The sequence below is a fragment of the Aulonocara stuartgranti genome (genome assembly GCF_965226115.1).
Source record: "Aulonocara stuartgranti genome assembly, chromosome: 1".
NCBI classification, from domain to species: Eukaryota; Metazoa; Chordata; class Actinopteri; order Cichliformes; family Cichlidae; genus Aulonocara; species Aulonocara stuartgranti.
This window is the reverse complement of record NC_138939.1, coordinates 15,607,768-15,727,587: the sequence shown is the minus strand read 5'-3', so window position 1 is coordinate 15,727,587 and position 119,820 is coordinate 15,607,768. Positions and strand designations below refer to the sequence as shown.

At 39.8% G+C, this 119,820-nt stretch overlaps 6 protein-coding genes and 1 long non-coding RNA gene across 10 annotated transcripts; 5 read left to right on the top strand and 2 right to left on the bottom strand.

Moving 5' to 3' along the window:
* Window positions 1-3,809: 3,809 nt before the first annotated feature.
* On the top strand, window positions 3,810-11,690 carry supv3l1 (SUV3-like helicase). Of its 2 annotated transcripts, XM_082534996.1 has the most exons (17): window positions 3,810-4,099; window positions 4,237-4,702; window positions 4,915-4,992; window positions 5,521-5,628; window positions 5,719-5,833; window positions 5,927-6,095; window positions 6,244-6,355; window positions 6,705-6,782; window positions 6,867-6,958; window positions 7,072-7,252; window positions 8,008-8,101; window positions 8,266-8,385; window positions 8,477-8,576; window positions 8,668-8,748; window positions 9,767-9,943; window positions 10,412-10,560; window positions 10,721-11,690. In XM_082534996.1, exons 2-17 carry the CDS (start codon window positions 4,423-4,425, stop codon window positions 11,139-11,141), a joined length of 2,355 nt encoding a protein of 784 aa, XP_082391122.1. In that variant the 5' UTR covers window positions 3,810-4,099; window positions 4,237-4,422; the 3' UTR covers window positions 11,142-11,690. The 2 variants fall into 2 exon arrangements, with proteins under 2 accessions (XP_082391122.1, XP_082391121.1); XM_082534995.1 differs by lacking the exon at window positions 3,810-4,099 and having other exon boundaries at window positions 4,119-4,702.
* Window positions 11,691-12,070: 380 nt separating this feature from the next.
* Window positions 12,071-27,673, top strand: LOC309706217 (hexokinase HKDC1-like). 2 transcript variants are annotated; one of them, XM_082532532.1, is made up of 21 exons: window positions 12,071-12,385; window positions 13,563-13,725; window positions 13,855-14,012; window positions 14,111-14,233; window positions 14,369-14,464; window positions 14,717-14,741; window positions 15,423-15,606; window positions 16,748-16,903; window positions 16,984-17,217; window positions 18,082-18,223; window positions 18,328-18,484; window positions 18,670-18,818; window positions 19,019-19,138; window positions 23,359-23,454; window positions 23,597-23,696; window positions 23,840-23,952; window positions 24,043-24,206; window positions 24,421-24,576; window positions 24,687-24,774; window positions 26,325-26,470; window positions 26,614-27,673. In XM_082532532.1, exons 1-21 carry the CDS (start codon window positions 12,323-12,325, stop codon window positions 26,747-26,749), a joined length of 2,769 nt encoding a protein of 922 aa, XP_082388658.1. In that variant the 5' UTR covers window positions 12,071-12,322; the 3' UTR covers window positions 26,750-27,673. The 2 variants fall into 2 exon arrangements, with proteins under 2 accessions (XP_082388658.1, XP_082388657.1); XM_082532531.1 differs by having other exon boundaries at window positions 12,072-12,385; window positions 14,642-14,741; window positions 26,614-27,671.
* Window positions 27,674-32,723: 5,050 nt separating this feature from the next.
* On the top strand, window positions 32,724-56,198 carry hk1 (hexokinase 1). The gene is made up of 21 exons (XM_082532553.1): window positions 32,724-33,131; window positions 39,325-39,487; window positions 41,855-42,003; window positions 42,092-42,211; window positions 42,355-42,450; window positions 42,574-42,673; window positions 42,813-42,996; window positions 43,207-43,362; window positions 43,462-43,549; window positions 43,784-43,929; window positions 44,108-44,300; window positions 44,383-44,494; window positions 49,902-50,050; window positions 51,215-51,334; window positions 51,570-51,665; window positions 51,754-51,853; window positions 51,941-52,124; window positions 52,246-52,401; window positions 52,623-52,710; window positions 52,939-53,084; window positions 54,300-56,198. The coding sequence occupies exons 1-21, from the start codon at window positions 33,069-33,071 to the stop codon at window positions 54,445-54,447; spliced, it is 2,757 nt and encodes a 918-aa protein (XP_082388679.1). The 5' UTR covers window positions 32,724-33,068; the 3' UTR covers window positions 54,448-56,198.
* On the bottom strand, window positions 45,521-49,690 carry LOC309706232 (uncharacterized protein). Of its 2 annotated transcripts, XR_014276700.1 has the most exons (5): window positions 49,282-49,690; window positions 48,177-48,385; window positions 46,474-46,651; window positions 45,683-46,052; window positions 45,521-45,622 (listed from the first exon to the last, which is right to left on the bottom strand). XR_014276700.1 is itself a non-coding variant. In XM_082532567.1 (4 exons), the coding sequence occupies exons 2-4, from the start codon at window positions 48,357-48,359 to the stop codon at window positions 45,916-45,918; spliced, it is 498 nt and encodes a 165-aa protein (XP_082388693.1). In that variant the 5' UTR covers window positions 48,360-48,385; window positions 49,282-49,690; the 3' UTR covers window positions 45,521-45,915. The 2 variants fall into 2 exon arrangements, 1 of the variants encoding a protein (XP_082388693.1); XM_082532567.1 differs by having other exon boundaries at window positions 45,521-46,052.
* A 788-nt stretch (window positions 56,199-56,986) lies between the features above and the next one.
* Window positions 56,987-68,129, bottom strand: tacr2 (tachykinin receptor 2). The gene is made up of 9 exons (XM_082541183.1): window positions 68,048-68,129; window positions 67,634-67,892; window positions 66,738-66,902; window positions 65,256-65,551; window positions 61,083-61,277; window positions 59,369-59,519; window positions 59,126-59,245; window positions 58,973-59,049; window positions 56,987-58,881 (listed from the first exon to the last, which is right to left on the bottom strand). The coding sequence occupies exons 3-9, from the start codon at window positions 66,870-66,872 to the stop codon at window positions 58,578-58,580; spliced, it is 1,278 nt and encodes a 425-aa protein (XP_082397309.1). The 5' UTR covers window positions 66,873-66,902; window positions 67,634-67,892; window positions 68,048-68,129; the 3' UTR covers window positions 56,987-58,577.
* Window positions 68,130-76,518: 8,389 nt separating this feature from the next.
* On the top strand, window positions 76,519-119,327 carry tspan15 (tetraspanin 15). Its single transcript, XM_082533168.1, has 8 exons — window positions 76,519-76,700; window positions 91,189-91,374; window positions 92,373-92,447; window positions 97,501-97,596; window positions 110,995-111,111; window positions 113,727-113,777; window positions 114,128-114,241; window positions 118,139-119,327. The coding sequence occupies exons 1-8, from the start codon at window positions 76,614-76,616 to the stop codon at window positions 118,277-118,279; spliced, it is 867 nt and encodes a 288-aa protein (XP_082389294.1). The 5' UTR covers window positions 76,519-76,613; the 3' UTR covers window positions 118,280-119,327.
* LOC309706546 lies at window positions 102,408-104,431 on the top strand. Its single transcript, XR_014276755.1, has 3 exons — window positions 102,408-102,718; window positions 102,919-103,006; window positions 103,713-104,431. It is a non-coding gene; the product is annotated as an uncharacterized lncRNA (long non-coding RNA).
* Window positions 119,328-119,820: the final 493 nt, after the last annotated feature.

Genomic DNA, 119,820 nt, shown 5'->3' with positions numbered 1-119,820 from the left:
GCAGACAAATCTTCCCACATTTTAACCGTTAATGCTGAATACACTCATTTAATATTGTAGTGAATTTACTGTAAATCCAAAATTAACTGATAAAAAAGGTCAAAAGCTGTTTCAATGAGAAAGTTAAAGACAAAAACAAAGGAATGATATAATAATGTAACTGGTATCATGATGCACTCTATTGCCAAACGTATTCACTCATCCAAATCATTGAATTTGTGTGTTCCAATCACTTCCGTGGCCACAGGAAGTGATTGAAAAAAAAAAGAATCAAGCATCTAGGCCTGCAGACTGCTTCTACAAACATTTGTTAGAAATGGGTCGCTCTCAGGAGCTCAGTGAATTCCAGCGTGGTACTGTGATAGGATGCCATCTGTCCAGCAGGTCTAGTCGTGAAATTTCCTCACTACTAAATATTCCACAGTCAACTGTTAGTAGTATTATAACAAAGTGGAAGCGATTGGGAACAACAGCAACTCAGCCACGAAGTGGGAGGCCACGTAAAATTACAAAACGGGGGAAGTGGATGCTGAAGCACATACTGCGCAGAGGTAGCCAACTTTCTGCAGAGTCAATTGCTACAGACCTCCAAACCTCATGTGGCCTTCAGATCAGCTCAAGAACAGTGCGAAGAGAGCTTCATGAAATGGGTTTCTATGGCTGTGCAGCTGCACCCAAGCCTTACATCACCAACCGTAATGCAAAGCACCGGATGCGGTGGTGTAAAGCACACCGCCACTGGACTCTAGAGCAGTGGAAACGTGTTCTCTGGAGTGGTGAATCATGCTTCTCTGTCTGGCAATGCGATGGACAAGTCTGGGTTTGGCGGTTGCCAGGAGAACAGTACTTGTCTGACTGTATTGTACCCAGTGTGAAGTATGGTGGAGGAGGAGTTATGGTGTGGGGTTGTTTTTCAGGAGTTGGGCTTGGCCCCTTACTTCCAGTGAACGAAACTCTTAATTCTTCAGCGTACCAAGACATTTTGGACAATTTTATGCTCCCAACTTTGTGGGAACAGTTTGGGGATAGCCCATTCCTGCTCCAACATGACTGCACCCCAGTGCACAAATCAAGGTCCATAAAGACGTGGATGAATGAGTTTGGTGTAGATGAACTTGACTGGCCTGCACAGAGCCCTGACCTCAACCCAATAGAATACCTCTGGGATGAGTTAGAGCGGAGACTGCGAGCCAGACCTTCTCGTCCGACATCAGTGTCTGACCTCACAAATGCACTTCTGGAAGAATGGTCAGAAATTCCTATAAACACACTCCTAAACCTTGTGGAAAGCCTTCCCAGAAGAATTGAAGCTGTTATAGCTGCAAAGGGTGGGCCTACTTCATATTAAACCCAATGGATTAAGAATGGGATGGGACTCAAGTTCATATGTGTGTGAAGGCAAATAGCTTTGGCAGTAACAGTGTATATATCCTTATCTTTGACCATTTACACGCTGCTCTTTACATTCAGGAGCATAAACAGTAACTGAATTTGGTGTATAAGATAGCTGTTGATCACAGACGGCTTCTGCTTTTAACACTGACATGTAGTCCCCTTCATGAAAGTGAAATGATATCTTTCTCTGACAACATTAAATAAAATCTGATAGACGGTCAAAGGTCTTCACTTGTATGTTGAACTAAAAACTTTAATGTAGAACAGTGTTTTGTAATATTTTGTTTTATTTGGCATAAGGTAATCAAGAGACAGTAATATACATTTTAATAATATAAGTTTCTACAGGACTGAATATAGCATCATTATGTAGAAGTCCAGAGCTTCTGTGCTTTATCTGGGAATCATGTGAAGTGTTTGTGACATCAGGGAGGGGCAGCCAACTGCTGCAACCAGTTGGGGGTCATGGGGAAAGTGAGAGGACAGAAGAAACACTGTGGAAGAGCATCAGAGATTAATAATAACCAATGATTTAATGCAGAGTGGTATATAAGCCCATCATGATTGAAATAGCTGAGTGAAGAAGAAAGACTCAATGCAAGCCCCAAGCAGCCTAAGCCTAATGTGGTGTAACTAAGGGAGGATTCAGAGTCACCTGATCCAGTCCTGACTATATACTTTGTGAAAACAGGCAGATCTAGAGAAGTTTTTCAAGGGTGGCATGGAAATCAAATGGGGTAACAAAATCAAAGCCTTTTTTAAACACATATGTAGGTGTTACATATGGTTATAAAGAGTAAAATGCAGTAAGTATACCCATGTTTCATATAAATATAGTCTATAACTTCTTTATTAATTCATGTAGCCCACATAATGAAACATTTCAGTTACATTAAACATGTGAATTTTAATATTATGTAATGTATAGCTTGTATAATGAATAAATATGTACCCAATAAGTAGAACATTTAAAAGGTGTTAACACAGTTTTTCATGATTTGTTGGATTAATATTCTGAGGTCCAAAATATAATTGGCCATTTCTGGCTACTTTTGATTGTTTGTTTTGTTTTTGGTTGTTGTTGTTGTTTTTTACCTTGCCTTGCTTGGTATCATTCTTTTCAGCACAACCTCACATGTCTGAATTTGCAGTTATTTTTTCATTAACATACTGTATTAACACAACTGATTTGAAATCACACAAAAACATAAAATCCTAGTAGTACTTATATTTTCTTTTTACTGAAACCACAGACATGTTTAGTAAATTATTTTCATAACCTGAAATGCAAATATAAATTGTACATTTTTAAAACTAGTTAAAAGTAAAAAAAAAAATACTACTTAATGAGAGAACAATCAGGTATCACAATAAGATGCCCCACAAATTATTTGCGCCAGTAAAAAAATAAAAATGTCCACCACAAGACAGAGAAGAACACCACAGGGAGAAACCCTGCAGGCCTGACAGCAGGAGGTGTATCACTCTTTCTGTTTTCCACCTGGAGACAGTGTTCACGTTGCATTCTGCCTATGTGACATTCATTAGTGCCCTCACTGACACACAAAACAAAACAACGACTACACAACACATTAACTACACAAAAATGACTCCACGATTCCTCACAATGTTACCGTAGATCAAGACAATGCCATTCAGCGTAAGGATCTGGTTAGATGCTAAGACAACTGGGTCAAGTGAGGACTTTTCAACTAATGGTTTAATAACTGCCACCTTAAAGGCCTGTGGTAAAGGCTGAACATAATGATACATCTGTGAGATGATTATGAATATTTTTTTCCTCTAATGGTTAAATTTTGTTTGTGAAGAAACTTGTGAAGTCAATACTAGTTAGGGTTAAAGGAAAGCTTGTTTCAACAGAGCTCTGTGACTGTGTTGGCACACTGTATTGAAGAAAGTAACAGTAGAGAAATTATATTGTTACATTTGGTTACAGCAAAAAGACATCTACTATAATAAAATGTCTTCCCCATTGCTGTGTAATCCATTAATGCAAATTTAAACGATATTAAGAAATTATCAGACAAAATTGGGTTTTCAAGGAATTCTATTAAATATTCAGTTTCTATGGCACATGTCAGAACAAGCTCCAGACTCCAATGGGTGGGCTCTTTTACATTTTGCGAGAATCCAAATAAATCTAATACTAGATTAAATGCTGTATTGATTCTGTCATTTTCATCTACATGGATAAATTCGTCAACAGTAATTATTTTACCTAAACTAAGTACTAAAGAGACAGTGAGAAGGAGAAAATCTTAGTAAAGGCCAGGTGGGGAATAGATAACAACAAATAAAATTGGTTATCAGTGTTCCCAGTTAGAGAGGACAAGGCTAAGAGTAAGACATTCACAAGAATTAAAACCGTCTGGGTCTATGGTTGATTTAAAAAAAAGAAAAGAAAAAAGAAGTGAAAACTTGCTGCCACTCCCCCTCCTCAGCCCGTGGTTCTAGGATTCTGCCAGTTAATCTAACTCTAACCCTTGATTCATTAAAATTAGCATAATCATCCTGCTGTAGCCAACTTTCTGTAAGGCAGAGCAAACCAATATGTCGATCAAAAATTAAATCATTTACTAACAGGAACTTAGAGAAGGGAGTTTAACCATCCACATTTAACAGTTTTACTGGTGGGAGGGAGCGACTTCACCCCAAACCACTACTGCGCAGACTCTAACTCCAAGTATGTGACATAATATTCCCCATAAACTGTCGATTTATTTGTTGGTTTTAGTACAGTTTGAGGAAGTGACACCATGTCGTCCATCTATTATACAATCATTAATCTCGACAGAAATTTTTTTTTTTCTTTTTACTCAGGCACATATGTGGGGGCCTATATACGGACTGGTCCTGCAGCACGTTGTGCTACCAGCAGGTCAGGAAGAGGAGTGTGTTGACCGTCCTCTGTTGCTGTGTGAGCCATTTATTCACACTTACCTGGCCGTATGGAGTGAGCCTGGCAAACTTTTTGTGTAGTCCTTGAGGATCTCGCCCACAGCCGACATGTCGGTGAACCGCTGTGTTTGTTTCATTTCTCGGCTTCAGCGTCACTTTAACTCCCGGACCCCTCGCATCACCACCAGCAGCTGTCATGCGTCCTCTGGGTCTAGTTTGTTACAGGGACAGCATCGACCCGGTACAGTGGTCTGGAGCAGGGATGTTTCATCTAACAGCTCCTCTCCGAAACCTCCGGACACCTCGTTGTTTGTCCCCGTCTCCCTGAAGGCAGACGCCTCGGCAGACGGCGGTGTGGGAATAGAGCTTACCCAGCCGCTGGATAAAAGTGAGTAAACGAAACCTAAGTTGGTCAGTTAAACTACTCTGAACTTAATAATGTACAAGATAATACTGGGTGTTATTTTTTGTTTTTTTAACATTTTTTTTATTTTTTATTAAAGTGTATACTTGTTCTATTGGTTGCGAATGATTATAAAGGTGGGGGTTATTTTCTCAGATGATGCAACATCGTCTCTGCTGTTTGTGTCTGTGATTCAGATGAGCTGCTGAAGGTTCTGAATCGGTTTTACAAAAGGAAAGAGATGCAGAAGCTGGCAGCGGACTCGGGTTTGGATGGTGAGGGGAAAAAAAACTCATCTGTTGATCGTGTGTATTTAGCCATGGAAGGCCACAAGCCAGTGATCATATGCCAGAAAGAGATTTCCTCTGTCTAATAACCTTGTTTATATGTTGACAAATAGGTTATATACAGATGTGGTCAGAACTTTACATACACTCATCAAGGTTTGAATTTATTTAGGGTTCTCTCTAATCCACATAGGGTGAAATATATATAGACTCACTTAAATCTTTTAATAAGTGGTGCTGAAGGTTCTCCAGTGTCTTTTAACATAACATGGCCAACGCCTAGTATCTTCTCATTAGTTATCATGATTGACTACAACTTTTTGACTGGAACTTCTCTTTGTCAGCATAAAAGAATTGATTGACAACACTTAGTGGATTATCCAATACTCATAACAATGGGAAAGTAATGGAATGAATAGCTAGGAAGATAATTGTAAATTTACACAAGCGGGGAAATTTGCACAGATTTAACACCAGATATCTTTGGCTATCCGTTTTCTCTCCATGCACATGCAGCTCGTCTGTTCCACCAGGCCTTCATCAGCTTCAGGAAGTATATCCTAGAGATGACGTCGCTCCCTGCCGACCTGCACATCATCCTCAACGACATCTGCTGTGGAGCAGGTTTGTCTCTTTATGGAGTAACTGTTACTTGGTTGAAACTGTTTGTTCAGTGACCGTTATATTTAGAAATATTCCTCTGACTTTTCTCAGGTCATATAGATGACATCTATCCATACTTCATGCGTCATGCCAAGCACATCTTTCCCATGTTGGACTGTATGGATGACCTGAGAAAGATCTCAGACCTCAGGGTCCCGGCCAACTGGTGTGTATTTTAAACCCGACCAAACGCCACACACGTCGCATTAAAAGAAGCTTTCTGGCTTCCGCTACCAAACCATATTTATGTGCTCGCCAGGTACCCCGAGGCTCGTGCCATCCAGAGGAAGGTGATTTTCCACGCTGGGCCAACTAACAGTGGTAAAACCTACCATGCCATCCAACGCTACCTGGCTGCTAAGTCTGGTGTGTACTGTGGCCCCTTGAAGCTGCTGGCCCACGAGATCTTTGAGAAGAGCAACGATGCTGTACGTAACTGTGCTCCTGTGTAAACATCAGTCTTTTCATGTGTCCTTGTGTGTTTGTGTGTGGAGAAAGGTCACATTGTGTATGTTCTCAAGGTGTCTTAGTTTCTATTAATACTGACATTAATTGCACTTTCTCTGTGTGCTTCAGGGTGTACCATGTGACCTGGTTACTGGAGAGGAGAGGACCTTCGTGGACCCAGAGGGTCGAGCAGCTGGTCATGTGGCCTGCACCATTGAGATGTGCAGCGTCACTACACCGTGTAAGTGTGATAATCGTTATGTAAATGTTCTTTACATACAGTTCAATATTTTAGATACTGTTCTGATATTCTTTCTTTGACCTGAGTTTCTGTGATGTTAATAAATAATCTGTCACGGGAAACAAATATTCCCCTTATAACCACGTATGATTAAACTATAAAGGATGGCTCTGAATGAAGTTTGAAACCTTGCTCTAGAAAGGATACATTTCTTTTAATCTGAAAAAATGAATATATTTTTTAAAAAGAAAATGGAGAGGTTATCGATTCATATTAGGTAGTTATTGAAATTTTGTGGATGTTAACTGATTAAAAGGTAGATTTTGACCTCAGTTTTATGTGTTTATAGATGAGGTTGCTGTAATCGACGAAATTCAAATGATCCGAGATCCTTCCAGAGGATGGGCATGGACCAGAGCTCTGCTGGGTTTGTACAACATACTCAGAAACGTAATTATTATTTTATTTTTTTTAAACCTAAATTACTTTATTATTCTGTGCATTTGTGCAGGTCTCTGTGCAGAGGAGATCCACGTGTGTGGGGAACCTGCAGCCATAGACTTTATCAAAGAGCTGATGTTCACCACTGGAGAGGAGGTGGAGGTGAGACTGTGATGGACGCGACATCTGAAAGAAAAGATTTTGGCTGATGTTTCTAACCTCATCATTGGCGATCCCCTTTTTCTCATCTCATCTCAGTCTTCTTCTCTCTGCAGGTTCACAATTACCAGCGTCTAACTCCTTTCTCAATACTGGATCATGCTGTGGAGTCATTAGACAACCTGAGGCCAGGAGACTGCATCGTGTGCTTTAGTAAAAATGACATCTATTCTATCAGCAGGCAGATCGAGGCCAGAGGGCAAGAATGTGCTGTAATTTATGGGAGCCTACCTCCAGGTGAGTATCTAAGTGGTTTTATATTTGTCACTTGAATGCTTACACTCATTAGTCACTTCTTAAGGTACGCTTTTCTGGTTCTGGGTTGAAGCCCCGTTTGTCTTCAGAACTGTCTTAATTCTTCATGACATAGATCAAAGAAGGTGCTGGAAGAGCTTTTTATCACAAAGTTGCTGCGGATTTATTAGCTGAACATCCGAGATGTTAATCTCCTGTTCTGCCACATCCCAAAGGTGCTCTGTTGGATTGTGGACTGTAGAGGTTATATGAGAACAGTCAACTCACTATCATGTTTGAGATTATTTGAGCTTTATTTTATTCTGTTGGAAGCAGCTATCAGAAGATGGGTATCCTGTGATCATAGAAGGATGGACATGGTCAGCAGCAGTACTCAGGCATTCAAACAATGCTCAGATGGTACTAAGGGCCTAAGAAAATACCCCCCACACTATAACACGACCACCAGCCTGAACAATTGTTACAAGGCAGGATGCATCCATGGTTTTGTCTTGCTTATGCAAAATTCTGACCCAACCATCCAATGAACGTCCAAGCAAAACTGGTGACTCAAAAGACCAGATGACATTTTTAAAAATGCGTAACATGGGTAAACGCAACTCATTAATGAGCACCTGAAGAGGTCTGTCTAATGAAATGGCCAGTGAGTGTATGCCTTTGTGTAGAACTGAGCCAATAAGTCAGTTTAGTCAATTTTTAGGAGAAAAATGGTTAAATGTCAAAATTTTGATTTACAGGCACCAAGCTGTCCCAGGCAAAGAAATTTAATGACCCTGATGACCCCTGCAAGATTCTGGTTGCTACAGATGCTATAGGCATGGGGCTTAACCTGTAAGTGCAAAACATACTTTATGGAATATTTTTAGAGCCATATCAATCTTTTTTTTTTTTCTCTCTTTCAAGTGGTTGCATGCTTTCTGCCATATAGGATATTGTTCATCTGTGTGCTTACCTTTCTGTTTTACTTCACCCTACCGCCCCTTCTCTCTCTCCAGGAGTATAAAACGCATCATCTTCAACAGTCTGGTGAAGCCTAACGTTAATGAGAAAGGGGAGAAACAGATGGAGACCATCAGCACTTCTCAGGCTCTGCAGATTGCTGGCCGTGCTGGGAGGTCAGCCTCCTTTGATACAACAATGCAGACAATCCCTTTGAGCTTCTGTTAGGCCACTATATTAAACTCCATCTTCTGCCACCTGTTGCAGGTTCTCCTCCAAGTTTAAAGAGGGAGAAGTTACAACCATGCACAGAGACGATCTCCCCGTGCTCAAAGAAATACTCAGTCACTCTGTCGATCCTATAGAGGTGATCATTTTACACACAAACACAAAATCTACTTTCAGCATTCCTGCAATAACACATCTTTCTCATTTTATTCTCCAATTTATTGCCTCAGACTGCAGGACTCCATCCAACTGCAGAGCAGATAGAGATGTTTGCTTACCATCTGCCCGATGCAACGCTGTCCAACCTTGTTGTGAGTAGAGCCACTCGTTTAGTGATCAGTGCGAGAATTGAAATGTTCATTATAGACCTTCAAACAGCAGAATAAAAAATAAATACATAAAAACGGGGGAAAGATTTGTAGTTTTCCAGCTACATTTCATGGTCTTCATCAGTGAGTAGAGTTTACTGAGATGGGTTAAATAGTTGGTAATGTGGTAAAATAAAGCCTGAGCAGTCTTTAGATTGAAACAGAAGCTGGTATTTTACTGTAGTGTGAATTTTTCAGGAGCTGCATGTTTTTATTTGGGACTGTTAGTCGCTGTTTTTTTTTCCTCAACAGTTTGTGAAACCACCTGAAAAAGTCTGTTTAAGTCTGGTTAAGACTTAAGATCTGAAATGCCTAAATGTAAACAAATACAACTGACTGCTGCATGTATCCTTTCTATATTACACTACATGAAATAATTTGATAAAAGAACATTTTCATGACAAAACTGTTGTCATTTTTTAGTAGCATAAAAGTATTTTTACGCGTCAACGCGATTAAAAGTTTTAACTGCATGCGCATTTTTAACCTTTGCTAAAAGATTGAAGAAAACTATTCAAATTCTCTTTTTAAGCACACATTCTTTGTTTGTTCTGCATTTACTTGATTATATTGCATAAATGTCAGTTACAAGCTTAAATATGACGTTAAAAAAAAGTAATTGCAACCAGGCTATTGATCAAGTACTATTGACAGCACTAATATTTTCAGTTTCCCCTTTGTAGCAAAAATGAAAGTTAAATATTGTTTTGTGTTTCAGCGCAGTCATTAGTTTATTTCTTTATTATTTTTTGAAGACGCTAATATCTAACTTTCCTTTTTAAAGTCCAGCATGCGTGCTGAAATGATGAAGCAAAATGCACCCTAATACAAATGTGTTTAAGCTGTGAATGGGTACATAAAGGAAAATGCACGTTTTGTATTTCAGTTTTACTGTTCGACATTTTAAAGCCACGTCTTATTCAAGATTGTAAATGCTCTCGTTCTCTCGCCCCCTTCTCAGGACATATTTGTCAGCCTCTCTCAGGTGGACGGTTTGTATTTTGTTTGCAACATTGACGACTTTAAGTTTCTGGCGGACATGATTCAGCACATACCGCTTAACCTGAGGTCACGCTACGTCTTCTGCACTGCTCCCATCAACAAAAAGCAGCCTTTTGTATGTACCTCCTTCCTTAAGGTGAGTGAGTGGATGTAAACATTAGAAGGCTGCAGAGATGAGCCAGAGTGAGCAGTAGAGGGTGCTGATGAGGAGAGTAAAAATGATGAAACGAGGGTAAGGAAGTTGACCCAGTGAGGCATTGGTGTAATAACCCTCCTGTCACACCTGATTCTTTTTATGGTCTTATCAAACTGATAAAACAAGAGTAGATAAAATTCCCATGAATGAGCAACCTTTGAGGTTAAGGGTTAAGTTCTGCGTATTTCTATTGTTTGTGTGTGCTAAGGCTCCGAGTATTTAGTTTAGAGCAATAGCGATGCACCTATAGAAGGTAATTTGGTTCTGTAAATAAAACTGTGATCAGATAATAAATACTAAAACTGTGTTCAACACAAATAAAGTATACGTTTAACATTTACTTTATTATCTGAGTGTGTACAGCATGTCATCTGCACTGTTGATGGATCAATCATGTTTCTTCTCCAGTTTGCCCGTCAATTCAGTCGAGACGAACCCCTGACGTTTGACTGGGTCTGTCGCCACATCAGCTGGCCTCTGGCTCCACCTAAAAACATTAAAGACCTGGTTCACCTGGAAGCTGTCCATGACGTGTTGGATCTCTACCTCTGGTTAAGGTAGCTTTATATTTCCACCTTTGGCAAGTTGCCTCACCTGTTTTTATGCCTTTTTAATATGCGATCACGATGTGTTTGTTTGTATGAACTCTTCTTTGTTGTCGTAATTTCCAGTTTTGCCATATTAATCCTCTTTATCTGTGTCTACGTGCCTCCGCAGCTACCGTTTCATGGACATGTTTCCAGATACTGCCTCAATTAGAGAAATCCAGCGGGAACTTGATGATATCATCCAGCAGGGTGTGCGAAATATCACCCGGCTCATCAGAGCCTCTGACACAACAGTCACTGACCCACTGCAGGCGCAGAGCAACAGGCATGGCCAGACAGGAAGGGGAACTGGCAGCACACATTTTTTGACTGGAAGCAGAGATCAAAGGGGACAGAGAGCCTCAGGACAGATGATGGACAGCTCTCTGGCTAGTCGTCTGGTGAGAGACGGGCTGTTGACGCCCGATTTGCTCCAGCAGCTGCAGAGGGAATGGTCTAAAGATCAGAAGCAAGACAACAGCAGTCAGAGGGCACTTGATCTGGAGCATCAGAGTAATAACAAAGGGAAAAGGAAAAAGAAGAAGAAATGAAGAACCTTTTCATTTTGCTTCAGTGAAGAGCAAAAAACTGACATCAGCATTTGTTGATGTTTTAAGCATTTAAGACAGATGTGAGAACTCCTTCTAGCACTGAAAGTATCCCAGTAAGCTTTGACCTCCAGCGTTAAAACTAAAAAAACCACCTTGTTCCTGTGCTACAGATCTAACCAAATGTTTTCTTCCATTCAACAAATGTACAAACTCACTAAAGCTGGAAAATGTTTCTAGCTCCAGTCTCTGTCTATGAAGGATCAAGTGTCTGTGAGAGATGTCCTCTTTGTGAAACCAATAACTGACAGACATCATTGTCAAATGTGCTGTTTCAGTAGAATTTTTGACACCAGAAGACACTGAAGTTCATTAAATGCTGGAAGTTTTCTCAGTCGTCAGACTCTAACACGTAATTTCTATGAACATTTCTTTAACTGAGGAAAAAAGTGAGAGCCTTAACTGGGTGCAGGCCTGTTATTCAGATGAAATGTCATATTTTTCTCTTTGTATGCTTGAAATGATATGATATTAAACAGTATTTTAAATGTGTTGATGTTTGTAGTGTTCTGTGTCAATGTGATTTGCAGCTCATGCAAGGGGAAGGAAACAAAAAGAGCCTGAAGGTTTTCTAAAATGGGGTTTTACTGCAACATAATATATACTGTCTCCTTTTTTAAAAATATATTTATTCCCAAAATATACAGTGCATACATGCAGTTTGTGTATTTTATAATATATTTATTATTTTTTGCATTATTAATTTGTCTTACAAATTTGTCTAATGAGGCCAAGGTGCATCACTTACAGTGCACCGCAGGGGGGATTTCAAATATTTTAGTTTCCTAAAATCTTCAGTTCAAAGTTTAGGAAAAGTCACTCGAGCAACTATGACGAAAACACTAAGCAAGCCTGTATCTGACACATTAAAGGAAATGATTGTAGAAAGGAGGTTGTGCTTGCTGTTAATCATTGAATTGGTGCAGAGGCTGGTATCTGCTCAGTGGACTCGGCAAGAGACAATGAGAGCACAAACGTAAAAAGAAATAACACCTAGCAGAGTGGAAAGGATTGGGGGGGAAAACACATTTTTCCTTATTTTAGTGAAGTGTGTTCACCTGTCACGCACGCTGACAGTATCAAAGAATAGCTGGAAGACTTTGTGGTGATTCTTATCAGTGAAGATGTTGGCTGTTCATCTCATTTCCTTCTTTTTCTCCAAACTCCAGGAGGACCCCACAAAGAAGGTGAGTGCTACACACACAAACACAAGTCTGTTTCAAACAGTGCATATAATTAATACAGCCCTGGTAATGAGGGGGTTTGAAGCTCTACAGTTATTTAAAGTCTTCTCAGTTATGAAAGTGTAAGCTGCTAATGCACTGAATTTATGCTCTTGATTGGAAATCGTATTTTAAATGCAACTCTACTCGCTACATTAATCATCAGAGATATATTTGCCACCAATGACAAACTTACTCTTCTAATGTGTTGTTTCCTGATTTACTTCTTGGGCAGTTCTATCAGGATTTATCCAGAAAGAGAAAGTGATTAAAAGAAGGACAAATCTCTGATGATTTCTTTGAGGATTTGCAGAAATGCACGTGACTAAAATTAAGTCAACGAGACATGGCAGAAGTCAGTAGAGTAATATAAATGATCAAGGTGAAATGTGGGATCATTAGTCACTGTGTCACCATTTATCTTTATCTGAACAATCATTAACAACTTTCCCTGGCAGTGTCGCTGCTCCTCTTAGTCCACATTGGATCGCACATTTTCACCCGGGACAAAGTATGGACACTCCTACAATCACACTGTCCTCGCTCACGCTACACTCACACTCTGGCACTTATATCGTAAAACCTCAGGGTGTTGTCCTATGAGCACATGCTCCACGGCGACGGTTCAGCTGTGAATACAGCACACGGGGTGTGGCTGATGATCTTCAGCTTTTTTGTTTTGTACTACTTCCTAACTCATTTACAGAGACAGTTTGGCATGTTGAGTTACTGTTACAACATCACTGAGTTTCAAATTCAGATTATTAACCCCAAAATTCAAAACATATGTGAAAAGACATCAGATACATGAAAAAAATCCTTCATATCTGAAATACAAGAAAAAAGTTGCTTTTTTAAACTTTTTCTCTGTTGATCAGATGTTCAAATTGATTCTGGTGAATTTTGATATGTAATATTATAAAGCTGTGATGAGGCATGTAACAGTAACAGAGGATATAAAAAGAAAAGTAACTGAATGAGAGAAGCAAAACTAGTCTGACACCTAATAAGAAAGTCCACAAAATACAAATGAGAGAGAGAGAAATATACATTTTTCTCTCTTTCATCCCTTCTTGTTCGAGTGAAAATCCAGCGGTACATCTCACTTTGTTTTGCTCTCTGTGTTCTGTGTCTCTTTCAGGTCGACAGGTTTCTGCATGCAATGCGCCTCCATGATGACCAGTTAATTGATATCTCAGCTCGTTTCCAGGCTGAAATGAAGAAGGGGCTCTCAGCTGAAAGTTCGGCCGCCGCAGCTGTAAAAATGCTGCCGACACATGTCCGCTCCACTCCTGATGGCTCAGGTTACTCGTGTTAATGTCCCTTTTATTAGGGCTGCTGGGCAGATCTTAAAAAAAAGAAGAAGACTGCCATTGTTTTGAAGTAAAAGCAAGAGATTAAAGATCTTCCTTCTCTTTCAACCACTCTTGCAGAGAAGGGACAGTTTCTGGCACTGGATCTTGGAGGCTCCAAGTTTAAGGTGCTCCAGGTTAAGGTGAGAGAGGGGATGGGGGTCAGGAAGGGAGGAGTGGAGATGGAGGAGAAGATATACCCTATGTCAAAGGAGCTGTTCAATGGGAGAGCACCAGAGGTAAGAATAAAAAGATCTGAAAGTAGATTTGAGGAGGATTCAACAAGCAAGAAGAAGAGATTTGAACTTCTCCCTCTTCATTGTCTTTGTGTATGTAGTTATTTGACCATGTGTCAGAATCTCTGAAGGACTTTCTTCACGTAAAGAACATCAGTCTGGATAAGAAACATCCTCTGGCATTCACTTTTTCCTTCCCCTGCGAACAGACCCGCTTGGATAAGGTATGACTCTCTACATCGAGACATCTGGTTTTCATGAGCTGTACCTGTAGTGTGTTATACTCCACGTGCTGACATCTGTCTGTCTTTTTAGATTTAGATCCCATAATCATTCGAACCACTTTTTTCCTCTTGCAGGGATTACTGTTGAGCTGGAGTAAGAACTGCCGGGCTCGAGGCCTTCAGGGGAAAGATGTGGTCCAGGCTCTCAGAGAGGCTATTGACAGAACTGGGGTGGGTTGCCAGTGCTTGCTTCCATAATTTACCCATAAACTATCTGCAGAAACTGAGACATGATGAGAAATATAACGTAAGATGAAGTGGAAAAATAAAGAGTTGAACCCATCTGATACCCACTATGTAAACTGAACAGTATAACCTGGTTTATCTCTTTAATAACGCCCTCTGCAGGGAATGGACATAGAAGTGTTAGCGATGGTTAATGATACTGTGGCGACAATGATGACCTGTGGTTTTGATGATCAGTACTGCGATGTAGGGCTCATCATTGGTAAGTAGATTCACATAATTCAACTAGTCTCTTGTGTCCTTTTACAGAAACTATTGTTTTGTATGAGTGTGACATGTACATGAGCAGCCATCACTCTAAACTTCTTCTGTAGTTCATTTAAATAAGCATAAAGTTATCCAGTGTTCAGTAAAACAAAGCAAATGTTCTGCATTAAAACTAGAAAAAGCTTGAAACCAAAATTCTGTATTATAAATTAGGTTTTATTCTGGTTTCTTTTTTATCTAGTGAGCCTTTGGAGCCCTTACGATTGATGCATAATTATCTAAACATAGCTAATAGATATTATCTAATCAAAGATAACTGCATATTAGTGACAGGAAATAGTGCTGACTGTAAATGCAAAAGGCATCAATAACTCTGATTCTGCAAATCTACTCCAAACTTTGTGTTTTAACTTTTGCAAAACACATTTAAATATTTTTAGATTAATTCTTATTTATGTTTTTTGTGCAAACACATGGAAACAATGACAATATTTTGCAAGAGAAGACAAAGCACACTTACCCATAGTCATCTTGCTCCCTCTGGTGGTTTGCTGTGCATGTGTGGATATTGAATTAGATGTGAAGTATAGACAGATAGAACCATTAACGTATCCTGTTTATTGTAGTAATCTTAATGGAATCAGTCTATGTATCCTGTGTGTTTGGGTGCTTACAGGCACAGGCACCAACGCGTGTTACATGGAGGAGCTGCGTCATGTTGACCTGGTGGAGGGAGACGAGGGCAGGATGTGTGTGAACACCGAGTGGGGAGGCTTTGGGGACGATGGGGCCCTGAGTGATTACATAACAGAGTTTGATCAGGATGTTGATGCAACCTCTATCAATCCTGGAAAACAAATGTAAGGAAAGCAGCTTTGTCTTTTCTTTTGATATAAAATAGTGTGTCCATTAAGACGTCCTTCATTTCTTTATGACTTCCAAAGATAAATTTGAAATAGGTGCAACTTTCTTAGGGAAGTTTTCTTGTAATTTCTTAGAGTAAGGGATAGTTCTCCAGGCTTCTTGGAGGACTTTTCTTTGGATGATGGCTGCCTTTTGTTCTGCCAAGAAGATCACACACTGCTTCAGTGATATTAAGGTCTGGGTTCTGGGGAGGCCAGTCCATGACTGATACTGTTCCAAGTGGGAGTGTGTTTGGGATCATTATCATGCTGATAATCAGACAGATGCCAATCAGAATCTTTCCTAATGTTATTGCATGGTGTCAAAATCTGATCTGATGGTATTTTTCTGTATTTGTAATCCTCAACGCAGCCTGCTGAAATGCAATCCCAAGCAATGACAGGCACCACCATATTTTACAGATGGCTATAGACACACACTGTTGTACCTTTCTTCTGATCATCTCCATCCAGCTTCACAATTAAACCAGAACTTTCAAATTTGGATTACTCACTCCATAAATCCTGTTGATACTAATTTTCAGTCCAGTTTTTGTGTATTTTGCCATACGTGACTTTTGGATAATGTTCTTCTGATGTCGATTTAGCATTCATGCTTTTTTTTTTTTGTCCTCCACTTGTCCAGTTTCCAGTTTTCTTAAGGACACACTGCACATCGTGCTGAGAAATGCCAGCTTTTCAGTTCTAGCTGTCTGGGTCTCAGCTTCTTGGTTCAATATTACCATTTTATGCTTGTCAACCTGTGGCATTTTGGGGATTTTTCATAGATTCAACTAATGAAATGGGAAATAGTTTTTTGTGACAGGCTAACAAACGGCTCAATTTAAAAGCGCCGTTTCATCCCTTCAGTTAGGTGTCTTTTTAATGCTTGAACAAATGTCCATTGTTGGCTTATCAAACTGAAAAAAAAAACATTAATTGAAAAAGTGTCTGATACAAGGACGGGACTAAAAAGTGAAAAAGCAACGAATATCTAAAGAAAAACTCTGAAGAGCTTTCAGAAATGAGTGGCTTAAGATGTTTGCTCAGTACTGTAGAACTCTGTATAAACCTTTTACCCTTTTCTGGTCTATTGTAGCTTTGAGAAGATGGTCAGTGGGATGTATCTGGGTGAGCTAGTGAGGCTGGTTGTGTTAAAGATGGCTAAACTGGGACAGCTGTTTGATGGACTCGTGCCTGATGCCCTGAGGACCAAAGGGAAGATAACCACAGCACACGTGGCAGCCATGGAGGAGTAAGCTGTCTTTATCTCTCTTGGTCACCTGGTGTCTGTCCAAAAACAGCATGAATGCCATAAATATTCATTTGTCTCAGGTACAAAAATGGTCTGAAGAACACCAGAGATATTCTCGTGGAGCTCGGTTTGAACCCATCACAAGATGACTGCGTTGCTGTTCAACACGTCAGCACCATCGTGTCCTTCAGGTCCTCCAATCTGGTGGCCGCGGGGCTGGCTGCCATCTTAACCCGAATCAAGCAAAACCGGCATTTGAGGGCATTGAGGATCACTGTGGGAGTGGACGGAACTGTGTACAAGACACATCCGCAGTAAGTCAGTGTGGAAATCACTCAAACCCATATTAGTTTACAACTACTGAGATTAATAAATATGTAACTGATATAACACAAAAAGAGCCAGTACTCTCAACAGTCCTCTTCCTTTCTAACTATGACTAATGGCTGCTGTAAAAAGTTTCTGATATTTTTAAAAAAATCCAAAATAAATAAAAGTTTGAAGCAAAATCAATTAAACTTCACTCACAAAGAGCCTTGAGTAGAAACTAGAGTTAAGCAATGGATTAAATAAATGACCAAAGACATAAGCTGTTAAATGATTGGGGTAAATTTGTCACACGTGAGTTTAACCTAACATCAACCACACAGTACCACAGCTCAGCACTGCACTCACCACTCATACACAATGAGAATCCTCATGTGCACAATTTGACCTCAACTATAGGCTGTAAATAAAAGATGGACTATTCTGGCTCTGTGGAATTGCCTTAATCTCTCTGATGGCCAGCAGTGGATAAAAAGAAGCCTGTATAGAAGCCTATGGAAAACCTGCCGTGGCTTCTTTGCTCTTCGACCTGAGGTCTCAGTCATGGTTTTAGCATCTCAGCATCCCAATCATCACTTTCAGTGAGTGAAGAAAATCCCGACAAGGCTTGAAAAACTGAACTTTGGAATCCAGTGGATGATGTGTATGATAGTGATGCCCTGATCACCTCTGATAAAGTCAGCGAACCCAACACAACAAACAGGGCCTTGATGAAGAGTTTGGACATAACAGCATCATGTCCTCTCTTACTTGATGAGCTGCAGATCACTAATATAAATACTTCTTAACAAACATCTAAAATAGCCTGATGAAATATCGAATGTTTTGTGTTTCTGTCACTTCTATTCCAGGTATGCTAAACGTCTCCATAAGGTGGTGCGCCGGTTGCTTCCTGAGTGCCAGGTTAGATTCGTCCTCTCGGACAGCGGCAGCAGCAAAGGGGCTGCCCTGGTAACAGCAGTTGCCCAACGCTTGGCATCACGGAAGAGACAGGTTAGAGCGCTGCAAGTTGTATGTCTGTGTTTGTGTGATTCTTCACAGGTGAAATAAAAAAGAAGGGCTTAAATATCTGATAAACAGTATCTCTGGTTTTCCAGGTGGATGAGACACTGGCTCCCTTCAAACTGAGTCAAGAGCAGCTCCAGTTGGTCAAGGCCACGATGAGAGCAGGGCTGGAGGCAGGGCTAAAGAACAAAGGCCCCTCAGCAGTTAAGATGCTGCCCTCTTACGTTTACCATACACCTGATGGCACAGGTCAGAGACAAACGCTGACGTTCTTACAGGCCTCTTAATCAAACCCAAACAGCAGCTACACAATCAATACATTCAGCGTCACCTCTAGCTTTCGCAAAGATGTAACTGCTTTGTTAAAAACTTTTTTAGGAAGTTTGTATTTTTAAAATATAAACAAAGATCATAATTATTATTTTTTTAACCAGAGCGTGGAAAATATCTTGCTTTGGATCTGGGAGGAACCAACTTCAGAGCTATGCTGGTCAAATTCAAGAAAGGCCTTCAAAACAACACACGGCTTTACCATAAAATCTACACTGTACCGCTGGAGATAATGCAGGGAACAGGAGAAGAGGTGAGAAACATGCATATACCGTCAGCACCCTGACAGAAAGCATCAAACTGGGTTTAGTCATTAAGTAATTAAATTAATTATAAGAAGTTGTACACTGCTGACAGTGTTGTCTAAACGAGGTAGGGTTGAATTCTTCTAAAACAGTACTGAAAATCTAACACACAGTTTGTTTGTTTTTTTCTCTCTCTGTTTGTCTCCAGCTGTTTGATCATTTAGCGCAATACGTGAGTGACTTCCTGGACTACATGGGGATGAAGAAAGCACATCTTCCAGCAGGCTTCACCTTCTCTTTCCCCTGTGAGCAGACGGCCATTGACACGGTACGTCAAAATCGTTTGTTGCAGCCACAGAAAACCTGGCTGCACCTTATTTTACAGTGAAGCAGTAAAACACAATAAGCTAGACTTTGTATCAAAGTGGTTAAATTAGAAATAGTATGCCCTGGCCTGGTGGCCTGGCTGCCCCTGAGTGGATCGGGGGCAGGCGTGGGGGTTTGGGGTTCGGGGGTGCTTCGCCTCCGTGCTGGGGCTCTGGCTGGGCCTTGGGGGCTTCGGTCCTCGTCGGTGTGTCACCGAGGTTGTGGGCGGGTGGGTGCACGGGGGCTCAGCCCTGGCGCAGGGGGCCTCTTGTGCATCGGCCTAACTGGGGGGCTCTTCAACTGGCGGGGAGGTTGTTCCATCCTTGCAGGAGTCCACTCTGCAGGTGGGGGAGAGACATAGGAGAGGTGGAGAATAAACTTAACCTGGGTGTCTGTTGTCTTGTGTAGTCTGGGAGATGACCTGGACCTGGGCTCCCTTGCCTTGGTGGGTACCAGAAGACAGGGGTGCCTACTGGGGTCAGCGGGGGAGCTGGCCCTAGGGAGGGGCATCCTCCCCTCCCTCCTTTTCCTCCCCATCCCCGGCTACCTCCCTCTTCCCGCTCCACCACACTCACCCACACAGGTAGGGCCTTGGGGTGCGGGTGTGTCACCAGGGTGCAAGGGAGACATCCCCCCCCCTCCCCTCTGTCCCCTTCTGGCCACCTGTGCCTCAATTTTATCTCACAACTTAGACATCCACATTACTTACACTCTCATAACACACACATATATATAGGGCCTTGAGGGTGGGCACGTTAACGGCGTACAGTGGACGGTCTGTGTACTCAAACCTACCTCTGGCGCTGGTGCCCACCTCTCAATTTTAAATCCATGTAGACATTGAGGGTTCTCGGGAGGGGCCGTGCTAACACCTGCTGCTCTCTGGCAGCAGCACCATGCTCTCCCTTGTTTTAAATGCACTTTAGAACAACACGCAGCAACACTACACATGAGCGGGAGGAGGGAGGTATGGGGTCTTCACACACCCCCGTTCTCTGCTAGCCGGCGGGGGGGCTGGGAGGAGATGTTGGCTGTCCGATTGGCCTCCCTGCTGCTGCGGAGCCTGGGACGGTCTGCTTGCCTCCACCCCGGGGGGAAGGGTAACATCTCTTGGGTCTGGGTTCTGTTTCCCCCTCTGGGGGCGAGGGTACCTGGACCCGGGGTATAGAGTATGTTTGGGGAGTGTGATTGTGTGTACATGTCCATTTATGTCAATCCTTACGTTGGGTGAGTGCTGAGTGTTTGTATATGTGTGCATGAGGGTGGGAATGCATGTTTGTGTCTGTGTGTGCCTGTTTGTCTGTGTCTATATGTCAGTTTAGACTCCACCTCTCTGGGAACTCCCAGGCCCTCCAGGGCCTATCTCCCCTCACCACACTCCCTGCCGGTGACTGATGCCCTCAGGGGTCGGTGCATTGGTGGTTCTTGGTGTCCGGGACTGGGCGCTGAGGTATGTACCAGCTCACTCCCGGTGGCTACCTGGCGCCTGTTGCTCGGTCAGGCCTCCTCCTCCTCCATGAAGCAGGCATGCCTCCATGCCTGCTTCATGCCCTGGGGGACGGGGCTATGGCTCTCTACATCCTCTTGCAGACCATTACATGTGGAAACCATTTGAATACAAGCGCGCTGATCCACACAGGTGTGCACACGGATGTTCACTGTTCGTAGACTTAAATTAAACCTTTCTCGGCTGCTACTTCAAAGCACATTGTGCGCCGTCTGTCCTGCGTGCTGCACAACAACATTGAATATTTAGTACTTACTGCTGTTTACACTTAGCTAGATTAATGTGATGGTGTTGTGTTTAGTATGTTGCTTTGGTTTTTTTTGCTTGTTTTCTATTCTTTTTCTCTCAACAGGTGATCCAGGAGATTCCCCCCCCCACTTCTCACTGTCCCTCTCCCCTTCTGTTTTTCTTTTCCTTCCTCTTTCTTTCTCCCTTTCCTATCCCTCACTCATGTCTGTCCCGTCTGTAACAACTGAAAATAAAATAAAATAAATAATAAAAACAAAGGTCGATCAAATAGACCAATACGGCAATGCCACGATGATCGATTTGGCAAAATAAATCCATTGGGTATCCTTGTTGGTCTTCAGACAACAATTCTGACGGCTAAAGAACCAAATGGGACAGGCAAAAAAAAAGGAAAAAAAAGAAATAGTATTACCCTGTGAGGGACTGGCAACCTGTCCGAGTTTGACCTGGTTTAACACACCGTGTCCCTGCTGGGACAGGCTTCAGCCCTCAGATACAGTTGGATAAGCTGTTAAGAAAACTGACCGATGGATGGAAATAATTCTTATTAGACAACCAAACCACCTTGAACCTGTTCTAAATAATTAGAAACATCATATAGTGCTGATAAAAGTAACAATATTTAGACCCGCTGTCACAGTCTGGCGAGGGCAGACTGTATGTGTTGACAAAAGGACCCAAAACGCAGACTCCAAAAACTGAACGTGGCGTGGATTTAACAAAAATCAAGCCGTTTATTGAGGCTAGCAAAAAGGGTACAAACAAAAGGGCATTGGTGAAACTAAACAATAACCTAAACTGGGTGAACTAAAACTAAACATGAAAAAACCTTAAACATGGTGAACTGACATAGATTCCTGAAGTAGTGACATGGATGAGCAGACGACCTGACAAAGAATGACTGAAAGCACACGGACTAAATACACACAGGCGGATAATGAGGGAAGTGGGAACACATGGAGAAACAGCTGACACACATGAACATAACGACACAAGGAGAGAGTAACACTAAAAACATTGAACATAGGAACACAGGACCCCTTCAAAATAAAACAGGAAATATAATGAGACGCAGACCTGACAACATAAGACACACAGACATGAAACACACGAAGGGCAAGAGAGACTTCACAGGGGTTGAAAACACAAGGGGGAACTAATAAGCAAATGCACATAGGAAACTTAATAAGCTTAAACATACACTATAAACATCAAAAGAACTAAAACTCAAAACACTGGGTCATAAGACCCAGGATCGTGACACCCGCTCATTAGTAGAAAACTGTAGCTTTACACTGTCTTAAAATTACACTGGTTCACACGGTTGTTTCCCTTCCAGGCTGGATGTTGTTCAAAGTCCTGTGGAGTATATTATTTGGTATCTGATTTCCTCAAAGTGCTGCTCTCATAAAGGTTAAATTCCACAGATTGTAGATTGATGTAGCAAACCTGACATCACTCACTGGTTTCTAAAGTCTGCATTTTGAAGCCTCAACATTTTAGCCACCAACTTGTTAGTTTTTTGGAGCCAGAAGTTATTATATTTGGATGAGAGGGTGGCCTGTTATCAGTTAACACTAGATAGCTTGGTTGCATCTGTGAACTGTATAGGGACACATAAAGACAAAACACTGACAGACTAACTGAGAGACTGATAGAAAACTGAAGCACAAACTTGTTGTTCAAGCTCATACCACACAGGAAGCCACGTGTAAGATGGATGATGGGGGGCATCACAGACATCATCATCAACTCATTCAGTTACATTCAGCTCTCTTAGATCTATAGGCAAAGATCCTTAACATGTCCCAAGGTCACGGCTCAAACAAAAAGCCTTTGTAGTCGCTGTGCCACATTTGTAGGATCATCTGGTTGTTGTTGTCATTATGTTTATTGCTTATTGTTTATGGTCCATATGTCCACCTTTGAGTATTTCAATGTAATTACACACATACATATATAGCTGTATTTAAATGTGCTTTACAAATAAATTGTACTCACTGGCTATAGTTCCATGAGAAATGCTCCAAAAGAGATGAACACTTACAAACACAGATGAGAGGTACAATTCAGTGAATCAGCACAGGTGAGGCCATTGAAATAACAGACACTCAGTCGTCTGTTAATTAAAGCGACAACATCCAAAACTCGAGCACACAGATAGACAAGTTGTTTTTTGTTTTAAATCACCTCTCAGTGCAACTGTCTTATTGCTCTGATGTTGGGCATTTTAAAATATGAATCTATGGGCACTGACTAGCCTCAAGTGGAACTAGCCTTTTTGGCACTTGATCATTCGACGTTCTCAGAATGTTATATTTACAGAACTGTTCTGTTAAATAAAAATGTAAACAGACTCCTAAAGCAGTAGCATTATTATTTCTGTAGCAGTTTGTAATCTTTTTCAACCTTTGGATGTTCTGTAGGGTATCCTGGTTAGCTGGACCAAAGGCTTCAAGGCCACAGACTGCGAAGGACATGATGTTGTTAACTTGCTACGGGAGGCCATCAAAAGACGTAACGTGAGTCAATAAAAACAACAGAGTAAAGATTTAAAATGATGGCCAGGTTTTAAACAGATGAGGGGAAGAAACATTACATCAGATTGGTACACGTCTAGGCTAACAGGAACATTACAATGCATTTGTGGGTGTGCGCACACAGGAGTATGACTTGGACATAGTAGCAGTGGTCAATGACACAGTTGGGACAATGATGAGCTGTGCCTATGAAGACCCTCAGTGTGAAGTTGGACTGATTGCAGGTATGTGGCCTCAAGGGTGAAGAAATGCTAAGTTAAGAATAAGCTTATAGTTATGATGGTTCATTTAAGAATTTTAAATGCAAAGAACAGTATTATAATATTTGACGTAATAAGGAAATAAGCTATATGAGTCTGTTTTACAGGAACTGGGTCAAATGCTTGTTACATGGAGGAACTCAAGAACATTGAGAAGATTAGACAAAAGAAACAGAAAACAGAAGGAGACGAGGAGACACCTGAAGCAGTGGAGGACAAGGTGGAAGGACTTGCTTGTTGGGAGCTAAAAACATATTGTTAAAACATAATTAAACACTTTATGTGTGTGTGTGTTTCCCTCTCTCATCAGGATGATGGGTCAAAAGGAGATAAGAAGGCGGAGACTTCTGAGACATCAAAGATGTGTATAAACACGGAGTGGGGGGGTCTGGGTGATGATGGATCCTTGGATGACATCATCACACCTTTTGATGCTGAGGTGGACCACAACTCAGTAAACTCTGGAAAACAAAGGTTAGCTACACTCACCTTACTGTGTATGTATGATGACGCCTACTTGAGGCACACACATAAAATTTGATGTTTTATGACTGATTTTTTTAAACATACTGTGACACATATGTGTCTCGTGTAGTAGTTAGTTGATGTTTTTGAGATTTATTCAGTAACTTGTAGCAAGTTGAGATGGTCACACAACATTTTTACAAGTTTATGTTCGTGTTTATAGGTTTGAAAAGCTCACCAGTGGGATGTATTTAGGTGAAATTGTCCGAGAGGTATTACTGGATCTAACAAGAGGAGGTTTGCTGTTCAGAGGACGCGTCACGGAAACCTTAAAAACACCTGGAATATTCCAAACTAAATATCTGTCACAAATAGAGAGGTAGGACAAATGATGCCTATGTTTGTGCTATTTTTTGATAGATTTAAAGTATTCATAATTTAACATGAATATTGCATTTTCTGCTGTGTAACTGTGTTGTCTCCCTCCAGTGACCGTTTGGCTCTACTGCAAGTCAGATCTATTCTCCAGCACCTGGGGCTCAACAGTACCTGCGATGACAGCATCATTGTCAAAGAGGTACAAGATAGAAAAGCAACATGCCACACAGTAACCTCCTACAGACTGCATCACAAATTCAATGTTTTCCTCTTTTACAAGGTATAAAAATTTTAACAATTAAGCCATTGTGTATGTGTTTTGACCCGGACCACGTCGCTTACTTCCAGCAGATATTTTGATCTAGTGCAAACAATGCACAGGTGTAATTTGTAATAACCTTGGCTGTTTTACAGGGTTTTTGCAAAGTGGAACACTGAGGCCAAAGACGGCTCTCAACTTTTATTTAGCCTGTTGGTATCTTAAAGAAAGACGCACCTGAAATTTTCTGTGTCTTCTCCATTAACTTGCCTCCACCAGTGTGTGAATGTGAGAGTGAATGAATAGTGGTAAAGCGCTTTGGGTGCCTAGAAAAGCGCTATATAAATGCAATCCATTATTATCATTATTATTAAGCCATGTTGGTGAGCCATCTTGCACAACAGAAAGACTAGACAAACTCTGGGTACACTAAAATAAATATTTAGTAATGTTATTGGTTACAACTTTGTTTGTGGACATCAGAAAGTCTAATTTCAGCGAGGAATTGGAGGACTGTGACTGTCAGACTTTTGAACCTTATAAGCAACTGTTAAAACTAAGCATTGTCCTTGAAAAGTAGCATTGTTATATTGTTATTTCTGGTATCGATCCAACCCTCCAGATATTAATGGAGAGAGGAAGCCCTCAGATTTTTCTCACATCACATCATGTACATAATGCTCTAGATTTTTCTGCCATACTAGATGTGATACAGCCACCAGTTGCTAGGGGAAAGTACTGTATGTATTCCCCGACTATTTGGAAGTGGTTTCTGCATTTTGCTGGCTCTCGCTGAGTGAAACTGGCTGCAAAGAATCAGAAACCTGCTTGTGATTTCTTTAGTTGCTAGCATACAGGCATGATAGCCTCTAATTTTTCATGTTTGTCTGAAAATTCTCTTGCAGCCAGTTGGGGAATAATAATTTTTCTGACTAACAGTTAAAATGTTTGAATAAAAGTCTGGAAACTGTTTCCTAAGAGTATGGATACCTGGTTGAAATGAATGAACATAAACAGTCTTGCTAACCATAACTGATGGTTAAAAGCAGTCCAGATATCCAGATTAAAATAAGTTTAAATTAACAAACAATCAGTTGTGCTGTTGGAAAGATTCTTCATCTGCCTTTACTGTAAAAGCTTTCTGCCATTTAAATAAATTAATTAAAAAAAAATGCTGCCCATAAGTCAAAATTTTCTTTAATATCTTGAAATTCTGAGCTAAATTTTGAGATACCCAACTTGAAATTTCCACAAAATTTGGACTTATGGACAGCTTTCATTAATTTTTTTTACAGTAACAGAAATAAGGTTATCATCAGATATAGTTTGGGAAGTAGTTCAAAGAAATATGCTCTCTGCTTCAACCTTACCTTGAGGTTGGGTAATATTCTTCATATTATTTGTGTGGTGCATTGTCTGGCTGAGAAAACTGTGACGCCAGGAGACTGTTACCTGTTGCAATATTGATAAAGGTTTCCATTGTTGCTTAGGTATGTGGAGCGGTATCGCGCCGAGCAGCAGAGCTGTGTGGGGCAGGCATGGCAGCCGTGGTAGATAAGATCAGAGAGAACCGAGGACTGGACCATCTGAACATCACTGTAGGGGTTGATGGTGCACTCTACAAACTACACCCACAGTGAGTTAATTTAATAAAAATATTGTTTGTTTGTTTTGGGTGCAGTGATGTGTTGGGTGTGTGTCAGGTGTATACTGTACTTTCATTTTAACCTTTCATAATTATTCAAACAGCTTGGTTAAAAAATTTTCTGTTGTTTCTAGTTTTTCTGGAGTCCTTCAAGAGACTACCAGAGTTTTGGCTCCTCAGTGTAACGTGACCTTCTTGCCTTCAGAGGAAGGCAGCGGGAAAGGTGCTGCCCTGATTACTGCTGTAGCCAGGCAGAAGCGAGATCGTTGACTTCACACACCTGGAAAAAAGAAAGATGTCCGAAGATGTTTTTTCACTTTTTGCATTCAGTTGCACTGCTGTTTCTTTGTTGGGTTTTTGTTGGGGTTTTTTTTGCACTACCAAAATTCTATATTGGCCTAAGAGAGTTTCAGACTGTGTGGATGGAAGATGGAAGCATTGCTGCCTGTGATTAAATCACTGTTTGTAATAAATTTTAAAAGAGCTGTAATTGGTTTGAATTGACTATTATATTAAGGGTGTGCCAGTCAATGACACTATGTTTGCTTCAGCTTAGTTAACTTAATCCATGTTAGTTAAGTTAAATAGAAGAAAACTTCTTCTATTATCTTTACTGCTCACAAATAACATAAAATAAAATATATGTAACTTGATAAGCCTTCTGTGTTAATCCACGGTTATCTGTGTTTGCAATAAATGGACAATGTCATTTGAACTGAAATGAAAACCTGGCATAAGACAACCCACTGTGGTTTAATATATATGCTTCAAACCCAAACCCTCCACATTCCAGTCACCAAGTTAGCTGTGGGAAAATGTCAGTCACAGCTGTGTGGTCACATGCCAAAATGAGAAAATCCCAACAATCCTATGAGGAAGTGCTTGGTGACACTGGGGAGGAAGAACATCCTTTAAACAGGAAGAAACTGCCGTCAGAACCATGTTTGGGGTGGGGCAGCAATCTGTGGGCTGTGAGGGGTAAGAGAAGAGAAGTATGAACATAGAGAGACAAGGACAAAACAAAACTTTAGAAAAGAGAAGCCAAAAATTATTGTCAGGTAGCAGAAACATATAAACACATGTGGAGAGGAAATAGGTGAGTGGAGAAGAAGCATCGCAAAACTACAGGACGCTTCAGGGTCACCTGATCCAGCACAAACACAAGTGTCAAGCTTAAAAACTAAAGAGTGTGCATGTCCCAAAACCAAACTGGGAGCTGGATCTAAAGGAGAAGGAGCTGATAGCTAAAGGCTCAGCGTCCTATTCTACTTTTAGAAACTCTAAGATCTTAAATGCTCTGATGGATAATATGATACTATGAGGTCTCAATGATGTGATGGGGCCTAATTATTGAAGACTTTGCATGTAAGGAGAAGGATTTTAGTTTCAGTTGTTGATTTTAGAGGAAGCCAATCAAGCAAATATGGGAGAAATTTACTCTGTTATTCTCCCCCCTGTCTCTCTGCAGTGTTTTGGATTAACTGGCTTTTAAGAGAGATTTTTGAACAATCGAGTGTGGATTTTAATCCACACTAAATTGTGTGTCTTCCTTCTCTCACCCCAACCGGTCGCAGCAGATGGCCGCCCGTCCCTGAGCCTGGTTCTGCCGGAGGTTTCTTCCTGTTAAAAGGGCGTTTTTCCTTCCCACTGTCGCCAAAATGCTTGCTCATAGGGGGTCATATGATTGTTGGGTTTTTCTCAGCGCCTTGAGGCGACTTTTGTTGTGATTTGGCGCTATATAAATAAAATTGAATTGAATTGAATTGAGATGTTTTTCATCATTTCATCAGGTTTGAGTAAAAATAACTTCATTTTTGTCTGAATTTAAAGGTAGAAAATCATTCAAGCTTTTATTTCCCCAAGACATGTCTGGGATTTAAATAACTGATTTCATAGATAAACATGTGTATGACTGATAAGAAGTTGTAGTTAAATACATTTTGTTCCTCTCTTTTACTTAAAGATTTATAGACACTCCTTAGAATGACTTTATATTGTGTAACAGTTGTGAACCTGATGATTTATATGTAAGTGTGTGTAGAAAATATGTAATATTCCGCAAAAGAGAAAGTATACACGGTCATATCGTGTAGACACAAATCTCTTTACACACTGATATCATGGGCATCAGTCTTATTCTAACTAAAAGCAATTACCTGTGCAGCCAACTGTTACAAAATTGTGTGTGTGTGTGTGTGTGTGTGTGTGTGTGTGTGTGTGTGTTTGCTTGCTTGTGGGGGTTAGTCAGCAGTTTCTTAGTTTATTGATGGGGAGCAGGAGGAGGACTGGAATGCTGCTGACCACATTTCCTGACAATAAAAACAACCAATCCTCTGTTCAGTCACTGTACACTGATTCTCTGTCCTTGTGGTCACCCGGCTCTCTCTCTCTCTCTCTAACTGTCTCTGGCCATCTGTGCCATTTTAGTCATTCTCCTTGTCCCTTTTATCTGTCTGGCTGGAGCTTTGCCCAGTCTTTCTGTGTCTTTATCTGTATGTCTGCTCGGTGCATTAGCAGTCCAAGCAGTAACCTGAAGAACTCCAGTGATAGACCTCTGTTGAAAGTTTATTAATTAATTAATTTAAAAGAAAAAAGAAGTAAAGATTGTATGTTTTGGCATTTCTGATGAAATTTCAGTCTATGGTCAACTTTAAAATTAGTTTCATTAGGCAAAACTTACAATTTGCGTTGTTGTTTGTTTACACATTTAATCTGAAGCTATTGATCTGATGATACTGCACTGGGTTAATGAGAGGTGCGGTGATCAGTGTGAGGCTAATCCATTCATGACAGATTAGATGATGCGTTGAAGATGAAGACAGGCAGGAAGACAGTAGCGGAGTGTAATAAGTGAAGAGAATAATGCACAGGAACAGTAAATAAAGACAGAGTGCGATAACCACTGCATGACTGATGAATGATGAGGGATTAAAGTAAGGGAGGAAAAATAGTGTGCTAACGGGAGTGAAATACTAGCTAATCTCTCAGGGATTAACATGTGAGAATGCTACCAGCTGAGGGCTACGTCATCCTCACACATACACACAATAATCCCACGCTGTCCTTGTATCAAGCTACTGTCTTCACAGTACAATTTCACAGGCTGCGACACGGCAGCTTTATGTGGCACTGAATGCAAGCGCAGATAGGCTCCTCAAAATATAGCTCCTGCATCCTACAACAGAGCAGAGACTGATAAAAAAGACTGCATCCTTTCTTTTCCTCTAACATTAGGCCTACTAACATTCTTGTCCTTTCTACCTTCCTTCATTGTTTGGCTCGTTCTGTCTCTATCTTTCATTTAAAAACACTCCATCCATCATTTCTCTGATGTTTTTCCTAAAGGGGCCTGTCTTAGGGAGCAAGGCGTCTTTGCTGTGCATTTTTTATTTTATCTTTTGATTGAGGGCTCTGTGAATGTGTGTGTCTTTGTCTGCCCTACAAACAAACAATACAAGCTTTCACACACACTCAGAAATTTTCTCCAGTAGATGGGCAGAACTGAGCTATTGCAGCCTACAGTGGAGAGAGCACTGGTCTTATTCTGGATATTGTGTTGCAGTCATTAGTTTTGTGAGAAAATAGACCTTCAGTTTAGTTTCACAGCCCGACTAATTCTCTTCAAAGATACAATGAATCAACGTTTGAATCCCAGGCTTAAACCTCTGAGTGGAGTGGACAGCGGAAGAATTAGACGCCACAATGCATCAAAACATCAGTATGATGAGAGCTGCTGGACACCAGCTCTGCTGCATCATGGGGAGCCTTTGTTGATTAAGGTAACTAACTTATTTATGGTAAACTGAAAGACCTCTGAGACTGAATAAAGAGGTGACAATGAATATTATTATTATTATTCAATTCAATTCAATTTTATTTATATAGCGCCAAATCACAACAACAGTCGCCTCAAGGCGATCAATCAATAATATTATTAAGAAGAAGAAGAAGAAGAAGAATTTGTTATTAAGCTTCTGAAAATCTGTATCCATTTTTTCCATGTGAAGTACGTTGGAATCAAAATTTTCTGTATATAACTTTAACTTATAATTATCTGTATTATGACTGTATCTGAAAGGACTCCTTTATTTTAGTGCATAAAAATGTTATAATACTGTACACTGATCATTAGAAGTACATTTATATTTACAAATCACAAATCACAGTTTCATAATTGCACACTGGTTTCTCTAAACCTTCCTTGTTTGGTATGCATTCATTATCTGGTATAATTTGTGGTGCCTTGATGTGACCATTTTCTATAATGTTTACAATGCCAGACCTTATAACAGGCGGATTGTTACAGTGTTGTGATTTACAGTCTAAAGACTTAAATAACTGCAGTTAAACTTTTTGTTCTTTGTGTTAGTCAGAGGAAAATTTGATGTTTGACGTGGCAAGTTACTGGATAACGCACTGACCTTGGTGGTATTTTATTATATTTCATATTTGAGTGAAGTGCTTTATGAAACCTATATTTTAGGTTTCATATAGTTGGAGAAATGATCTCCAGCTCAGGTTTCTTCAAGGAAACCATATCATTGTCTAAAATATCAACAGTAAAGTTAACCAGACACTATCGTGCTCCAGTGTTCGTCAGTCTCACACAGAAAAATCCATTGTATTCGTGAGTCATGCATCCAATGCACATAAAGCGGTTTATTTTTTGTTTAAGCAGCGTGCCTCTCATGAGCATAACAAGTAAAGGCAGGCTTGCAGGCAGTGTGTCAAATATATAGTACCCCAGAGAATGAGGAATTCAAAAGCAATAGAGACAGATTGATGCAACAATTAAAAAAAAGACCACAACTGGACTCTGGAATGAATTAATAAACTTTTACAGGTGTCATGTGCTGTAAAAGGCTCAGAAAAGTTTTCCATTAACAGTACTGATACATATCTCTGTTGTCTTCAGCCTTTAAAAAGTAAAAATACAAAAAAAGATTTTTATTTTATTTTTCATGAAGTTGAACGCATGAAAAATAATTAAAAGAAGGTAGAATGAATTTAGAGCCAACTTATTAGATATACAAAATATAATAGTTCTGACCCTAGTCTATCAATGTCCTAAAAAGTGTCTAGAGGCAGCTGTTGTTGCTGCAGTGACAATGTCACATCTGTTTGAAAAGACAGTTTATGAAAGTAGCAGGCTGATGGACTGAATCTTGAGAAAGAAGGCCGAGTGAATGAATGGCCTTCATTCTACTTAAATTATGGTCAAGCAGGTGTAGTGCACAAAAGGAGCGGCAGGTGTGTGTCCTTCTGTTAAACAAAAACAAGCTGAAGCAGTACATCACACTTATCTGCATCACAAACATTCAGTTTATTGTCTAAATGCTCGGTCACGCAGAACAAATACCTTCACCCGTGGGGGAGGTGGGTCAGAAACCAGAAACCTCCATTGTCAGTAAGACAAAGACACTGTGGGACAGTAGACATGTCTTAACTGGAAGGAAGATAGCGTGGAAAAGGCAAAAAGACCATGTAACTTAAGATGAAATGGTACGAATAATAAATAAATGTCTATCCCAAAGATTAATGTGGGGAAAGTGCACTCACATTGCAGTAAATGTGTGAAATATGGCCCGAGGGGTAGCAGTGTAATAACCCCCACTCCTCAAAATCTCATTCAGATGATGAGCCTGTGCTGCTATACTTCACTATATTTCAAGTTGATGTAGATTTCAGGTTGGGGTTTGTTTGTTTTTTTGTTTTTGTTTTTTGTTGTTGTTAATAATTTCAGCCTTTAGCCATTTTTGATTCAGTTATCTAATGTGTGTCCCTTAACTTAGTCAGTATGACCCTGAGGGGAAAAAATATTACCCATTCCTGCTGAGCAGTATCCCGTGCCCACAGGAAACACTTTGTAATGTCCTTAACTTCCTGGTATGTCCCTGAGTTTAGAGAACCAAAGAGCAATAAGTTTCCCTTGAATTTCCTCACAGCTAGCCGGCAGCAGTAACTAAAGTGGCACTTTACAGCAGTCTGAGTAATACCATAACTGTGTGGCTCATTGTCTTCCTGGCACAGGCTAAACAGAATGAAACTTTACAACTTCCTTTTGACAGTAAAGCTCAAATCCTCACGTCACCCCCTCCCTCTTCTTCCTCCATCACTGGGTTTGCCTCCAAGGCATCAGCAGGCCCGACCAATAGCAGGCCAGAGGATGTAGCAATAGTTCTGTCTAGCCAATGAGCTTGCAGGCAGTGGGCGTGTCCTTTTCTGCGGCACTCCTGCCTCCCTCTCCCCCCCTGAGTGTCTCTCTCTCTCTGCCTCCCACAGCCAAACTTGCTGTATCATTCATGCTTCCTGGCTTCACTCACATGCACAGAGAAGGAAGAGTTAGAGTCTTAGCCACACATGAAGGAGCTCCGGCTATTTTAAACCACACTGGACTAGACTCGGGATATCTTTATACCTCTTGCAGATTATATTTACGAAACAGGGGCAGAGAAAAGTCTGAGTTAACTTTCTTATCTTTGGAGTTTTTTAAATCCATCTGCAGGTTAAGGCGTGTGAGAGACTGAGGAAGCGTTTGAGTGAGTCTGTATGAGTGTGTGAGAGAGACAGAGCGAGAACAAGCAGCAGAATGATTGCGGCTCAGCTACTAGCCTATTACTTCACTGAGCTCAAGGATGACCAGGTTAAAAAGGTGAGTGTTTACCTCTTTCCTCCCTTTTTGATTCTGTTTGTTTGTCTTAGATACACGAAGAAGACGAGCTTATAAAAGATGAGAGAAGCACATGTGTTGTAGAGGTCACCGGGTTTACTAGGTATCTCCATCATAAGTTTTTCCACCACACGGGTACATTTCTTCGAGGAAGTGAAAGAAAGCTTCATCCTGTCGCGAGAACAGACCGATTTCTCGGACCCGTGTCATTTTCACAGACACGCGTTTTAAAGGGAATGACCCCGGCCTAGTGAGACGTGACAAACTGCACAGGGAGGTGTGTGTGCGTAGTAAAATGTAGTCACAACATGAGTAAGGTTTTTGTCGTGATAGAAGATGTGAGGGGGCGTGGCAAAGAGCAAGAGAGGAAGTGAGCTGCAAGGATGAAAGGACGCATGAGCACAGGATGAATGGGTAGAAGTTACTTCAGGGGTCACAGAGTTTCTATTATATTCTTGTTAAAAAAATACCCACACTTTAATTTACCTTCAGTGGAGCCCGAAGGGGTTCGGTACGGCCCGGCCGAGGAGGCGGAGGCCTTGAATAGGTTGAATTATTCATGGTGTGTTCATGTGTCCCTATTTAAAAGTGATGAGTGATGTGATGTACACTTCAGGAAACTTAAAGAAGTCTGTCTGATCATTAGGACCAGATTTAGTTGTCCTCAGAGAGGTGTGTGTGAGAGAGTGAGATCAAAAAGTTGATCTTTTCCAATCAGTTTCCAGCACCTCTTCATTGAATGCACCATAAAATCTGGTCGCCATAGTTACGAAACAGTAAAACTTAGTCAGAGGAGGTTAAATTACTACCAGGCCCACTGGTGTCACAGTTTTTAGTCTTTGTGTCTAAATTTAAAATTGCCGTTTCTCATCGTGTGCTTAAATTTCACACGGCACGGTGTCCATTTAAGGTCGCTTGTCGTGTCACACACAAGCTGCAGATTCAGCAACAAGTCTGTTATCACACTTCCTTCTTCCATTCTCACTTTCCCATTCTTATTCGAGCTAATCTTTGTGGTCTGTTCACACGGGGCCCTGTCGTCTCCAGCTGTGCCTGCTGTGCTGCACTAAAGTCAGAGCGCAGTCTGTAAAGGTAAAAGACATGAATCAGCAGCCAGGATCTGATGTAATACAACACATCTCCCTCCCTTTTTACTCCTGCTCTCTTCCTCTCCCTGCTTCCCTAAAATAGGCCAGCTTTGAACCATGTGACCACAGGTGGACAGCAGGAGGAGGCTTACACCCACACACGCATACACAGACAGGCACACAACGCCAGCTATTTTGGAGCTTTTATAAGAGCAGGGTTTGTGTAGCACTTTCTCTAGTTGTGAAATTGTCAAACATGCAGTTCAATATTTGAGCAGCTATAATTAAACGTGTACACACAATCTGATCAATAATGAGTTTCTAGATGACCTGTGGTTGCCAAAGAGACTCGATCAGCTGATTGTCTCTCCGGTCAACCCAATTCACCGCCGTGTCCTTGACCGTACGTTCCCGCTGCAGCTGGTAGGTCATCCAGAGTACATCGTGCGAGTACGTCTGTGTACACGGAGTTGAAAAAGGGAAGCTGCAGCAGGGGGCATTGTAGAGGATGGTATTTTTCCACATGGTGAGGATGCGTGCGCACAATTTCTTGTGTGCGCACACGTACACACAGTGGAGTCATGTTTCAATGCTTCCCTGAGCCACCTCGTGGTGAGGAGGAGAGCAAGGCATTGTTGAGAGAAGGAATGCAAACAAAAGGGAGAATGAGAAGGAGGGAGGGAGGGAAACAGCGGCAGAGAGTGTGACCTCTTCCTGAAACTTGCACCGAGCTCTGGGCGGAGGCACAGAAAGCTGTTTTAGAGGTGTGTTGAAGGGCCTTTACAAACTCTTGCCTCCTGTCTCCTCAAAAAGGGAAACTGTACAAATAAGAAAATGAAGTTGGTCGTGAAATCTAAACAGTCTTAGTCATCACACACACCTATTTTCTCTACAAACGGCAGCGGAGATATTTTTTATTTATGAGCAATATCGTATCAGATAGTGTCCTGATACGATGAAATGCTTAGACATGAATTTTTGCTGAGTCAGAGATGTTTTTTCTTTTCTTTGAAAGGAACTGTACAAGTAATATTTAGTCAGATTTTGGAGGGGATTTCATTTAGGTTAGTGTGAAGCAACTTTTTAATCCTCCTCCTTTGTAGCTGAGCATCAGGCAGGACAGCTGAGAACACATTGTTATTTAAGTAGAGGAGAGAATGCCCCCCTATTCACTTAGCTAATTGGGCACATTGTTTTAAACAAGGCAACAGAATAAAAACAGTCTCATGCAAGTATGTTAGCCAACAGCAAACATACACCAAGGGTAGGTGGCAGAGAGTTTGAAACCTCTGCCACCTATAAGCATTCATATGTTGTATGAATGCTTATGCAATTGTTGCTTTTACCGTTACAAAGTTCCTGCCAGCAGCAGTTAAAAACGAAATCTAGAAATCAGAACATGAGGAGATCCTCTGATGATAGGAGATGTTGAAGCAGCACTGCGGGCTAACTGGCTGGGCTGCCAGCAGTTGGAAGATTAAATAGCTCAGAGCTGCAAACCTGAATGGATCTATTTACATCAGCTGACAGTCAGTGCAGTGCACAAGAGCTGCACTAAATAAAGAAATGCTTTCATTTCTCCATTCACAAAAAGTAGACTCTAAATATCAGCTTACTGCAAGCTTTCTAATGGGTGAAAGATAACTTTAAGAAGACTCCCTCTATTGGCGAGCCTGCACTCTTTTGGCCTGTGCAGTTTTCATTATTAAAAAGTGCCACTTAGCCTTTCAGCAGTTATTCACGTTCTGAATATGATACTCAAGCGAAAATATTGGGTTAGATACTAAATAAACTGAAACAGACTGCGCAGACCACCTGAATCAGTACTGATCAGTAGAGTCTAGGACATGTGCAGTATACACACATGCATAGCGAAATGGATAAAAGATGAGCTGACTTCCAAAATTGGGTGAAAAGTTAAAGATTACACTTTTTCAAAACACTGTTGGCGAAATTAGGAACCGATTTCCATCACAATAACAAAAATGTCCTTAACCAAACGTTTGACCCCCACTGCATGGACTTTCTTAAGGCCTTTTGTTGCAGCTAAAGTCTTTCATCTCTTGTTTGGGAGATTTTCCCGTGCTTCCTGATAAAGGCTTCTCGTTCTGTAAGATTTTGGGCCTGTCTTGTTATAGCTTGGAGGACTGTTCGAGCCCCACAAACCTTTAGGTTGTTCCTTTAGAGTGAGCCTGTTGTGAAATTTGAGGTACAGAAGCCATAAGCTTTTTAACTTTAGCTTATATTTGTCTTTTTAATCGATCTGTAATATGTAACTCCAGAAAACTGTAATAAAATTCATTATTCCATTTGTTGGAATAACATTTTTTGTTACTCCTCTACTCCTTGCTTAACAAAGAATTGTGTTTTGTTTGTAACCTGCAATTATTTAAATTTTGCTGGCTCAGGGGAGGCCAGGGCTGCAGAGTCAGACTATTTACAAGGCTTTGAAATATGATCCTCCTGTCCTTTCCTAAAGATGACTGTAAACAAGACATAACCCCAACAAGCTAGATGACAAGCGTGAAGCTGAAAAGAGGTCGAAAAGAATTCAAGATATTTAACTTCAAGCGTTATGGAGATCAGCCATGAAGAACAAAGACGTTTAAATAATATCAATATTTGTGTAATGCATGTAAACTGTATCAGTTCCATTTAGTTTAATTTAAAATCTCTAATCACTGTCTTATGAGTATGAAAAGCAGAATGGAAGACATGTTTGCATGCACGTGTAAATGTGTGTATGTGCACACTGTAAATGAAATAACAGATGTAGAGTTACAAAGGGAGGACGTTTGCAAGCAACAACATGTCACTGCTGTTAAACCATCCCTTCTAACTAAGGACTACATTTGGGTGTAAAATACAACCCAGCACAGGTGTGGACTTGTTTTTGGCTGTATCCAAAAAGTTTCCTGTGCCTGCATACTCTAACCCGAGTATGCAGTATATTCGGGTTAGAGGTTACATTTACTCAGCTGTGCCCTCCTGTCTGACAAGAGCTTGTGCACATAATGAGCCTTTATTCCACACACTCCACATTAGGCCCCATACAATGAATCCGTTAGACTACTTAACAGTTACTGCAGATAGGATGGTCACATACATGAGAATAGTACTATGGGTTGGAGATAAGCTTTTATATATTATTCATGAATGGCTGCAAGGTGAAACTAGCAGGTGAGAAAGACAAGTCTCTGCTGGTTGCACTGGATTTGTGCCTTAGTTTCACCACACATGTTTTCTGTGATATAAAATCCATGTCAGTGGCCAACAGTTTTTCCTGTTTCACAGCAGACTGCCATTGTCATGTCACAAGGGCCAGATTTATAAAGGAAGTACCGTTAACACCCCTAAAAGAGGATGTTGCGACATTCCTATGTGACAGATTTGACAATTTCTGATGCCTGTAAGCTGTCACATTTCCCTGGCTTCACATTACACTGTGACTTTTAATACTTACCAGCTACAGAAGCTTAGCCAACATTGTTGAGAGAGATCATTGCAAGATGTGACACTAGTGACGATACAAGAACAAACTGAAAGATGCGAGTTTTGTCCATGCCTGCAGTATTTTTGAGTAGTAATCACAGACTGTATAAAAGCCACCCATTGGTTCCCGAACTCCACACTTTATCGGCTGCCGTGATTAAGTTAACATTGGAAAGCTTGGACAGCAGGCTGTATAATCTATAATCACAATTGAAGTAATGCACATTCATACCATAGATACCTGCTATTTAGGGGTAAGTAACAGATGAATAAAATTTTACTTCTTGGGTGGTCTCCATATGTCCATGTCTCTTCTCTGGCAGGTAATTAACTCAATTAAAACAAATTAAAATGCTCTGGATTCCTTCAACACCACAAATAGAGGTCCAGATCAATGAGACCAGGCAAGCAGACTGACTAGCTCCCTTTGTCAGCACACCTCTCAGTCAAAGCAGCCGTGGCCCCAACTTTTATGACCCCATCTACAATTCTTTAATTAGTTTTTCCTCCTTTGAAGCCTACTAGCGTTAATTAACCCTTTTCCTTTTTTTCTGGACTGAGTGGTTTTGCCATATTTTAGTCCTGCTTCCACAACAAAATGACTGAGTGTGTATCAGAAAGTAGTGAGGATGATCTCTGCCTATGCAGCTTATTAGGAAAAACCGAGAAGAACCTATTCTGATGGTCGTCAAACCAAGTCTTTAACCACATCTTTATATAATACCCATGGGGCAACATGTTGTTCATTATGTGCCATGTCTGTGTGACCATTAGGCATAACATCCAGCCTACTGTCGACTGAGGTCAAATGATTGGGACTTTTACCCACAATTGAGAATATATTCTGTTTTTGGTTTCTGAAACCACAAAAGCATCTCTTTGCTTCATCACAGTGTGTGATGTAACACTGGATTTCAGCAGATTGTTTAACGTGCTGTTCCTGAAGGGTCAGACAGTTCAGCCTTTGCACAGTTGCTAAAGTGGGAAGTTTCAATAGGGAGACTTTAGAATTTCAAGACTTGATGGTTTAAGGCAATTTAAGACAACTGGCTCTTTTTCCTGGTAAGAATAATGTCTGACTGAATTCTCGGCATACCTCCTACTTTGCCTTATCACTGTCATTCGAGCAACCCTACCCTGCTGTGCAGTGTTGCCTTTTGCTAGGACTGAGTGACACACAGTGGACTTCCTTGTTTCACTGTGTCACCAAGGTGACCCTGTGCACACATTGCGATGACTCCGATCTGAGAAATTGATCTGATTATTTTGGAATAAAGCTATATAAGAAATCTTCATTACTGGTATATTATCCAGCTACAGGTTATCTAACATTTTATGATATCGAAGCAGGTTATCTTTATGCATGAGTCCAATCATTATGAGATAGGGAGTCATATTTACGATATCCTCATGCTTGGTCATTGTCACTGTGTGTGTGTGTGTGTGTGTGTGTGTGTGTGTGTGTGTGTGTGTGTGTGTGTGTGTGTGTGTGTGTGTGTGTGTGTCAGTTAGAAGTGTATTTATTGCAGACAGATGCTTAATAGTTTAGATGGAAATAATTTCTATTTTTTGTTTGTCGTTATTTTTACTCTTAGATCGATAAGTACCTGTACTCCATGCGTTTCTCTGATGAGACGTTACTGGACATCACGCAGCGATTTCGCAAGGAGCTGGTCACAGGACTGGGTCGGGATACTAACACCACTGCTACACTGAAGATGCTGCCAACATTTGTACGCTCAATCCCCGATGGATCAGGTTAGTCCATCTAAACCTGCTTTTATATCACTGTATCAGGGAACAGAAGCCAGTCTCCACAGGCAGTAAAGGCTTGGTAAAGTCCATGAGGTCATTTATATTTAGATCATATTTCTTCATGTTTGGTGTGTGAAAGTGTAGAAAAGCTTTACAGCTCAGAAACAGGAACACTGACCTTAGAGTTGCAGATCCAGGAATATCCTTTTATTATGCAGGTCAGTAAAATTCAGAGAAAACCTTAATGGGACAGTGTTTTGTAGAGAGTGTGTTATGCAGGAGCAAGGTGACAGACGGTCCCTTATCTTTTACTTGCTGTACTTCTGGGAGCATCGGTCCAACGAAGACTGACTTTTGTTACTTATGCACAGTCATCATCATTAACAGCAAAGCTCTTTGAATGAACACAACATTTCTGCCTTGCAACAAGTCTACTTTAGTTTACAGTGTAAGAGCTGTGAGCCCTGACACACATTGCACACACAAATCAGAGATTAGCACTAATCCTGCTGCCATTGTTGGAGAAGACATCACTGTGAAAGCTGGTCCTAAACTTACAGAAATGCACATGGAGTCAATTAGAGTTATATAACAAATTCAAGGAAATTAGTTACTGTTGCAGTTGCAGACGAGGTGTAATAGCTCAGCCAGTGTTGCTTTGTAGCACAGTTTTTTACTTATTTTAATTCACAAATAAATAATTTGTGAACAGGAATTTTACTCCCTGATTTTTAAAGAGAGACAGCTTGATGTGTGGTGATTTAAAGTGAACAGATTTTTACAGCACTTGTCTATTCAGGGTTGTGGGGGGTTTGAAGCCTATCCCAGGTGTCACAGGGTGAAAGTGCAGGTACTCCCTAGGTCACCAGTCTGTTTGGGGGCTGTTTCATCACCTGCTTTTTTAAAAATGTGCGCAGATATCACTGAACAGCTGTGGGGGAAAATGGGTACATGTAGTGGAAGATATTCGATGTTTGTTGTTTTTGTTGTTGTTTTTTTTAAATCAGGTCCAACAAAATCAGATTGCCCCAGTTGTGTTAATTAAAGGGTACGCCAAATGGGTCTGTTATTATCAACAGTGTCTCAGTCATGTAAGATAAAGAATAAAAAAAATTGTAGCTGTGTAGTTGAGCTCAAAATAAAAGCCAAGTTAAAAAATGCAGCCAGTTTTTGCAAGCTTCGTGTACTTTTAACGCTCCACATGATCTCTCTATATGTACTGTAAAAACAAAAAATTATTTTCCAAGAAGGATGTCGGCCGAGAACTCAATGGCTTCACTGCAGGAGTGACCCCATCGCAAAATTGTCCCTGGTTTGTACTTTCTAGAGTTACAGCTTGATTTGTTTGGACTGACTTGCTGCTCAGTAAGCGTTAGGAAGTGAACAGACCTTATGTGATGAATCTGAGATTACTGCCAGTTTTATCAAAGGTCAGTATGCTTTAAATTCAAATGAGCCATGATGACGCAGCCCGGTTTATCTAACTCTACTGTTTATCTAGTCAGAAAGCTATAAAGAAATTAAGTTCCTCGTTGAGATACACTAAATAAACTACTGTACCATTATTCAGCTAAATATACACATAGGACTTAAAGGGATATCGGTGGTGAGTTTAAGTAGTACTTTTTCACAGCCCATCAACAGCCTATTGACCTCTCACAAGCTTTTATTATGCAGGGTATTGTCAGGAGTTAGGATTTCACCAGCCGTATAATTGTTTCATTTACCTATGAAGCACCATTTCTGATAAGCTGTTGACCTTGTGAATATATGTCCTTGATCATAATGCCCCTGGTGGTGGTAATCATTAACCAATGAATATACAGGAAGCCACAGCAGGACAGACAGAGCAAAGTAAACCTGAGCTATTCATACACATGAACAAACATAGGCTCACAAGAAACAGTAGGAGTTTATAGATGGGAGCTTTTAAGCAAACATTAATCTTATAATCTGATTCTTTACCTCATCTTCCTTATAGGCCACTCTCACTGTATTTGTTTAAGCTTACAGATATTAGACATGCAGATGAGGCAGTGACATTGGACACATTCAATGCTTTCTGTAGGTAGAAGTCTCAAACACTAATGCTCATGTGTTGCCCCTTTCAGTGAATAAAATATTCCTGAAATGCTCTGACTCGCTTTTTAGTGTTACAAGTGAGTTTTTCCTTTCCCACATGGCAAAGTGTTCGCTCTAGGAGGTCACTCGATTGTTGTTTTCTACAGTACTGCTGGATCTTTACCTCACAGACTGTTGTTGTGAATTGGTGTTCTGTAAATGAACCTGAACTGTACTGACGTTTTTTTCGCTCTTCCCCTCTCCCACTTTTGGTCTCTCCCTGTATTCCAACTCTTTCCATCGCAACAGAGAAAGGAGACTTCATTGCACTCGATTTGGGAGGCAGCAACTTCAGAATCCTCCGCGTCAAAGTGAGCCATGAGAAGAAACAGACTGTGCAGATGGAGAGTGAAATCTACGACACGCCCGAGGATATTATTAACGGCACTGGAGCGAGAGTAGGTTTACAGAGAAATATACACATGTAAACAGCTTATTCTGAGCTCCACATGAGATAACTTCCCTCTCTTTCCACCTCCATTCCAGCTGTTTGACCATGTGGCAGAGTGTCTTGGTAACTTCATGGAAAAACACAACATCAAAGACAAGAAACTTCCAGTTGGTTTCACCTTCTCCTTCCCCTGCCAGCAGACCAAACTGGATGAGGTAAACTAAGCAGTCAACAAACTTCCCTCCACCCTTTTCCCGTAACAAGTCGTCACAGTTTGCAGACTCAGCCAAGAAAATAAACACTCAACAGAGACTTGAATCTCTTACTTTTTCCTCTGGCTTTCTTTGGTTGTCTCCAGGGCTTTCTGATAACATGGACTAAGCGTTTCAAGGCCAGTGGAGTGGAGGGGATGGATGTTGTCCAGCTGCTTAACAAAGCCATCAAGAAACGAGGGGTGAGTGTCTGCTGTCATCTCCCTTGGTACCACACTTTAGTTAATGTCATTAAACTGGGATATAGTTTAACAAAAATGGTGCTAAAAGGCTCTCTTATGTATTTTGGCTTTTAAATATTTCAGGACTATGAGGCTGACATTATGGCAGTAGTAAATGACACTGTGGGAACAATGATGACCTGTGGCTTTGATGACCAGCGCTGTGAAGTCGGCATTATTATCGGTATTGCAGATTTACTGTCCATAAAAATAAAGAAGCAAAATAAAAATTAGATGCTTATATGGGAAAAATTGAAGACAAATGGATAATTGTAGCCAGTCTGTGTAAAATCGATGTAACTGTAGGCGTATTTGTGCTTTAGGTACAGGTACTAATGCATGCTACATGGAGGAGCTGCGTCACATTGACCTGGTGGAGGGAGACGAGGGCAGGATGTGCGTGAACACTGAGTGGGGAGCCTTCGGGGACGACGGCAGGCTGGAAGACATCAGGACTGAGTTTGACAGGGAGATAGACAGAGGCTCTCTCAACCCAGGCAGCCAGCTGTAAGTCAAACCAAAAGTATCACACCTTTCCTCACATCATAAAATTAATACTTAAACTGCTCCCAGTTAATTTACCAGAAAACCATGAGAAACCTGTAAACATCCTTTCAGCTGCTACAAACACAACTACCGGCAGCTGTGAAAGAGCAGCTATAGTGAGTAGTGATGCATTTCTGAACCTCAAGCTGAAATGTCTTTTCTGTGCATTAGATTTGAGAAGATGGTCAGTGGGATGTACATGGGGGAGCTGGTTCGCCTCATCCTGGTGAAGATGGCCAGAGAAGGCTTGCTGTTTGAGGGAAGGATCACCCCCGAGCTGCTCACTAAAGGAAAGATCGAGACCAAGCACGTCTCAGCCATAGAGAAGTGAGTCACACCACAGTCTTAAACCGAGTAGACAAAAAAATTGAATGATTTTTAAATGAAATTGTAAACTTTTTTTTTTTATTTATCTCTTTTGTTTAGGAGCAAGGAAGGGTTGATCAAGGCAAGAGAGATTTTGAACAAACTGGGTTTGGAGCCATCAGCGGACGACTGCATTGCTGTGCAGCATGTGTGTATTGTTACTGAGAAAACACTTCAGTTATTTATTTATTTCTTTTTGGTTTCAGAGAGGGAACTTAAATCAGGAAAATCATATAAGATGAAATTGTATAGTTAAGTAGTTAATTTGTAACTTTTAGTCTGTTTAAAATATTAAGATCCATGGAACAAATGAAATCAAATATTTAAGACGTTTCTTAATAATTTGGATGGTCTTGATGCATTTTTGCTTGTCTTCCCTCAGGTTTGTGCCATTGTGTCTTTCCGCTCCGCCAGCCTTGTAGCTGCTACTCTGGCCGGCATCCTGATGAGGCTGAAGGAGAACAAAGGAGCGTCACGTCTCCGAACCACTGTAGGCATCGATGGGTCTCTCTACAAGATGCACCCACAGTAAGTGATAAGTTTAAAGACGAACCGTTTAGATTAGTGTTTACTTAAATGCTCTCTCGCTCTTTAGTTTTGTACTAGAATTGCCGTCCGGCATTTGGGAGTTAAATGTGTACCTATCGTCTTACTTTGATCTTAAGTAAAATGTGCATAGTTAAGCAGAATCTCATATGCATTTCAGATATGCCCGTCGTCTTCACAAGACAGTCAGACGTTTGGTCCCGGACTGCGATGTTCGATTCCTCCTCTCGGAGAGCGGCAGTGGAAAGGGTGCTGCCATGGTGACCGCTGTGGCCTACAGACTCGCTGAACAATCGCGACAAATCGCCCAAATACTGTCCGAGTTTTCCCTGACGACTGAACAGCTGCTGGAGGTGAGAAAAGATGCTGCAGTGTTTGTTCTGCCAATTTGCGTTTCACAATATTTAGACTCTGACAATAAAATATTAATTTTAGGTGAAGCAGAGAATGAAGATAGAGATCCAAAATGGCCTTTCTAAAAGCACACAGGACATTGCCACAGTCAAAATGCTGCCAACCTTTGTGCAAAGCACTCCTGATGGCACAGGTAATGCGCGCGCGCGCACACACACACACACACACACACACACACACTTCAGCATATGAAAATATCCAACTAGATAGTCAAAGGAGCTTGCAAAGAAAAGCGTCTGGACTTCTTTAAGTTGCTAGAAGACATAGATGGACATAGTGGACATAGATGTCATAGATGTCAACCAGTATGACATAGATGGACATAGAGATAGCTCACAGTGGACATCTATGTCCACTGTGAGCGACCATCTTTGAACAGTGGCGGGGGTTTACGACACCAACTGTCTGCCATCTATAATCCAGTTCTGAGATCCCTTCCCAGACGCCTTAACGCCCACTCACATCCTGGGCCATCTGACCTCAGGAAATCGCATGATAAGGTGGGGCCAGGTTTCACAATGAGCTCACCCGAAACCCTGGCTGATTGGGACCCACACCCATTTTCACACCTTGGCTCATGTGATTAGAGGACCGTCAGGGGGTCCTTTTGTCCCTCTTTGGGGGGAAACTCCCACAGGGTTTAAATCTGGGACTCTCCACCATTTGACCTTTGAACTGAAGAAGCTTCTCGGATGAGAAGCAACTTAAAGAAGTCCAGACGCTTTTCTTTGCAAGCTCCTTTGACTACGATGACCTGGATGACTGAGAACCTTCACGGTCAAACTAGATAGTTTGACCGCAGATCTGTTCGGGAAGAAGGAACCGTTGGCTTCACTACTTCACACCTTTTCTTTCTGCAACTCTTGCAGCTTTAACAAAAAAAAGATGTTTTTCTTAATAGAACAGCTTCAGCGCTGAAGCTGTTCTATTAAGAAAAACATCTTTTTAGCAAGGAATAGCAAGGAAACATTGAAACACTGTTGAGTCAATATCAGGCTGTGTCATTGAATCAACATTGAAGTGTGACGTTGACCTAACTTGCACCCGTTTTTAATGTTGAAACAACGTCAGGTTTTGATGTTGAATCAATGTTGAAACCTGACATTGATTCAACGTTGTATTTTCTAATACTGTTGACATTGAAACAATGTCAGATTCTGATATTGAAACACTGTTGAGCTATGATGTTGATTTTCCACCTCTTTCGCACAGTTGCTTTTTATTAAAACAACAGTTAAATCATGACTGGAAATCTACCTCTCTTTATAGGTATTTTAACCAATACTAAACTACTGCATGTTTCCATCAATACTTAAACCACCTAAACACATAATTGTACTTATTCCTCAAATTGGACACCCTTTATAAAAAACAAAAGTCTCACGATGTATCATGTCAATATTATTATCCTAAAATAAGAAAGCATTGCATGTGATGTAACAGAGAAAAAAAATAAACAAAAAAAGGTCAATAGGCATATGTTTCGTTTGCTAAATACTTTATTAAAACACAGTTTTCTATTTACATTTATGTTTAACATAAATTTGTAATTTTTTACTTCGGGATGGGGATGCATGATGTGCGTCCTGCACCACCCAAACGATCTGGGGCGTACCGGAGCCATTTCTGCACTGCTTGTGCAAAGACAAACTCGGACATAGAGTTTGCCCCTAACTGCTGCGTCAGACCATCTAGGACAAAAATACACACACACACACACACACACACAAACAAAAAAAGTGAATTAGAGCACATGAATAAGCTCATGTTATAGCACATGATAAATACTTTTTTGCCCCACTGTAACTGTCTTCAGCGGGGAGAAAGTATGTAAACTCCTAGGCTGATAAACATGAAAGTCACCAGGCGTAAATCTGCAAACTGCTGCATTTGATTCCCAAAGAGCTATGAGCGGAAAAAGTGATAAGTCTTAGCATAGTGTGCCGTGTATCCTTTAAAACAAAATAAACATGGGGTCCTTGGGCTGTACAAACTACAACCCGAGGACTAAACAAGCCAAAGACCAAAGACTCCATCTCCAGATTAACCGGACATGAAAGTCTTGTTATTAAGAAAGACAAAGTAATATAGCAAAAAAACGGTAAAACTTACCAAATATGCATTTGCAGAGCGCTGTATCTTTAAATGCCCTTTTTTGCTTTGTCTGGTCCTTGGTTTTTTTCCCTGCCCAGTTTAGTAACGAGGCCAGCTCGTTTGTAATGGCATAAGCCATTACACGGCGGACTCGCACCTCCAGTGTGGTCCCTCCAATCAAGGCAAGGCGTCTCACCTATAGACACATTTCAATAGATGGAATTAGCGTGGTCCCCATCTTCAAGAAGGGGGACCGGAGGGTGTGTTCCAACTACAGGGGGATCACACTCCTCAGCCTCCCCGGGAAAGTCTATGCCAGGGTGCTGGAGAGGAGGGTTCGTCCGCTAGTCGAACCTCGGATACAGGAGGAACAATGCGGTTTTCGTCCTGGTCGCGGAACACTGGACCAGCTCTTTGTCCTCTCGAGGATACTTGAGGGTGCATGGGAGTTTGCCCAACCAGTCTACATGTGTTTTGTGGACCTGGAGAAGGCATTCGACCGTGTCCCTCGGGGCGTCCTGTGGGAGGTGTTGCGCGAGTATGGGGTGTCTGGCCCATTGCTACGGGCCATTCAATCCCTATACAACCGTTGCAAGAGCTTGGTTCGCATTGCCGGCAATAAGTCGGACTCGTTCCCGGTGGGTGATGGGCTCCGCCAAGGCTGCCCTTTGTCTCCGGTTCTGTTCATAATTTTTATGGACAGGATTTCTAGGCGCAGCCAAGTGGCGGAGGGCTTTCGCTTTGGTGGCCTCAGAATCTCATCTCTGATTTTTGCGGATGATGTGGTTCTGTTGGCTTCATCGGGTGAGGGCCTCCAGCTCGCACTGGAGCGGTTCGCAGCCGAGTGTAACGCAGCGGGAATGAGGATCAGCACCTCCAAATCTGAGGCCATGGTTCTCAGCCGGAAAAGGGTGGAGTGCCCACTCCGGGTCGGGGATGAGTTCCTGCCCCAAGTGGAGGAGTTCAAGTATCTCGGGGTCTTGTTCGCGAGTGATGGGAGAAGGGAGCTGGAGATCGACAGACGGATTGGGGCTGCGGCTGCAGTAATGCGGACGCTGCACCGGTCAGTCGTGGTGAAGAGGGAGCTGAGTGTAAAAGCGAAGCTCTCAATTTACCGGTCGATCTACGTCCCTACCCTCACCTATGGCCACGAGCTGTGGGTAGTGACCGAAAGAACGAGATCGCGGATACAAGCGGCGGAAATGAGCTTCCTCCGAAGGGTGGCTGGCCTCTCCCTTAGAGATAGGGTGAGAAGTTCGGCCATCCGGGAGGGGCTTAGAGTAGAGCAGCTGCTGCTCCACATCGAAAGGAGCCAGCTGAGGTGGTTCGGGCATCTGGCAAGGATGCCCCCTGGGCGCCTCCTGGGCGAGGTGTTCCAGGCATGTCCCACCGGGAGGAGGCCCCGGGGCAGACCCAGGACACGCTGGAGAGATTATATCTCTCGGCTGGCCTGGGAACGCCTTGGTATTCCCCCGGACAAGCTGGAGGAGGTGGCTGGGGAGAGGGAGGTCTGGACCTCTTTGCTTAGGCTGCTACCCCCGCGACCCGACCTCGGATAAGCGGATGAAGATGGATGGATGGATGGATGGAATTAGCGTGTCTCATGTCTTAAATGTGTATGCAAGTGCTTGTGTGTTTAATCAACAGGCCGTTGTTATGTATTTAAATCACAGCTATTACACTTTATAGTTACAAAGTGTACATAAACTTTATATACTTACCATTGCCTTATTTGCCTCTATTGATTGAAGAGCTGCCTCTGCATTGTTTAGCTCCTCCATGTTGTGCAAGGGCAAATCCAGAGGCAGTACCCCAGCATCTACCGAATCATTGCAGCCGGTATTGCGGATGGCTCTGACCTCATCACGCAGTTCGTTCACAGCTCTCGTCAGGTCTGACAGCATAGTTAATATCTTTTGTGAGGTCGCATCTGTTTAAAAAAAAAAAAAACAATTCTAGAAAGATTAATGGCTTAAGCAGTGAGAGGCAAAAAATTAATATATCCATAAGTGACGGTGTAACATTCTGCATTCAAGTATAAGTTGTTCTAACTCACATATATTTGATATTTGTATATGTAGCTTGCCATCACCAGTGCGTGAATTATGTGTGAATGGCTTTGGCATGTTCCTAGCAGCGTTTTCCTTCATTTCTGCCTTTACGTGTGGACGGGATTATTTTTTAAAACGAAAACGGAAAATCTCAGTTTTCAAAAATACCCGTGTACGTGTGGACATAGCCTCAGTTTTCAGTTAATGAAAACACAGTTTACGTGTGGACAAAAGGTGCAAACGCAAGGTAGGTGAGCGTGCAACGTAAAGTTAGGTGAGCGTGCAACGTAAAGTTAGGTGAGCGTGCAACGTAAAGTTAGGTGAGCGTGCAACATAAAGTCTGAATTGAGTGCGAATCGAAGCGGGTGCTCACCAATCATTAAAAGTAACAAAGTCATTGAACACATTTATACAGTTACCTTTACGTTTATAAATCATATATCACAGATTTACAATTTTTTTGTAGTACTATGCTAAAAAGCAACTACAGAGTGAAAGTCTGGGTCAAGCGCCGAGGCGACGGCAAGAACAAAGGAACCCTCGAAGCGTTAACGCTAGTTTTGTAAGGGAATATAACAGAAAAGTATGAAACGAAAATGTTTTCTTTGTTGATAGACTTTGTTCGCAGTGCAATTTACTTGTTGCCGGATTGTAATAGACACGATTTCGGGCTCCCACATTTTGTCCGAAACTGTACATTAACCAGTTTTTTTTTTACTGTTATTCAAATGCGACCGTGGAAATAACGAATAGAAGAAAATTCATTCATTCTTACCTTATACTAATCGTGGTGCAGGCCAGTGCAGTGCATGAACTGATGCCTTCTCCGGTCAATTCCGCTGAGAGTAAATCGAATGTCCCGCTCTACTGTACAAGACAATGGTTACCTGGAGGGATGTACCACTGAGAGGGGTGCTATGGAATAGTCCAAGTGGTGGCAGCTTCAATTTCCCGCTCAACCATAAATCATTGGTTTTTCAACGTGATTGTTGTCACCTTGTCAACTATAAATAGATCAACAATCAACGATGACAGAACAACAGTGAATCAATGTTATTTCAATGTCAGTGTCAGGTTTCATCAGTATTTCAATGTTGTTTCAACATTGGTTTTGTGTTAACATTTCAATCCTGACGATTCTGATGGTTCAGATGGAAAATCAACATCTGTTCAATGTCTCCTTGCTATCTGGGGCTCTGTACATACACAGCAACACACATGTACCCACATAACTGTATGAATATTATGGAAAACCTATGGCCATAAGATAAAAGATTAGTCTGTTTATTCTGTTTTTCAAGCTTACATTGCCTATTAAGTCTTTTCCTAATATGTTTGAATGTTTTGACCGCTGGTCATTTATCTTTCTCTTGTTTTGTTTATCTGTGTGTCCAGAACATGGTGATTTCCTGGCTTTAGATTTAGGAGGAACCAACTTCAGAGTTCTGTTGGTTAAAATTCGCTCTGGGAAGAGGAGATCAGTGGAGATGCACAACAAAATCTACGCTATTCCTCTCGAAGTGATGCAGGGCACAGGGGAGGAGGTGAGATAAACAGCCTGTAATCTAGAGTTAACGGTGTAAAATTATACCAGCAGGTAACTGCGACGAAAGGAGGACTGGTGAATATCTCCCCGTTAAATAGAGGGTAAAGATTAGGATGGTAGATGGGGGATGTGAGGCTTGTTGGTTTAAGAGATAAGTAAATAGGATAGAAGCTGGGAGGAGGGTCAAAAGTTTAGGGACAGACAATTAGAGAGGGACAATTAGAAAAGTTGACTGGCTTAGATTGGCATCGAGTTGACAATCTCTAAAACAGAGAACTTTAAACTTAACCCTTAAGCACCAGCTTAAGCTTATCCAGTCACCTTTGACTTCTTTAGTCTCACTCCTCTGGAAACAGGACAGGAGAGTGATATTTAACAGATGCTCTTTACAATAGGATAATTTTAACACCTTTACAGCCTGTGTTATGTATTTTAGCGTTATCACATGTTTCTCAGTAAATGGTAAATGGCCTGTATTTATATAGCGCTTTTACTAGTCCCTAAGGACCCCAAAGCGCTTTACATATCCAGTCATCCACCCATTCACACACTGGTGATGGCAAGCTACATTGTAGCCACAGCCACCCTGGGGCGCACTGACAGAGGCGAGGCTGGCGCCACCGGGCCCTCTGACCACCACCAGTAGGCAACGGGTGAAGTGTCTTGCCCAAGGACACAACGACCGAGACTGTCCGAGCCGGGGCTCGAACCGGCAACCTTCCGATTACAAGGTGAACTCCTAACTCTTGAGCCACGATCGCCCCTATTTCTCAGAGGTCCCATTATTCAAAGCAAGTGGCCATTAATGAATCAGATTTGCCACGCAGATCATTTTAAATGTCTTTGAAATCATCTGTGTCCTAATATAACAATGCATTTCACACACAATGCATCAGATTAGTGCATGGGCAAAAAAATAATACATTTAACCACAACATTCTAAACTGCATCATTCTTGAATTCCTCTAATTGAAATTATGCAGCGTTTTGGATGTTAAGCCACTAGTAAGTATCACAGTACATGCAGAGAGAGACTTTCCTCTGGTTTCTGTGATGAGGAGCAAATACGGTCTTATGGCGTAAAGTGCTTTGAGTCATCATTAAGACTAGTGATGTACTTTACAAATGCAATTTTTAATGTGTCACTTTTTTATTTTTCCAGTTGTTCGATCACATCGTGCACTGTATCAGTGACTTCCTGGACTACATGGGGATGAAGAATGCCCGTCTTCCTCTGGGCTTCACCTTCTCCTTCCCCTGCCGACAGACCAGCCTGGACGCTGTGAGTAATACTCCTGCTTCTTCGTCTTTTATGTACAGCCCTGTACTTTCTTCTATACTCTGAGAGTCTTAAACTGGCTGTATTGCAAACTAAAGCTGTGATTTATGCATAACTTGTCCACCGTTAAGCAACATCAAGAGGGGAAAAAAAGCCAAATAACATTTCATGAACTGATGCCTGAGCCATCCATGAAGTTGTCACATGATAAACTAAACTTGTGTGCGTCTGTGTACAGGGCATCTTGGTGACATGGACCAAAGGCTTCAAGGCGACAGACTGCGAAGGGGAAGATGTGGTGGGACTGTTGAGGGACGCCATTAGGAGGAGAGAGGTATGAGGATATGAGGAGCAGCATCACTCAGTACAACATGGAATCATGGTGTTTTTGTGGCACGTCATATTGTTTGTCTGGTCTGCAGGAATTTGATCTGGACGTGGTTGCTGTAGTGAATGATACAGTGGGAACCATGATGACCTGTGCCTATGAAGAACCCACCTGTGAAGTTGGTCTTATCGCCGGTTAGTTCACCTTAAAGTAACACTTGTTTTTATAAAATATTCAGCTTTTTTGTGCTATATCTATATAATGCGTCTCTCTGATTACAGGTACTGGCAGTAATGCGTGTTACATGGAAGAGATGAAGAACGTTGAGATGATTGAGGGCGATGAGGGTCAGATGTGTGTCAACATGGAGTGGGGAGCTTTTGGAGACAACGGATGCCTGGACGACATCAGGACAGAGTACGACCGTTCTGTGGACGACTTCTCCCTAAACCCGGGGAAACAAAGGTGCCTCATACACACCATCCCATGCTTGAAAAGATACAGGGCATTCATTCCTATCTTTGAGGTGCATGTAAATACCGTATATTTATGTTTCCTTTGTCTTTGCTTGAATTCTGCATTTTAGATATGAGAAAATGATCAGCGGCATGTACCTCGGTGAAATCGTGCGGAACATCCTCATCGACATGACCAAAAAAGGATTCCTGTTCAGAGGACAGATTTCTGAAACACTAAAGACCAGAAGCATCTTTGAAACAAAGTTCCTGTCACAGATAGAAAGGTAAACAATGAACGCTATCTTTGTTTGCGTCTAATAAGAGTGTCAGTTCACCCTTCCACGAGATAAGAAGTCATCTGGACAGGAGATTATACTCCATTAGCACCGCTTGCTATCGTACCACTGATTGTGTTGTCTATTTAATGATAAGATATTGCTCCTGTCTCCTTACTAAAGTTTCATTTGTCATCTTTTAATGACTTTCTGTATGTGTCTTTGTACAGTGACAGATTGGCTTTGCTGCAGGTGCGATCAATCCTGCAACACTTGGGCCTGGACAGCACCTGTGATGACAGTATCATAGTCAAAGAGGTAAAGAAGAGTTAGTTAGTTAGTAATCAAAGTCTTAGACTTGCATTTGGACACTGAGAGAGAACCATAATACTATCTTGTTAGCCTTATTTTATGAAAGACTATGTGACACAGGAGTAGGAGAGAAACTGAAACTTAGGCTGCATTTGTTCTCAGTTTGACTGATATGTACTGTACTTGTGTGGCTCAAAAAGCTGTTGCAATAATGATAAATGTCTTCTTTGTTAGGTTTGTGGAACAGTGTCACGTCGTGCAGCTCAGCTATGTGGCGCAGGAATGGCGGCAGTGGTCGATAAGATTAGAGAGAACCGTGGACTGGACCATTTGGACATCACCGTAGGGGTAGACGGGACCCTGTACAAATTACATCCACAGTAAGTTTAATCCATTAATTTATTTATTATTTCATATGTTAAAAATAATTCACTGGCAACTGAAGTGAAGAGGAATATGATGACCTCATAAGCTGCTGTGTTATGTCACCATTTTCACAAAAAAGTATCTTTGTAGTTACAATAATAACGCAGCAGACAGACAAATAGAAATGATAGTAGGCTCATCGAGTTAAGAAGAGCACCAGGCTGCTAACAGAAAGGATCATTCTTTGCTACTTTTTAAAAGGTTTTGTGAAAGTATTTTTTTTCTTAGTCATGGTGATAAATTTATTTGGAAGTAAGCTAAATGAGCTAAAAGTAAGCATTTGACATTAAATAGCAGTCGCAAGATAGCCAATGCAAAAATCCTTTATGATAAATGGATGATCCCGAAGTGTCAAAGTAGCATATTAACTAAAGCGTACACATAGCACAGAGAGTCTTGTGTCAAGTTGAGTCTTGCTTCAGTCCTGTTATAACTGCATATGAGATTCACTGCACAATGCAAGAGAAAAACCTCAGGTTAAGTAAATATTCTCTGCCCGTTTGTTCTTATGTCCAGTGTCACCACAAGAGCACTGCTTAGGAGACATAGTCATTAATAGGTCATTGGTTTGGACATGTTTTCGAACGAACGAACGAATCAGTGGCAAGTTGATTTATTGTGCCTTAACCCTTGAGCTGACACATAAGCTTTCCTTTATTTATAAGATGGTGGTGCAGATCCGATTTTAAACTGTCATTAACTCTCCAAATCCCGTGTGGAAAGTCTGTGTGATGGCTGATTGCATTGTTTTGTGAAACCAGTCCAGATAATACTCCTGTGAATTCAAAGCTAGCAAGTAGCTATCTCCTGCACACCCCGAAACATCTCCACTGTGGTACTGCAGCTGATAGAAATGAGCTCCTGCTGTGTGCTAAAGCTGAGGAAGCAAAACTGCAGGCAGTGTCCGTATCTGATTCTCTGATTTCTTTTTTGGATGTGTGAAAACAACTTTTATTTTATGCTAAGCTATGCAGAAAAGCCTGTTTCCCGGTTAGATAGTAGAGGCCTGGTTGTCTTTCTTTTGTTTTTGAACATGATTCATTTTGGCGAGGAGATGGTAAACCATACCTTCGCTCCCTCTTGTGTCACTTTCACACCCATTAACCGTATCATCAGACTGTCTCTTTTTGCTTTTCTGTCTAACGTGTACATCCTCTGTCTCTGTGTAGCTTCTCCCTGATCATGCACCAGACGGTTAAAGAACTGGCTCCAAACTGTAATGTCAAGTTCTTGCTGTCAGAGGATGGAAGTGGAAAAGGAGCTGCACTCATCACAGCCGTGGGCTGCCGGCTAAGACAGGAGCTGAACAGCAAATAGAACATTTTCTACATCTCACTGTTATCTCATCCCCTCTCCTGCCCCAGTTCTCAACCATTGTCTCCTTTCCTCCTAAATCAAACAAGACCAGTCGACATATCACGCTCCGGTAGCTGCTTTAGTCCATCTACGTGTGGCAGAGAAAAGGAGAGGTTTTCTCTCTGTTGTGGTTAGATTTATTAACAGCACCCAGTCTCTTAAGGATATTGCAAGTTTGCAATTTCTGTGGATAAAACACGCACAAGTAGCCCTTTGTCTTCTTTTTTTTTTAATGCAGGACAGTCGCATGCCTGTAAACCCCCTTTGTCTCCATCTGGAGGAATTCTCTGGTAACTGCATTCTGTTATAAGTTGCAGGTCAGCACACCAGTTGCAGAGAAACATCGCAGATTGACTTTTAACTTGTTCAGTAGAAACAAAAACATAAAAACGCTCTTTTAGACCAAAGTCTGTGTGTCTGCTGTAGATTACGCGCGTATGTACAGGAAAGCATGAAAGGGATGCGATATATAAATGTGTACTGAGATGAAAGGGAAACTTTTTTTTTTCTTCTTTTCTTTTCTTTATTTTATTTTATTGCTTTTTTTTGGTATTTGATATCTTACCCACATATAAAACAATGTTATAAATACATTGTTGTTATTTATTGTATTTTTATATATCGGGAGATGTTGAAGAAAAATGTTACTGTTGCAAAATATGATGCACACATAGGAAGCCAGCGAAGAAGTTCCCTCACATGGTACCTGTCCTGTATTTATGTGCTCAAGCATGACAGAAGAGGGACTTCTGCAGTGGCAGATTTAGAGAACCAAGTGGTGCTCAAAGTCAACGCCCACACATCTTTTAGCATTTAAAGTTCATTCCATCCTGTTCTTTGTTCTGTTTATGTTTCCTAAAAACATTTCTCCTCTGGTCCTCTCCGGCCCACCTGCAGTTGCTCCCTGCTCCACGGTTTGAGAACCACTGGTCTTATCTCAGAGAGCAGTATCTTTTTATTGTCTGTAGTGTAAACTATGTGTCCTGTTGTTGGTACCGGTCACAGCTGCTGTTAGTGTGTTCATTTCTTAAGAAGTCCTGGCTAACCTCATCACCATGATGATACCTTAACAGCTATTTAATTATGAAACAGAAATGTGGTGCTAACACGGATGCCAGGGGAATAACAACAGCAGCCATAGTGTGTATAAACTCACATGAACATTACAGAACTTTTAAAAGAGTTTTAACATGTTGGCCAATAATAAAAGCACGTACTCTACTCGCCCCTTTAATATCACCATGTGCTCCTAAAAGCTCAGGAGGATGTCTAAGGTAACTACTGTCAGGCTCATTCATGTAGCATAACTTATGCAAATTGATATTTATTTTCATTGTGTTAAAAGCAAAAGGGAAAAAAAAGTCTCAAAGTTACGACGGCTTAGATTCATTATGAAGCAATTAAAGAGCACAAGAAGAAAATATTCTATTGTTAGATCAGTGGTGCCCGTGGAGGACGGGATATGGTTGAGATGCCACCTTTTTAAATATTCAAATGAATACCAGCTGAGCTAAAAGAATGTCCTTTCCTACCTTTTAGTCATATTGTATGATTAAAGAAGTCAGGTAGCTCCTTTACTCTGCCTTCAGATTGACCCCAGAATGTCCAGTCGCACACAAACGCTTGAATCTGTGTGATTCTGCTAACAAAGGATGTATCTGTCCCACATCGCCAATCAGTCACTTAATAAAGTCAAACCTGTGTAAACATGATGTCGTGGTTGGTTTGTTTTTGTTTGTGCATTGATCATTTAGCACTCACGTAGTTGTGAATCTCTTCAGTGGTGTTACAAATGTATTCAGTGTGAGCTAAAGGTCAAAGCAACCCTGCGGTGCTGAAGTTGCACACTTAGAGCTCTGTTAACAGCTACAGCAGTTATAATTCAGGCGTTAGATGGGGCACAAATAAATGTGTGTCAGTACTTCCTGTATTGTAACTTTATTAGCACTGTCACATTATTTAAACTTTTTTATTTCAGCCACAGACGACAAAAATCCTGCTTCGTATAGACAACAAGACACTTAACACAACCACAGTGCGTGCTTAAAACATCAAAAAGTTTCCAATAATCAAACGTTTTTACTTCATCCTGAAACCTAATGCTCACAGGTTACAATATTTAAAGCGTCATTTTCTGACTCTTTAACTGTGCGACAACCACAAGTTTCATATTTACTTCTGGGTATTTTACATGAATGTCTTCAGTAGATAGCATCACTATGTTTCACATTTGATTGTACTAAGTAGCGGCACTTGAATTTTTAATGTAGACTTTATCCAGTGAACTCACAATATAAGAGGAAAAATACTGTATTAATGTGCACCATGTAACAAATGTGTGAAGGGGGAAAGAACTGCACAGCAACAAATACATGCAAACCAGACAACTGATTAATTTAAGGCAAAAATGGGAGAAGGAGGCGTATTTACTGGCGATTTTCTGACATCACTTTGAGCTTTAATTGATCTCTGAATGTTTTATGAGTAATCAATATGCCAATTCTGAATCCCAGCAAACTTAAAGAATGAGTGAATTACTTTGATTATCGAGAGTTAATATAGAAGAGAAATTAAATAAAACACCTATTTTAGCTTAATTGTTAAAGAAAGCCTTATATCAAATGAAGACGCTACACAACAACATTATTAAGGGTTTGGACTGTTTGTCCGTTCTCTGCACAAGAAAACCAGTAACCACAGTTAAATGTTTCCAGTAACACTTGAATGTCCAAGATGGAGGAAAGAGAGCATGTAGAGGTCTGGACGGCAACGGGGGGAGGACACTTTTGGAGTGGAATACACTTCTAAAAGCATGAAGGGAACACTTGATCATCACACTATGACACAAAGTCAGTTCAGCTTCAGGGAAATCAGTCTGTCCAGTTAGGATGAAAGTCACAGCCGCTGCACTGGAGGAGCATCAAGTGGCCTCAGACCACTGCTCCTTCCTTAACCCTTTTCTCTTGTTTTAATTTTTGCTAACGTCCTTGACACTACTATTTGCATGAAATTGTACCTGCATCCCATTTAGGACGCAAACGTAGTCCACCTCCTCCAGTAGATGTTTGCTGTGTATCCCAGCACAGTCCCGAGAGTGTGGAGGTGATACCAGGAGGAGACAGGCTGTGCCACAAGGAGAGCTGGACAGAGCTGTAGAAAAGCAACGACCTAGCAGCAGGACAAGTATCTGCTTCTTTGCTCTAAAGAGGGTGAGGAGGAGTACTGCAAGAGCTCTACAAAATAAGGCTACTGATGTGCATGCCCCTGACAAAACTGTTAGAATTAGACCTACAACGGTCTTATGTCCTTTAGTGAGACCTGTGCACACTGAGCAAATATGACAGCTTTTAAAGAGATTGTGGACGCCATGATAAACATGACCTTTTGGCAGTGGGTCAGTGATAGTCTGGGGAAGCATATCCTTGGAGGCTTGCACAGACCTCCACCTGCTTGGTCAGTGATACCCTGACTGCTATATGATACCAGAGAGAAATCCTCAGACTGACTGTCAACTAGCCAAATAGATTATCAAGTAACTCACTGATGCCTTGAAACAAATCTGGGAGGAGATCTTCCAGGATACTATCCAGTATCTCATCAGGAGTATATCCAGACATATCCAGTAAACATTACCGAGGCACATTATGACACAAGCTGGAACAGCCTGTGAATTTATGTTTGACTTTGGTGTGAGGATTTTGGTTTCCACTTTTACTTCACTTTAATTACACAAAGTATATCAGTAAAGGTTATCTGACCACGATGAAAACATATTTTAGTGTTCGCGTAATTTCTTGGAGCAGTGTAAACAGATCAAGGTTGGATTAATCTACACACAGCCACAAATGTTTCAGTGGCATAATTAAATGTTTTGCATGTGCTGCAATAGCTTGATAGTCACATTCATTCATCCATCGTGTATTATACAAAGTTCCTGATCCACAGGAATGAATGCCTTAGTTTGATTAACTCTGTCCAGTACTCCGCAGGGCTTCCTCTGTCTCCACCAGCTGTAGTGTTTTTATTCACAATTCAGAAAAATCCTGCTGCCTTCCCTTTGAGAATGTCCTCATCATGATGTCTGTCAGCGATCACTGGGTGTGCTCCATAAGCGCCACAGCTGGAGATTTTGTGTCGTCCAGTTTCTTCACCGGATGCGAGTTGCGTGTGTTCTTCTTAAGGTGTCTGCGAGCATCTCTCTCTGTGACCAGGTCACTGCTGGCAAGCGTGTTTGAGACGTATGTAGTGTTTGTTCTAATAGATGACATGTCATTGCGGTGGCTGCGGGTCATGGTGACTCTGAAGGTGTGTGTGTGCTGCAGTTCCATCTTGTCCTCCTCTGACACTTTGATGAAGGGACACCAAGCAAAGGCATGACGGAAACCAGCGCGAAACCTGCAGGAAAAGATGGATTTATGTCCGATTTACTGACGTTTTTGAAGCTATAATATTATTTTTAAACTCGGCACAATTACTGCCAGATCACCTTTGGTTTAGACAGCAGTAAATAATAGGATTGTACATAGTTGAACTCATTGCCAGCCAGAATATGGCCAGATACACCTGATGAAGACAGAAAATAATGAGTAAACACAAAACTACAGATTCAAGAATATAAAACAGAGAGGCATCCGTGAACCTGCTGAATGTAATGTTGCTTATAAATGTCTCTGTTAAATGATCCCAGTATGAAGTAGACATGGTAGGGCAGCCAGCATAGGGCAAACGTCACCACCACCACAACCATCATCTTCACCACCTATGGAAAATAAGAAGACATATGAGCCTGAGTAATTGCTGCTGTGTTTTTTTCTGTTAAGATCAGGTCAGCTCAGAGGATTTGTAGTCAAACTGAGTAGTAAAAAAAAAGGAACAGTGTAACCTTTCTCTTGGCATTTATCTGGCTATGGTAATGGTCTGACGCCTCTCCAGGGATGTGCCCACCCCACAGCGATCGGCCGACTATAGTGTATGTCACCAGCATCACCAGCAGAGGGAGAAGGTAGATCAGCAATATAACCGCAAACTGATAACTACATGGAGAAAAAGAGATGAGAAACGGTAACACAACATTCAACCTTTAGATTGTGTCAGCTGTTATCACCAAGCCATCACCACAAATCCGATGTTAGTGTGCCGTTTGCAAATTCAATACCATTTAAATTTTTTCAGTTTGTGCTTTTCTACATGTCTCTCACCGAGCAATAACTACTTTTTGCATTTGATGAAACCTGGAAAATTGCTTCGAAACTGTTTAGCAACATGGATATTAAATGCTTAATTTCTATGTCAGGCAGAAAACAACAACAAACATTTTAACCTTCCAGCAGTTTTAGTGCAAGAGGTCTCAGAGAAGCCAAGGCTCTGTCTTCCTGTCTGTGATTTTCTTTCTTTGTCAGGCTTTAGAGAATTAAGCTTGTTATTGGAGACCTAAGCCAATCACAGAGATCAGATGAGTACATAAAGATCAAATTGAAGGAGTCAGGCAGATGGATTTGTCCTTGGAGTTCAAAGATAAAGTTCAAAAGTAATCATGTATGAAGACACTTTCCTTCTTTTCCTTTCCTCAGCTGCCTTCTGCAGCTTGAACCTGTGTCAATAACCGACCTTTCTGCCACACTTCTAAAATGTATGCTCATTAGCAACTTATAGAGGTTTTGATGAATTATACAATAGATAAAATATGAAAGAGTCAAGTTATTGAAACTATTTTCAAGTTTTAAACTATTAAAACTTGAATAACTGAGCTTTACAAATCTTTCTGCTACCCGTCACGTGCACAGAGTTTATGAGGACACACAACACAAGGTTGATGAACAAGAATGAATGTAAACATGAATGTGAGATCTGAACAGTTTGTGTGAAGGAGAGCTTCTTAGATTTAGATTTGTGTTATCTGAAGTGCACTTTGGAAGACATATATATAAGTTAAAACATGAAAGACTTCCAAGGCTCTTTTTTAAAAAGCTTAATTTTAATGCCATAGTCTTGTTTGACCTTAAAACCACCTACACGGTGGGGAATCAAGTTTGCCGGTAGTTGAAAAGCTGACTTTTTCTAAAAAATCTGTTTAGCTTTCCAATCAAAGTTCTTAAATACCTTTATTAAATGTTGCATGCCAAAATGCATTTTGGCATGCAACATTTAATAAAGGTATTTTAAAATGTTATTTAAAAGGAGAGTGCCTTGGAGTTCTTTGATGTTTTAGATGAACACAAGATTGATTTAACCTGAGCAGTCATAGCAACATTTAACATAGCCACTCCTCGCTTGCTTTCATTGTAAATGTAAAAATCTGATCAACCTCGTTCACTTTTAAATGCTGTATTAGAAGAAATGAAGCCGAGCAGAAGAAAAACAATTTGGAGATCCAACTTGAGGTCAAAGTTTTTACCTTCTATGTAAACATTTATTTTATTCAGTTTTTGTCCAACTTTCTTTTAGATATTTTTGCCAGTGCTTAAGTAGAAACTTTTGCTCAATCCAAATAGGTAAACACACACATCTGCATTTAAAGAGTGGCACAAATAGCTCCTAAACTGACAGACCTGTTAGCGATGTCACCATCTATGCACGTGTGTGCCTCTTTATTTCACCTTAGTTGATGTGTTCCTCCATAATCATCAGGCCAGTCAACCATACACACAGTTCTGGGGTAATAAAATCTTGTCACACTGTAGTAGCACTGAGGAAACGCCAGTGATACTGCCACAATCCATATCAGGGCAATCACCACCTTTGTAGAGGTGGAGGAGAGGCGAGGCTTCAGAGGATGGATGATGGCCATGTACCTGAAAAAGACAGAAACTTTTGTATGATTACACCTTCACATGTCTTTGTCTAAAGAAACTCAGTCATAGGTGCACTGATAGGGAAAACAGGGCAATGCTTTAAAGCTTTTAGTGTGTGAAAAAAAGTGACATTTTCTTTTCATGACAGAAAACTACCCACTCATCAATCAAACCATCAGCTGCAAAACAACAGCTTCAAAGCTGAGCAGTAATCAAAAGGTTCCTGCTGAGTGTTTGTTTTAAACAACCTTTTTTCAAAGTGTTTTTCCTATTTTGAACAAACAAAAACATTTCTTTAGTAATTATTTATTTGTGGAATATATGCTAACTGTCAGAGGTCAAGTGATAAAAGCCCAGGATAATAACCATTTAAAACCCACGCAATCCTTTTAAAAAATATTCGGATACAATAAAAATAATTAAAAATCAGTGACATCCCGTAATTCAGGTTAATGATGGTATATTAAAAAACTCCTTTCCCGCCAATCTACCATATAATACAGAAGTTACCTCATTAAAAGTTGAAGGTGAAATAATGTTAATAACTGCCAATGAATGCGGTAGCTATGGCAACCCATCTCAACCAGTATGCGGTCTACTTTTTTCAACTTAGCACTATTGCATGGTATTGTTAAAATTACGGTGAAATCGGTCATCTGTGGTTATGAGTCATAAACTTACATTATTGTGGAGTGGCTTTGTCAATGTTCTGTGGATAATAACAGCTTCATGAGATCTTACATAAACGTTTCGCATAAAGATGAAAGTTTGAAAGTAGAACCTATAACAAGTTTTTATTTCCTTTTTACCGACATCTAGTTCTCACTAGATGTCGGTAGCAACCCATCCAATCCACACATGGAAAGAAATAAAACCATATATGTTATGTGTAGTGATGAGAAATGACACAGGGGAAAAGTACTGAAAACACAAAGAAAGGGAGATGCAAAAAGACATGGAAATTATTGACACCAGCTGAAATTACTGCGGTGTTACACGAAACATGATGGGTAAAACCAATGAGCTCTCTCAAGACCTTTGCAACCTTATTGTTGCAAAGCATACTGATGGCATTGGTTACAGAAGAATTTCTAAACTACTCTAGGTCCCAGTGAGCACTGTTGGGGACATTAGCTGAAAGTGGAATTTCACCATAAACCAGCCATGACCAGGTGCTCCCCACAAAACTTCAGACAAAGGAGTGAAAAGAATTATCAGAAAAGTTGTCAAAGAGCCAAGGACTGCTTGTGGAGAGCCAAAGAAATACCTGGAAGCAGCAGGTATAATTGCTTCAAAGAAAGCAAGCAATGCACTCGCCCATCATGGCCTGTATGCACGCTCACCATGCTGGAACATGACACAGACCACTGCTAAAGAAAGAGCATGTTGAAGCATGTTCAAAGTTTGCTGAACAATCCTGTGAAATACTGGAAGCATAAAGTCTGTGGGGCGGCTTTTCTGCATACATCACCCTTCATGTAACTGATCTAAGGATGAGAGTTCATAGGACCCAAGGAGCCTTCGGGATTTGAAGACTGTCTGTGAGGAAGAATAGGCCAAAATCACACCTGAGTAATTTGACTAGCATGTGACTAGTTTCTGTCATTACCTGCAAAGTCTTTTGTACAAAGTATTACATACATTTCAGTAAGCGGGTTCAATACTTTCCCCCCTCTGTCTTTTCTTATTATTACACATAATTTATGGAAATCAATGGTTTGATTTCTTTGCGTTTTTGCATTGGATGGGTTGTTACTGACATTTGGTGAGAATTTCATGTCAATCGCACCTTTAGAAGTATATTTACTTAGTAAACTGGTGATGGATTCAACTTCACTTATTTTACCCACTGTGTCCTTTACCCAGTCTGATGCAAACCTAAAACAAAGAGACAAACAATCATTCGCACTCACATTCACACCTATGGGCAATTTAGAATCTCTAAGTAACCTAACCCCACTAATTGCATGTCTTTGGACTGTGGGAGGAAGACACAGTCCCTTAAGAAAACCCACACAAACAAAGTCACCAGATCTTAATCCAATAGAGTAGTTGTATAATGACCACAAGGAGCAACAGTGTGCTGCTGTCAAATGAATATGGACCAAAATCTCAGAGGAAGTTTCCAGCACCTTGATCAATCTGAGCCAAAAAAAAAACCCAGTAAGAATTAATGGATCTGCTAGAAAGATTTGGTTAATAAACTGCTTTTTTCAGAAAAAAAAAGGAAAAAAGACAATTAATTGCATCAGATTTTTAAAAAGTCACATCAAAGTAGATACTATAAGAGTAATGGAAAAGAAGAGTATTGGGAATTGATTAATACCATTTAAAAATGATTCACACTTTCAAAATTAAAATAAAAAGCTAGTCCTTCTTCCATTATCTGCTTGTTATCCAGGTCCTGAGCAACAGAGCAGCAATCTAAGCACATTTTCCAGACCTTCCTTCCCCGTGAATACTAAAGATTGCTGATTGCTGTTATAATGTTTCAGTATTTAGTCCAGCATCATTTTGCTTGCAGAGCTACCTGAAAACACTTGGACACTTGGAAAATCAGAAAGTTGCTGCGACAGCTGTGGTTTCCTTCATGTTTCAGTCAAAGCTGTCAGGTCATCCCCACTAAAACATCAATGATCTGACATTTTTCAGCAGCCCACAGGTGTTCTGTGGGATTTAGGTCAAGCCTCCAAGAGGAGGACCACACTGACTTGGATGTTTTCTAGTTTTTCTTTGCATCCCATAATGGTTTATTTTATATAAGATAGCTTTATTACAATCATAAGAGTTTATGGATAGTCTAAATCCACAAAGAGGTTTTGCTGCATCATATATAGGTGAACAATTCTGAGTTCATCAAGTAAATCATGATGAAAATAAAACAAAAAACAAATAGTTCTTAATAACACATTTAATTCTCAGTTTGTGTTCCTGCTGTGTGTTCAAAATCATTGTACGGTTGTCATTAGGGTGAAACACCCTTCTTTGATGTTGATTATTTTTATCTTGAAGGAGTGTCATATTGCATAAGGTCGGTCCTATAAATTTGTAACTATCTTACTACAAGTATCACATACTGAGCATAGATTTTATACCTTACTCAGTATATGATATTTTATTCGGGCTGACCATTCATGCTCCAGTAAGCATTACTGGCATCTGTGTTTCATCTGTGTCCGCCTGCTGACCTATATCTCCTTCATGCAGCATTTTCATTTGTACTGCCTGCTGAGAATGAGAGCAAATCATGCTCCTCAAGGAGCTGTTGTTTGAGCTCAAATGTCGAAACCCTTATTCTTCCAGAAACTCTGAAAATGATCCGTGTTCTTGCAGAAAAGAGATGCCTTTGCCCAGATCTGCTAGTTGCTTGAAACAATATGCCACTATGTTGATTTTTTTCATTAAGTTGTGATGATTCCTTTTTTTGACTGCTTTCATAATGCACTTTCTAAATAGTGTTTGCATAAAATGGGGATCAGTCACCCCATTAGTGTCTGATTGGTAGCACAAAAGAGTCTCTGATGTAATGACTTGTTCATTTTAATAGCAGTTGACCTCATATTTTTCACATGATCCCTTTGGCTCCAGTGCTGAGTTCCCCTTTTTTCCCCTGTCGCTCATGCCCCCAGTCTCCCTCCCCTCACCTATTTAAATCCCTTTTTGTGTAGGTGTTTCTATGTTTTTGTTGCTGTTCAACTCTGTGAAGGTGGTGCTACTCCATCCCTGCCTTTTCCTAATCGCCTCTAATGACATTTAAACTACAGCTCATTAATCTGTAGACATGTTCAGACAACTAGATTTTCAAGCCTAACGCTGTGATTTTTTCACACTTCATATGCTCATATGCTGGTTTCCCTGTACTCCAGATTGCCTGCTGTGCCAGTCTGCAGCTCAGTGTTCAGTCTACCTTTTTTAATGCACAGTATAGTTCATTGTCGTTATTCACTTATTCTGAACTCTATAGGAGAGCGTTCTTACCTGTCCACTGCAATGGCAGCCATTGAGTATATGGACGAAAACATGGCAGTGATGGGGAAGAAGTTCTGAAACCTGCAGTAACCCAAGCCAAAGTACCAGTCATTGTGAAGCGCATACACAAAGTTAAAAAGGGTGTTAAAGCTCGCCATGGAAACGTCAGAGAAAGCCAGGTTGACAATGAAGTAATTGGTCACAGTCCTCATGCGCCTGTGAGCGAGGATAATCCAGATCACTGTGACGTTCCCAGTGATGGACACCAGGATGATGAGGGAGTACGCTATAGCCCAGAGAGCCACCTGGGAGAGGAGAGGAGACCTTTAATGTCAGCATCTTATACGCAGTTACAAAAAAAAAAACACAATAAAGGAACTCACAAATACGTATATATTTGCAAACCCCACCCTATCCCTGCACAGGATGTCTACAGCAAGTGGTATATGGACTGACACTTTTGTAGCACATTCCTAATTTATTTGAGCACTCAAAGCATTTTCTTACTACAACCCTCATTAGCCCATTTGTACAAACATCTTTTCCTGTGTCTGAGTGCTTTTATCCTAACGCTTACACTCGGATGGATACATCAGGGGAAACTAAGGGTTTAGTAGCTTGCTCAAAGATACCTCAACATAATGACAAGAGGAAAAGAGATCGAGCCACCAACCTTACAATTAGTAGATACCTCAGTCTACCTCCTGAGACGTAACAACTCTGAACAACAAACATTTTCAGAAATCTTAAGTTTCTTTACACAGGGAATTCCTAGTTTATCTCATCCCCCAAAGAGAGATAAACCGATCAAAGTCAGCTTCCAGGTAAAGTCTATTCTGTGATAAGCAACCACCAATCTTCAGCATTTTTTAATATCTGTAGACTCCGTTCCTTTCATTGTCTGACCTATAAGAAAATTAATAGGACAGACATGCTGCACTTTATCTGGGGCCAGAAATGAAAACCCTGACATCCATCACCTGTTCATACCCAGTCAACCACTGTCGCAGAAATGTAAAGCAATGAGCTACTTCAGACAGCCAAGCACAGATAGGAGGAGAGGACTGTAAACTGTGCACGGTGTGGTGCAGGTTTAAATGACTGTGGGGGAGTTAAAAGTGTTTAGAGGAATGAGCAAAAAGCCTTCAGATAACTTAACTAATATACAGTCTGTGAAGTGAAAATGTCCTTTGAATCAGCCCCACATTTTGTCCCTGAGACAAATCACATTCACCAGTAAGCCTTTACTTCATTCTGTTGAGTTTCTGTCTGTTTCAGGCACTTTACTTAGATTTCACAACAATGATGTCACTGACATATGGTTTTTACCCTTCAACATTATACAAGTAAAAAAAAGAATACACCTGTTTACTTCACTGAGTCGTCTTTCTTACTTCTTTCATTAATATCATCATCAAAATGTCATCTTTTTAAATTCTGCAGTTCTGACTTTAATCACTTTCATTTGTTATCTCAGTGTTTTTCTCTCACCTGCCAGTCGGGCTGTTGGAACTGATTCCAGGTCGTCTCGTTCCCGTCCTCCAACCACTCAGTGGTCATCGACAATGGCCACGAAGTGGTCTCTTCATCTCGTTCAATATGTTGTATCAGACTACCGGCGTCCATGTTGGCTTTCTGTCTTACCGGTGACAGAACCTGTAGATATAATTGTATATACGTTGTGCGTCATGCGTAATTATCCACAATGACCGACAAATTAAAAAAAACAAACAAACAAACAAACAAACACTCTCTTGTAGGGGGATTATGAGTAAATACACTCGCGTGTGTATCATTGTGTCTATAAAATGATTTCTTCATTTTGTACGCTATAATTAGAGGCACTGAAACCACCCCAATAATAGCTTATTTTCCCACTTCAACACGCACTAGCTTTAAGCTGCATCAACTCCAAAACAAGGTGCGAATGTGTTAATCTCCTTGCTGTTCATTGTAGTAGGGCGGTTTCAATTTGTATTAAAGTTTTTGAGTCTGATTTGAGACAACCATATCAATCGTTGTGACGGCATCCGGCTTTTGATTACAAGCATTAACAACAGGATGCAAGTATTACCGTGGTGACAACTTCCAGACTCTCCCGACAGCTTAATTTTTTTGCTACAAGACGATTGTTTAAAAAAAAAAAAAAATTAAAAATGACTTTCTTTCTTATTTTGTTTTATTATATCTTAATTCATTTATTAATTCATTAAAGGTGCTTTGAGATTAACTAAATAGATGCACGACTGAGCATGAATTACGCACATTTGTCACATACAGTGTGTTTCTTTGGCTGCCTTAACTCCACAAGTGATAAATTCATGCACTGGACAATACCCGGAGAAAACCTAAACCTGAATCATATTATTAGTTTTCATCTGTCTTACCCGTCTATTAATGGTCAAGTTGAAACTCAATCCATTGCTTTTGTCCAAAAATCAGATTCCTTCTGCGTAAAGGACAAACAGGTCCATCCAATAATCCATTAAGGTATTTCTCCGGATTCCCCGCTCACTCCTTCTCACACACGCATATATTCTGCCTCTCTCTACTGGAATGTGTGACTTGCTCGTGTTGATCTGAGAGTGAGAAGCGCAGACATTCAGGCACGCTACCGTGCGCGCAGAGTCGCGCCAAAATCCTCCACTACCAGAGGGAGAGAGATGAAGAGAGGTACGAGGTGTAAAATCCTGACAAAATAAACGTCTAACAAGAAAGATAAATGTGATGGAAAGAACTAAGAGTTAAACAGAAAATTTAAAAATTGCGAGACTTGTGAGAGCAGTGCCTGATTTACGTACTCCACCTCTAAAATAGCCGAATATCAACAAGATGATGGAGAGGGGGAAACAAATGTAAGAGCCTGGACAGAGAACGGGAAAGCTAGGGTGGTCCGAGAAGAAGGAAAGAGAGAGGTGTACCCCTGCATTTTACCGCTACTGCTGTAATTTCTTTACAGCCGTCAATTTTCACCGCTCGACAAGTCTGAAACACTTGAGATGGTTTCTTGTGAAATTGCCCGAACCCATCAGCACTACCCATCTTCTATGCCTACAAAAAAAAAACAAAAAAACAAAAAACGAGGACACACATATGTGTCTATCCTGGTGGTCTCATACTGAGAGCCTCTAGAAGAGAGAATGCTGCGCTCATTCACCCTTTTTCATTGTGAATTTGAGCGTGCTAAAAATGCACAATCAGGTGAGAGCTAGAGAAAAAATGATTCTTCAATTGAGTTTTCAATAAAACTCTGAAAGCAACAGTGAAGCTCTTCTATTATTGAGGTGTTCAGCCAAGCTGCAATCACTACAAATCCATCTAAGTAAGAATGTCCCCACCAAGAGATTACATTTGTGGATTTTGGCATGACTGTAGAGAGTTTGTCCTTCTTTTTTAACTGCATTGTTAAAAGCAGCAGGATTATGAGACTCTCTTGTCTACACCTTCTGCATGCTTTTTCTAGCCTTCCAAACTGTTGTTCAATTTTGAGGAACATGGTTTGTGTCTGTGAATTTTGTTTGAGGTTCTTCATCTTGTTCTTACCACTTAGTCATTAAAAAAAAATGCACAGCAGAAATCCAGCATTTACCAGAATTCAGCTCACACTGTCCCACATAGCAAGCAGGTCTGGCCCGGATCTGGTATCAAGCCTGCACTGCTGGTTGACTGCTGGCATGATAAGACGTATTTCATCCAGATATGGGCCACGGCCGGCATAGATGGCACTGTTTATGTGATGGCATGCCACATCTGGCCCGATTGTAGTTTGGGTTATGTTGCCCAGGCTGATAGAAAACAGGTCTGGCCCGGATCTGGCATCAAGCTGGCACTACTGACTGACCGGTGTCATGGCAGGGTGTCTGTCAACCACATGTGGACTAGGTCCGGCAAAGATGGCACTATTTATGTTCCTATTTTAGTTAGAAGACCCAAATGCCATGTTGTAACACTATACTGCTATAGTAGCCAACTTTTCAAGTACAGATTTGACAGGTTTGTGAGTGTACACTTTATTCAAAACCTAGTGACGGTTTACTCATCTTTGCCAGTGGGTGGCTGTAGCTCAGGCAGTAGGGCAGGTCACCTACTGATCGGAAGGTTAGTGGTTCGATCTCTGGCTATTCCAGTGTTCAAGAGTGTGAATGTAGTTAGGAAGCACCCGTTTTAGAGAAAGTGTGTCGTTGGGTGAATGTGGCATATTGTATAGAGCACTCTGAGTAATGTGGGAGAGTAGAAAAGCGCTATATAAAAATCAGTCCATTCACTGTCTGAACAGAGTTTCGTCATGTTACTTTTGGACTGTTATGTTCCGGCACATGTTGTTATTACATGGCTTGATTAAGGTACACATTAGGCTGACATCTGGGCCAGCAGTGTGTCTGCAACTGGCCACGTGCTGGCCCATGTGTGGGCCACCTCTGGTAAACCTGATCTGGGCCACCAAAGGGCCATCATTCTTTGCGGTATGTGGGCCATGTGTAAGCACATTGTGTGGGCCAGATCAGGGCCATACCAATTTTGCTATGTGGAGTCTGGGAATGAGTAATTTCTCCCAATGAAAAACAAAAGAGGTGCCCAAAAGAGTAGCAGTTTTGATATTTTATCTAATGCAGTTATCTGAGGCAAACAGAAAAGTGCCGCAGAGTTGAAAGTGATGTTAAAAAGTCATGCCATGATACTTGTTTAAGTCCAGCCCTGTGCTTGCAGTTTTTGAAAAGTCACACATTTAAAAAGGCTGCAGCTGTCTACTTTCAGTTAGAGCTGTGCCTCTGAAACATGACAAAACACTAACAGGTCTCCAGGAGATCGTATCACTGCCAAACTGCAGTAAAACATAAACCTGAATAAAAGTATTTACATGTGAGTTGTGTGTTGTTCTTAGGAACAATCCATGTGTTGGACTGGAAAGGGTTCTCTTCACATGAAATTATAGACAGTCTTTTTGTGCTTATATTGAAGAAACATGAAGCCACAAAAACTCAAATGCAGCAGTTTGTCACTGGAGTGGTAGAGTTGTCAGACATGTTGTCTGAACACCAGAGGGTCTGATCTGGTCTGCTGGTTGGCTTTGGCTTTAAAGTGTATGATAATTGCTGTGCACTCAGTGGTTTTTCATTGAAATTACTGTTATTCCTGGTGTGTTGATGTCATGCAAACATTTCTTCACAAGAACAAAAACGTACTGAAAGTTCTGGATCTAGATGAAGTGTTTAAAACATGCTGTTTACTTTAGAAAAAAAACTGTGTGTGACAGCTTTACCTTTATGAATGCACTTTGATCTGTCAATGGGAAAGCATGTAATGATAGCTGAATCACTGAATGAGGGGAAACTGAGATGCATCATGTTTTTGAAAACGTTTTGCTCATTAAGTGTGAAAATGTCCAAGAAATGATTCGCCCTTATTTTTTTCTTTTTTTACATTGTGCTTTAACGGAGCAAGACTTTGTTGTAACTTTTAAAATCTTTGTACCTTTCAGCGTAATATTTTTTGTTCTTGCTGTTAAATATACTATGACCATCAGACCAGTAGTATCTTTGTATTTTTGCATCAACAAGGTGAGTCCCAAAGAGCTATTAGCTGAAAACCTGGCATGTCTAAGCATGGTGAGCAGTTTGTCCTTAATATTTGATAATAGGGTCGGGGGGTGTTACCACAGTGTGTGTCCATAGCCATCTGCAAAACGCGATAAAAGCTCTGTCATGGTTTGCAGCCTTTTTGTGTTGTGGATCTTGTCAAAATTGTTGGAATTATGAACACAAAAAAGTCCTGTCAGATGTTGATGCATGGTAAAATACCATCTGCAAATTATCGGCTTGGGAACAGCTTCATGTTTCAACATGAGAATGATCCCAAACACATTGTCAATACAGTAAAAGCACACCTGGATAGAAAAGCACTTGGTGGAACACCTGTGGTGGACTGGGCTCCCCAGAGTCCAGATCCCAACATTAGTGATGCATCTTGAAAGAGAACAGAACAAAAGGCAGCCAACAGCCAAAGAAGAGTTTTGAATGTCCTTCAGTAACCCTGGACAACTACTCCTGAAGACCACTTAAAGAAATTAAAAGAAAGCTTGCCTAAGAGAGTTTAGACTGTGCTGAAGGATAAAGGTGGTCACACCAAATATTGACTTTTGTACCGACTTTGTTTCAGCCTAGTCTTGCTGGCAATTCAAAGCTTTATTTATCTAAAATTTGCACGTAAGGCTGTTAGACACACAGAGGACACAGAGACCAGGAATAGTCAACCAGGCAGCAACCCCCTCCCCATTACATCACCGATACAAATCAGATATAAAATTATACTACTTTGTATTAAATGTGTCTCATTTAAAGTCTAAGATTAAAATTTATTTTTGTGCATAATTTCTTTATCTTTATGTGTCAGAGTGTATCCTGACGCTGCAACTTAAAATTCAAAGCAAGTGTAGGTTCTGTATTTACAGAAACTTACTTTTATATTGTGCCCCTATTTCTAAGAGTGTGCTTTCTATCCACATTGCTTATCACCAGCTAGAAGGTGCCTCTAAGGACACGCCATGTACACTTTCTTTTATACTGTTTGTAAAAAAAAAAAAACCCTCTTGTCATTGCATTGACTTTGAGTTTATCCTCGAAGAAATTCAACAACATATCTCACAGTGCAAACAGGCAGATTGTGACTCCAGTGATTTTTTTTTTCAGTCTCACTGTTACTGTTGTAGATTTTTGTGCTTTGTGCTTCTGTGATAGTTTCTCACTTTGTTACCTGCTTCTCGTTGCATGCCCGTTCCTCACATTCCTGCCTTGCAGGGGAAATCTACTGCATATGCCCGTGCATGTAATTAGTGAACAGAATGACCAAAGGTAGAGTTTGCTGACTGTGTACAATGTGCACTGCCTGTGTGTACTTTCATGTGATCACACAAGCTTGTTTGCCCAGTGACTGACACGCTGAAGGATGCAGGCCCAAAAATTTAAAGTTTCTGAGAAGGTGTAGCAGTTCTTAATAAATGTGGTTGCCCGAGTGAATCTGGGCGAGAGCTGGCTATCAAGGGTCAAAACCTAATCAAGAGGGGAAGAAACTCATTTTCACCACCTAAACTAGCAAACACAGAAATAGACACCTGCAGTGACTCTTCAGTTGCACCTGAACACATCTCAAATAAATACTTTACAAAAACTAGACAGTCTGTACTCCCAGGCAACCAGAGGACACAAAAATTCTCATTTTGCTGAAGGTTGAATTTCATAACATTTGAAAATCTTTGAGTTTCTTTGTTGCTTTCACTCCAAGGTCATTTTCTGACTGAAGAAAGTAATAAAGGTGATGTATAAGTAAGAAAAGTACCAAGAGGGGGGAAACAGCCAATCACACAGCTCCCTCCTATTGATGTGAAATGTTTTGTTGGCCGAGTCACTGCTGATTAAGATGTTGCTGCTTTTGGTGCTTAGAAAACTGCAATAAGGGCGCTACAGCAGCTAAAAAGGCGAGGGATGGCGATTTATCATATACAAACTAATGACTGGTTTATCACATCCGATGTCTTCTGATCCTCTGATATATATTCAGGGATTTGAATGTTTGCTTTGGATAGAGTCTGTGCTGTGAACTCTTTGATAGGCGGTTATTTAAAGAAGATCGGATATGCATGTGTAAGTTGTGTGTATCGGATCTGTTTATCGAGTCGCAGATGCCAACAGACTCAAGTGACTGATCCGCAAGGAAAGTAATGTTGTGGCGATGGACTCTCTTAAGGTGGTGTCGGAGAGTTGACCAAGATATTGACCAAGATAAGGACAATACCTCCCACGCACTCCATGATGCGCTTGCCAGTCACAGGAGTATGTTTAGTGAACGGCTGTGGTCATCAAAATGCACCACTGAATTACACAGGAAGTCACTCCTGCCTTATTTATATAGCTCCAATTTTAATTAATTAATGACAAATTTTATTTATTATAATATATTTAATTAATTAATTTTGGCGCTCAATAGCCTCCATACTAAAGCTGCTACCTCTGAAAATTCTTTGAAGAACCCTCCAGTGATCCAGTCAGTGATCCAGTCAATGATCCAGTCCCTCACAGCATGGGGATGCATGGTCCCTCCGCCAAATGTCACCACGAGGAGAGAAGGTACTGTAGATGTTTTTGTTTTGAGTAATGTTTGATGTACTTTCTGTATGAAGGTAAATATGTTGCAAAATGTGAGAACTTGCAGAATAAAATGTGAGAATTTAAAAAAAAAATCTGAACTTGTATTTTTTGAAATTTTCACTTGTAAAAAGTTTTCACATGCTTGTGTTTTAAATTTACAGTTACAAAAATATGAATAAATGTGGAGACTGATACTTACACAGATATACTGAGAGCTTCAAACTTGTAATTCTGATTTTATTGATATTTATTTAATTTCTTTTACTATTTCCACAACTCTGATCACAGCCTCTCGAATCAGTTAAAACAGCTGCTCAAGTTGAAATTTTTTTGCACATTCACATATTTCATTCTACAGCCTCTAATATTTGGCAGTATATTTACCTTCATATATCTGCTGCATTAGCGTAAAGAAAACAAACATTTTTATCTTTGTGAAAACAGTGATAAGAGTATGTTTGCCGTTCAGGTTTCTGCTACGATGACACATTTCTAACGGTTGGTTCATGCTCATCTCACATAATTTCTTATGGCCAGACAGACGGGTTAGTAAGCAGGTATCTGTATACAACAAATGCCCGTGTGTGGGGCAATAATTCGGGTAGTCATTAGGTCAATTTACATGCTGAAGAAACTGTACTTTCCTGTTGTACCACTTGAGGCTTGGGCCCAGTTATGTAATAGTCCTGCACTTGTTTGTTCCTGTTGTTTCTGGTCTCTGAGTTCTGGCTGGAAGTGGCAGGTTTTGTCTTCACCTTTTGGTGGGGTCTTTGGTTTCCCGTCTTTCAGCCACTGTACCTGCCTCCTGTCATTGTCATCAGGAGCAGTATATATGGGCCCGCTTGCATTCTGTGGGAGAATGCTTCAAATCAAAGTTTATTTCTATAGCACATTTTGAAAGACCAATAATCATCATCGAAGTGCTTCACAGTCGACCACAAGACACATAAAATTCGGGACAGAGCATAACAAGCAAACAGGGAATAAAAAACACTTTTGCATAGTGCAGAGCAAACCAGATGAAGGTCAAACTAGTTCGATTCAAAAGTAAACAAGTGAGTTTTTAGGTGCGATTTGAAAGATTGGATAGACTCAGACATGCGAATATCAGCTGGGAGATTATTCCAGAGTCTAGGTGTAGCAATAGCAAAGGCTCGATCACCTCAGGTCTTTAACCGAGACCTTGGTTGCACTAAGAGCAACTGACTCGAAGATCTTAGTGCTCTCTTGGGGTTGTACAAGTGCAGGAGATCAGTTAGGTAGCTAGACGCCAAGTTTTTTTAAATTTTAAAAGTGATCAAAAGAATTTTAAAGTCAATACGGTATTTAATGGGGAGCCAATGTAAGAAGATAAATGCTTATCTTCTCAGGCTCCTAGATTGCATTTATGTATTTTGGTGTTTCCCCGGGTACATTTTGCAACATATTTGCTCTGCTTTTCTAGTCGAGCTGGTCCGTCCTGCTGTCTGCCTGTCCACCCACCAGCATCTCATGACAGCCTCGATGAACAAATCCTTCGCATTCAGATCAGAGCCTGTTGCATTCACTCTCTCTTCTGAGTCACTTTGTGCCAGTAAACCAGTTTCAGTATAACACAGTCCGTCCCCTTGAAGTGCACTTTGTCGAAAAATCCAGTCTTGTATAAAATGCTGAGTTAATACATTTTAATTGCATTGGTGTATTTCATACTTGTTTTGTTCTAATAACAGAGGGAATGAATCTTGTTCACAGTGGACTTTATCTTGTTTTTCCTTGACTTTTTGCTTTCAACAGCATCAGATTAGAGTACAAACAAGACTCAGATCAAAGTATGTGAATGTATTCATCTTCACTTTGTGGCCATGTTAATCTTAAAATAAAATGATAGCAGATAAGAAAGAATCTACCTTCTCCCAATAGTTTCGGGTCCAGACGTCTGTCTTTATGTGGATCTCCACAGCATTTTTATTCCTTTTTCCCTTGTTCCACATCTTCAAACAATGTCCCACATTTTGACTGGCTCTGCAGGAAATGCACTTCTCTAAAGTCCCAAAACATTGATCCGGTTCATCTTTGCAAATTTTGTCAAATATGATGGAAACAACCCTAAAAAAAAGGAAGTGCCATTATGTTCCTAGAAATAGAGTTTCTATTCTTTCTGAACAGGAAGTGGAGGGGCACAGTAGATAAAGATTGCTAAAATTGCCAGCTTTGGCAGCCTGTGGCTACATCCAAACTGTGCTGTGTTTTAATTTGGATGCATCCAGACAGAAGAGAAGTTGAAATAACAGAGAAATAAAAGAGATTACAGGAGTATATAAAGACTTTCACGTGAAAGCAAAAGAACAAACTTTAGCTTCCCTTTATCCTTATTGTATTTACTCAGTAATAGAGCAAAATGTATATTTATCCTGCACAGTTTATTGCATTTTTATTTGTGAGTTATGAAAATTTAGGGTTACATCTCAGTCCCATTTTGTCCCATGCAAACTCAGTGTTTGTCATGTTTACTTCTGAACACCCTACAGCATAAAATGGTGAGATACAGATAATAACGTCAAACTGTAGACCTGCACAGTGTGGTGAAGCTATTGCTGACACAGGCTGCCCAAAAACTTCTAGATATTTACATAGGCGTGTACGTTAATGGGTTAGAAATACCTGGGCAAAGTACAGAAGATGTTGTGAAATAGCCGCACTGTTCATAAGTTGTTCTGCTGGTCTCCGGTTTGGCTCTTTCAATCATGTGTGTTGGTTTTTTAACCTATCATAGGAGCTTGTTATCAGTAACAACTATATGCTGGATAGCTTAGCTTGAAAGATACCTTTGTAATTTACTGTGATAGTAAAAACCAGGTAGATACTCAGTTTAAACAAAAATATTAAAAACAGGCTTAAAACAAACTGAACAGAAAGCCCCAGAAAAATCAAAGAAGTTTTTTATTGTTTTATTTTTTGACAATAAACAACGGGAAGCGAACCCATCTGTCACTTAAAATGACCACGTCCTTAATTGGGCAAAGATTTGAATCTTAATAAAATTTGAATTGGATTTTATTAATGTACTTATGTCACATAACTTCTACAAGTTAAAAGTCTTGCACAAGCTCACATCCACCAGCCCCCTTCGGCCGTCCATATATCAGACTGTACGCGCGTTTCCAGGTGCTATGACGAGGACAACGCGGAAGTGAATTGTCAACAGTCCAAAGAGCCGCTGAAAGAAACTATCTTCCGTCCAGACACGATGGCAGAGGGAGAGTCTAAATGTTGTGCTGATTGTTCCTATTATATCATCAAATTCATGCTGTTCATCTACGCCTGCTGTTGGTGGGTGAGTACAGACACGATTATCCTAAAACCTAGAGTGTGCGCTTTGTTTGCTCGGAGATCCCGGCTGGCAGGGAGGGAAGGCTGGGTGTGTTTTTGTGTATGTGTGTGCTTGTGTGTTTATCTAATGCTTTTGATTTGTGGGTATGCGAGCTCCGGTCAGATCCGTGGGGTGGACAAAGGGTGATCCGGTCTTATTTCGTTTTTCTAATAAAACCATGGGCTTTGTAAGCTACACCTGTGGACGGACAGGTGCTGTAGGATATTGCTCACAGAAACCTTCCGCCGCCACACCCTCCTTGCTTACCTTTACCCTACCCGAATGAGAACTGGGTAAATTAAATTAAATTAAAACAGAGAAAAAAGGAAGAACGGACGAGGCGTCATTTTTCACGCAGGAGTCTTGTGTCCTCCTGTGGTCACTGTACCACAGTACGGGTCATGTGGACCGATGAGCCACGTGTAAATCAAATGACAGTGACAGCACTGCAGCAGCGTCGCTTCAGTAGTTTTTCATTCAATCTGCTGACCACTTAACTCCACGCAGGCTATCAGTAAAGTTTCTGTTTTTCTTCCGTAGAATTTTTTTCAGTGTGTGGAGCATTTTTATTTTATTTTATTATGTTTTGGGGGTTTTGTAATTGAGTGGCAGTGTGAGATCAGGGCTGCACTGCTCCTTGTTCTTCTTGTCTGATTGTTTGGGGTCACTGATGCATTGAAAAATTATATGGGGACATTTTTATTCTGCAGAGGTTCATACTGACTTGGAGGAAGGACGCATTAGAGGATCTGAATGGAAAATGATCAGTTATGATGAAAGTATTACATTAAATGCATTTTAAAAATCCACCTAAAAGTTATTTAGACTTACTTTTATTTGTTTACATTTAGACTGCTGCTGTACAGGTCACTGATGAAACACTGCAAATGAGTCAAAACTCTCCAGCCATCATCAGTCATTCCCATCGAGGTTCCTCAGCATAATGCTGCCATAGCAGACTTTCTGGGAGTTATCTTGTTTTCCTGTAGGATTTTTCAGGAACGACAGACATAGCCTGCCTGGAAACGACCTGCAGATCATCTTTTCCAAGTGTGTGTGTTTGAGTGATAAAGCCATCTGAGATAAGAGCGGGAGTGTATTGTAGCTTCTTGCATTAGAACAGTTTAGGCAGTTTAACACATGCACATACACGGCAGAGTAAAACTTTGCAGATAGTAGTCCAACACTATCTACTTTTCTTTTCTTTCTTTTCTTTCTTTTTTTTTTTTATAGCTTTTCTTGGGAAAACCACACAATCTCCCAGACAGAAGCACCTGGAACTCTCCAAGCAGAGGAAGCCGAGGGTCCCAAATTATTTTGTATGCCCCTGTGAGGACCCACACTTCATATAGACACTGAAGGTTTTCAAGGTTATTAAAAGTAGTCGTACAACATACAGTACCCAGTTTGCTTCAGTTTAAAACGACCAAAACACATACCCTTTTCATTAGTGTCATGTCTACATTAAAACTTGCAATTTCCTATAAAGAAATTTTTGATTTAGCCTTCTACATATTGGATCTATATTTGAATAAAATGGTGTGGTGGTTTACACATTTGCCTAACAAGTAAAATATCTCCTGGCTGCTTTCTGGGTGGAAACACAAACTCCAGCTTCAAACTCTGCCAGATCAAATATACAGAGCAACCTGTTGTGATGACGCTTTGTGATTTTTTTTTTATTTTTTTTATTTTTATTTTTTTAAATTAATGTATTTTTTTGAGTGGCTGGAAGCCCGCCTTTATCATTGCTGTCATTTATTAAATTTGATTTTTAATTATGAATTTGGCAACCAACAAATAAAACCAGGAAACCTTTGAGAAAAACTTCAATCTGACAATGCTGCTCTCATTTTGATGATGAAATGATTGCTACAGATAATAATAAGTCTCAGAGCAGACTGTGCACCTGATTTTAGTCATATAATCTTTCAGAATAGAAGAATATCACTATATATGATCCCAGTTTAGTTGACATGTTAGCATAGTTTTGTTCTTACATTTCTCCACCTTATCTTCTACTTTAATAACCAGATATATGGGGGGATATAAACAATGGCTAATTATTAGATCAATAACGCATTGAGATATGCCAATTCTGATATAGTTACAACCAAAGCGTCACATGAATTTAAACAGTTAGTCTACAGTTTTCAAAGGATGTCATGTTGGTTGTTGAGCTGTAAGTAAACTTTGACCTTTCAGCCATCTGTTTAATTCAGTCTTACTAATGCTTGGCTTAAACTAACACTCTGTGTTAGTTTAAGCCAAGCAGAATTTCAATAAATGTTAACACTAAAGTGGATATACTATGTTTTCCTTTTTTTTGTCATATATAAAAATATTGTGACAGTGGTGGATGGAGGTCATTGTTTGCTTCAGTAATCCCTGTGAGCAAAAAGCTCAGGCTAAAGTCTAAACTCTCTGTTTCAGACAGGGTCTTTTTTCTACTCTTGGTTTTCACAGAGAATGGATATCCCTAATATGGTCGTCATGGCTCTGACTGCGGGTACAGAAACCCCACTGACCCATTCTTCAAACCTTTTGCTTACGAGGGTCAGCCAATCGGAAGAAAGTTGTCTTTTTGCTTTAGTAGAATAAAATACAGTGCTGGAAATCAACATTATAAATCCGCTCACCAAGTTTTCTAAATGATAGGTTTGTAGCTTGAACCCATCCGCTGGAACGTTAAAGGCAATATAATTACACTGCAAAGCAAGACACAAGTAGGCAAGCTTCTTCATGTTTCTCGTGCACGGGAGAGAACCGGACAGGCACCGTTCCTTCGCTTGACCCCAGTTGCTCTCGTCCGTTCTCCCGTACCACTGTTCTTTTATTGAGGTTACATGAATATGCATAAGTTCATTAACATATGACGTCTACATACACACAAAGAGTACCTTGCCTGTGTGTGTGTGTGTGTGTGTGTGTGTGTGTGTGTGTGTGTGTGTGTGTGTGTGTGGACTGCTGATCAAAGGGTCAAACATCCTTGGTCAGGAAGAGGGTAGCCTCCCCCTCACCCTAGATGGTTCATCCTAGATAACACGGTGAGGAAGTCCTGCAGTTCATCTAAACAAAGAGCACTTAGACTAGAACAGACGCAACTACGTTAATCCTACCATAAAACAATAAGACACGGTATGACCTCTCATGCTCCCAAAGTGCTGTCTAATACACACAAAGTTTGCAGACTATCAAGGATCAAAACCTCTACCAATCTACAACTAATTACAAAACTCTAAGCATATATAAGTAAATATTTCTAAGCATAAATGACAATCAACAATACAAATCTAACACTAAACACCTGAAAGGTATTACAGCGAGACAAGTTCAGTACAGCCAGGCCGGTTGGAAATGGGTATCATGACAGTAATTAACAACTTAAGCCGGGCTTTCCACTTCAGGTCTCTGCACATTTGCATTAAAAGGGACATTTTGTGGGTCATGTTACTCTTTTTTTTTCCATACAAACTTATCCCTATGATGTTATCTGATGATGATAAGTCCGATAAGTAAGTGATAAAGAGATTCTAAATAACAAAATTATAGCATTAGAATGCAAAACTTTTGCAAATAAGATGAGATTAATGCAGCAGAAAAATCATTAATCTTTGTATAGCGTGTTAAACATTTTAATTCAGGTTAATTATTTTATCACTGAGTGCAAGCTCAGTCCTGCTGTTTATTTCTAGAGCTCTGAAACTTTAAACTGGATGCATTTAAACTGTTACTGCCCCATAGGATAATAAAGTAAACGTGGAAATCTCTTTAGCTTATAAGCAGATTAAACTGAAATTCATTTCATTGTTTGAACAGGTATTCTTTGTGCGCTCTGTATTCCTCTAGCAGATGAATAGAAATCAATACATGCACGTTCCTGTGACAATGTGTTGCTTCATTCATTGTTTTTAGCAAAGCACAACTTAAAAAGTTGCACATTTAAAAATTGTTTCCCCACCAGAGAATGTAGTTCCTGTGGCACATAGACAGACACAGAAAACTTTAAGCTTGACATCTGGTTTTTCCACAGGTTCTTTTCTGTAGACAAAAGTAGTGGATCAGTACTGGAACACAGAGTTCATGCACACAGAGTTGTCCGACCAGTAAAAACTGGGCCACATTAGAGTATATTGACCATTTAATCCCGAAACAATAGCCTTACTTGTAACTATTTATTTTTTTTAAAGGCAGTAACGTGAAGTGATATAATTAGATTCTTGAACGTGATGTTTATTTCAACAAATACCTCCAAATGGGAGATATGACTGCAACAGTTTATACTGCTGGCTTACAAGCTTGTCTTTTTTTGTCTTCCTTTCTGGGAAATACTGTATAACCAACCATGCAGCTGCTCCCTCTCATAGATGATGTGACAGACTGTATATTTTTGAAGACGGATGGCTAATTGAACTTGGTGCACTTAGAAAATTCATTTATTTGTCTCTTCTGAAAGAACCTTTTGAGAAGTTAATTTGCGATGGGAGGAAGCTCAAAAAGGAGTAGAACGGGAGGCAAAGGCATAAGACTCAGTAATGGGTTTATTATGGAGAATGAATGCTGCCTTGATAAGGAAGGTGAAACAGATAAACATGTTATATTTACTTTGAGCCTGCTGCTCGTTGACTCAGTCACATTAATAAGATATTTTTTGCCACATGGTGCCTCTGAATAAAGAGTTCTGGCACATCCTCCTGGAAACCTAGACACAAAGATTGAACGGCAACAGCGATTCTCATAAAATGTTTCCTGCAACAGGTGCTCAAATCTTTTTTTCAGTTCACCGCATGATGCTACAGTAATCATTTCACACTATAATATAATATAATGAGTAATGAAAACAACAAGTAATGATGCACCAGTTGGTTTTGGAGAAACAGAGGACTCTGCAGTGTGAGTACTCTTGTGGAGATTTACTAGAATTCAGAGCTTCACTTACTAAAATGTCAGTCGGTAATTTAAACCACCTGTAAAAAGAAACTCGAGCGGGTTACTTTCAGATCTCTTTGTGCTTCTTCATTTGGTTTTGTTTTTCTTTTGCTCTTAATGACCTGTTTTTCACCCCCATTCAGCGTTTTTGCAGAACAGGATGTGCGCGTGCTGGCTATCAACTGCTTAGAGTGTAAATGTCCAAACAGTGCGGTGTATATTTTGGAGGAACAATGTACAGAAGATGATGAGTCATTTCCTGCTTACTGTGGGAATGATTTAACCCACATTAGGACAACAGATTAATCTCCTCTGGCTCTGTATTCAAATGGAGAACAGTTGACAAAGAGTAAACGCAAGATTCAAGCAAAGCTCGAGGGTGACGAGAATGCCTCGGGTCATGTTTAACAGTGTTTGAACGCCGCTTTGATTTAAATTCTTATTCCGAAATTAGCATGAAGTGAAATAATGTAAACAACTGATTAGGAGGACAGAACAGAGGAGCACGACTGGAGAGGTGCAGAGAGGATTTGTCAGCGGTTTTGATTGCCGTCTGTAATTTGTCACAAATTGTTTGTTCCTGTCATCTGAATCTCAGAGAAATGTAAAAGCAGCTGGAGTTCTTCCAATAACCTTCCCGGCATGTTCCCAAGTTTGCTGCTTTCTTTTTGATTGATTGATTGATTGATTCAATCTTTATTTTGAACATGTTGAAAAAGTATTAAAAAAATAGAATTAAAAGAGACAAATGAACAAAGCAAACAAAAGGAAAACGAGCAACCACAACTCCAAATAACGTCCATGTTCAAAAAGGAGCAGGAAGAAGCATAAGCTTATTTAATCCCACCCCTTTTCCACTATCTAGTATCAATAGACTACAGAAATACCTCCTTGCAATTACATTATATGTTATGTGTAATTTTTTTTTAATATATACACATATATGTTTCTATCCATACATACGTATATACACACATACGCACATGTACACATTTTCAATAACCCCATTAACACCTCAAGGATACACAACCTACAATTTTATATATATATATATATATACACACACACACACACACACACACACACACACACACACACACACACACACCCATACCAACAAACCCGTGCATGCGCACACACATGAAAATATTAGACAAGAACACCCTATCAAATCTCTACCTTTTCCCTGTACCCTGTAAAAACCATATCCTTAAACCGCTTTTTAAACTGCGCCATGCTTGGACATTGCTTCATATCTTTACTTAGTCTGTTCCACAGCTTCACTCCACACACAGAGATGCAAAAACTTTTTAATGTTGTACGGATACGAGGATGTTTTAAATTTAATTCCCCCCTCAAATTGTATCCCCGTTCCCTTTTAGAAAACATTTTTAGAATATTTCAGTTTGCTGCGTGAAGTTATTTGCTGCTCTTAACCTTTACTTATCCAGTGAAGGTTGACTGAGCTCACTAACACACAGGAAAACGCTGGGATGTCATATTTTTGAATTTTTGTTGCGTTTACTTTGAGACCATTAAAACATTCATCTGTAAAGCCCAAGGTACAAAATGTAAAAACTCAAATGCTAGCTCGTGCTCTGGTGAGATCTTTGTCCACTGTTCACAAGAACTCTGCCTACAGTGTTGGAGAATTTTGGTCTTTACCCAAATCGTCCTCATGATGAAGGTCAAATTTGTCATTTTCACTCTTGACACACTGATTTATTATTTAATCCAGTCTAATATTTTCAGTGTTAATACATTTTGCATACAATCATGATCTCATTAGTCATGAGCATTACTTATCTTCCACATTAGTAAGTCATGCTTTGGGTCTTCCTAACACCAATATCCTGAAATTAGGATCATGGTCAATGCTATGAAATGCTGATATGTTCCCATATTTTCATTCTTTTGATTTCTATAACTGACCGTGTAGTTGTAAAACTCCTGAACCCATATTTGGAGGTGATCACAGATTATTCGGGTATATATTTACCTCAATGATGCAATGCTCAGAGAAATTTGCAAAAAAACCTCAAGATCTACATCACAGACTCCACAGGCCTCGGCATGCTACATTTTAAAGTTCATGACAATACAAAAAAGACTGAACATGTATGACTTGTTTGGAAGGGTTACCAGAACAAAGCCTCTTCTCTGTAAAGAGAACACAGCAGCACAGTTGGGTTTGCAAAAATGCATCTGAACAAACTACAAGGTTTCTGGACAAGGTCATTTGGACATTCGAGGCCAAAGTGGAGATGTTTAGCCACATTTGGTGATTAACAAACATCTCATAGGAACTGTCCACTAGTGGTAGAGGGCTGAAGCTTGATTTTAACTTCTTTATATGCCAGAATACTCTATCTAAATGTGAGGCCATCTTTCCAACAGCTTAAGCTCGGCTGAAATTGGCTCGTGCAACAGGACAATGATCTCAAGCATAGAAAAAAAATCTTCAACAGAAGATGTTGCAGCAGCCCATCCCAGTCCAGACCTGAACCTGAATACATAACTGGATGCCCACAGTCCTCAGTGAACTGAAGCAACGTTGTAAAGAAGAGTGAGCCAGAATTCATCTGCAATGATGTAGCAGACAGAAAAATTGTCTCCAGAAGGCATCACAGACCCTTTCGCTATTGGTTTAGCATTGGCTTGAGGTCAATATAAACACACAGATCTGGATGCATATTTATTAGCCTTTATTATAATTTGAGGGGTTTTTGTAATGCATATGATCATTAACCAAAGGACTAGAGAAAGATTCTAACATTTTGTGATAAGGTACATCAGTGTAAATTCATGGAAACGTGGTATTTATATATGGTACACTTGCCTACTGCGCATTAAAGTCCATACTGACAAGGAATAAATGTGAAAGATGGAAATCAATGCAATAACTTGTGAAAAGAGATTTTTCATCCATAGACTGACCTTTTTAGAGGAAAGCTCATCAAAGTTTTTAGAACTGGCTGTCTGGCCACAATTAATAAATATGCTAGAAATTTCAGACAGGTTAGTAAATTGTTCTGTTATTTGTTAGATATTTACATCTGGGGAACAAAATCCACATTTACTGAGCTGCTGGACTGGCTAAAAATAGCCTATGATGTCATTCTGAATGTAGATGACAAGATTTCCTTTTCTCTCAGATCTAACAGGTGTTCTGATTATCACATAGGGAAAATATGAGAGCCAGTAGTTTACAGATATTTGTTAGTTCCATGTTGGTTTCTTAACTCTGCTTTAGCTTTAAAATGTCTCCAAAAGCTAATTTAAATTAGGACGCAATAGCAGTGACAATCCTAAAGTTACATTTCTTTTCCTTTTCTGTCTGTGCTATGTCTGCAGATTGTACCCTGGTTTCAAAGCTGCACTGCATGCCTTTATAGCTGTGAGCTGTGTCCAGTAATAGCACCACGAAGTTGTTTTAGCAGAGTGTAATAGGTTATAAACTACCACTTGATCTTGGCCTAATGCCCTGAAACTGTTGCCGAGCCATCTGCAGCTAAGTGCATGATGATAAACAGTGTGTGACCCGTTTTATTTTATTTTCCCGAGTACGTTTGTTAGAAATCTGTTTGCATGAATCAGAATGATCCTCAAACAAGACAGACTCTTTGTGGAGATTATCACTCTTGACTGTTGACATATTCTATCCTTGGCAGAAATTTCAAATTGCTGTTTAAAAGGCTCTAAGTGATCTCCTCTCCTCTTGGCTGAATGGAAGCGAGTTCGTGGCGTACAGGCCAGCGGCCAGTAAGAGACCATAACAGACACCAAGCAGGGACATGTAAGGGAAAGGCATCATGGTGGATTATAAACAGTGTCGGACCTTCTGAAATCTGCATAGGCCCCCCCTCCCCCTTTTTCTCTTTTGCTGTGATGCGCTGTGCATCTCACAGGATGGCTGAAATCAGATTGGGAGGGGGGATGGCGGCAAACAGCAATTAGCAATATGTCATACAATGGTGTTTGCAGAAGCAATATGCCGTGATTATTGGATCGTTTAGTCTGCTTCTCTGCTCACGCCATGCATTTCCCTCTGCCTCTCGCTCACTCTCTCTCTGAAACATTGCTACTTTGATATTTCTGTCCACAATAAGCCAACAAGGCAGAATTAAAGCGATGTTTTCTCCATTTCCTCCTCTGATCTATTCAGTACCAGGGATAGCGCCAGGTGGCTTAACACAAATATCCTAAATTTGTCTGTTTACAGCATACCTCACAAGCAGAAAAATAAACCAGCTCTTCTATGTTTTCTCAGTAGCAGCCTTCCTGATAACAAGCTTCAATTATTATAGAAAAACAACAATTTCATTACAGTCATTGCTTTGAAAATGAAATGGGGAAAAGTTATTTTTTTCAGGGTACAGAAGAGAAAATGCTTGTTTTTTTGGTAATGGATATGTGGATGAATATTGCAAGAGGTCGTGCTCATTTTAACCCTTCCAGCATGCAAAAACAGACCAAATAACTGAAATCAGTATAAATGGATTGTTGCAATTTGGCCAGTTTCCACTTCAGCTGCCGGATCCTATTTCAGGACGTGCCATGTGCTATTTGGCAGTCAGTGAGTTTGTATAAATGGCTCTTTTAATTTTAATTTAGCCTGGAAGTCATTGTTGAAACACACCTGGGCATTTAAATTTGTTTCAGCAAATGCATAGTTGTTAACATTTAGCTGCTGTTATTGAGAAACACTGTTCTCAGACTGAAATTTAGTTTTATATGGTGCAAAAGCATTTGCCTCATAACTGATTTTTTTTCTTGTTTTGTTTATTTGCATATTTTTCACACTTAAATGTTTCAGATCATCAAACAAAGATGACGTGAATAAATACAAAATGCAGTTTTGAAAAGGGGGGAAAAAAGTTATCCAAACATACATGACCCCATGTGAAAGGTAACTGCCTCTTAAATCTAATTCTGCCACCATTTGTAGCAACTGCTAATGAGTCTTTCATGTCCATGTGCAGGAATTTAGGCCCACTCTTCTTTGCATACTTGCTTTAATTCAGCAACACTGAACGATTTAAAGAACGAACAACCTGTTAAAAGTCAGGCCAAAGTATCTCGCTTGGATTTAGACGTTTCGTGACACTACCGCCATCCTGCATAACTCTTGGTATGATGTTCGTTTTCATAAAAAGCTTCATCAGTTTTACGCCAGATGTAACGGGACTCGAACCTTTCAAAAATGTAAACTTTTGTCTCGTCAGTCCTCGTCAGCTATTGTTGAGTTTCTTTAGATCACAGCATGATGTGATGCTTATTGAGATCCCTGTCCCTTTGTTGAAAGTGCTGCAGCTGCTATACCATCTTTAAGATAACTGAAGATGAGTTAGTGAAATCGTACTTCAGAATTGGTTTTAGTAAAAAGAAAATTATTTCTTCTTTAGCACATAAACACAGTGTGGTGATAAATAGAAGGATGCAGAAAAGATGGTGCAGAAAGCTACAATAGTCAGAAGGAAAGTACACAAGCCTGAAGGAGTTGGCCTGATTTGTACACAATGAAATAGCTGGCAGTGGACAGATGCAAGGATATTGATGGTCACACCGTCGTGCAATAGACAGGACGTATGTTAAATGACAAGACACAATCAGATGGCTGATCAGTTTGTTTCACTAACTTATTTACACAAGGCATAAAATTATCACTAATATATATACATTTTTTTAAATGTTGCCCTAATACTCCTTAAGAAAGATGTGACCATTTTACAAATGATAATGATCAGAAGGTGGGGAAATACTTCACAGCACTTTATTAGCTAGATTGATATGCATAGAATAAGCCAAATATTTGAGGTTATATGGTGCAGTTTGCTCAAAGTGTGTCTGTAATAAACAAATAAACATTTTCAAAGTGAGCCAGAAGAGTATAGCACACACACAGGCTTGCTTTGACACAGTAGAACAGCCTGTCGTTTCTAAAGATAGGATTCAAAACAGCGTCACGTGAGGTGGTGATAAGTTTCCTCACGGTGTCATTTTAGATGCAGGAACCTGAGGATGTCAGCGCTGGAAACACCGCTGTAAGGGAACAACAAAAAAACAGTTTTATATTGAGACCGACCACTCATTCAGACGTCTACACACTTGACCCGGCTCCTCTCTGTGCAGGGGTTGTGTTGTGTTTAAAAAAAAAACAAAAAAAAACCCCCAAGTAATTTGGGTGAGCTGACCCTTTGCGCTCTTCCCTCTCTCATTTTGCTCCTCCTAGACTTTGACAGGTTTGTTTGCTGATTGCTTAAATAGCTTCTGCCACTGTTAATTTGACTTAATTGACCTTTTGATTAGGGTTCTCATTAACAATTCTAATGTCTACACAGGAGCCTTCTTGTGATATATTATTCAGCTGGCGTGCAGCAGTATGTGGCTGTTCAACAGTGCTTCTTTCACAACACAACAGAAAGAATAATGGAGCTGTTGGTCTTTATATGTTTAAAAATATACCTATGTTGAGGTATAATTATGTGAATCCACTCTAAATGGAGGTTCTTGAGCTAAACCGGCCTTGCAAGTTTCGCTTGAATCGAATTGAAATTTATAGCATTGAGCACAAAAAGGGACAAAAAACCCCACTAATTTCTGTCGAGAAATATAATTTGCTATTTGTGAAAGTTTGCTTTGTTCATGTGATACTGCTCTGTTTCACAGGAACATCCTGCTGAGTTTCCAATTATCAGTCCGTAATGCCAGTGCCCTGTTTCGTTTCTACCCATCTTTTGTCTTTAATGGGAAAACTAGCCTTCTCCATCCTGATGTGATGACTTTGTATGGATGATTGGTTACTTGAGAACTTAAAACTGAAGATTGCTTCTCTTTCAGTTCTCTTCCAGTTCTCTTCAATGACAAAGACAGAAAAGTGTGTATTTATGGCTGTGTATAAACAATCTAGGCAATTTGCTTCACAGCACTGATGGTTCTTAAATGTTCTTTTGAATTGATTGTTGAATTATGTTGGAGTAATGTGGTGAAGGGAAACTCGAATAAAGACACTGTGTGCGTGCATGTGTCAGACTATACAAAACTTCAGAGAACCTAATTAAGAAACTATTTTTTACAATAACAACGCTGAATTATCTGTTACCATAGTTAGGGCTGCTCGATTATGGCAAAAATGATAATCACGATTATTTTCACTGAAATTGAGATCACGATTATTTGACGATATTTATTTAACCCTTTAAGACCTACTATAGAACCAAGTCCACCAGAGCTTATATTATTTTTTTACATGCTGTAGTGCCATTTGTGGGAGCATTTCAAGTTGCTATACATCAATACAACTGTTATAGCCCATATTTTAATAATATGTATGCATTAAGTGCATAGTAATTACATAAATTGCAAAAAAAGTGCAATAAACTACAAAAAAAATTGAAAATCGCTTTTGTTTTGTTTACATATATTTCTACTTGGAGAAATTTAAGAGGTTTATCCCTCAAAACTTTAAATACAATAAAGTTGCAAAAAATAGTTTCCCACCACAGGAAATTTATTTTGAGTGTCTTCATAGTTTTATTTTGGAGATACAGCAATTTTTATATACTGCAGGAAAAACAATCCTAGGAGGCAAATTTGCAAAGAAAACAGCATGTGCATCATTTCACTGTGGGAAGTGTTACGAACAGCTGATAGGAACGGCAAAGCGTGTTTCTGGAATATTATGTTTTTGTTCCTGCAAGCGCTTTTTATGCAATTTTTGCAAAGCTATATGTGGAACGAAACCGTGACCGAGGACAAGCTGATGGCATAAGATGTAAGTACAACTCCTCCGGTTTCAAAACAAATTATTGCGCTAGCTTACACGGTTCAGGTTCTACAGGGATTTAAAAATAGTTACGCAAAACGGAGCATGCAGCTCTGACCGGCTTTAAAGGGTTAACAATGACTTTAAAAAAATAATATAAAATAGTGTGCAACACCACTGAAGTTTTTTTTTTTTTTTAAACTCTCTTTTCAACCAACGGCAGTCACTCTCCAAATAACTTCTGCTTAGCTTTCCGAGCTTCCCTCGGGTCCTCTTAATCAGCGGTCTCCAACCTTTTTTGCGCCACGGACCGGTTTATGCCCGACAATATTTTCACGGACCGGCCTTTAAGGTGTCGCGGATAAATGAGGGAGGGGCTAATAATCGGCTCAGTCATTTTTAATGATCGTTGAAAGCCCAGATCGTAATCGTGATTAAAATTCGATTAATTGAGCAGCCCTAACCATAGTCCACTACAGTCTGGCGATTATACAGATTATAATTGCTTAATTTATTTATCATTTCTTCTTCGGGAGAAATTTCATACCCTTGTAGCTCTACAAGGGTATGCCTATAATTATGTCAGTGTTTGCCAGGATTTCTTTTGTTGTTGTTGTTTGATAAAGAAACTATTAAAACGCTTTATACAATTGGCTTTAGAAATGGACAAAAACATTTTTGCTTCTGTATACCACCAAAGTGGAATTTAAATGAAACATTCATGATTTGACTGAGGTGCAGACTTTATGCTTTATAGGCATATAGATTTTTATGCTTGTTGTTGAGGTTTCTGTCTAAATCAGACAGACTCACATGGACCATCATCCATAGACTGTACATGAGAGATTGGGAGACTGGCACAGCTTACTGGTGTGAAAAGTGAAGTCAGTGTGAAAGTCCTGTTAAACTGCATTTTATAATTATTTGCTTTAGGGTGAGGCTAACGTGTGGTTTACAAACTGCTATAATATGAGTGTGCAGTGTCTCTTGGTTTCTTAGTCCGATTCACCTCCTGGTCATCACATACAGTGTGAGGGCTACACTAACCAACAGGTGATGTCACAGCAGTTACATTTATGTGAATACGTTTGTGTGACTTGTTATTAGCTGACGGTAGATGTATCCACTGTGGCCCATCTTTGTGGTTGTTTGAGTTCTTGTTACCTTCCTGTCAACTCAAAGCTAATTGGCCTTTCTCCTCTGACCTCCAGCATCAACAAAAATCCAAACCTATCTGTCCCTGTGTCGAAATATTAATTGCCTTATTGTTAAATCAAGCATTGACTGTGAAAACCACGTTTTTTGGGGAAGCAAAGTTCAATTTCACTAGCTATATCCAGCCCTGATTACTGCTGGACCTCCTGAATCAAGAAATCACTTAAATAGAACCTGTCTGACAAAGTGATGTTGCTGTATTTTCCTTCTAATATGTATGACCTTAAACTTAAGTATTGTACGCGTCTCTTTCTCTGTTGTCTTTGAGACCTGGTGGTCTAAGCACTTTCCATTTTTTTTCCACCTCAATATTCCCTGCTAAGTGGTAGCTGACGAACAAATTTCCCACGTGTGGGACTAATAAAGGTTATCTTATCTTATCTTATGTAATTGTGGAAATTAAGCTTTGGCCCACTGAATGTTTTATTCTCTTAGTTATATTTAAATCTGCAGAAACTGAGCGAATCTAGAAACCTGCTGGTTTCCCATCATGTTCAAGCTGATGACTAATCTGTCCTAACTGCTTCGCTTGTGTGTTTCCAGCTAATAGGCGGATGTATCCTGGGTATTGGCATCTATGCAGAAGTAGAGCGACAGCAGTACAAGACACTGGAGGGTGTGTTTCTGGCCCCATCTATAATCCTGATCCTACTGGGCATCATCCTATTTGTTGTTTCATTCATTGGAGTCTTGGGTTCCCTGAGGGATAATATAACTCTATTGAAAGTGGTGAGTGGTGAAGTATTGGAAATTGCCTTTGCATCATTGTTATTTGTAAAGATGCAAATAACCCCCCCCCCACACACACACACACACACACACACACACACACACAGTTTAAACTAAACCAGTCTGTCTTACTTTCTGGGATTTAAAGAGAGACAAACAAACAGAAAAAGCTGTTACTGGATGAAACTGGTTGAGAGTTGCATGATGCTGCACCAAAAACCTAGTTGGAATTGCTTTGCTAGCAGATCGTTTGCTTATAAGATGCCAACTTGTCTGCAAACACTTTCCAACTGAAACTGTGTGAAGAGTGTGACACAAACCAGAAATAGAGATTGTTACGTTTTGGAAACATGTTTGTTTCACTGGTAAAAGCACAACTTTTACTTCAGCTGTAGCAACGTGCTAGCAACCAAAACAATCAATAGGAGGTATTTGGTGCAGCATCACATTTGCAACTGATTTCATCGCCAGCAACCAGTCAGACAATGTATATTTTCCCTAGCGACTGGAGGATGCTCACACCGGTCTCTAAGCTGGAGTGAGTAATGGCTTATTACACTAAGGAGAGTCATTTGACATAATGTACTAAATTTTTGCTTCTGTTATGTACTAAAACTATAGGAAGAAATGCAATGAACTGACTGGTGAAAAATCAAGACACACTGTATTACAAATTACTTAATAAGCAACTAAACAACTGGAGTCACTGCCAGATGCAGGAAAAGACAAACATGGGAAGATGGCATCTATATTCAGGATTTTATGAAAGCACAGAGCAAGACCAGAGTGTTCTGGTCACTGGTTGCTTTAGAGATTAACTAGGATAGGAAGGAAAGGTCTTTCTGTATGGACACAATACACAAACTGTTAAAAGATGCACACAAAGGCACTTTAGAAAACGTTATCTCAATTTTTTTTTTTTTTTTTTTTGGGGGGGGGGGGATATGCTTGAACTCAATAGAACAATGAAATTCATATTCTTGTCTGGTGCACCACAGTTCATGTACACCCTGGCAGCGTGTCTGCTCCTGGAGCTGGTTGGAGCAATCTTGGGGCTGGTGTTTCGCAACCAGGTGAGTTGCCTCAAGTGTTAATCAGTTCCCTACCATTTTGAAATCCTCTGACTTCAGCAGGTGGGCAGTGAAGGCATGTGTTTTATTTCACGTAGCAGGGAGCAAGATAACAACCAAAGCAGTCTGACACTGACAGTCTGCTTACCACGAGGAAGAGATTCACTCTAGCCAAGAAAAGTAAAGCCACATTATGTAGTTTAATTTGATTTCTGAAGTCTTATTCTCTTTAACATGAGATAAAGCTGTTAAAAGCTGTTTTCCTGTGACCAATACAATAGATTAAACTTGCACAGGATCAGAATTCATATGTTTAGAAGAGTATGTAGAATTATCAGTTGTCTATGTGATATTTATGTCATCTTTCACAATGTCTCTGTATTTTGCACTTTTAATATTTCCCTCTTAAGTTCTCCTGTTGGTCCTGCTTACTGTCTCTGCCTTATGATCTCTGGCTTCTTCCAACATAGGTCATCATGTCTGTCAATACTTTTTAAACCAGAAAGGAGCAACTTTACATGACATAGAAACTCCAAATAGTTAAAATGTAAAGAATGGAAAGTTAAAGTCAGTGATTGTTGGAAATTACTGCAGTGTTGAATGTCAAACTGTCTGCAATAAGGCACTGCAGGTGGGTGATTCAAAATGCAGGGTCTTGTCTAATGTAGAGGCCCCCAACCCCGAAGTGTAGAGCACCTTTTAATGAATCCTGTTTAGACAAGAAAACTCGATTGCCTTTATTTGCTGTGCTGTTGGATTTTCCAGAGGTTGTTCCTGCTGCTGCGTCGTACCAAGAGATTTTAATGGTGCGCCATTTAAAGGCAGTTGTTAATAAAAGCAACAGAAATTGAGGCTTAATCATCAGGATTGTGATTTTTATTTTGTAATCCTTTTTTATGGGGAAGGCTCAGTTTTAAATGAAGTGTAAAGGGGACCAAAATGAGACACTGTGGGAGGCTCATTTGATTCATCAACAAATTCTTAAATGAAAAAACAACAACAACCAATTATGGCTGCATGTTGTAAAATTTATTTTATATGAAACAAATTATCAAACCTCCACCTCTTAATGATTTAACTCGATGTAAATGAGGCATCAGGGTTCTGTACTCCAACAACACTGTTTATTATGCTTTTATTAAAATAATGAAAATGGGTCCACTTCACATGGATTAAATTTGATGTTATGTAAACAATAATTTTCTGTATATTTAAAATAAACTTTGGCTCAAACTAAAGGAGGTTGTTCAAGCAGAATTACAAAAAAAACCAAGATCTGGATGTAAATATGTCGTTTTTTGTTGTTGTTTGTTTTTTAGTTAGTTTTTAAATTGTAATCCAAGCCTCTCTAGATGAGAGGTCTAAAAATAATCTTATAAAGTTAAAGCTGCAGGGTTTTGTTTTTTGTTTTTGTTTTTTTTAATCATAATTACTAAAGAAGGGCTAACAACAGAAGGTAGATAAGCCAGTAAATCTAGGGTCTGTAGTGTCTGAAGTCTTCTTTATCAAAATCAACATAACAGAAATAAAGCAGGAAAAATAGACCCTCTGGACCCATCAAAAAAACCAAAAACACAAAATCCCCACACACACATACACAAAACACAAAATAATTAACAACTGTTCAACCAAAAATTACCGCTGCACTGGCTGGACGGTGTGTAGAGGAAAGGAAAGCACACCAAGGGTCCTGCCCCCTCTTTATTGCTTTTCAGTTAATCACACCAGACCAGCTACACCTGAGAGGAGAGCACAACGCACCGTGAGTCACAGATCATTTACACACCATAACCGGCACGAAGGGGGAGATAACATTGACATGACTTATCTCCTTCTCATTTGCATGTTACAGCGCCGTGTTCGTTAGGCATAAAATTCCTCATATAATTTTGTTAAATGAAAACCTTTTGATAATTAATTTTGAGGGGAAAAAACAGAATGGTGTTAATGGTTATTAAAATTACAGAATAAGTTTGTTAGGTGCTTAGCCTCTAGTCCTGCCCTGAGAAATGAGGTTTGCACAGAACACAACTGGTGGAGGATGATAACTAATATGAGCCATGATCAAAACAAGATTCGCGTTAATCAAGCAAACATCACCAATTCTCTGATAACATCCTGACGTCATTGGGTTTTCTTTATAAATAGCTCACTCTCATAAATATCTTGATGTGGATTTGTAGGGAAGAGCTTAAGAATCCTTCTGTCCTCTGCTGAGAACAACTCCACACCACATAATTTTGTCCACAGCCCCGCCTAGTTTTAATAAATTCTGCCAAGTGGTTTTTGCCTAATCTTTCAGACACACGGGTAAACAAATGACAATGGAAACTTTAATTTCCCTGAGGCTCAACCCGTTTTGACGATAAAGGCTTGTGTTTTATTTAAATCTATTTTAATTTTTATGTCAGAATATATGACAGAATAGAATAATCCTTTAATTGCCCCACAAGGGGAAATTTGGCTGTAACAGCAGCCAGAAAGACACATATACAACAAACAGGACACAGAACAGAAACATACAAAATTTTTCTTACATATTTACATCAAGGACAATGGGTTACTATAAACAGAGTGCCGTTATTAAATAAAATAAAATAAACTACAGATAAGAGGCAAACCAGGTTGTAGTGCAAATCGGTTGATTAAATTATTGCAGTTACAGCGCAGATGTAAACATCTGTTTGTTGGGAGCAGTTCTGATTGTACAGTCTGACAGCTGCAGGGAGGAAGGACCTGTGGAAACGCTCCTTCATGCATCTAGGATGCAGCAGTCTGTCACTGAAGGAGCTCTGCAGTTCAGCAACATTTACATGCATGGGGTGGGAGACTCTATCCATCAGAGATGAGTCCTTCTGTCTCCCACCACCTGCACTGGGTCCAGGGTGCATCCCAGAACAGAGCTGGCCTTCCTGATGAGTTTATCCAACCTCTTCCTCTCAGCTGCCGATAAACCGCTGCTCCAATATACAACACTGTAAAAAATGACAGATGCCACCAAAGAGTCATAGAAGGTCTTTAAAAGCGCTCCCTGGACTCCAAATTCAATCACAAATCTGTTGCTGTCTACAGACACAGAAAATCACATCTACTACTTACATCCAGCAAGAGCCTCTTAGACGTGAAACTGAAATTCCTCCACCTCCCAGATGACATTCTTTGTTAATGAAGCTTTCCACTTCAGGCTCACAAACATAAGATCTGGGACTTGACTCTTTGTTTCACCCTCCTCTGCTCAAAGTTGTACGACTGAAGGTCACCTACTCTGGTCAGAACACAAAAAGGCTCCACTTGTGTTGAAAAAATGAATTAATCATTAATCTTTTTGAATTTGAGTTATATTTATTTAATTCCCTCACTATGCTCTGTGTGCTGCTCTTTGAAACTTTTGAACATTAAAGGTTACTGATTGCATTTCAGGTCTGACACTCTCATGTAGGAAACATAGAAATTGTTTTAATTGGTTGCCAAATTAAAGTGAAATTAATTTCACTGATTAACTGACTGATTCTTAGTGATACACTGGTCACATTTTTAATCTGTTCAGTGTAAAACCAACTATAACAGATTTCCATTTCCTGCATCACCATCTTAATGCATATGGATTTTCATGACAAGGCGTACTTTTACGATGTGGCTCAACAGGTTGCACGTATGAAATGTTGAGAGCACAATCGAGATTTCAATCTTTAAAAGAATCCCTGAAAATGGGCCAAGTGATGGAGTATGTAGACTTTCAAAAATACATTTTGAACGTCTACATACTTATTTTTGGCTTCCCGTTTTAATTAACATCCTGTTTGAGGAGATGATGCCCTTTGAGCTCTCGTTCTACAAATGTGCACATCGTACTTTGGTTTAAATGTGGGTGCCTTGTCCCAGTACATCCACTGTCAACACCTGATATGTTCAAGAGGGGAAGAAAAGAAATGAAATGAAAAATTAAATCTCTTTTAATCTCTGTGGCTCTAATGGAGGAGGCTGCATTCTCGATTCGTTATTGTCGGCAGTGCTTTGAAGAATGAAATAAAGGAACAATATTAGGCCTAAGTAAAGGGTAAAAAAGAAAAACAGCGCTTTGTCGCTTTCATCGCCAATGAACTATAAATAAGACTAATGTATCAGAAACAGAGTGGAGAAATTAGTGGAGTAAATGAACCGTTCCCTGAATGAAAACATTTAATGAAAAGCTCTCAAAAAATTCTCTTAAGAGACCTCCAAATTATAAATATTTATGCCAAGTGACTGTATAAGCTTATATATTAAACTTAATGTAACCCCACAGCACCAGATTGTGACTGACAGATGTGAGCGGTCAAGTTCGCTCTCATTTTAATATCCTGGTTCAGTGAATCAGTCACCTTGACTTATGATAGCATTTGCTCTCAGCAGGCGCCTGTTTGACACACTGATTGTTGTGTACCGAAATACCCTTTAACATAGAGGGTATTTTGGTACACAACACACACAATTTGAGACACAATTGGCTGCTTTTTAAAAAAAAAAATATAAGTAGGAGGAATAAAAGCTCTAACATTAAAAAAAAAAAATCTAAACTGTTTCATTGATCATAATTTTGCACAGTCAAAGCTCTTAAATCCTTAAATCCCCTAAAATGTTGATTAAGCTCAACAAGTCATGATTATGTTTGGTTATTAAAGCTTAATGCAATTCCACGGTTAACCCTGAAAGTCACACTACAAATAAAACCTGCAGCTTCTCCTTTCAAAAACATGGGTTATATTTGGCTCTGTTTTTATTTGGAGTTGTGGCTTCGTTTTAAGGCTAACAATGTCCGCATACTATAACTGTTGGGCAGCATGCAGTGTGCTATTAAAACAGGATGAGGACAAATACATCACCATAAATGGACTACTGCCGTTTTGCTTAGAGGACGTGCGGGCCAAAGACATTTCATACGGCACCGAAAATGGCAACTAAATGGTTTTTGACACATACAAGTAACTCTACAGCTCCACTGACAGATGTGATAATCTGACTTTCTCCTCTCCTGTACTATTCACAGTTTTGCGTTCTTTTTCTAACTCCCTCACAGGCGGAACGTTTATTGAACAAGAACATTCGAAAGGGCATAGTAAACTACTACGATGACTTGGACTTCAAAAACATCATGGACTACGTTCAGAATAGGGTAAGACGACTCTTAATTTCCTGTTACTTGATAAACATCACCTGTCTTTTTTTTTACATACGGACTGTATTAATCACCCAGAAACCCTCAGGACTTTAAATAAAGTCAGAAACCAAAGTTCCTTGACTTGACTTTAGTAAATCCCCAAATACACAGCTTTAAAGGATAAATAAATATTACAGCCTATACCTCTCCATCTGTACTAAGAGTGATTTTTTTTTTTTTAGATCACTGATCTGTTTTAATAGTTTTAAGGGTTAAAGCTATGCCCTCTAATCTATAAATTATAAACTAGAATTAAAGACATGCTTCATGTGTTCTTAAAGATGCGTTAAAGAGTCAGGTGTTTAGCTTTTTTTTTTTTTTCTTTTCTTTTTTCTCTCTCTCAGTAGGTGCATGTTGTTGTTATAATCCCTTTAATGACAGCTATAATGCGACAGCCAAGCTAGTTAGACAGAACTAGTATTAGCTGGTAAATATCCCGGTAAACACTCACATCCTGTTATGGTCATATCTAGTTAAAAAAACTAAAATGAGGCCAGTGCGCAGACTATGGGTGAAGTCACAGTAGTGGTATCCATCTTTTATGTATAGTCTATGTTAATAATCTCCTGCAGTAGAGACAAAGCCTGATTATTATTATTATTATAAAGCTGAGGATTTTTTGTTGTTTTAAAACTGCACAACCAGTGAACCTGAATCCTCACTGAAAATTTTTAGTTGCATCGCTGTGCATGACCATCAGAGCACACCGAGCCGCCATGCACACAGCCTGAAGCTGGAGATCTCTTTCCCAGCTTTTATCAAGCATATGGTAATGCACTGTAGGGGACAGCGGACTGATCACACATTGAAACTAGCAGCCAGCTACAAACTCTGATTAGCACAGGAGAGGGGGCATATGTTCTGCACGCTACAGGCCTTCATCATTTTAAGGATTGTGTACTGTGGATTTGTGGCCTGATTGCGTGATAGTTGCAGGCTGCTTGAATTCCCTAAAGCTATTGTGTCTCAGGTGATTTGGTGGTTTAGAAAATGGGCTGAATTTTTTACACAGTTGTGGACTGGCAGATTTAACAGCATTTGAGCATTGTCCATGAAAGCTACAAGAAAGATCTTTGTGTGCATTTGGTCAGGTCCAGATAACTGATAACGGGTGTTTGTAAAACTTTCTCAGGATGAGAAACAGTTTATGCATGTCGATCTTTGAATGGAGGATACTGGCTTTTGCTTTGATGGGGCTTTGTCTCTGTAATACACCGAGCACACCCTGATCTGTTTCAGGGTTAACACAGAGGGGCAGATGATGGTTCATGTGCACAATCATACTTATGGACAATTGTGGAATGACCAGTTAATCTCACATTAGTCTTTGGATTGTGTGAGAAAACTGCACTACCCAGAGGTTACCAAAGCAGGGACGAGGACAGGCAAACTTTACTCTATACTAGCTGGATGTGTAAATTGATAAATAAGGCATTTATACTGAGAGAACTGTTGCTCACTCGATAATTTCTCTTTTTTAACCAATCGCTGTAAACCCTAGAGATGGTTGCGTGTGATAATCCCAGTAGATCAGCAGTTTCTAATTCGACAGGTCTGAATTGCATCAACAAACACGCCACCTTAAATCACATTTCTTCCCTATTCACATGTTCAATTTGATCTTCAGCAGGTTATTAACAGGCAGCGGAAGAGGCCTAATAAATCTGGTCAGTTTATAAAGAGAGAATGCAACGAGAGTTTTAAAAATTAATATCTTTCTCTTTCACAGAGAAGGTTTGTTAATGCTGGAGGAAAAAACATCTGACAATAATGCATGTGCTTAGTTGGTTAGGACAATTGGTTGGTGTATTTATTTTTGTCAAAGATCAGCAGCACCTTGGTTATGCAGATCTTAGTTGGTTGTGTAGAAAAGAAGTGCCGATTAATTATCTGTCAAAGCATAAAAGGAGCCTCTTTTTTTTGTTTTGGCAGCCGATTCATCCAGTGACATGTTTGAAGAACTTTATAGCAGCAAAGATTGCTTCAGTGATGTTAGAAAGCCATTTAACAGAAGCCTGTAAAGGTTTTTAAAGCTGCTTGCTGGGCCCGTTGCCCTGCTCTTAGAGAGATTGAAGTTCTTCAGAAAAACACTTAATGGAAAACCATGTTTGAAAAAACAAACTTGGAGGGCACTGAGACTATGTTCTGAACTTATTGTTGTTTGTGAGAACGGTACCAAATTCAGTCATGCATTTGTGTTTGCGTCGTGTAAATGGTGACATTTTTCTCTGTTCCTTTCATATAAGATTTAAAAAGGCGTCCCTTTGTTGTCGGTGGGTAAGTGAGAACAACTGAATAGGAAGTTTATGTTGCGTTTGTCTGTGAGCAATCAGAATATTTCACTGCTCATACCAGGTCTGTGCCCTGTGAGCACAGTTCTGTATCCAGCAGTGTTTTTAATGTTCTTCTACATTATAAAACCATCTATTTTTTATTTTAATGTGTTCTGTGTAATGTCGTCCCGTGTGCCCGCTGAACTCTGGAAAAGCTCATATCCAGTAAGAAGAAAAAAACATTTCTAATGTGTTTAGATGGCACCTCCGTCTGTACTGTCAGGTTATTTTATTTTTGTGTGTGTGTAATGCGAAAAGGGTCAGAGGAGTCTTTCCTGCAAAATGCCTGAAGGTGTTTTGAGTGTAAACTCAACAGGAGGCATCCTGTCCCAGTCTCCATGTAAATAGCTGCTGATGTTTTGGATGGGGCTACGTCTTAGCCATCTGTCATAATTGCAACAACAAAGAAAAATTGATTGTCGGGACCAGTTTTCAGGCTTGAAAACGCCCTCATGCCTCAGAGCCCGAACAGTTGCGTCAGCACTTTTTCTTTTCTTTATTTTTGTTATCGAACCGTCTCTGAATCCAAAAAAGGAAATCGACAATCCAACATTCAGAGCCGGGACACACACATTGTTTAGTCAGAGGAGGCAGAATTTAATTTCTGCCATGCTATTTTTCTTCCATCGCCTCTGGTGACAGTCAATGCTGGACTCATTGTTTTCTGTTTTTCTTGAATGTGTCATTTCAGAAATGCATTTTGAAAGCTCTTAGCATGTGGCACAAACATTCGCTTTGGCTGAAGGATGAATTAATTGCATTAAAATAGTTAGATTTCACAAAAATCTCTAATAGGATAAAAAATATAATGATGCTTTTAAATCCGAAAGGTCAAAGCTTCACTTTCATAATTTTCTGGAAGTTTCTCACTAAAACTATTCTTACAGCGAAATAGTGACCATTATTCACATTTGGTAGGATGCCCAACTGGTGACACCCTCTGTGAATAAAGGACCAACTTTGATGAAAATTTGACACTTTTTTTTTTTCTTGCCTGAACTTCCTTAATTAAACCATTGCCTAGTTTCAAGGTTATACCTTTGAGTTTCTCCATCCATCCATTCATTTATCCATCTCTTATATACTGTGATGGGTTAGAGGCAGGTTACATCCCTGGACAGATTGCCAGTCTGTTGTTCAGCCAACACAAAAAAAATGGAAGAGAATATTTCCAGTTAACCTCACATTTATCAGTATGGTCAGCTCCATAGATTTATAGATATTTCTGAAGTCAGTAGGGGCATGGATCAGAGAAAAGAGTAACTTGAGCAGAGAAATAGCTGTGTGAGTACTATTTTAAGATGGACTTTAAGTGAACCTCTCCTTGACAATATTAAAATCTGATTCTGTACAGGTTAAGACATCTTCACTTTAATAACTGAGATAAGACTCCAAATGTAGAGTCACTTGAAAACAAAAGCACACCCACTTTCTATTGTAAGAGTTTCTGTATCAGGACATGTTAAAAATAACCTGGTCCTTAGCAGGTTCTAAATTTCGGTAAATACAACCTCAAGTGAACTAAAAAACGTGTCATTTTACACCATGTCATTATTTAATTAACAAACATTAAGCTGAAATGCAGAAGCAGTGTGTGGGAAAATGAAGTACACTCTTACTGCTTCCATAGGAATGGGGAAGTAGGTGTTAATCAAATGCTCTTGATTAAATGATCATCAGCAAGCGTGACCACCTGTCTGAAAGCCGAATTTTTGCCAGTTTGCTGGTCCGGAGCATTCAGGTCTTTTACACAATGCCAGCAACGAAACACATCAACAGTGATGAAATTAAATTGGAGAGGTTTAGTCTTAATGGATAGCACCGCATCTGGCAAAAACCAAACACAGCATATCAGGACAAAGAGGCGGTCGAGGGGTGATGGTTTAGACTGGTTTGGAATTGGACCTGGACATCCTGCAGTCACTGTCTCGACCATGAACTACTCTGTATACCAGAGTCAGATGTGAGGCTACATGTCTATCAGCTGAAGATCGTGCAAAACCGGGTCCTGCAACAGGTCAATGATCCCAAGCACAGCAACAAAACTACAACAGAAAGGATGGGAAAGAAAAGACTTGAGCGAGCTGTGTCACCAAATGAACTGAAGCAACATTCCCCCACCTCATGTGAGAGATTGTGAGAGACTGATAAAGTCGCACAAAAAATTGCTTACTTCAAGTTCTTGACGATTGGCTCTACAAGCGGATGTGGAATGACTCTAGGGTTCAAACTCCAGACTGTAATAACCGCACCACCACTTCCTGTTTCTTAACCGAATAAAGCAAGTAGGACAGGCATGGGGTCACATAGAAGGGTTCTGCATATTTGTTTTTCTCATTACATTTACACACTAACATAGCAGGCGTACACCTGAGCAAGACCAAGCAAAATCCATCTGAGGAGTTGACAAAAGTTAGAGTTGGGCCAGGGGCGGAGCGGGGGGGTGGCTTACGGGGCTTAAGCCCGGGTTGTTTTGTCAGAAGCCCGGGGTATTTTGGAGTGTAATTTTTTCATAGTTAGATGCCTGGCTGACAACTGTATAAAACAAAAAGTACACACAATATTCGAAGCACATAGTGCACACTGTGGGAATTTACGACTGTGCGTGAATCCCCCCCTGATATTGGTATGATCCAAGCTCAGGCACTAAGCGACTGAGCGAGGGGGCGGGGCAGCTGCTGCCCGTGAGTGCGCTGTTGGAGAGACGGAGCCAGCCATACTAAGGAGAGCTTAAGTTTGACCAGGTACCAAAGCAAATCATTCATACCGTACAAATAATGTAAATATGACGGTGCATCACGAAAGATTGATATGAAACTGATCACTTGACCAATATTATTTTACTTGCTCTTCAAGTGAATCAACAAATGGCGAAATGAAAATCCGAACAAATGCTATTTTTTTAGAGAGTCTTAGCTTACGTGTGTTTATTTCATATTTTCAGTTCTTACCCTCCCCGACTAAATCGGTTTCAGTTATGTACTGAAATATAAGAATGGACATTCGAGGCTTCTTTCAAAGAAAAAACTCAGGTAAATGTTATTTTATATATTATGCTTTGTATGTTGTTCAGTATATTTCTATGCAAAACAAGAGGGATTTCAGTACACAGCAGGATATTCACATTTGTAACCAGATATTTACACTTTAGGGAGAAAACATAAAACATTTTTACTGTACAACATCAATTTAGATTAAACTTTTGTTTTAGATAAATATTGAAATATATTTTGAATTAGTTAAATGTCAGCATAAAGAGAGACAGAGCTGTCTATATTTTATCACTTTCATCAAATTTAGGAGTAAATGTACACTAAGTTTGTTAATTAATAAGAAAACTGCAGACGATTCCATTCTGAGCTGAAGAAGCTTCTGATAGGTTAGTAGAGTCCATGTGAGTAAATTGGTGGCACAGCTGTGGATGCATACAAGGCAAAACACAGAGCCTGTTTCTTTGACATGGGAAAACCAAGCGATATCAACCAAAACACCAGGAAGAGAACTGTGGAGCTCCATAAGTGTGGCTCAGTTTGAATACAATTTGGTGCCATTTGCAATTAAGAAATACAGACAGTTTCTCTCTTTACTCTCAAAGTTAACAAATATGTTTTTTATATTTATCAATCTAAAAAAATAAACATTTAGTCTGATTTGATCTTACAATTAAAAAAGTGTTTGTGTTTTGATCTGAAGAGTTTGTAAATATCTGGTTTCAACTGTATATTTGATGATTGTCAGCACAAAGAGGGAGAGAGAGGAGCAGAGAGGGAGAGAGAGGAACAAAGAGGGAGAGAGAGGGAGATGGAGAATGAGGACAGAACAGAGATGAACAAGAGCAGGTGAGACACACATGTTAGTCAAATGGTTGTTTACCAAAAGTATAACTGTATCATAAGTACTCATGTATCTAGTACCTAGTGTTTCTTTTTAGGTTTGCTATTTTTCAAATTCTATATTTATTATGTTTTGCAGGCTTGTTTGCACAACAAGGCTAAATAATTATATAAACTTTTCTCAATCTAAATAGTGGACTTTGGTAGAATTAAAAAAATAAGTGTAGTGCAGGTCTATGATGATTTTTAGTGCTACTATCATCTAGTTCTGATTCTGGTTCTGTCTTGGTTAAGTCCTCAGTAGTCCTGGTTTTGAACTGTTGTAGTCCTGTTTTAATTCCGGATCAGTTCTGGGTCTGGTTGAATTGGGGTTTAGTCCTCGTGTCTTGATACAGCCCTGACCTTGTTCTGCCTCGCTGCTTAATTAAAAAACTAGTTTAAGGTGTCTTGCACATGTGATAAATATTTTTCCCTATATGAAGTCATTGTTTTTTTTGAACAAAAGTCAAAACAGAGCCTATTAATCTTTCAGTCATTTCTACCCCCCCCCAAAAAAAAAAAAAAATCCCACATGCATACTACCCTTTAGGGCTAAGCCCCGGGTGTTTCAAATGTCTGGCTCCGCCTCTGAGTTGGGCCTTAAGTCTAATTTCCATTTTTTTACAAAATAACTTTTAACCATTTCGTATCTGAAATCTTGTATAGTGTCTGAAAGTGTGACGCTATCACTGGTTTTACTGTTAATGGCTCTTCCTTTGACACAGAATGATAAATGTCACATGAACCACAAAATAATTGATCTCTTAGTTTGAAGCATACTTAAAGATGTGTCTTCAGTGACAAACCACATCTGTAAGCTTTTTGTTCCAGCTGTAAAGATATTAGGAAACATCTCATTCTGAGCACAGAGTTCATGTATAAGTGGTAGGTCGCATCATATCCGGTATTAACTCGATTTCAAGCTGCCCTTTCTATCCACTGTGCCTCAGTATTGTAATGGAGATGTGACATTTATTCCACCAGTAAGCTGCCTCTTTCTTCGCCCCTGCAGAGGAGACAGAGGAGACATTTTTCTCACACAATTACATGCATAATTTATCAAAATAGTTGTCATATTATTGACCACTTGTTGGTTTCATTGCCAGGAGCAACAATTTTTCATTTCCCTCATTAGATAATACCTTAGTCACTGCAGACACTTGCTTCATAAAAACAGTTCAGCTTGAAAACGTCACATCATTTGTTAACCACAATCTGTGCTGCAGGCACAGCAATAAATACCCCCACAGCACTGCAGCCGGGCTTTGTTGTGTATACCAAGAAGTGTTAGAGCACTTCAAACAAAAAAGTCATTCAGGCAGACACTCTTTCAAACGCCATCTTTCCCGAGTGCTGCATGTTTCACTCAGAAGTGATCATGCATATTTATAAGCAAATTCTGGATTCATCACGGAAAGCATTGGCGCAATTTAAGCATAGCAGTTGTGCATAGACATGGTAAATTTCATTAAGAGACAACTGTGAGCATAACATTAAAATTCATCCAGTGGTGTCTGTCAATGAAAATATAATAAACACAGAAACATAACACAAAATGCAGTAACAAACAAGAAAAGTACGAAGTCCATTAATAAATCTTACATGAATGCACAAACATTAACCTTTGCCATCCACTTACTGGAAACACTTGTATTCATTTTCATGGGTTGAGGTAGAGACATTGAACTTATATTGCAGTATGGTTATGATTATATGGAACATTAACAGACCTGAAAACAAATCTTCACTAGATCTCCTTTTCCATCCATCTAATAGAGTTTAAAACTGTACATATACAAATGTACTGAGTTATTACAGCACTTGTTTTTTTTTTTTTTTTTGTGTAAATGACAAAATACTATAATTTTTGGTAAAAGCAGAGAAAACTCATTTTCAGGAGCTATATCAGCCTCGGGGAAGTGGGTGAACTGGTTCCCTGCTGTAAAAATTTCAAGCAGCTGGTTTTACAAGACCTACTGGTTTGATGGGAACTAAAGCCCCAGTGACACACTTTTAGAGTCCAGACAGTGAACCTACCGGTATGTATTACCGTAAGTCACTAGGAAAAAACTGTATTCTTCAAGGTTGTTTGGCGTCGATAGGTGCAATTTTTCACAAACCGGTATTAGGTGCTGCATTGACAACTACCGTGCTTTGGTTGCTAGTGGTTCTTATGGAAGCCGCCAACGTCTTTGCAAACTCTCACTACTTAATCTCCAAGCAGTAGTGAAAATATAAGAAAAATACATTGGATTTAGTTCTAAGGCACAATGTTTACTTTGAAGAATGAGTTGCAAGCCAGAAACACTTCAAATTTTTCACAACTGTTCAGTGCTTCATTAGCAAGTGTTTGCATACAAGTTGCCATCTTCCATGCAAACTATGGGCAACTGCAGCAATCTGTTAGTGAACAAAAGAATTATATGCAAGTTTTTGGTGCAGCAACCTCTTTCAGTGACAGCTGCAAACCATTCGTCAACTTGGTTGGGCAAAATATTTTTGTAGAAAAAGAGGCTGCCAGGAGATGGCCAACCTCTAGATCCTTGTGAATGTCATTCTACTGAATTAAATCAGACTCTACAGAACTCAGCTGCCAGACTTTCAGCTAGAACGAGGAGACAAGATCACATTTCTCTTACCTTTTTACACAATGTTTAGCATTGAATTTAAGATTTTACTGATTTCTGTTAAAGTCTTTCATAGCTTTGCTCCAAGCTACATTTCTGACCTCTTAGTAATTACCATATGCACCAGAGGTCTTTTGCCTGTTCCAGGGGCCCAACTGAAAACTCAAAGGGACAAATCTGAAACAACCTGTCTGGCAAAATCAAGTCAAGTCAAGTCAAGTTGGCTTTATTGTCACTTCAACCATATACAGTTTAACAGTACACAGTGAGGCGAAACAACGTTCCTCCAGGAACCAAGGTGCTACATGCAACATAAATTTACAACATAATTTAACAGAAAAACTCTAAACTAGCTAACTAAGAGGCCTAGTTGGCTGGCTAGCAGAGACAAGACAGACTGACCTAACATAAATTACAACATAAATTAACAAAAAACTATCTAACTATCTAAGGATGACTTTTTTTTGTTATCAGACAGCAGACAACAAAGTGCACGTGCAAATGTGCAAACAAGAGCAGCAAGTGACAGTGTGACAAAAAAAAAAACCCACAACGTAACATAATAATAAGGTTTTGTGATGATGAGTTGAGGTAGTGGAGGAACAGTAAACATTCCTTAGTGTAGCAGCAAAAATTAGGAAGTGCAGAAGTTAGTGCAAAAAGTCCAGTAATAATATTGTGCAAAAGAGCATTTACAGGTTGGTGTGTACGATGGTTTGGTGGTGTAGGTCAGTGTGTTTGCGCTTGTGTTGATTAGTCAGTCCAGTCTCAATGTTTTGAGGTAGTTGAGTTAAGCTGTGTGTGTGTGTGTGTGTGTGTGTGTGTGTGTGTGTGTGTGAGTCAGTCACTTCCTTGAAATCATCTTTTAAAAAATACTTTGATGAGAAAGCTTTTCCCTCCCCTTAAATTTACTTTAAAGTGTCTTTTTTCCCCCTCTATTTGTTAATTCTGTTTTATTCTGTTGCTCCTGTGAAGCACGTTGTAATGTGGAGCTTGAACAATGTTATATAAATAAAGTCATAATTATGGTTATTATTAATACAGTAACAATAGTAAGTGATCCTGAAAAGTTTAGCAAACTTTTTGAAAAAAAACACCTCAGTCTTTAACCTGTAATCACACGCTCATTATGTTGCTGTAATTGCAACCCACGCTTTGAGCGGTTGGCTCAGAGGGGGACTTAACCATACGATTAGTCACAGTCTGCATGCAAGCAGCTCGTCATCAGTCAGCTGGACAGTCACAAAATTAGTCGCTTATTCTGCAAATATTTAATTCCAGGGGACTTTTGGAAATTTAATCACAATAAAAAAAATAATAATAAAATAAACTCGAGCTACCAGCTTATTGTTGTATACCTCTGCAAACCAGCTCAGCTAAATATTTTGTGAGGGTGACTTTTTGACCAATTAATGTTTATACAAATTCCTGACATGTCACATTCATGAGGATGTAAACACACAGAATTCCTTCAGCCACACACTGGGGGTGAAAAGAGAGAGAGAGAGAGAGAGAAGTGAAGGGAACTGATTTAACAATTACTCCATGAAGGCTCTGTAATTGTCGAGGTTGCCAGTTTAAGAGCTACGGACAGATGGACAACCCTAGAACATAATGGCTTCGGTCATGACTGTCACCAGTGAGGGTCATAAAAATAAATGTGTCACATCACTTTTAAATGACTTTGTATTTCAATTTCAACTTTAGTAAACAAACTGTTGTGTAATCCATCCATCACTCTCACACGTCACATCAGAATCTCAGGAGATGGACGTGTTTTGAAAAGATGCTTCATTTTTATGTCATGAGGCTGCGTAATGAATTGAACAGTCTGCTCATAGACGGGATTAGATTGGGTGATACTGCACTGTTGCACCTACCACACTGAGAACTCTGTGTTCTTATATTAAGTTTTTGTTTGTTGTTGTGGCTTTTTTTTTTTTTTTTTTTTTTGGGGGGGGGGGGGGGGGGGGGGGTTTGTGTGTGACCTTTCTTTGGGTCTTGACCCAGTGCTGGAAAAACAGCTGTGCTGAATCACACCAACAGAGGAGGGAGTATTGCTTTGGCAGACTGGCATCATATCAGCATACTGATGACGCTGCCTGACAAAGAGCGCTCTCATATCTATTCATTTATTCATCGTCCCTCTTTATCTCTTGTCTCATTCTCTCTTTATGCCTCATGTTCTCCCTCCAAATAAAATATTAGATTCAATAAGTGACTACCAAGCAGAGGTACCAGTATTGGGCTCTGCTTCGCTCATTCTTTACTCTCTGAGGCAGCTGTGCAGTTGCTATCTACCCCAAGTGAAAGCGTAAATCAAACAAAAATAACTGAGATGTCAAACGGCAGCTGTAATTTACTCCGAGTGCCATCAATTGAGACATATTCCCCATTTTTATATTCAGATATTGAAAATCCTTTGGTACCAGATGTCATTTATATTGGGTCTAATTTTGTTTTTCTTTCTTATGCTAGTCAAATACAGGCGTAACTCCATTAACAGCTGTATCCCATTAATGCTAATTGTTAACTGAGGCGATACTGCTATGACAAGTTCATTTGCATTTCTTGTATAATGAGAAGTGCCAATTTAAGGCTTATGTCCTATTTTAACAGTGAGTTTGTTCTTCAGCACTACCTTAAAAACTGTCACTGTTATTGTCACTTTGGATGAAAATGGGAAATACAGTTCAGCACACCAAAGCATCGGTGTGGCAACTTTTCCACCCTGTACGATGAAAACTGAGCAAAGAAAGTGCACATTTGTGCCTTCAGCAAATGTAAGAATAGCTAAATGAAACGAATAAACTGATTGCCTAAGTAATAAACACAGAACGCTTAGGAAATGCCCCCTGAACCACCTTTTCTTATGTTGTAGATGCATAAACACTACAAATTCTCATTTTGGCTTGTTGGTTGGTGGTTGCTGGGAAACATGACATCATAATAAATTGTGCGCAATTCAGGTTTACATGGATGTAAATTAATGTTATTTTTATGAAATAAAACAATATTAGGCTTTTCATAGGTCTTGGAGCTAGATAAATGCTACAAATGGGTCATTTTAGTCCATTTCTAGTTGGTTGCTAGGCAATGTTAAGCCATCATAAAATGTCACACATTATTTAAGTATATCTGGATATAATTTAGATGTTATGTGCATAAACAGTATGAATGGGTCATTTAAGCTTGCTGGTAGGTGGTTGCTAGGCAATGTAATGATGTGAAAACCTTCAGGGTCCCAAGATGTACCTGTGTGCCAACTCTGGTTGCACAACTGCTGATCATTTAGGAAGAGTTTGGAAACAAATGAACAGAGCTTTTGTGTATTATACTGGATTTTGTGTTGTTTGTATATTGAAGAAGACTTAAAACTTTATTAAATACGTTGTTGTCTTACTAACGCTAATGTGTTTTCCCAAGTTTGTTTGCTGTTGATTTGTTTAGGTTTCTTTAGTCTCTTGAGAGTTTGCAAAAGAAGAGGGCAGTAAAAATGACTGGTGCAGCCTCTGCAGCCACTTGTTGATCCCACAACACGTGGCTGCAGGTGATGACACATAATGATTCACTGTTCTTGTGAAGATGATAATTTCCAAATTTGATGCAGGTCAGTGAAGCAGCAAATTCTCTTTGAGTATTCCAAATTAGTCCTTTTATCTCCTCCTGGTGAAGTATTTTGTATTTTCAGGTTTTCTTTCGAAATGGGAATATTTTCCTCAGATCTGAATATTAACATAAATTCTGATACATGGCCTGTGATGTACGAGCCACCTGTCCGGGTGGTATCCTGCCTCTCACTGAATGACATCTGAAATGGGCCCAAAACCCCCGTGACTCCGAATTGGATTAGTTATTAAGGAAATGGATGGATAGACAGATGGATGGACTTGTGCCGGAGTCGGCTCTGAGTATTTTGTACACAAACAGGCCAGCACTTTACAAGACAGGGACAAAGATGCATCCCCGAGGAAGAGCTTACATTTCTAGTGGGAAGGAAAAATGCACCTGCTCTTAAAAGTAATGAAGGAAGTAGATATAAGCAGGTTTTTGGATATGTGCAAATATCACAACACCTACCGACCTTTTCAAGAATGTGGTAGAAGGAATGAAAGGGGGAAGCTGTGTTTGCACAGTCAAATAAATTTGCCACCAGTGGAAAATTGTATTTGGATAGTAAACACAGCTGCATCTGAATGTGAATATTGATGGTATAGTTTACCTCATTTGTCTTGTAAACAGCTCAGTAAAATATTTTGTACAGGGAAACGTCACTTCTTCAGGGGAAAGCCCTTCAATCTGCTCCTTTGAAATTCTGGCTGAAAGGAAAAGTGTGAGAGAGAATCAAATACTAACCGGATGCCAAATGTTGTTAATTGTGATTAATTTCATCCTAAAATGCTACTTTTGGCATCATGCCAGCACAACATAGTTAGTTACTTATTGACTCTCTCTGTCTCTCCTGTGTTTTAAAACCACTTTCCTTTTCCTTCTTACCTTTAATATTGTCCTCTTTGTCAGTTTAAGTGTTGTGGAGGTGAAGAATTTAAAGACTGGAAAGTCAACATGTACCACAACTGTAGTGCGCCTGGTCCGTTAGCCTGCGGTGTCCCATATACCTGCTGTGTTACTACTAAGGTAGGTGTCATTATTGATGGTCTTACCACTACATCAGCTGGTACAATATATGCTTTTCTTGTTGCAATAATACCTCTTGTATTACCAGTTTCTATGCATGATGCTAACTGCTTCTGCCTCTTCTGATAATACTGCTATAGCACAATTTATGTTCAGCTACTACATTTAAAACATTTTTATTATTATTATAATTACAAGTACATATTTTACATGGTATATAACATTTAAATTATGTTTTTTTTTAGAAACTACTTGTGGGTAGACTTTTACATCCATCATGGGCATGAATGTCATGGAAATTTAGGGCATTTAATGGTTTCTTTGAACAGCTTTTGTTTTTAATGACCGGGTTGGGGGGGGGGGGAACAAGAATTGGGTGCACAAGTTTGAATTTGAACTTATATTGCACTGACTACAACCAGTAGTTTTTCTTTTATCAGCATTAAAAAGATTTGTTTGACAGCACTCATCAGATTGACCAATATTCAGAACAAGGGAAATCCAAGGAATTCAGCAAAAATCTAAAGTGGAGACTAGTAGATTTGGACAAGTTGGAAAAGTCGCTTGGAGCCATTTCTAAACAACTGCAGATCATCAGTTCATCAGTTCAGACGGGTCTATGTAAGCACAATTTATCTGGAAGAATGCCAAAACTGTCATCATCACATAAGAAGAAATTGGTTGTAGGATGTTCAGAATAAACCGAGGCTCAAATCTGCTGTGAACTGGAAGCCATATGCCTTTTGGAGAAAGGTTTTATGGTCAAAGACTGAGCTTTTTGACTATAGTGACAGCTTGAGGTTTTCAAACTTTCAACTGTCAAGCACGATGGTGTCATGCTCTGGGGCTGCTTTGCTGCCTGTGGTACATTACATCACACAGAGTAGATGGAATAATGATCGATGAGTACCTCCAAATTCTTCAGCTTCATCTCAAATCAACAGCTAGACACTTAAAACCAAGACACAGATGGGTGTTCCAGCAGGACAATAACCCCAAACACTCATCAAGACTGATTTGTGGTTTGAAATGTTGACCAGTTTAATATATGTGTGGATTTGAGAAAATCCTAAAATACATTCAAACTTGTAAACCAAATGTTAAAAGACCAAAATGACACTGGCATTTATCATCTTAAACTGTATCTCATGCTGACCTATTTTTAATGGGGTCCAGTTATAAAAACATATGAAGCTAGAATACATTAAGTCCCCTGTAAAAGAGGATTGCACATATTTAACACACCTGTCTCTTCACTGGAGTTGATGAACACTTCATGCTAAGAGGTTTTTAAAAACAATTGTGTAGATGTTTTGTGGCTGCAGTGGGAATGAACAAAGTCTGATTAGTTAAAGCTAAAGATTCCAGGTTTGCTGTTGGGTGATATTCACGTGAAAATACGTGAATAAATGGCTTAATGGCTAAAGTGTGGCGTGAATTTATCTTGATACATCCTCATCTGTCTCATGAGAGGGTTTTTGATCTGCAGTTGTGCTGAGGAGAACTCCCAAAATCCCACGCAGCTTCACTTCTGAGAGACAAATTACACACTGTGAGATGCTGGCATTTTATTTGCTCAGGAAGGCACCTTCTCACTGAGGGCATGCAGTCTCACAATCACAGTGGGAGCTGAAGATCAGAGTTAGATACCAACTAATCTGTAATTTTATCATGTTTGTTCCTGAATTTGTTTTTTTAGTTTTGGATTTGTGTGTGTGTGTCATTAAAGCTCTCAGACACACAGGCCTAAAGATCTGTCGGCGACACCTTCCTCAACCCTCAGCCCCAAGCAACTGCTAAACAACTGAACTTCTGATTTTCATCTGCAAAGTGGTTGGCATTAAGGAATGCACATTTTTCTCTAGTGCTCGGTGGCTGCCAGTGTCTGTGTGTCTGGGTCTTAAAGTAATAGCTCTTGCATGCAGAGTGACATTTAAAATGCACCTCTTCACCCTATATTGTGATTAAGCCTTAGCCATGGCATGTGCAGGCAATTTTCTCCACCTCTAAGTAGCAAAGGCTCCCTGTAATCTGTACACCTACACTGTCCAGTAATTATAAGGACAAAGAGAACAAAGAGAAAGTCTCGAGCTAAACACACAACAGTTTGACGAACTGTCTGAACTAATGAAACTGATCTCATCCGACATTCTCTAAAATTTAATTTTATTTAAAGGTTTCTTTGTTGGGTCAAACTTTTTGTTAGATGTTTAGATCTATCTTTCGTTCGTTAGTTCGTTCTTTCTTTCTTTGACTAGCAGCATTTTTATGTGGAATAAAAATGGTCTTGACAAACTGTTTGGCAGAGAGAAAATAGCAAAACGATCCCTACCTGCCAGAGATGACTCACATAAGTGGCAACGGATGCTGTAGAGCAGAGCATATATGCCCTTAATGCAGACTTATCTTTGCGAACAAACATGGATATAATGATTTAGAGGTTTATTTTTAATTCCACTTAATTTTAGTTTTAATACAACAAGATGCAGGCTGCAGGTGACTCTGTTCTGAAGATAAAACCGTTAGATTAGATAAAAGCTTTTATTCTCCTGGCTGTCCCCACACTGTACAGCTTTCTGTTAATTTTCATTTGAAACATTTTACTTCTCTTTCAGAATAATGAAGTGCCCAACACTATGTGTGGGTACAAGGCCCTAGATGACAAGGTAAGACCACCAAGTCATAAAACACTTTATTATGTGCTGAAATATCCATTGTGACTATTGTGTGCTTTATATCCACAGAAGGTTCATTTAAACTGGGAATTGCAGACAGAAAACTGGCAGTTGCTGTTCTTTTTATCTCATTGACAGCTGAATGTTTCTTAGCAATAACTCTGGGTGTGCTGTGTTGCTCTCACACAACTGAGGACAAGTGTCAGATAATTAAGTAATGGACTGGTCTTATTATAAGCAAGGAACAGAAAGTTAAACAGTTAGAAGAAAGGAAAGGGAGCTGCCTTTGACTTTTTGTAGTTTTGAAATTGGACTAACCACCAGTGTTCTGTGTCCCACAGCATCAACCACTGCCTGACATCTATACCAGAGGCTGCACCGGTGCATTCATTTACTGGCTGCTGGACAATTATAAGATTATGATCATACTTCTGTTTTTGATCCTAGTGCCTCAGGTATACACACACACACACACACACACACACACACACACACACACACACACACACACATTTGTACAGTGAGATAGTGATACAGATGCTTTACCTTTCTACTCATTTTTTACAAGTTAGCTTTTCCCATTATCTGTGGCCTTTTCTTCTCCTAATATGTTTGTATAGGAGTGTTCATGCAGAAATGAATGAAAGACCATGTGCTTGACTCTGTTTGCATGTGCAAATATTTACACTCATTTTTAATGTGTTTTATCCCAACTGTGACTCACTTTGTAACTGTGTGTTTTTAAAAAGTTCGAAACAAATACAGTTATTATTGCGGTGACGGGAAAGCTGTCGATGGTGGGTACAAACAACAGCAATTAACTTCTTCAAAAGGGTGTCTGAATAAAAGTGCGGCGCTCTGGAGGGGAGGGGCACAGAGTAGAGGCATACATCTTTCAATTGTTGCCCATGGGACAGAAAATGGATTTAAAAAGATGCGCTGAAAAAGCCTTTTAGAAGCACAATTTAACATAAAACATTAGCTGCAAAAAACAGGCTGGTTTAGTATGATTTACCTGAGACAAGGATGACTAAGTTATATTTTAATGTGTAGCGCTATATATGAGGAGTTATTTATGTCACTTTGTAGCTAAATGAGTTTTATTTTCATTATTGGTATTTATTCCCACCATGGATGTTTATGGAACAATTACCATTTAATTTTACTTTACCTTTTTAACAATTAAATGTTTAAACTCAATACAAAAGTATAGACAGATGTACAGATGGGCAAATAGATAAATAATGTAATAAAAGTCTCAACAGAAAGCCTGTTTAAACAAAACAAATGTAGACTAAAAAGACTGTCTCATTGGCCTTTATTCATGTACGAGGAACAACTAAAAAATTCTGAGCTTGTAAATGGAGATAGTCAGCAGCAGTGTCTTTTGTAACAAGATGAGATAAATAATATGGAGCATGGCCACTTAGCACTCTGTGTGTAAATACAAGAATTTTAAACAAATGCTAAAATCTCTTGGGAGCTAATTTATTGAGTATAAGGTGGGAGTGTTGTGAGCTTGATTTCTAGAACGTGTTGTTAAATATCAACACGTTAATAGTCTGGATGCAGTATTTTGTACAGCTTGGAGAGATTATCTGTCAAAACCGGTAAACAGGGTATTACAATAATCTAAGCACAAATGCGGGAATTGTTGTTTTTTTGTGGGGGGGTTTGTTGTTTTTGTTTTTTTTTTTTGGTTCAGCTGCGCAGACCAGAGAAGAATTTAATATTGTACCGAGATTTCAAACACTGAACTTTACATTTGAAACAAAAGAAGCAAGAGCCGGACTGATTTTAGGATATAGTTCAGGTGCTATAATTATTGCTTCAGTAAAGTTGGCATTTAATACAAGGCAACTGCTAGAGAGCTAAACCCAGTTAAACAGTGGGTCCAGCTGGTGAAGCTTAAAAGACATATATGGTTGAATGTCATCACCATAGAAATGATAAGAAATGTCATTAAAATACTAAATGATGCCAGCTGAAGCATGTAGAAAGAAAATAATACTGGACCCAGGACTGAACCTTGTGGAACCACACAGGTTAGGGAGATAATGTTAGAGGTGGCCAAACAGAGAGATTTCATGCAAGGTTGTACAGTTTTTCAGTTGACCTTTTTGTGATAGGTGTGGCTGCAGTGATGTGTCATTTGTACTTCAGATTTTGAGAACGCAAACTTGTATTTGCTTCTGTATTTACCAAAACAGCTTGCAGAGACTTATAGAGTGTACCTTTTAGAGCTCAGTGGAATAATAATAATAATGGATTGGATTTATATAGCGCTTTTCAAGGCACCCAAAGCGCTTTACAATACCACTATTCATTCACACACTGGTGGAGGCAGCTACAGTTGTAGCCACAGCTGCCCTGGGGCAGACTGACAGAAGCGAGGCTGCCATATCGCGCCATCGGCCCCTCTGGCCAACACCAGTAGGCAAGTAGGGTAAAGTGTCTTGCCCAAGGACACAACAACCAGGACAGAGAGCCCAGGGATCGAACCGGCGACCTTCTGGTTACAGATGCGATTCCCAACCCCCTGAGCCACGGTCGCCCCGAATAAATCATCCAAAACCCAGATTAGCAAATGGAATAAAATGGAAATTGCTTCACCCCTTAGGCACATCTGACAGCTCCACAGCCTTAGGAGAGATAAAATCAGCTGTGCAGTTACTTGCTGGTCCAATTTATTTAGATTTGCTTGGACCAAACAGGCCATAATAAAAACACAAAAATTAACTTTTATTTTAAAATATTCTGTCTGAACTTAAAATGGACCAAAGATTTTCTTTTTAAATCAGACTTTTGTTCTTTTCCAGCATTAAAAGAACAAATGCACACTATTCATTCACTCTGCACACCTTATACTCCTTCATCCTTCCCTTTTCTTGAACCAGATTCATTTGGTAGTGTGGATGTAACAGCACAGATGCTGTTTTTCATTACTTTGCCATTTCTACCCTCATAAATCCCATTTTCAATCATACATTTAATAATCCACACACTCTGGCAGCTATGAATATATGAATGTAGGCTGTGCTGGACTTTAATAAGCATGTTGAACTTCACTGAGCTGTGCAGAAGGTGTCAGTCGTCTGGTTCATTACACAGGTGCTTCTCTTTTGCTCTTTGTCACACATCCTGATTTCTCAGGTGATGCCCAACATTTAATCTGGTGTCCCACTCTGTCAGATATTTGAGGTTACTTACGAATGTTTAGTTCCAAGTGGAAAATTTCATCTAACTCAACAGAAATCTCTATATAGCAGGACAAGTCATTTTCATCTCAGCTTCCAGTTTAGATTCCAATTGTGTGTATTTCTGGACGTGTGGTTAGTGTAGGTCTAATTAATAAAAAATAATAAAATAAATATTAAGCAAGTTTTATTCAAGACATATTAAAATGGAAAAAAAAATACACAAAGTGTATTTTTTGGCTGTGAACAATCCAAAAATGTGTATGTGATTAAAAGTACCTTTGTTCCTCTCATTTCTATGATTCACTGAGATTATTCTGACAAATTTCACAATCATGAAAAAGCAAATGGAACGAATACCAGCTCTAAATATAAATAAATAGATTAAAGTATTGCTGATATGTGTGCTTTTGTTATCTGAGATGTGAGCTTAATTTCTGGGATGCGTTTGCAGAGTAAGTAGAAAAGATTTTTTTGGTGAAGGCTGTGCAGATACTTGTCAGCTATTCCTCAAAACTGCATTAGGCACAAACTTAAACGAGTCAAAAAGAAAAGTCAGAAATGAAAATTAGAAAGCCCTTCCTCTTCTTCTTGCGTAATCTTTTTCTAAGTCATTACCATAAGACAAGCACAGATATTATACATAAAAGCCTTTTAGAGGGTTTATCTCTTGCATGGACTTTCTTGGCATTCACAGACCTGTATTTAATAATTAGCTGATTTCTTTCAGGCCTGAAAAACAAAAAACAAAGCTGGGAGGAGGTACAGGTGTCTAGTTTGCTAGTTCTCGTTTGGGAAACAGAAGCAGAGAGATTTCGCACTCAATTTCGTTGTGTGGACAGATGTGGCAGTAGTAGTCGCGTGCCCTTATTGCAGACTGTATCTCTGTATCTCTGCAAAGACAAACTCAGAAGCATACAAAGCAGCCTGATGTTGCTTCAGGTGATCTTTCAAAGGATGTCCAGTTTATCTAAACACACATTTCCTTTGTTCCTTCCGCCTCACATCTCTTCTTTTAATCTCTTTCTCATATCTTACATTAGGGAGGCTTAGATACAAGGTAAAGACACAAATGAGACTGATGAGAAGCAGCCACAGTCACCTTTCTTCCACCATGCTTATTAAGATTCTCTCTCTCTCATTCCCTCTGTCTAGTTCTTCGGTGTGCTAGTCACCCGGATATATATCACTCGTGTTGAAGACATAAGTGATCAGTATGCTGAACCCACCGAAGATGCACGACGTCAGAAAGGTCGCTTGGACAAATGGTTCAAATGTATGCCAGAATGGGACTGACAGAAAACTGCAAGTAGCGAAGAGATCTGATATTCAATTGTGCTTTTTTTTTTCTTTTTCTTTTTTTCAGCGTCCACTGTTTTACTTACTTTTAACAACTTTGTTGAAATACAGTGTACTAATGGTGGAAAATACTCGTTTAGATATGAGCTTTTAACTGCAATGTGCCTAACATGGTCTCAGGGATAAAGACAAAATACAAAACAACCACTTTTGTTTCTTTCTTTTATGTGAAATGAGTCTTTTCCAGTGCAACACACAATCACAGTTTGTGGCGTTGCCTTAATTTTGATACTTTTCTGCCCCTGTTTCTTCTGTTGATTAAACCATTGCTTGACCTTTCTAAATAATCAATACTGAATTGGTATTGAAGTGCTGGTATGCATAAAAATGGTCTAAAATGACTTTTTTTGTTTGTTGCTTAAAAACAGCTGGTCAGTTTACCTTATTTGTATCTCCTGATGTGTCCAGGACAAGTGTTACCTATGATGCTCAGATGTATTACAGATATTTTATTAAAGCAAAAAAAACCTTTATTATGAAATACAATTTTGTCAGTGGGAACAGAAAAAAAAATATGAATCTTAGTAAAGTGGCAATGCCATAATCTCAGGGTGCCTATAAGCAGCAACCTTGTCTTTTAGAATATTGCCACTGCATGCCAGTTTGAATACTGCTGTTAGTAGACTTGCATGTAGTATGTATCCTACTCCTTATTTGTGTAGTGGTTGACAATCAGCACAGTACAACTGTCTTTAGTCAAACAATTATGCAGTGGAAATGACGATTTGTGATTGACATGTTAGTCATGATTGCATGTTTTCAAGCTGCCTTTTCACAGAATAGTGAAGTTATAAAAGCAGCACTTTAGATCTGCCGTGGCCAAAGCTGCGGACGTGGCACAAATTTTGTTTCCTGTAATTTGCCGCTTGACTTTTTTTATTTAGCTTTTTTTTACATGTTTCTGTGATCTAATGAAGAACAATTTGGGGTGTTTCATAATTTTCAAAGACTTTTATTGGCAAATAAATCAGATTTATGTAAACAGTGCCTGTTTGCAGTGTTGACCCTTCGTCGTAACAGCTCCCTCTGGCATGCTGAATATCAGTTTCTGAGTTCATGAGTATGCTTCTGATCACTCTGCGAAACAGTATACAATCACTGTGAACTGCCAAAATTGAAGCAGTAAATTGTATGAAGAAAAAAAATTGCGCCACTGCCAACAACAAAAAACCACATGATGCCTAACAACAGGTTCAAAGGGAACAATACAGAGATATTTCCCACTGACTATTGTTGTGTGGAAAGATGTAACAGGAGTAGTAGTGTGGCCTTGTTATTTAGACAGAGCATCATTACAGCAGAGCTATAAGTGTAACTCACTCGGTAATGAGTGTGGGTGTAGAAGTATACAACGTGAGGTATAGCGACGTTTATTTACCACTAATTACCAGCAGTAAATCAGTCACAGAGTTCTTCCTGAACATGGTGAAATGCTTGGAAGTATAGTTGCAAAATGTCTGTACAACACTACCATGAGT

Excerpts from the sequence above, each read along its gene's own strand:
- supv3l1 (XM_082534996.1), top strand. The coding sequence starts at position 4,423 with ATGTCGGTGAACCGCTGTGTTTGTTTCATTTCTCGGCTTCAGCGTCAC. Across the intron at positions 4,703-4,914 it reads TACCCAGCCGCTGGATAAAA|ATGAGCTGCTGAAGGTTCTG; the intron begins GTGAGTAAACGA and ends TCTGTGATTCAG. Across the intron at positions 6,096-6,243 it reads TTGAGAAGAGCAACGATGCT|GGTGTACCATGTGACCTGGT; the intron begins GTACGTAACTGT and ends TGTGTGCTTCAG.
- LOC309706217 (XM_082532531.1), top strand. The coding sequence starts at position 12,323 with ATGTTGGCTGTTCATCTCATTTCCTTCTTTTTCTCCAAACTCCAGGAG. Across the intron at positions 14,234-14,368 it reads AACAGACCCGCTTGGATAAG|GGATTACTGTTGAGCTGGAG; the intron begins GTATGACTCTCT and ends TTCCTCTTGCAG. Across the intron at positions 24,207-24,420 it reads GTAAACTCTGGAAAACAAAG|GTTTGAAAAGCTCACCAGTG; the intron begins GTTAGCTACACT and ends TCGTGTTTATAG.
- hk1 (XM_082532553.1), top strand. The coding sequence starts at position 33,069 with ATGATTGCGGCTCAGCTACTAGCCTATTACTTCACTGAGCTCAAGGAT. Across the intron at positions 43,550-43,783 it reads ACTGCATTGCTGTGCAGCAT|GTTTGTGCCATTGTGTCTTT; the intron begins GTGTGTATTGTT and ends GTCTTCCCTCAG. Across the intron at positions 52,711-52,938 it reads ACAGTATCATAGTCAAAGAG|GTTTGTGGAACAGTGTCACG; the intron begins GTAAAGAAGAGT and ends CTTCTTTGTTAG.
- LOC309706232 (XM_082532567.1), bottom strand. The coding sequence starts at position 48,359 with ATGCTGTCAGACCTGACGAGAGCTGTGAACGAACTGCGTGATGAGGTC. Across the intron at positions 46,652-48,176 it reads TAGAGGCAAATAAGGCAATG|GTGAGACGCCTTGCCTTGAT; the intron begins GTAAGTATATAA and ends ATGTGTCTATAG. Across the intron at positions 46,053-46,473 it reads GCTCTGCAAATGCATATTTG|ATGGTCTGACGCAGCAGTTA; the intron begins GTAAGTTTTACC and ends TTTTTGTCCTAG.
- tacr2 (XM_082541183.1), bottom strand. The coding sequence starts at position 66,872 with ATGGACGCCGGTAGTCTGATACAACATATTGAACGAGATGAAGAGACC. Across the intron at positions 61,278-65,255 it reads GCTGCCATTGCAGTGGACAG|GTACATGGCCATCATCCATC; the intron begins GTAAGAACGCTC and ends TGTCTTTTTCAG. Across the intron at positions 58,882-58,972 it reads TACTGCTGTCTAAACCAAAG|GTTTCGCGCTGGTTTCCGTC; the intron begins GTGATCTGGCAG and ends CTTTTCCTGCAG.
- tspan15 (XM_082533168.1), top strand. The coding sequence starts at position 76,614 with ATGGCAGAGGGAGAGTCTAAATGTTGTGCTGATTGTTCCTATTATATC. Across the intron at positions 97,597-110,994 it reads TGGACTACGTTCAGAATAGG|TTTAAGTGTTGTGGAGGTGA; the intron begins GTAAGACGACTC and ends CCTCTTTGTCAG. Across the intron at positions 111,112-113,726 it reads CCTGCTGTGTTACTACTAAG|AATAATGAAGTGCCCAACAC; the intron begins GTAGGTGTCATT and ends CTTCTCTTTCAG.